Below are 121,896 nucleotides of genomic sequence, written 5' to 3'. Positions count from 1 at the left end.
ACAATGTTCACCTGACTCCTTTTTCCAATGCCAATGACTATTCCTCTGATTTTCCTTTGAACCAGCTTTACCATCCTGCTGGTACCTTCACTGATGGATTAAATAAATCTTTGCTAAGTTTTCATTCTATATTTGTATGCAAGTTATGCTTAAAAATTTTTGAGACTCACTTTGTGATAACCCAAATGCTCTTAGCACAACAATGGACAATAAGTAACAATGGAATGGACAATAAGTAAATACATCTTAAGTTACTGATCTCCATTTTCTTGATAGGGGATATGTCAGACTTTTAAAGGTTGGGAGGACAGAATTAAATTTTGAAAGGTCCTAAAGAAAAATAAAAAATAAACTTTGAGGGGTGCCTGGGTGGCTCATCTCGTGGTTGGGCGATCTCACGGTCATGGGATCGAGTCCTGTGTTGGGCTCCAATCTGGGCATGAAGTCTTCTTGAGATTCTCTCTGTCCCTCTCCCTCTCCCCCTCTCTCTATCAAAAAAGAAAAAACATAAATTTTGCATGAGATTTTGTGCTATAGTTAACTTTTATGAAGTTATTTATTAACTTCTTTTCTAGACCAAGGCCTGAATCAATGAATATTCTAAGAATAGAGCTTTACTGACATAACATTTTTTTAAGTTTATTTATTTTGAGAGAGAGACAGAGGGAGCAAGTGGGGGGGGCAGAGAGAGAGAGAGAGAGAGAGAGAGAGAGAATCCCAAGCAGGCTCTGCGCTGACAATGCGGGATCTCACAAATCTGTGAGATCATACCTGAGCAGAAACCAAGAATTGGATGCTTAACTGACGGAGCCACCCAGCCACCCCTGACATAACATTTTTATAAATCTATAAATCTTAAAATATTATCTATTTTTGTGTAAGTAGTATGCACAATCCATAATTTGGAAACAGAACCCAAAAGGTGTAAAAGAGAATGTCCTGAAGCACTAAGTCCCCATCCCATCATTTCCCTCAGCCAACAAGTTTTTTGCACACCTTTGTGTGCACGTGCACACACACACACACACACACACACACACAACTTTTTATTCCAAAATATATGGCATACCATGTATGCTATTTTGCAACTTGCTTTTTTTCACTTACTAATAGTTATTGAAAACTGTTCGACACCAGGATACATAATAGCTGCCTCATTCAAAACGTGTCTTGCAACTGCTCACTTTTCACTACTGACACTGATACCACACACCTCTTACCCATCGTTGTCTCTTACGGGAGCCACCCAGTCTCCACTTCTGTCCCCGGTACCTCCACAATCTCTTTTTTTTTTTTAATTATTTTTTTAGTGTTTATTTATTTTTGAGAGAGAGATGGAGAGAGGGAGAGAGGGAGGCAGAGCATGAGCTGGGGAGGGGCAGAGAGAGAGGGAGACACAGAATCTGAAACAGGCTCCAGGCTCTGAGCTGTCAGCACAGAGCCCGACGCGGGGCTCAAACCAGACCATGAGCTCATGACCTGAGCCAAAGTCAGATGCTTAACTGAATGAACCACCCAGGTGCCCCAACAATCTCTTTTCAACATGGTGGCAAGAATGATCCTCTGTATAGGAAAGTCCAATCATCTCCCAAAGACAAAGATCTCACGATGTTTTACAAGGTCTGTCCCATGCTATCTGCTCCCCTACCAACACCACGGCTGCCTCTCGGCCTCATCTCCAACCACTTTCCCCCTCCTTCTGCTCTTGTCACTGTAGCCCCCTTGGTGTTCCTCTAACACAGCAGTGATACTCCTGCCTCAGAATCTTGGCCCTTGCTTTTCCCTCTGACTGAGAGGTGACTCCCCTAGAGGTCTGCATGGCTTCCTCTTTGACCGCCTTTTGGTTTTTTGCTCAAATATTGCTTCTCATTGAGCTTTTCTTGACCACCACCTGCAGCTCGCCTTTCCTTGCACATACTCCCATCCCACGTGCCTACTTTATCTTTCTCCACTGCACTTATCATCAGTGGGCATACCATATATTTGACTCATTTACTGTCTTTACACAAACTCTGTGAGAACAAGGGCATTTGTCTGTGTTGTCCACTGCTGTACTCCTAGCACCTAGAACAGGGCCTGGCACAAAGTAGGCACTTAACAATATTAACTAAATGAATGGGGGCTTCCATGTGCTTTGGATCTCTTGTGACCTTGGTGAAGCTCTTTTAACTTCTCTTTGCCTCATTTACTCCTTTATAAAACATGGAGAGTAGTAGTATCTACAATTTATAGATCTATTGTGAGGATTAAAGATTTAAAAGAATGTGAAGTGGTTAGTAACATACCTGGCTTGTAAGCTCTTAATAATATGATTATGATTTCTTTAATTATTAACCATTCATCAGAAAAAAAAAAAACTTATGAGAACGTATGGTTGAGTATAATATAGAAAATCCCAGCTTGTTATTTTTAAACCTGATATTGTCAACTTTTAGTGATTATCTCCTTAGAATAGAAGACACTTTGTGTTTTTTGTTTTTTGTTTTTTGTTTTTGAGAAGTCATTTCACATCTTTAGAGAAAAACAGTTTGGCTCTTTGGAGGTAAAGACCTTTATCTTTGCATTTCCATTTTCTAGCTGGTCCCCAAATTCATATTTGCTCAATCAATTTTGTTGAATAAACAAATAGAAGAATTAATCTCAATGACTACAAGGAAAGTAACATTTATTGGAAGGCTACAATGTATCAGGGACTGTGGTAGGCACTGGAGATACAAAAAAGATTATTTTGGGGTTGAAATTTATTTCAAGACCTCCACATGGTAATCCGTGATTCTGGATGGTGCATTTTTATTTTAGAAGTAGTCTTCTAACTGGGGGAGGGGGAATTTGGATTTATCACCTGTGCAAAGTGAAAAAAAAAAAAAACTCTAAAAAGGCATCTTTGCCATAATTTCTCTGAAGAGATTTTCAAAGAAACAAAACATCAGTGGTTTATCAGGTAGACATCAAGAGTGAAGCAGCAAGCATACCAGTGCGGGAAACCCTATGGTGATTCAAGACCTCTATGAATTCCTGTGGTTCCCAGTAAGTCCCCACGCATATTGCTAACCGTGAATGATTCCATATTTGGTGCAGAATGAAGTCTAATGGTGAGCCATGCTGCTTGAGGCAGAGGAAAAAGTCCTGACCTGAGTCACAAGTACTGGGATGGAATCCAGCTCTGCATTCTGACACTGAGCAAGATAATCCTGAGCCTTCATCACTGTAAAACAATGGTTTTCAAATTTCACCTCCTTCATATGAGAAAATGGGTGAGAAAAGCCTTCGTACCCTGGAAACCACCGTGTAATTGGAACTCTGTTTCTAACAGGTAGCAGTAGCCCCTTCGACGATTTACTCAGCAACTACTTTCCAGTGTCTGTCAGCACTGTGCTATGCACTGGGGACATGCAGAATGGCAATCCCAACAAGATCCCTGCCCTTAGCAAGCACAGGGTCCACTTCCAGGATTTTATCCTTAGGACATAATTTAGCAGATGTATAACTATACTTGCAGGAAGATGATCATTATAAGGATATCTGTAACAACAATGAAGCTGGAAACCACCCAGATATTTACAAAAGCAGAATTGTTTCATAAATCACGTATCCCAATATCTTGATTAAAAAGAATATCTGGTCTACACACATCTACATCCTGGTAGGGTCAGCCTGTTCCCTGGTGAGGTGGTGGTTGGTTTGGGGTGGGGAGTGGGGGGTGGGGGGAGACTGGTGACCCTGCATCAAGGGGGTGACTGCTTAGAGGCTGGGACAAAGGGGTGTGTGATGAAGACAGGTCACAAAGGACTGGAGGATAAATGCGGTGGTGGGAAGAGATTTAGGCAGAGCCCTGTAGGGAGATGGGCAGTTGCCTTCACTCCCTCTCTCTCTCGAGGACTCGATTTGTGGCTGGTGGAGCTGTCTCAAATGAAGAGAACCGTGAGCAGCGAGTATTTGTTACCTTATTACACGGCCCACAGCTACCGTTCAATGGGCGTGTTCAATACCTCCATGGGGGAACTGCAACGACAACTGTACAAGGGAGGAGAGTATGACATTTTCAAATACGCACCTATGTTTGAAAGCGACTTTATTCAGATCAGCAAAAAAGGAGAGGTGATTGATGTACACAACCGTGTCCGAATGGTGACTGTGGGCATTGCATCCACCAGCCCCATCCTTCCTTTACCTGATGTCATGCTACTGGCTCGACCAACAAAAGTCTGTGAGGAGCATGCCAGACACGCCCGGACCACCAAGGGGAGAGGTCGCAAGCCCATGAAGACCCTAGAGCTCACCAGGCTACTTCCTTTAAAGTTTGTCAAGATCTCCATTCATGATCGCGAGAAACAGCAGCTGCGCCTAAAGCTGGCCACTGGCCGCACTTTCTATCTGCAGCTGTGCCCCTCTTCAGATGCACGAGAAGACCTATTTTGCTACTGGGAAAAACTTGTCTATCTCCTGAGACCACCAGTGGATAGCTGCAGCAGTACCCCGACACTGCGAACTGGGGATGAAGCCACCTTAGAGGATGACAAAAGCCTAGTGGTAAGCATCAACAGAGACTCAAGCAAGTGAGGCAGGGGGCTTTGGCAGAGTAGCTGAAAGCTAGTCCTACAAAACCTCTGGTGCTCTCTGAGGCTCACCTGGGAAACACATTCCACTTGAATAGGCACACAGTCAAATGAGCCACCACTACAGGACTTACCACACTGGGGGAGCTCCTGAGCGCATCTCAAAATTGTCCCATGGGGCTGACTTTCCGAGAGACCTTAGCTAGCAGCTGTTCTGGTCTCATACCCAAGGTTGTTAATTCCTTCCACAGCATCTTGATTGTCTAATCTCTTCTTCAACACTTCCCCAACCCAGTTAGTCTCATCAGCTGTGGAACACTGTTAACAATTAGGAAGTGCTTTCTTCTGTATCCCTGTGACTACCATGTACTGATTAAAATCAGGACAACCCATGTGTGTCTGCACATGCACAATTTTAGCAGCCACTACAATGTGAAATGTGTGGATTCCTTGGCCCAGGAAACCCTACTTCTAGGAACCTGTCCTGCAGAGATATAAACCCATGTATATAAAATAAAAATACATGAAGATGGGGAACTGTATGAGCGCTTCCCCTGGTGCTGGGAGTGTTGAGCAAAACCAAGTGACCATTTGACAGGGGTGCTGTAGATGGGCTCTTTCATCAAGTGGGAGCATAGACTTGATAATTTTGAAGGTCTTTCCAATTATAAGCCCTTGGGTTGTTCAGTTCCAGGTTGAGAAAGAAGTAGAAAGTTCTAGTCTCAGTTTGTCATCTCTCTCACCTGTTTCTCCTCCCCTGACACAGACCCCGGAGCTCCATGGAGAAGGGGATCGGGATGAGTTTAGGCTTCACAAGCCTCATGAGGTGTCTAGAGCCACCTCTTCTGGTTATGCTGGGGGAGAGGGAATCCATCATGCCCACCACAGAATGCCTGGTTCACCTGCGGTCCTGAAGACTTCAGGGGCTACTGAAGGAGCAGCATCCAGGTCAGCCACAGGCATGGCAGTAGCAGGGACAGCAACGAGTGCTACCACAGGCTTAGCAGTGGCAGGGGCAGGAACGAGGCCTTCCTCCGGTGCTCAGAGCATATCGGCAACCAAGGCTATAGGTCCAGGCCAGGTAAACACAGTGGCCCTGGCTGGAGCCGCCGCCAAATGTCCGGGAGAAAGTGGATCCAACAAGGCCATTGCAGGTGTTGTCACTATATCCTCAGAGGGTACGAACGTGGCCTTGGGCGCTGCAAGCACATCCTCGGTAGGTAATTCCACAGTAACGACAGGAAGTGCCAATCTCTCCTCAGCGAGCAGCATGAGTGTGGTGTTTGCAGGTGCAGTGATGACTGGCACACCTACTGGGAAAGACCCAGTAGCAGCACCCCTCGTCTCAACCTTGCAGAGTGAAGGCTACATGTGTGAACGGGATGGAAGCCAGAAGGTCTCCCAGCCCAGTGCTGAAACCCGGAAGGGAAAAAAAGAAAGAAGAGAAAAGAAAGATAGAACTTCCAGTAGGAAAAGTTCCCATCACCACAGGACAGGTGAAAGTCACCACAGGACGGGAGGGAACAAGTCGACCCAGAAATCATCCTCCCACCGGTCCTTATCCAGCCATGACAAAAGAGATGACAAAAAGGAGAAAGGGCAGAGCCATGTAAGAAAGAGAGGACACCACTCTCACAAGAGTGGCAGCTCTGTGGCAAAGGAGTCAAGGACAGCTCACAAATTGGGGAAGATAAAATCTGCAAACAGTTCAGGTACTGTAAGTAAGAAATCCAGTAAAATTGGCTCTTTCTTCAAGAGCTTGAAAGTCATTTCTGGTTCAAAAGCGGCAGCCACAACACACAATAGGGAGTTAGACTTCGTGGCTAAGACCGTAGAGAAGCACAACATAGAGGCCAAGATAGAGAAAGCCCAGGATGGCCAGGAGGATATCTGTAGTACCCTGACATCTGAGACAATGGAGACAATAATCTTTGAAGCCAAATCTATTTAAATAGGAGACCGGACAGGAAGCTGCAGTGGAGACCCAGCCTCGGGGAAACATCCCTAGAGAGTCAATTCCAGCTTTCTCTAATAAAGGAAACCATGCAACTCCAAAAGAAATGCTATCTTGTTTGAATGTCTATATCCCCTAGCCTGGTAGTGACTTCACATTGGCTTCTGTGATGTGAACTATGCTGCAGCCTGAGACCCCAGCATCCAGTCAAACAGAACCTGACCTCCCACCCATAACCAGCAGAGCCAAACTGAGAGCCATGCTTTGCCTCAACCTCTTTCTGCCTTTGGTTTCCCCAAGACTATGGCTACAAGCCACAGACTATGGGTTGGAAAGCATCACCACCACTATGTCCCTATGCCCTTCTTTCTCCTCCCCGCAGGTACCTGAACATGGACATTCAGTCCATTCCATAGACTAAAGACAGAACTCTTGTCTCCTTGGGATAATTGGGAGGTAAAGGAGGGTATAGCAGCATTTTTAGGTAATCAGAATGAGAAGTTTATCATCTAGATCAGGAATTGGCAGCCTGAGGGCCAAATCTTGCTAACCGCCTGGTTTTGTAAATAAAGTTTTATTGGAACATAGCCATAGCCATTCATCTGTATATTGCCTATGGCTACTCTCTCATTAAAATGGCAGATCTGAAAAGTTACAAGAGAGATCATATGGCCCAAATAATCTGAAATATTTAATATCTGGCTCCTTACAGAAAAGTTTTGCCCACCCCAGATCCAATCTTAACAATTCTTCCTCCTAGGTATATACTTTGGAGAAACTCTTAAATATGTTTTCCAGCAGAGAACTAGGAAAATGTTTACAGTAAAACAAGTTGTGATAGCAAAACCCTGGAAACAGTACAAATGTTTATCAAATAGGAGGATCTATAAATCGTGGTACTGACTACAGTGCATGTTATACAATACTGAAAATGAATAGCATCTATTCATGTTAGCATGTATGAATCTCACACAATGTTGAATAATAGAAGCAATAGAAAAATGCATATGATGTAGTTCCATTTATAGAACAGTTCAAAAACAAGATCAAACAATATGTTTGGGAATACATATTAAAAGTGTGAAGAAAAACAAGAAACCAGTTACACACCACATTCCAAACAGTAGGTGTCTATAGGGTGAAAAGCTGAGAGGGATGACCTGGGAGGCACAAAGAGCTTCAACAGAGTGGGGATTGTTCTATCAAGCAAAGGACAGTGTCCATGGTAATTTATTATTGAATCTTTTTTAATTTTAACATCTCTAAAATTAGGATGGTTTTTAAATTGTTGTCAGCTAGATAGCAGTCCCTGCCTTAGGAATACCTTAACAAATTTATTTCATTAACACTTTCCTTTTAATATAGACACAAGAGAGATAGACAACAAAATATCTAAATCTGAAAGATAATTTTCAGTCAGTATAAAATAAAAATTCTAAGCAACACAAATACTCAAAATTCAGGAACATTGATAAGGTTTAGATATATTGTTAAGAAATAATAGAATAATTTAAAATGCCATGTACAAATGAACTGTGTAAATTATGCATGCAAGTGGAAAATAAGTCCCAAAATAAAAAAATCATCTTACATTAGAAGTGAGAGTATATATTTAAAAAATGCCTATTGTAAAAAAGGAATTACATTGTCTTTTCAATTAAAAAAAAGCTGTAAATAGATTTCACAAGCCTATGAAAATAATTAAATTGTTAATGATAAAAGTTTGATTTGAGAAAAATGATTCTGAGAATCATATATATTGGTGTAAGCCTGGAGGTTATCCACCCGGCCTTTGCATTTTTCTGTCCAACAATAGTGTCTACTAGGTTGGAAGCTGGGATTTCAGTAAAACTTGGGGATATTGTCCCCAGTGTATGTAGAACAAATGTGTGTGGCAGAGGTGGGGGAGATGAGAGACAAGGTACTCCGGCAGGAGTGGTGGCTTGGGACTATCAGCGACTTTAGTCCTCTCCAGTCGCTCTGGTGGGTGGTTCTTGTGATTTCTGATATACTAAGACCAATAGATGCTGGGGATTAAGGTATCCTTGGCATTGACTCTTGAAGCAGTGTGTACAAGTAGAAGGAGAGAGAGAAGCATGTCCTCAAAGACCTGAAAGGGGCTTTGGAGAGGCTTCCTGGGAATATGAGAGGGTATGGGGTACAGGAGAGAGATAAAGGGGAACACATTCCAAAGCCTTGCACTCAGAGTCCCAAATTTATGCTATGCCAGAGGCTGAATTATCGTAGATACAAATGTCTTAATCTCATGATTCTGTGGACCATAGCTTTGTCTTTTGTCCTTCTTTTAGTCTTGTTCTACAAGACTGCATTCCGCATTCCTACTCCTACACCTCCAAAGCCTTTCTTAATACAAACCTTATCTGTATACCATGCAGGGTGTTAGCTGAGCCGACCCATGATTTACACAAATGCCACCGAAGTAAAGTAGAGGCTGGGACTTGCACACCACAACATGCTCTGCCCGGCACTTTCTCTGCATTTCCTTTTCTATCTTGACGGTTCATCAAAACACTCACGCGTAAATACGTATTTCAAAGCAACAGGTCTCTTCCTCCTGGGGGAGATATCAACTGGGACATCAAGTCAATACATCTTACCAGATAGAGCCAATATTTTTGATAGCAATATTCATCACCATGACAATTCTGCTGCTGTAAGGGCTATGAAGCAGCAGATGGTTGATTACTAACTAGCGTCCCAAACTAGAAGTCTGGTACCTACACACACATACAAAAGATGGAAAAGGAATCTTTGGCCAACAGCAGAATAAGGTCATTCATGGGGTTGTTGTGATCAAATGGAGTCCTCCAGACAGAAGATGTGCTACGGTGGGAAGAAGCAAGTGCCTCAAAATATTGAAGGCAGTGTCATGATTGGCAGGATGAAAGTGTTAAGAGAGATGCTGGAGAGCACAGTGGGAATAGGACACACGATGCTTTGTGGTCATGTGAAGGATTTTAACTTCTGACCTTAGAGTAATGGCAAGTCACTGAAATGTTTTAAATAAGGAGGTGGCTTCATCAAATTTGCACTTTGTAAAGGGCACTATCGTTGCTATGAAGAGAAATTTTGGGGGAGGAGGTTGTTGATATGTGACCTTAGGTCACTTCCTATCTTCTGCCACAGGATCCATAAAATGAAGAGACTGGAGGGGGTGTTTTGAAAGGTACACTTCCATTTGAAATATCCACGTGGGGTAGTCATTCCTCCAATGAAGGACTGGTAGCCCTGGCTGCTGGTAGTCCTGCCCATGGACAGCCTTTAGTGGGTCTGGAAATTGTCTCTCCTTCAGAGAACTCCCTCACCCAAGGTAACACTTCCCAGAGCACACAAGAAAAAACGATTGATATGGAGTGTGAATATCTGGCCATTTTATCCCAAGGCAGACCATGTCTCAAGTGCTATTCTAGCTCAAGAGCTTCCCATGGGGCCAGCATCGCAGCTTGGTTTCACCCTAGGTGCCTCCTGCTTCCATCCTTTCCTTCCACAGGTGCCGGTCCTAGGGTCACTCCTTAACAACCCTCTCATAAAATGCCATTTCCAAATCTGCCTCTTGGAGAACAGCCTGTGACACTGTGTTAGTGTGATGTGCTGTGATCTCCTTCCCGGACTCCACAAACCTTGTTGTTGGTGATAGCCAATAAGGGTATAATACACTATACATGGCTTTGAATTTAAATAATTTAAACATGGGGTGCCTGGGTGGCTCAGTCGGTTGAGCGTCCGATTTCGGCTCAGGTCATGATCTCGCAGTCTGTGAGTTCGAGCCCAGCATCGGGCTCTGTGCTGATGGCTCAGAGCCTGGAGCCTGCTTTGGATTCTGTGTGTCTCTCTCTCTCTGACCCTCCCCTGCTCATGCTCTGTCTCTCTCTCTCTGTCAAAAATAAATAAAACATTAAAAAAATTTTTTAAATGAAACACATTTCCTTATTGTAAAATTGTTTCCATTTTAGAGGTTTTAGAATATGTAGATATGAAAAAGGAAACATCCCATTGATTGTCTTAATAATTCATTGCTTACTAAAAAAATGGACCCGTTAGACTTATGCTTCCAGAAAGATGGAGGAGACACATTTTTCCCCATTCCTTTCATTGGAAGTGAAGACTCTGAAGACTCTGAAATGTGGAGAGAAGAAGACAGAACAGCCAAGGACTGCAGGAAATGAGGAACAACATGGTGGTGTGTTCCCTGAGTTTCTTTTTGCCTTATACATTCCAGGTTTGGAGCTGCAGAGGAAGCTGGTAATCCTGGAAAAAAGTCCCAACAAAAGCTTTTATCTCTCTAGCCAAAAGACCAGTAAAAGTGCAGCCAAGAAAGACAGCTTTTGGACAAGAACTACTCAGCTAAACATCACAGAAAAATCCATGCTCCTGACCCCCCACAACCCATGCAAGCAAGGATCAAGTGGAGAGTCTAGACTAACATCCTCATGAGGCTGTAACAAAGCATCCAATATTCCCACTGGGTGGTGTCAGAGAATGGCAAGTTAGGAGCTCTGACTTTTATCCAGCCAGCTGGTAAAGAAGTCCCTCCCCACTCATTCCCATATCACTGAAGACCATGTAGGGAGCTGGAAATCTCACCTTGCCAGAAAGTAATGAGAAGCACTTCCTATCTCTGGCATGTGAACTGAGGCCAAGTAGGACACCTGGACTTCTATATTCATAACAAGATGGTGCCCCTCTCCCACCCCACCATTCCCTTGCTGGAGTAGTGTTAGAGGAAGGCTGTTAAAAGAAGTTTAAATCAGACCCAGAGTCTCCTAACATAATACAAAAGCATCCGGGCTTCCACCAAAACATACCTTGTCATGCTGAGAACCAGAAGGATCTCACACTGTATTTATTTATATATTTATGTGTTTATTTAAAAAGTTTTTATTTACTTAATTTTGAGAGAGAGAGAGAGAGAGCGAGTGGGGAAGGGGCAGAGAGAGGGAGACAGAGAATTCCAAGCAGGCTCCACACTGACAACAGAGACCCCAACGTGGGGCTTGAACTCATGAACCATGAGATCATGATCTGAGCCAAAGTTGGACGCTTAACTGACTGAGCTACTCAGGTGCCCCAAACATACTCTTATCATATGACCCAGAACTGTGCTCCTTGGTTTTACCCAAAGGAGTTGAAAACATGTCCACACAAACCTGCACACGGATAGAAGCTTTATTTATAATTGCCTAAACTTGGAAGCAACCAAGGTGATTTTCGGTAGGTAAGTGGAGAGATAAACTCTGGTACATCCAAACAATGGAATATTATTCAGCAATATAAGGAAATGAGCTATCAAACTATGAAAAGACATGAAGGAAACTTAAATACGTATTAGTAATTGAAAGAAGCCAATCTAAAAGGCTACATAATATATGATTCCAACTATATGACACTTTGGAAAAGGTGAAACTAGGGAGACAGTAAAAAGATTAGTGGTTGCCAGAGGTATGGGGGAGGGAGAGATAAATAGGTTAAGTTCAGGGAATTTTTAGGGCAGCAAAACTTATTCTCTTTTTTAAGTGTATTTATTTATTTTGAGAGAGAGAGAGAGAGAGCACATGTGTGCATGCATGTGAGTGGGGGAGGGGGCAGAGGCAGAGAGGGAGAGAGAGAATCCCAAGCAGGCTCCACACTGTCAGTGCCAATGTGGGGCTTGATCCCATGAACTGTGAGATCACGGTCCAGGCCAAAATCAAGAGCCAGACACTTAACCAACTGATCTACCCAGGCACCCTAGGGCAGTAAGACTTCTATATGATACTCTAATGGTAGATATATGTCATTATATATTTATCGAAACCCATAGACCTATAACATCAAGAGTGAACCCCAATGTAAGCTATGGACTTTGTGTAATATGGCGTGTCAATATTGGTTCATCAGTTGTAGCAGAGGTACCAGTCTGGTGGGGAATGTAGATGGTAGGGGAAGCTATGAGTGGATGGGGAAAGGGGTTACATAGGAACTCTACACTTTCCACTCAATTTTGCTATGAGACTAAAACTCTAAACCTTTGAATATGAAAGCTCTAAAAAATACAGTCTATTTAAAAATTGGACTTACAGAGCTTTCTCCTGAACCCTGGAAAGAAAAGCATTTTTTCCCAGTGGACACGACTCTTCACATGCATTTTGAAATGTGTAAGATTGCTTTCTTTAAGTTGCATATACTCAACAATACATACACAGGGTGATACCAACAGAACTAATAAATGTCAAATCTTTAAAATAACTTCCACTCATATGTGGAAATTTCAGAAATTTAACAGATGAACATGGGGAAGGGAAGGAAAATAAGATAAAAACAGAGGGAGGAAAACCGTAGGAGACTCTTAAATACACAGAACAAAATGAGGGTGGATGGGGGGATGTTAAATGGGTGATGGACATTAAGGAGAGTACTTTTTGGGATGAGCACTGGGTGTCAGATGTAAGATATGAATCAGTGGGTTCTACTCCTGAAGCCAAGGCTGCACTGTATGTTAACTAACTTGAGAATAAACAACAAAAACAACAAACTTAGAGACCATATGATCCAGTGATTTCCAAACTTTTGGTACAATTTGTCCTTTAAAATCTTTTTTTATATGAAATCTTAAATGGAACATCATAAACAAAGAGATGAATGTTGAGGCGCTCTGGAGTGAACGAGCTCATTGCCTCATTGGGCACCTGGAAAGCATTTCCATGACTTAGAGGCTACGGATTCTGCTTGAGATTCTCATTGTGCTGAGAGGAGATATGGCTTGCCCCAGGTTATCCACCAGACTGGTTGAGCTCTGGTCTTTTGACTCTCAGGCCAGAGTTTACTCTACTTGACTCTGATTCAATTGCAGGGTTCCACAGCCCAGTTTAACATATGTCGGAAGACAAATTGGGACTCAGGTGTGAGAGCTGGGGGAAGATGATAAGGGGACAAAGGACAGTAGATTCAGAAGGAAGATAGCCAAATCCTACATAAGTCACAAAGACTGGAACCTGCATACAGTAAAATCTTGGTTTGCGAGCATAATTCATTCTGGTAACATGCTTGTAATCCAAAGCATTTGTATATTAAAGAGAATTTCCTCATCAGAAATAATGGAAACTCAGATGATTCGTTTCACAACCCAAAAATATTAATATAGAAGTGATTACAATACTGTAATATAATACAAAATAATAAAGAAAATACACAATATAAAGAAAAATAAATTAACCTGCCCTTACCTTTGAAAACCTTCATGTCTCGTGTGAGGGAGACGAGAGAGGAGGGTTATTATGTAGGATGATTTTCACTATCACTAACAGAATCACTGCTGTCTATTGGGTCAATGAAATCTTTTTCTTTTCATGCAACTTTAATAAGGAAAATGACACTTACTTTTGCTTCCTTTTGAGGATTTTGCAGAAACATGATATTGCATTGTCATTAAACAGATTCATCGCTCACACTGCTATAGCCTTATTCAGGTGGTGCTTTTCTGCAAAATTTTGCACTGTTTCCCACCTTTTACACATCTCCCCAATCTCATTTGAAGTGAAGGATTCCTCTGCCTTTTTCTCCTCCTCTTCTGCAGATGAGATGCAGACATAGACTTCCAAAATCTTGCAATTTTGGCCACTCGCGTACATTGTTCCTACTTCTCCATGATTTCCTTCTTAACTTCCACTGCAATCATCTCCTTCTTACCACCTTTCTTTTCAACCTTTTTCTGCATGGGGGCCATTGTATATGCTCAACAGATACTGACTACAATACAGTCTTAATAAACTCTTGTCATAAACTGTATTTAATGTAACTGGCAATAAGGCAGCAGAGAAAAGGGTCTCTACAGGCAGCCTGACCTAGAATGAAGCAAAGCATCCCTAAGCTTATTCCTGTGTGGAAAAGCAAAGGACTGTCCACAGGTGCTTTGAAATGTCAAAAAATACACTAGTGCCGGTTGTGGGCACCTTCCAACATTCTGAAAAATCACTGATTTCTGCCAAACACCACGGCCTGAGACTGAGCATCTGTGCATGGGAGATGATCACCCACAATCCCACAGTGAGAGAGAGAGAGAGAGAGAGAGAGAGAGAGAGAGAGAACCATTGGCTCAGTTGTGATCATGTGATGTTCAGCATCACGTACTACTTGTATTGCAAGAAAATTTATCATTTATCCAGTTAAAATTTATTAGAAATGTTTGCTCATCTTGCAGAACACTCGCAGAGCAAGTTATTCACAATCCAAGGTTTTACTGTATATAGGACACAGGATCCCCGTGGAGGTCTGAAGTAATAAAATATGTATCTGTCCTTTGGAGGCCCAAGGTTCTAAGACCTCATTCTGTACCTGAAATAGATAGAATCAAGTGGGTAAAGACCTTCTCAGGTAACTACAGAGAAGCAGCTTCTGGACTTGCAGTGGGTTGGACCACTATGCCTACAGCCTCTAGGAGAGTAGCTGGCACTTAGTCGATGTGCAATATTTAATGGCAAATGAACAAGTTTATTAGAATACAGATGTGACATTAAACTCTAAAAATATAAGAGGACATTAGGAAAATAATTCCAATCTTTGAATGACAGAGTCCCACAGAAAGGCCTCTCCTCTTTAAAATGGTAATATGTAGACTACTGATCTTGTCCTTATTTAAAATTATAATATTTTATCCATTATGGGTTTTTTTGCCTTAATTTTTATCTTTAAAGTATTGCGCTTAAATATTATTTATCTTGATTATTGAGTGTTGCTCACCTTCCTTAATGTTGCATCTGAGCAAGTGCCTCACACCTGACCCTAGTCCCAGTCCTGATAGGAAGTAATATCAAAAGCAGGCAGTTCATAGGGCACCTGGGTGGCTCAGTCAGTTGAGCGTCTGACTTGTGATTTTGGCTCAGGTCATGGTCTCACCAACAGTGAGATCAAGCCCCACATCAGTTCCATACTGGGCATGGAGCCTGCCTGTGGGTCTCCCCACCCCCCCCCCCCAAAAAAAAACACCAGCAGGCAGCTTGTAATTTTACACACTTGCGATGTGTGTGTAACAGCATGGAGTTTTTCTTCTTTCTTCTGCTTTTGTTCAATATTCATCTTTCAACAGAAATGTATTTAGCCCTGGCTATGTGGGAGACAATGCTGGGAATGTCAGAGCTGATGCCCGAAAACTCAGGAACTAAGCTCTCACCACATAAATAAAGCAGGTGGATAATTACAACTTAAGATAGAGAGGTGTGGTAAGTACAGAAACAAGGCTATAAAGAGGGTACAGAGGTAATTTTTATTTGGGCAAACTTGGAGAAACCTTTTGGAGAAGGTCACTTTTGAGATGGACCTTAAAAAGGACCCTAAATAGGTTGTTTATAGCCCAGATTCTTTGGGGAGTGTGCAGGAAATAAATTTAGCAACCAATGAAATGGGTAGACTTTGTGATGATTTAAAAATAGTTACAATAATGGCAGGGCTACTTTTTCCTTGGTGAAACCTCACATAATAATGTAAATGCAGACTTTAACCACAGTAACAGCTACAACAAATAATTCAAAAGGGCTTACCTGCCTTTTTGCAGGATTCTAAATCCTTTTTAAGTTCTTCAGCCTGCAAGAGCTAACTGAAATTGTCCCTCAGTGATACCTCATATGTGGCACTGAAATCTTGCTGTTGTAGAAGTCTAAACTGGGGATAGTTCCCAGATTTCAAGGTTACTGCTGCCCCCTGCTGCCATGGAAAGTTGTAGCAAGCAAAACAAGCTGCGGGCATCCTCCACTCCCCATTTGTCACAGGCAGGTCTAGGGTGTTGAGATCTTTGTTAGTGATAAGGTCTGTAGTACCCGTGAGACAACGACATGAAAACTGTGATTACAAATTGAAACTACAGAGCAGATTGTAGGGTAACAATGCTTTAGCAATGACTCTCACCCAAAGTGCATTGTTTAAACAATATATATGAGCTGATAAAAATCATATGTCAGGAAGCAAAAGGGACTGGAGATGAAAAATTTAATTTGCTAGCCTCCATTTCTTCTACTTGGGATGATTAACAAGCAAAGATACAATGTAATTGACTAATATCAGCTCAGAGATTATTATTTACGAACTTGTCTATTAATGATAGAGGTAGTAATACCAACAAAATGGAAATCAGGGTAAGTGGTGCTGGAACAGTTGGACTCCCATGTGCAAAAAGAAAAGAAAAGAAAAAGAAAAAAAAAGAGACAAAAGGAAAAGAAAAGAAGAAGAAGAAGAAGAAGAAGAAGAAGAAGAAGAAGAAAGAAAGAAAGAAAGAAAGAAAGAAAGAAAGAAAGAAAGAAAGAAAGAAAGAAAAAAGAAAACATGGGAAAAATCTTTGTGACTTTGGGTTAGGTAAAGATTTCTTTATAGAGTAGACAAAGTATGAACCATAAAAAGAAAACAGTTGATAAATAGTACTTCATCAAAACTAAAAACTTCTGTTCTTTGAAAGACACTATTAAGAAAAAAATATTAGGAAATATTTATAAAACCCATTTCTGATAAAGGATTTGTATCTTGGGTGTGTGTGTGTGTGCCCCTGAGATCTTATAATGCAATACTAAGAAAACAAAGAAGCCAATTAAAAAATGGGCAAAAAATTTGAACAGATAGTTCACCAAAGAAGATACATGTGGCAAATAAGTGCACAAAAGATATTCAACACTGGGGGAATACAAACTAAAACACTACATAGCTATTAAAAATAACAATTAAAAGGAAAATACCAAGTGCAGTTGAAAATGTAGGGTAACTGTGAACCTCATAGTTTGCTAGCAGACATGAAAAATGATACAGCTTCTTTAGAAAACTGTTTGACACTTACACAGATAAACAGGTAAGTATAATAAGGCCTAGCAATCCCATTCCTATGTAGTTATTCAAAATAAATGAAAGCATGTGTATATAAATGTTTATAGGAAAACAGCCCAAATGTCCATCAACTGGTAAACAAATGAATTATGGTGCATCCACACAATAGAATACTCTCCACCTGTAAAAAGGAACAAACTGTTGATACATTCAACAATGCTAATGAACCTCAAAGGTTTTTACGTGAAGCATCTACATATTATAGGATTGCATTTATATGACATTCTGGAAAAGGCAAAGCCATATGAACAGAAATAAGATCAATGGTTACTAGGCATTGGGGGTGAAGAGAGGGGATTGAATACAAAGCGTGGCATAAAAGAATTGCTTGCGGTGATACAAATATTTTATATTTTAATTCTGGTGGTGGTTGTTCTATGACAGTAGATATTCATCAAAACTCATCGAACTGAAATTGACCTGAAGTTAATTTTACTGTATGTAAATTATTTCTAAATAAACTAACCTTAAAAAAATCAACAGGGTAGAGAAAATATATTTGCTGCCATTTAGGCTCAAATGATAAATAATGATGTTTTTTATAATGTACCTAGCTACTAGAGGCAAGATGCCAGTACCATGGACCTCTGCCTGTTTCCTCCCCTCACCTACCATTCTTTCCATGCCCATTAGTTATACAGCACGCGGGCCCCCTTGTGCTGTCTCTGTAACTCTGGAAGATCACAGCAGCCTTGGGCTCTTTGTATTTGCTACCTTGCAAGTCTTTGCATGGTTGTGTCCTTGTCATCGCTTATGTCCTAGCTCCAAAGTCACCACTGGGAGAGGTTTCCCTGATCACTCTCAATAAAGTAACTACCCCCCAAACCACATAACTATCACATTGTTTTGAATTATTTTTTTCCTCCATAGCCCTATCACTATCTGAAATTCTTGTTTGTTGGCTTGTTGCTCTATGCGTCTCTCCATTAGAAGGCAAGGCTTTGTCTTTTTTACCTTCTTGAACAGTACCTGGGCCAGCAGACATACAGTAACGATTTGTTGAATGGACATATTCCTCATCAAGCTGCAGAAGACATCTTTAAGGAGTAAACTTTCCTTTCAGATTCTCAAAATATAGCCACATAAATAAATATTTATTACATGCTATATTGTCACTAGCCTGTTTCACAATTTGAATTTTATACTATTATTTATTTGTAGTTTATTGTAAAGAACACTAGACTTAGAGTCAAGAGTTCTAGATTCTAGCCTTGGTCCTGCTACTACCTGAAAGACACCGTACCTTTGGGCCAGCAATTCCATTTTCAGGAATTTATCTTAAGGAAAAAAATGAGCATGTGTACAAACAGATGCACACCAGGATGTTCATCCAATGTATTAATAACAGCAAAAATTTAAAGGAAGGTAATTTCACACAGTGGGGCTAAATAGACTGGTTAATCCATTAATGTTTATCCATTAATGGTTTATCCATTAATGTCACACTGTGAATTCATTTTAAAATGATGATTAAATTCATTTTGTTACTTACACAATAAATGTTCATTGAGTACTTGTCAATTTCAGTCATTATTATAGGTGCTGAGAATGTAGCAGTGAATGAAAAAAAGGCCTTACACTCCTGAAACTTGTATTTTGGTGGGGAAGAAAGACAATGAAAATAAATAAATATACTATGTAATATGTTATCAGATGATGATAAGTTCTATGAAGAAAGGATAATGCACACTAAAGGGATCTGAGTCATTCCCCAAGAGAATAATTAGGGAACCTGTTATTTTATAGATAGTGACCAGGAAAGACCTCTCTGAGGTCACATTTGACCACAGACCTGAATGAAGTGAGAAAGTGAGGCACGTAAATATCTGCAGAAGAGAGGTGCAGGCAAATGCAATGGTCCTGAGGCAGGAGTTATGGTGACAATTTGAGGGTAAGAAATAAGGTCTGTAACTGGAGAAGAGTGGGCATGGAAAAAAACGGTAGGAGATTATACTGGGGAAGCAGCCAAGGACTAGATTCTATACAGCTTTATATAGGCCAGTGTGAGGACATTATATTTTACCGTAAATGTGATAGAAAACCTTGCAGAATTTTGAATAGAGGAGTGGTCAGATCTGTCTTATATGTTAAGACTGTGATAAATAGGCTAAGAGAGGACAAAAGTAGGAGCAAGGAAAGCTTTAGGAGGCTATTTCGGAAGTCTGGTTTCCGGTCCTGTGGCATGAACTAGCAGTGGGAATGGTGCAAATTGGTTATATTTGGGACTTGTACTTATTCTAAATAAAACTAATACAAAAGTCAGGTATGGTAGTTTCAACGGTGTATGGGAGAAAGAGGAGTTAACAGATAAATCTTTAGATTTGAGTCTTTGCAATTGAGTAAAGATGTGTGACACTGTTGGATAAGGGGGTCTGAGTACAAAGAAAAGTGTGTTGCCAAGGCCTGGATATCACCTGGATATTATCACCTGGATGAGATCCCACTAAGAAGTGAGAATGGAGTCCTGGGAAATTCATAGGATCAAAGGTGCCAAATGTTGCTAAGGGCAGAGGAATATGAGGACTAAGAATGGCCACCATAGGCCCTGGTGTAGGCCACATTGGCCTTAGTCAGGGAGAAAGTCTGATTGGGGTGTGCCCACAAGTGAATGGATTTCTTCAACAAATACATAGATATGGGGGGACAATTGAGATAAGGAAGGCTATTACAAAGAAAACCACAGGCCCAATGTGGAGTCAGGTGTCACAGGACAGCAAACCAAGACTTAAATGCAGTTTCAACCTTTTCAAGAGTGGAATTTTGGTATGGTAATCCAATTAATCTGGAATTTTCTGGTCAGCACCAATGAGCTAATCTATCACATGGACCCTCTCCATTGTCCCCAGACTCCCAAAGAAAGATGAAGTAATCTTCACAATAAGGCTGCTGCTCTTCCCACTAAGGGAATGTGACCTTGTGTGAAACAATCCTCTCTTTTGCTAATGACCTCCTTGTACCAACCCTCTTTTGCATAAAAACTTTCCATTTTACACAAATATTTGGAGTTCTCCTTTACTTGCTAGATGGGATTCTGTCCAATTCATGAATATATTAATAAAGCCAATTAGATCTTTAAAATTTACTGGGTTGAATTTTTGTTACTTAACAGAACCTTTAGATTAAAAGGTAATTAAAAGAAACATCAGCCAGTCATGAAGGCTTATTGGATCCTGAAATAATTGGTATCCAAATAATGTCTTGATTCTGATGATTTTAAATAGTTACTAATATATTTTTAGATGAAATAATGGTTCTGTGGTTATGGAAGAAAATAAGAGTCCATCTATTTTGGAGACGCATGTTGAAATGAAATGTCTAGATCTAATGGGTGGATGACCAGCGCACTGCTCTCTCTACACTTGTATATACTTGGAACCCCCTAATTTTGTAAAAAATGAAATCAAATAATCTTAAAGAGGTAAAGTTGAGAACTTTTATCAGAATAACAACCTTTTGTGTGTGTGTCCAATTTGCTCTTGTGAGATTCCCACAAACTTATAAATTTGTGACTTCTTATGAAAATAACCTCCAAAAGAATCTTTAACTGATATCTTTTTTAACCTGTTAATCTGTTACCTGGAAATATAATTAGATAAATGAAAACATATGTGAATAGACAGTGAGGAAATGAAAATTGAGAACATGTTATTGATTCCCAATCGTGTTCACAAATATTTCCAGATTAAAAATTAATCATATAGAGTTCAACCACAATTTTTTAATGTTATTTTCGACGGTGCGGTTACAGTAGATACAATTTTAAAAAATACCTGCTTATCTGCATTTTCTAACTTTTATATAAGGCACATGGATGAGATGTTTAATTTCAGATGTTAAAAAAAAGGGAAAGAAAAGGAAAAAAAGGAATGGAGCTCCCAGCAGCTACTTTCACTGGCATAAAGTACCAACACATTCTCCCCCACTCCTAAACCCGCAGGCAACTATACCACCGAACGGGGGGATATATGCGCAGGCGCATTAGCAAGCCGCTGGTCTGAGGCGGGACTAGGGCCTCGGCTAAAAGACAGAGCTTCCAGCCAATCAAGGGACAGTGTCAGTGGCTTCTTCCTGGAGGAGGTGGCCGGAAGCCGGATTTCGGTTGCGGAGGCGAAGGCGGCTCCAGTGTAAACCCTGGGCTGAGGTGAGTGGGCGGTGGCGGCTTGGGGCTCGATTCCGCGGGCATTTCTTCTTCCGGACCTCGGGGCTTCCTCTGGGCGGCCTGGGAATGGGGGAGGCCTGGCGCGGTATGCTCTGTCCCCTTCCTCTCCCGGGTGCCTCGGAGAGTGCGGCCTCGCTGCTGCTGGTGGGGAGCCGGGAGGAAGAAACCCTGGGCCTGGCGGGCTCAGGGCTCCCTTCCTCCGTATGGGGAGGCGGAGGCGGACTGCAGGTTGGGAGACCAGAGTTCTAGGCCTTCGCCGCTGTTTTGCTAACCTGTATGGCCTTGGCGACTCCTCTGGTCTCCGGCCTGTGTCATTTGAGAATGACCATCCCTGTATTATTTGCAGCTATTCCTCCTCCGGGAGGCGGTCCAATCGGCTGAGTTAAGGGGGAGTGTGTGTGTGGGGGGGGGGGGGGGGAGTTGGAGAAGGGAGGCGATCCCAAGCCTAATGGTCACATTTATCTGGAGAGGTTTATATTTTTATTTCTCAGAGAGTCTGAGTGTGCGCCGGGGGAGGGGCAGAGACAGAGAGGGAGACACAGAATCCGAAGCAGGCTGCAGGTTCTGAGTTTGACGCGGGGCTGGAACACACCAACTGTGAGATCATGACCTGAGCCGGAGTCAGGCGCCCCTCATCTGGGGATGTTTTAAAAGCTACATTGCCGCGGTGCCATTCACAGTAGACGAAATGAATCATATGTCTGGGGGGTGGGACCCTGGAATACCTTCCTTTTTTTGGTCAAGCCCCCAGCGTGGAGCAAACACTAGAAGGTGGTTCTTAAATCTGATAACCGTGTGTAACGCTTGGCGCTGGTTTTACTAAAGACGTTGCCTTTGAAAAGTTCATTGTAGAGAATGATAGGGAAATAATAATAATGTCTGTAATATGTCAGGTTCCTTTTGTACATTTAAAAGATTCATCGTTTACTGAGTTAAGAGAGCTGCTACTTTGCAGCTAAAAGGACCGAGGATAAGAATTCCTGCTGTGCTTTTTGCTAGCCTTTTGATCTGGTGCAAACACTTCACCTCAGTGAGACTCGGGATCTTCCTCTCGAAAATGAAACTGACAGTAGTACTTAACTCTTAGAATTGTTAGGAAGACTAAGGATATAAAACGTACCTGTCATGTGGTTGGCCTTTGGAAAACGGATTAAGTGGGGTGAAACCTGGGCGGTCTAAAATTGATTTTGAAGCACCAGATCAATGCTAATTCTGTAATTTTGGTAATAATTTTGTTATAAGGGAACATTCTTGTTTGGGGGGTATGCGGTAGAGTATTGGGGGAAACCAATAAGGCAAATGAGGGAAAATGTTATTAACATTTGGAGAATCTGGGTGAAGAATATGGAAAGTTCTTTGTACTTTTCACACAACGTTCTGTAAGTCTGAATTTATATTTGTTTTTAAAAAGTTGATTATTACTGTTTGCAGCTATCATGTGTTGTAAGTGAAACAGTACACAGTGTCTTTTGTTTTATTGTATTTTTTTAAGTTTATTTTTGAGAGAGAGAGAGAGAGAGACAGCATGAGCAGGGGAGGGGCAGAGAGAGAGAGGGAGACATAGAATCCAAAACAGGCTCCAGGCTCTGAGCTGTCAGCACAGAGCCCCACGCGGGGCTCGAAGTCACAAACCGCAAGATCATGACCTGAGCCGAAATTGGATGTTTAACCGACTGAGCCACCCAGGCGCCCCCAGTACACAGTGTTTAGACACAGTGTTTATAACCTTCCAAGCCCGTGTAGTTTCACCCCTTTTTCCTTTAGGGCTGTCTTATATTACATAGGAATATCTTATCCACCGCTCATATTGATGAAGTCATGGATTATACTCTTCAAACAGTGCTGCATTAAACACCCTTAACACACAAGTTTATGTACTTGTGCCAATATTTGCGTAGAATAAATTTTTAGAAGTAGAATTGTTGCTTCAGAGAATATCAGCATTTAAAATTTTGATACTGCCAAATTAAGTTCCAAATGTGTATGTTTCCTGTTACTTGTGTATGAGAATTGCCCCATATTCTCTTGGGTGGTACTGGCCCACCAGCCACGAGTGTTATGTGGTGGTTGTGAAGATGGCTTCTATGAGAACTGAGGTGGGTCCCCTCCACCCCAACAGGTTTCGCTGGGGCCAGAATAGCTAAGAGCTGCTTCTAAAACTGGGATGGCACTGAAGAAAATGAGAGAAAGGAGAGTATGACCTCTGTGGAAGCCAGTGGCTGTAACATAGAAGGTGTTCTGATATTTGTTGAACGATGGGTTATTTGAAATCTTCATAGTCTGTTAGATGAAAATTCTTAAAATTTGCTTCTAAAAGTGTACTAGTCTGAATACTTTCCTGTCTTTATTCGGCATTTGCATTTTCCTTGTCCTCTTTTGTCTATTTTTCTGTTTTTTAAAAAACACAGGTTTTGAAAAATCTCATTCATTGGACTTTTATTGAGGGTCTTGTAGTGCTGGAGGGTAGAGCTGTGAACAAGACAGGCAGTTCCTAAAGTCCTAATGCTTTCCTTCTAGTGGGGGTGGAGTCAGAGAAAATATGTTTTTAAAAAGTCAAAATAAAATTGCTAGTATTTGCTCCTTTTTAGACTTGTGTTTTTCTCCCAGAAGAATGGGATTATTTTTTAATTTTGCTTATGATATATTTTCCAGTGTGGAATTTTTAGATTTATTTTTTGGTAGTGTGATCTGTTGGTCTTTTGTAGTAGCCTTAAAACTTGTAGTTAGTTATTGAGTTTTTTTTTTTTTTAAATCTATTTTCCTTGATAGATTGTAAGCAACACTATAATGGAGGTAGTGTTTTTTGTTTATCATTGAAAGATAGTATGGTGGGGCGCCTGGGTGGCGCAGTCGGTTAAGCGTCCGACTTCAGCCAGGTCACGATCTCGCGGTCCGTGAGTTCGAGCCCCGCGTCGGGCTCTGGGCTGATGGCTCAGAGCCTGGAGCCTGTTTCCGATTCTGTGTTTCCCTCTCTCTCTGCCCCTCCCCCGTTCATGCTCTGTCTCTCTCTGTCCCAAAAATAAATAAACGTTGGGAAAAAAAAAAAAAAAAAAAAAAAAAAGAAAGATAGTATGGTGTACTGTTTGAAGTCTTTAGGTTCTGGATCCTTCCTCTACTACTTGGTGACGTTATACAAGTGGTCCAACCTTTCTGAGCCACAATTGTCTCCTCTCCAAAACGGAAGCAGCTTTTCTCACAACCACGAGAAAAGTACTTATAACTATCTGGCACGTAGTATGTCTCATATATTATCTGTTGTCATAATCATCATCCCTGGATACTCATTGTCCTATATCAGACAAACCGTAAACAACCAAAAGAGTGAATACACATTAAAGATGTTTGTACCTACTTCCAAATTCCCATTGATTTGGAGTTGTCTTGAAATGGATGAAGCTGCTCAACAAATGCTTATGAAACTTCTGTGTACAAGGTTGTGGATATAGAACTATGATAGAGAGTCCTTCCTCTTATGGAGCTTGTAGTTTGCTCAGGGAGAGAAATCAAATACCGGTTCAGAGAATAAAAGAAGGTAGGATCTGCTTTTGATGAATAATTAAGTAAGCTTTTCTTTAGAGGTGACATTTTAAGCTACTGCCTGAAGCAGGAAGAAAAGCATGTGGAAAGACTGAAAGAAGAGGTTATAGTTAATAGTATAGTATAGTTAAAGAATAGTGTAAAAATAGTAGATTAAAGACAGTTCTGCTAGGATATAGTGAAGGAGAAGGCATGTGGGATGAAAACAATTAATACTGGCTATTATGTGGAAGAACAGTAGTGAAAGCGGAAGGATCCTTGGGGGAAGGCATTATATCCCTGGCAAGAAGGAATGGTGGTTTGGCCAGAACTGATGAATTTGAGATAGTGAAGGTGTGGAATCAGCAGGACTTGATAAATTTGTGATGGGAAGGAGAGGAGGTAATTCTTTTTTTGAATGCTTTATGAGACATTCAGAAGAAACTGAGGCAGTCTCCATTGGAGGTAGAAAGTACAGAGTCCTAAATCATAGACCAGGGTTTCTCCACTTTGGCACAATATATTGATATTTGGGGATGGATAGTTCTTTGTTGGGGGCTGTCATGTAAGGGTTTAGCAGCATCCCTGGCCTCTACCCATTAGATGCCAGTAGCACTCTATCCCCCAGTTGTGACAAGTAAAAATGTCTCCAGATTTTGCCATATGTCTCCTAGTGGGCAAAATTGACCTTGGTTGAGAACCAGTGATAGAATTGGTGTTTAAGGCTGTAGAATTGACTGAGATTACGCAAGGGAGACTGTAAAGCAGAGGTCTAAAACTGCAGACCACAAAGATTGTTGTAGATAAATTCTTTTTGACCCCACAGAACTTGACAATTTCTGGACTTAGTTACCACTATTTAAAAATCGAGACATTCTGCATAAAATCTGGATTTTTGCCCTCGTTTCAGAAATCAGGAAACTGAGGAACAATGATTTTTCATTCCCACATGAAATCTAATGGCTGGAGGCTTTAAGATCTGGCTGGCATACATGTACTTAATTCATCTGAATCCTTGCCCCAGAGTGCTTCACTGTTTTCGTTGCTTGCCTTTTCCCTTCGGCACTTGAGTTTGTGATGCCCTAGTTTAGAGTGAGAAGAGGGCCCCAGAGCAACCCTCTGAGGCATGCCAACATTAAAATTTGGGTGGAGTAGAGGCAGTGAAGGAGCTAGACGGGGAGTGGCCAGTGAGGTAGGAGAGAAACATAAATGTAGGCTCACAGAAGCCAAGGGAGAAGGGAAGTGTGGTGAAAAAGAACAAAATGCTGAAGAATCATTGAGTAAAATCACCTTTGAAAAATATCCATTGGATTTGCTTGTTTGGTGATTGCTGATGACCTTGATGAATGGTTTTTGTGGAGTTAGTAGGTTGAGGCCAAATTGGATAATGACAAAAATGAATATGCAGCGTGTGTAATTTGGCTGTAGAGAGGAGTAGAGAAATGGAATAACTGGTGAGGAATCCAGATTTTATTTAAAGATGAAAATATACTACACATTTTTTGTGCTGATGAAAACCTTAAGCAAAGAAAGAAAAATTATCGGATGATTGAAGATATAATGCTAATTAGAAAAAGATGGCAGTCTTACCCTGTTGTTCTAGAAACTAAGGAGATCATTTTGTCCTGGGCCCCAAACTGCCAAGGAAAAAAAAGGAAAATACTCTGTAGTATACAATGTGACAGGTTTGTTTTGTAGCTCTACTCTAAATTTTTGGTTTATTTCCATAGATTTTTGATCTTCCGCAATGGGTGAGCCACAACAAGTGAGTGCCCTTCCGCCACCTCCAATGCAGTACATCAAGGAATATACAGATGAAAATATTCAGGAAGGCCTAGCTCCCAAGCCTCCACCTCCAATAAAAGACAGTTATATGATGTTTGGCAATCAGTTCCAATGTGATGATCTTATCATTCGCCCTTTAGAAAGTCAGGGCATCGAACGACTTCATCCTATGCAGTTTGATCACAAGAAAGAACTGAGAAAACTCAATATGTCTATTCTTATTAATTTCTTAGACCTCTTAGATATCTTGATAAGAAGCCCTGGGAGTATAAAACGAGAAGAGAAGCTAGAAGATCTTAAGCTGCTTTTTGTGCATGTGCATCATCTCATAAATGAATACCGACCCCACCAAGCAAGAGAAACATTGAGAGTCATGATGGAGGTGCAGAAACGTCAACGCCTTGAAACAGCTGAACGGTTTCAAAAGCACTTGGAGCGAGTCATTGAGATGATTCAGAATTGCTTGGCTTCTTTGCCTGATGATTTGCCCCATTCAGAAGCAGGGATGAGAGTAAAAACTGAACCAATGGATGCTGATGATAGCAACAATTGTACTGGACAGAATGAACAGCAAAGAGAAAATTCAGGTCATAGGAGAGACCAGATTATAGAGAAAGATGCTGCCTTGTGTGTCCTCATTGATGAAATGAATGAAAGACCATGAAGGACGTTTCTTCTTTTTTTCTTTTCCCTTTTCAGTAAATGGCGTATATTGGTTAATTTGCTCTTGGAGAGTCTTAAAAGAGGTATATCTAGAAGTCATGTAAATGGCTTGACTCCAGCCTTATCAATCATGAGATGTCACAGGCCATTTCACTTTATGACAAACATAGGCAAATGAGTATGCATACATTAAGGGTAATCGCCTTAAAAAGCAGAGTGCTGCAGTTGTGTGAAACATTCCTGGTTTTGGAGTTGCATAGAATGTTGGAGATATCCTCAGTAATAGCAGGCCTTCATCTTTGAAAAGTAGATTTGTCATTTGCTTTAAGAATGATCGATAAATAAAGGATAACAAGCTGAATAAATGTGAAATTCTGAAATCTTTAGATTTATTTTACTTAATCTCTAAAAAAGTAGTATAACATGCTAAAAGAGAGGAATCCCATAGAGTTATAAAACAGTTTTGTGTTTCCTCTCTACTGCTTCTGTAAACACACTATCTGAGCTACTTGACCCTACCCTGGATAGGTCTCATAATTTTTTTCTACTCAGATAATAAATTCTTTGATCACTTTTAGTTACAAACATTCATTTTTGTAAATGTCTAATTAGCTATGCATTTTCCTTAAAGCTATGCTCAAGACTTGATAAGGCTGGAAGCCTGCATTGGGAAGGGGATTTGATAGCAGAGACTATTGGATTGTGTGCTGGAGATTCTTGTTCCCTTAAGATGTGGCTGCCTGCCAGGGTCTACATTTTTTCACTCCTCTTGGGTCTACACATGGGACTAAGTTCTTAGCAATGGATTATGGATACAAGAATTCAGGCCATTTCCATAAAAATTTCTTGGCGTGTTCCTCCATTCCCTTCTCATCTGCTGGTTGGATGGCTGCACCTAGGATGACTGTGGAAGCCACTTGAAGATGATAAAGGTTCAGTCAGTTGGGTCTTTGAGTGACTAAGACTAAGCCCTTCTTTTATTATCCACCCACCCACCCTAGTTGATTTGACCAGGAGCAAGAAGTCAGCTTGTTTTGAGCACTGAAATTTTATTTCTGCACTTTTCTGCCCTCCACCCTCTCTTCCACCAGGGGCTTGGTGGAGAATCTTCTTTGTTTCTGAAGTTCTCTGCTGGTCTTTCTTTTTATGTAGGCCAGTGGTTCTCAAAGTGTTGTCTAGCAGCATTACATCACTTGGGTACTTGTTAGAAATGCAGATTCTCAGGCCTCACCCTAAATCTACTAAATCAAACTCCATGGGTAGGGTCCAAAAAGCTGTGGTCTAAAAAGCTCTCAGGTTCTCATACACACTCAAGCTTAAGAATCACTGATAAAGGTAGTGCTTTTTCCCAGGTGTCCCCTTTGGGTCTTTCCTCAGTTCTTGGTTTCCAGTATATCACGCTTCAGGGATTTGCTCTATGAAGGTTTCTAGTTCTAGAACTGGCAAAGTCCAGTTTAATGTAGCCACAGGCCTATTCTGTATGTGAAACATTCATGCATCTTTTTCTTTAAAAATCTTGGGAATGTAGACTATTGCCAAATAGATACTTCTCTGTTAGGCAGCTAGTTGGCCAGTCTAATTTTTTTTTTTTTTTCCTGTTATGTGTTTGGTATAGATGTTTGGGCTCAGGGAACACAGTCCAGGCTCTTTAAAGCTTAAATTGAAGTGCATAACACTTGAGCAACTCTCCAAAGAAATCTTCCTTTGACCTCAACCTTTTGTTAACCTTGCAGATGTTGGGCCAAGAGGTACTAAACCAATTTTGGCTTGCTTTGCAATTGTTTGCATGGAAAAACTAAATGAGTCTCATAACATTACAAGAGTCACAACATCATTTGTATGAGGGTGTGTGTGTGTGTGTGTGTGTGTGTTTAGGGAGGATTAGGGATTAAAATTCCATGAGGAATCTTAAATTCTGACTTTGGAGGATCTGATCTTGCAGGTCTAGGTGGCACCTGACCAAAACTCTTAAATTAGAGTTCTAATGTGAACTGCAATTACAATGAGATGATGGAGCAGTCGTGATCTGATAACTGTTACAAGGTTAAAAGTTAATATAGTCTTTCAATCTTGTGAGGGTCAAAATATATCTCTGCATTCCTAGTTATAATGAATATTCCTGATAGACTGATTCCTCAAAGTGAGATATCTGCGATAGCCTGGCACTTCTTGAAATTACTGATGTCCAGACCACAGAGATTCTGATTTCATTGTTCTGGAGTGGGCCTTGGGCACTGGTTTTAAGAAATCTAGGGGCGCCTGGGTGGCGCAGTCGGTTAAGCGTCCGACTTCAGCCAGGTCACGATCTCGCGGTCCGTGAGTTCGAGCCCCGCGTCAGGCTCTGGGCTGATGGCTCAGAGCCTGGAGCCTGTTTCCGATTCTGTGTCTCCCTCTCTCTCCGCCCCTCCCCCGTTCATCCTCTGTCTCTCTCTGTCCCCAAAAAAATAAATAAACGTTGAAAAAAAAAATTAAAAAAAAAATTCTTAAAAAAAGAAATCTAGATGACTTGACCGTGTAGTGGGCTAAAGGAATATTGTATTTGTACTCTGCTCTAGCTAGTTGAAGCAAAAAGACAAACTTTTGAAATGATAACTGTGCTGTTGTATGATGAAAGGATAAATTGACCATCCAAACTATTAACAGGACTAGGAAGGGGTCCAGAGCATCTGACTCAAACTCCATTCAGATCCCTTCATTATTTCTCCTGTATGGTTTCTTTCTGTTAGTTTCATTTTCTTTACAAACCAGCCTTTTTATGAATGGATGGAAAACATGGCTGCTAACAGTTCCCAAGTGTTAAGTCTTTCTGCCCCACTGCCTGAAAAAAGGAGGACTAATTAACCAGTCCAGAGAGGGAATTAGGAGTGGCATTCCTGATCCCAGCTGGGGCCTGAATCCTGTAAGAATTTGGCAGTCCCCAAGATGTCCACGTATGGAAGATAGTCTACCTCTTGAGAAAGGAGGTGCTGAGTTGATCATACTGTAGATACCCACTACAAATTGAGCACATGTAAGTTTTTGATAAAAATAAACAGGTTGTATCTTAACTAAATAGAATTTAAGTAAAAATTTGAAAATAAAGGGAAAAAAATAAATAGGTTGTGTTAATTTATATTCCCAATCCCTCTCCTCCCCATCATTTGTTAATTGTCTTCATTTAGTGAAAAATGTGACCCTCTCCCTGACATTGGTCTAGTTACTAGGGAAATGGAGAGTGGGGAGGAAAATGAAAGATGAGCAAGAAAACAAATGTGTTTTAACTTTCTGGCCATTACAACACTCAGAAGAATCTTCTAATTTTATTCCTATTGCTTGCTAAAAATTCGTTGTCCATGTTATCTTTTCAAATTATGTTTACATGTGCACATTTGTTAAGGGCTTTGGAAGGAAGCTTCAACTGTGTTGTGCTGTGTTTCTGAGAAAAGGTCTGTGCTAGATTCTGAGGTCACTGGGAACACCAAATAGAAGTGTCTCATGAGGAAATACAAAGCATGATTTGGGTGAAAAAGGCTATTAATGCCTGCAGCATAGGGAAGAGTTTGGAGCTGGAGAAGCACATGGAGGGCAGATTATAGGCTTTAGGTAAAGGGAAGGAGTTTGTTTTTCCCTAAATAAGAATGGAAATCAATAACAACTGTTGAGAGATCTTTGCTAACACTGCTCTAATCACTTTACGTACATATATTCATTTTATTCTCGCAACATCCCAATGAAATCAGTATGATTTTTTTTTTCAGTATATGAAATTTATTGTCAAATTGGTTTCCATACAATACCCAGTGCTCATCCCAAAAGGTGCCCTCCTCAATACCCATCACCCACCCTCCCCTCCCTCCCACCCCCATCAACCCTCAGTTCTCAGTTTTTAAGAGTCTCTCATGCTTTGGCTTTCTCCCACTCTAACCTCTTTTTTTTTTTTTTTTTCTTCCCCTCCCCCATGGGTTTCTGTTAAGTTTCTCAGGATCCACATAAGAGTGAAAACATCAGTATGATTTTTATATCCATTACAGATGAGGAAGCAGAGGTTCAGAGAGCTTATGTAATTTACCCAAGGTCACCAAGCTAGCGGGTAGCAGAACCAGGATTGAAACCTAGTTTCAAAACCTAAACACTCAACCTCCATACTTTAGCACCTTCCTACTGCATCATATAATTAATAAGTCATCGTGGATCCTAGAATGGAATCCCATATTTTGATCCTAAAGTCCATACTCTCAGAGACTACACGATCCTGGGCTGAGGGAGGAACAGATCTGTAGATGGAAATTAGTGTTAAGGCATTTATGTCTTAGACCTCCGTAGGTATCTTAAGGAGATACTGTGCTTATAGGGCTAATGTTCCATAAAAACCACTCTTGGCAGGTATTCTGCCACTTTATGAAACTGAGGATCAGTTTTGTGGCTTGCCCAGGTGGTGTATCTAAATTAGAATCTGGGTCAGGGTTGACAAACTTTTTCTGTAAACACCGGTTAGTAAGTACTTCAGCCATTGAAGACTGTAAGGTCTGTCACAACTACTGAATTATTGTGGTACAAAAGCAGCCATAGACCATACCTGAGTAAATGAGTGTGGCTATGTTCCAATACAACTTTATAGGCACTGAAACTTGGAATTTAATAATTTTCACGTTATGAAACATTCTTTTGATTTTTAAAAACCATTTAAACATATAAAATAATCCTTAGCTTGTGGCCTGTACAAAAACAGGCCACTGACTGAATTTGGCCTATGGGCTATGATCTGGGTGGTTGGATTCAAAACCCTGGAGTGTGTGCACAAAACCACAAAAAATCACAGAAATAAAAATTATAGAATTATTCTAAGGCCTAAATAAGATTATGGCTACAAACCACTTGGCACAATTTCTGGTATTTAGGAATCTATCCAAGGTCAGTTAATATCTTCCCTGATAAGACTTTTGTCTTCACGTGGCATTTAGATTCAGATTGAAGAACTGTTCTCAATTGCAATGCAATGAGTCTAACAGTAAGTGGCACTCTTCCCTTGAGTTCAGAAGCTGCAACCATGGAGAAAGCTAGAGATGCTCAGTGCTGCTAATGATACTGAGTTTGTTTTTAATTCAACAAGTGAAACTCGTTGCCTGTGCCTCTGGCCTACAAAATCTTTTCTCATGGAGAGAACAGGGTGTGAATTTTTCAAAATAATCAGTATTATGTTGTGAATACAAGTCTTGTATTCAGAGCCTTGCTCTCCTGGACAAGACCTGGGGAAGGCCTCAGGCACTGTTGGTTAGCACTGAGTGAATGATGACAAGATGTTTCTTACATTTGCTTAACACACAAGACCAAGGTCTGTGAAGCTGCTGGTTCCCTGTCTACCACTAGGTTTGGAATAAGGGAAGACATTCAAAGGATGGGACTCAGGTGGGGAGGTGTATGGCTGGGCTGATCAGGAATGCATTGTATCAGAACTACAAGGAAAGATGTCTTTTGCCTCTTATATTGACTTTCCCATTCATTCATTCATTCATTCATTCGACCAACATGAGGATCTGCTATGAATACCATGCAACTATTAGGAACTGTTAAGAATGAGAATACTGACATGGAAAGATATTCTGGATATGATAAAATCAGGTTAAGATGTGTAGTCTGAGTTCATATTTGTGTCTAACAGTGGATAGCCAAATTGGAAAAATAAAAATGATCTTACGGGTGAATAAATTGAGACTGAAGAATGTAACTTACTATACACTAAGGACATTTCAACTAGCAATGAGAAAATTAAAATTCAGGTTTAAAAGAGAAGAGAATGAGCAAGGCATGGTAGAATTTGGGGCTCTACTATTTACTAGCTCTGTAGCCTTGGTTGACACTCAATTTTCTTAACTATGATAATTCTAGCACCCATCTCCTAGGGTAGGTAGTGTTAATGTAGAAAGTGAAAGAGAAGACCCATTCCAATTCTTTCTGAAACTCGTTTGTCCCCAAGCAACATAGTCCATTAGGTCTCAGGCTTGCTAATCAATCTGTGCAGAAGTATCTGATCTGGGAGGGCTGAGGTGGTGCCTGCTTGAGTGGTGCATGAGCCTGGGCTCTAAGCCACTGCTCCTTTAGGAGAAAGTGATAAAAATAAAAAAGAGGAAGGCACAAATAATAGCAGAAATGAAAAAGAATTCCTGTAGATTTTATAAACAGTATGAAATAATGCGAAAATACTAGATGTGAAAATCTAGACAAAATGGACAAATTCTTATAAAATTACCAATTTTGTTTATGAATAGAAAACTTGAATAGAAAAAAATCTTAATGATTTTTTAAAAAAGAAACCAGTAGTCAAAATCTCATAAAATTTAAGTTCAAATAGCTTTGTTGGCAAGTTCTATCAACCATTGCCAGAAAAACAAAACAAATCAAAACAAACTTATTTTATACAGACTCTTTCAGAGAATAGATAAGGGGAACATTTTATAAGAATAGCATAAAATATCAGTACATTCAACCTAGAAATATGCAAAAATAAAAAAGTAATGTTTATTTTAGGAATGTAGAATAGAAAATTAATGTAGTTTGACACAATAGTAGATTAAAGGAGAAAAATCACTGAATCTTCTCAACTGATGCACAAAAGGCATTTATAAAATTTAATATCCATTCACGAAAAAAGAAAAAAAGTCTCTTGGATATTTAGGAATGGAGGAGAACTTCGCCAACGTAATAAACAGTCGCTCCATAAAACTACACCATAATACATACCCAAGGTGGAAGCTGAAACCTTTTCTTTAAGAGCTAGAATGAAACAGGATGCCTGCTATCAAAATTTCTGTTAAATTTGAACTAGATTCCCTATCCAGCATGGCAAGGAAAATAATGTAGGATTGAAAATGAAGACACTAAACTGTCATTATTTGCAAGAAATATGACTATACAGAAAATGCAATATAATCTATAGATAATTTATTAATAAGAGAATTTACTGGTTGGAGGAAAAAAAAACATTCTAAAATAGAGTGCATTTCAGAATACCAGAAACAAACAACATAAAAACTTAAAAATAAGATACTATGTAAAAAAGCATCAATAATATAAAGTACCTAGAAGAAAATCAAGGTACCAGTTGAAGACCTCTATGGAGAAAAGTTAAAAATTTTATTAAGGGGAAAATTAAAGAAAATCTAGATAGATAAGACATGTTTATGGACTGGAACACTCAATATTGTAAAGAGGCCAAATTTATTCCACAAGGTGGGAATATTTATTTATAACAGATATTTATTTATAACAGATTAAATCAGGAGGACTGGTATCCAAAATATGTAAATTATTCATATAAATTGATAGGCAAAAAATTGAGAAACCCAACAGAAAAATGGGCAAAATAAATATTTGTCCTCTTAGCACTCTCCAAATCCAAATGGTTCACAAACAAAAGAAAAGGTACTTTATTAACCTCTCTAGTAAAGAAGAAAATGCAAATTAAAGCCACAGTGAGAAGCTATCATATCCTTTAGCAGTTTGGGGGAAAAAAAAATCTGGCAATGCTAAGTGTTGGTGAGGATGCATAATAAGATAAATTCTTATATACTGCTTGGAGATGTCTTGGGAAACAGGCATCTAATAAGGTCCAAAATGTATATCCCCTCTTACCCAGTAATTCCACTCAGAAATATACTCCAGAGAAGGTTCTGTATGTGTGCATCAGGATTTGAGTACGAGAATGTCCAGGGTGGCATTGTTAGTGATAACTGAAACAGAAGATGAAGTGCTCATCTAAAATAAAATGAACAAATAATTTTTTTATGTTTTTATTTATTTTTTGAGAGGGAGAGAAACAGAGAGAGAGAGAGAGAGAGAATGCAAGTAAGAGAAGGGCAGAGAGAGAGGGAAACACAGAATCGGAAGCAGGCTTCAGGCTCTGAGCTGTCAGCACAGAGCCCAACGTGGGCCTTGAGCTCATGAACCGTGAGATCATGACCTGAGACAAAGTCAGATGCTTAACCAACTAAGCCATCCAGGTGCTCCCAAAAAATGAACATATAATTTGGGACATATCCATTCCCAGAAAAATATCCAGTAATAAACAACCCATAGGAATACACAACAGCATGAACGAACCTCACAAATACATTGTTGAGTGAAAGAAGCAAAACACAAAAACTTGCAGATGATGTGATATCATTCATATGATGTTAAAAAACAAGCAAAACCATACATATAATTTTGGAATGAAAACACAGGTGGCAAAACTGCAAAATAAACCAAATGATTATTGCAAGGTTTAGAATAGTAATTATCTGTAGGAGAGGAGGAAGATTTTGTGATCAGGAAAAGACATACGAGCTCGGAGCGGGTGTCAGCAGGACTTGAGGAGATTGAGAGTGTTTTCCCTTTTGTTTTGAGTCCTGGTTGAGTGTTTGCTTTATAAACATCTGTACCCTATAAATTTATATGTGCAATGTTTTATATATCTGTCATATTTTCCACCAGACAGCAGTTTAACCTCAAAGCCATGTTGTGACATCATCATGCACCCATTGTCTTGGAAAAAATTAAAAATTCTGACGGAACTGTTACTGGCAAAGATATGGATCATCGTAAGAGTTCTCCCTGGCAGTGAGAATGTAAAGTGGAGTAAGCGCTTTGGAAAACTTCTCACCCACAGTCCTGTAAAGTGGATGCCTATGAAAACAGAAAAATGACAAAGTAGGTCAGGGACCAAGAGGGAAAGTAGGAGAAGGGGAGGGGAGGGGAGAGGGGAAGAAGGGGAGGGGAGGGGAAAGGGAGGGGAGGGGAGGGGAGGGGAGGGGAGGGGAGGGAGGAAAAAAAAAAGAAGAAAGAGACCTCATGGGATTGATAAGGAGTATGTGGCTTGAACTGAAGAGTTCAATTAGCTTGACAATCTGCACCTGAAGTAAAAGACTAATAATTAAAGACTAGAAAGAAGTGGCACCACACTGGAGACGTTCTCAGGATGAGTGACCATTCATACAGCTCCCCACACCAGAGTGGTCTCTGGAGGAAGTAGTGGGATCTGCATTTTCATGAGGAGACCGCAGGTAGGAACTCCCACAGTGACTCACACAGAGTTCAATGGAATTTTCTTGACGGTAGACCCCCCTTTCATTTCTCAGTTTCGTCACCGGGAGTCTCGCTGAGTTATTAAGGGTACATTATTTTGCACCGCTCCCCACTTCCTCTGTTCTGAAGAGTTTGGTTATGTGGGCAGGGGCAGCGTTAACTTCCCTCTGGAGTTACTTGCTGAGTAAGTGTTGCGATATCTCAGAATGCTGACTTGTCCTTGCTGGGCCATGGTTTTCTATGCTGTGCGCACTGGAGAGGGCTCTAAACTGCTTCTTGCCTTGGTTTGAGAGTGACCTTCAGCTTAATGTCACTGGCATCCATCTATAGTCGCTAAATATAAAAACTGTCTATAAACATGAAAGCTCTTTATCATCTTCCCAGCATTGTGAAGAGCATGTCCTTGTAAGTTCAAAAGCACTTGATTAGTAAAATGCCGGGGTTTTTTTTTTTTGCAAGAAAAAGAACCATGCTCATTTGGAAGGTAGGTTTCCTTTTCCCAGCTCTCCACACCGCCTCTTTCTGGGCGAGTGTCTGTACTGGACATTTTCTTTGGCTGCTCAGCATCCATTTTCCCTTTTGGAATGCACCACACTTTTTCTTTAGGGGAACCACCTTCTTTCACTTTGAGAACACAAGGTTTGGGGATGTGACCCAGGCTCAACCCAATTAGTCCTTTGTGACCCTGTGGACACAGAGAGTTCAGGAATGAGTTGGTGACCCAATGTGAGCCTTTGAGGGAATGTGAATCACTGGACCTGTGTGAGAACAGCCAAGAGACATTCTTGGTATGTGGCCATGTGCTCTGCAGGTGCAGTGGAGGGACACCATCTAGAATCTGAGGAAGGAGCCAAAAATGGAGGCAGCTAGAAGTAGGTCCCCAGTGACCTCACTGAGGCCATTGAGTCAAGTCTGCCTGAAGCTAAACTTTTCAATAATGTCAGTCAATAAACTGACTTCATAGTTTAAGCTAGTTAGTTGGGTTTTCTGTCAGCTGGTGAGAGAAGAAGGGTTTATTGGCATCAGAACAGCATTAAGATCAGCATGAGAGGTGTTCTGTAGCAACGGAGAAAATCATTTGTCTTGTAAAAGGATCATTATCCCAAAGACCCCGAAGGATCTGGGGTTCCCTCCAGGGATGCCCAGGATCTTTGGTCTGAAGTAACCCTCTCAGTGCTGGGGTGGGGAGGGCAATGCTGAAAGCAACCTGATGCAAATGAGTGTACTGAGACCACAAACATAAAAGTAAAATAAAAATAAGAGGACTTTCGTCTGAGGTAAAGTCTACAAACTGGTAGGCAGTCTATATATATTTAGGTATAAAGACATGTTTTGTGGGGCGCCCAGGTGGCTCAATCAGTTGAGCGTCCGACTTCAGCTCAGGTTATGATTTCAGAGTTCATGAGTTCAAGCCCTGCATCGGGCTCTGTGCTGACAGCTCAGAGCCTGGAGCCTGCTTCGGATTCTGTGTCTCTCTTGCTTTCTGCCCCTCCCCTGCTCATGCTCTGTCTATCTCTCTCTCTCTCTCTCAAAAATGAATAAATATTAAAAAATATATTTTTTAAAAAAGGAAATGTTTTGTACCTTCTCCTAGATCCCTTTGTGTTCATGATGTTCCTAATTGTTTATGAGTGAGACTTTCTTTCTGGTGATACACTCACAAGATGTACTCACATGAACATGCTTGTATACAGTTTATTTATTTTGAGAGAGAGAGAGAACACACAAAAGCAGGGCAGGGGCAGAGAGAGAGGGAGAGAGAGAGAATCCCAAGCAGGCTCTATACTGTCAGTGCAGATCCCAATGCTTGAACCCATGAACTGTGAGGTCATGACCTGAGCTGAAATCGAGTCGGGCACTTAATTGACTGAGCCACCCAGGTGCCCCGATCATGTTTGTATATTAGAGACACAGAAAAATATCTGAAAGGAGATCCATTATGTTGTCAGGGGGTATTTTGTGAAACTGAGATTATGCCATTTTTTATCTATCTATCCATCTTTCCATCTATCTATCTATCTGTCTTCTTATTTTATTTTTTTCAGAATTTTCTACAGTAACCATAACTTATATAATAAAAAAGTTTTCAAGTACTATACAGACACACGGGTTTACAAGTACTTTTATTTAATTATTTAAGTTTTATTTAAATTCCAGTCCATTAACGTACAGTGTAGTGTTAGTTTCAAGTGTACAATATAGTGACTCAGCAATTCCATATATTACCTGGTGCTCATCACAAGTACTGTCCTTAATCCCCATCACCTATTTCAGCCATCCCCCACTGACCTCCCCTCTGGTAACCATCAGTTTGTTCTCTATAGTTAGGAGTCTGTTTCTCTCTCTCTCTTCTCCTTTGCTCGTTTGTTTTGTTTCTTAAATTCCACACATGAGTGAAATCATATGGTATGGTTTGTCATGTGACTGACTTATTTCCAACAAGCACTTTTAAAGAGAAGTCACATGAGTTGCAATTTGGAAGTCAGAAGATCTAGCTCAAGATTTCTTCACTTCTTACCCTTAAAATCTGACGTTACTGCCTCCCTTTGCAAAATTTTGGGACTAATACTCTATGGGAACTGAGATGTTGTGGTTTAAATAAGAGAAGACTTTTTATTCAAATCAAGTACATATAGGATTCCATATGTAGTCATCTCTCCAATACCCATTCTTCTGCAGCTCCCCAATTGTACAAGGTAGATTCTAATTGGACTGAATTTTTCCAGATAATCCCATCTATATCACCCTTGTTCTCCTGTCTCCTGAACTGGGTAAAATTCTCTACTTCCATTTTACGAATTTTGTCAAGTGGCCCTTTCATTATCTGTCATTGTGAATTCTTTTTTTTTTTTAATTTTTTAAAATGTTTTATTTATTTTTGAGACAGAGAGAGACAGAGCGTGAACAGGGGAGGGGCAGAGACAGAGAGTGAGACACAGAATCCAAAGCAGGCTCCAGGCTCTGAGCTGTCAGCACAGAGCCCGATGTGGGGCTCAAACTCACAGACTGCGAGATCATGACCTGAGCCGAAGTCAGACGCTTAACCGACTGAGCCACCCAGGCGCCCCTGTCATTGTGAATTCTAACAACACATAATTCTGATGTTTTCATTGGGTGCTTAGAGGCTATCTTTAGGGAGTCAGAAGTTTTTTTTTTTTTTTTGCCACTTTTCCTGCTGACACGGAAAAAGCAAAAACACAAACAATCTGTGCAGTGGTATTGTATACAGTAGTTTTTATGTAGTACCCTCTACCTAATTATAGACAGCCCTCTCCAAACGCTCCCTTAAGAGAATTCACAATACAACTTTCTGAACACAATTTAGAAATGAATTAATTACAATACAAAAGGCTTCTTTACCAGAAACACATTTAAGTGTTCCTTTTATAAAGCAAACTTCCATTACACATAATTAAAGAATCATAGGCCTCTATGGATCTTTTATGATCAACTTTACAAATAAACAGACATGAAGCATCCATTTCACGGGGATAATAACATTATTGTTTTTGCCTAATGTTTCCATCTAGTGGCATCCACATGGCTGTAATAAAGAATGGGGAAGTTCTATAGCAGCTGGAATGAAGAGATCTTTGGAATAGAAAGTTAATTAATTAATTGGTTAAATAATTAATTTTCTTTTAAACTTTTTATTTAAATTCAAGTTACTTAACATACAGTGCAGTATTGCTTTCAGGAGTACAAATCAGTGATTCATCACTTACATAAGACACCCAGCTCTCATCCCAACAAGTGCCCTTCTTAATGCCCATCATCCATCTAACCCATCCCCCACCCACCTTCCATCCATTAACCTTCAGTTTGTTCTCTATTGTTAAGAGTCTTGAGGAGTCAACATGGCAGAGAAGTTTGAGGGTCGAAGTTCCCTTGTCCCTCAAACACAGCAGTATTGAGGCCAGAAGACTGGCAATTCAGGCTACAGAGTTACAGAAACATCTCCAGGGGCCCACAGGACAACAACTTGGTGGTCCATAGGTGCGTGATTACTAATGGGGAAAGATAAAACAGGCAGTGTAGGTAAGGAGGGGAGGGATTCCCTTCTGTGGAGAGACAAAAGGAAGAAGAAAGAGAGGCTGTGGAAGTGTAGGATTGTATTTGGACAAGAAGAAAACCACTCACCAGGGAATGGAAAAAAACAGAGAAAGAACCAATTTCTAACTGGGGGGCTTCCTTCACCCTGTTTGCACACCCTGGGCTTGGTAACCAGCTCAGAGTTGCAGTCGAAAAAAGCAGTCTTCTCCCTTGGGTGCTGTGGGAAGAAGGTATACAGTCTCCAAGCACAAAAGAACCTGCAGCCACCCACTAGCCAGAGGCCCTTTGTCAGTTGGCTGGCGGAGTGGCTCTACCCTGGAAGGGGGACATGTGGAGCAGGATCCTTTAAGACATCAACAAACTGGCCCACTTGTGCCCACACAGCACTGTGAGGATGGCCTGAACAGAGTGGTTTGGTGGGGGGAAGAGGGAGACTGGGACATTGCCGTTTTTCTCCTCATCACCAACAAGGTGGAGCTTCGGGGAATGGAGAGTGGGCCCACATTGGAGGCGGGACCCACCTACACCAAACCACATCCCTCTGTGCCTGGAAACTGTGTATCTACTGGAGCAAGATTGACACTGACTGAACCAGAGAGCCCCTCCTCCAGATCAGCACAGCCACTGGCTCTAAGGCATCACTGGCTCTAAGGCACTCAGATATCAGATATTGGTCCAGCAGTTTTGTATTTGCTGATTTGATTCTTGGCCAATTCTTAGTTTATATCATAGGCCTCTATGGATCTTTTATGATAAACTTTACAAATAAACTGAGACATGAACTGGGACATGAATATATATATAATGTATATATTTCCTTACATATTATAAGGAAATATATAATATATATATTATATATATAAGGGAATATATATATATAAGGAAATATATAATATATATTATAATAAATATATATTATATATATATAATTTTTTTCCTTATACCTTTTCTTCCTCTTATTCCTTTCCTTCTCTATTCTGGTTATTCTGGTTGTTGGTTTGTTTAAGCAGACATTTTTAATCTATTCTTTTTACTCATCTTCTGTATCTCCTTCTTCTTTATTTTCCCCTCTCTCTCGGGGTTATACCATATAGTTTCTCTAATTCTCTTCCTGGTCAATTATTTTTCCTTTTCTTTTTCCCCACTCCTGTCATTTCTCTCTTTGTATGGGATAAAGTTTCTCCCACCACCACCCCCTTTTTAAAACTTTTTCCAGGGTTACTTCAATGAACAAATCAAAACACACCTGGTGGAAGGCCTAAACCACCACTACGAGTAGGGAGATAAAGCAACCAGGGTCTTAACAACAGAGAGTATGCAACACACTCCAAAAACACCTCCTGAAGAGCCAGGCCCTGGACAGTGTATGAGCCCTTTTAAATATAATAGTGCTCAAAGGTGCAGGATACATAATAAGCTATTAAAACACATAAGGGACAGAAAACTAGCCAAAATGATGACCAGAATAATTCTCAAAAGAAATTCCAGGAAGAAATGACAGCTAGAGAATTGCCCAAAACAGATATAAACAATATATCTGAGCAATAATTTAGAATAATAGTCATAAGATTAAGCTGGGCTCAGGAAAAGCATAGAAGACAGTAGAGAATCTATTGCTGCAGAGATCAAGGAACTAAGGAATAATCACAACAAATTAAGAAATGTAAATGACGTGCAAAATAAACTAGATGCACTGGACAGCAAGGATAGAGGAAGCAGAGGGGAGAATAAGTGAAATAGAAGATAAAATTATGGAAAATGATGAAGCTGAGAAAAAGATAAGAAAATATTAGACCACAAGGGAAGAATTACAGAACTAAGTGATTCAATGAAACATAATAAAATTCATATCATAGGAGTTCCAGAAGAAGAAGAAAAGAGAGAAAAGGGCAGAAAGTTTACTTGAACAAATTATAGCTGAGAACTTCCCTAATTTGGGGAAGGAGGCAGACATTCAAATCCAGGAGGCACAGAGAACTCCCTTCAGATTTAACAAGAATAGGTCTTCTCCATGGCACATCATAGGAAAAATGGCAAAGTACAAAGATAAAGAGAGGATTATGAAAGCAGTTGGGGGCAAACGTGTCTTAACCTACAAGGATAGACACATAAGGATAGTAGTAGACCTGTCCACTGAAACTTGGCAGGCCAGAAGGGAGTGGCAGAAAATATTCAATGTGCTTTATAGGAAAAATATATAGCCAAGAATCTTTTGTCCAGCAAAGTTGTCATTCAGAATAGGAGAGATAAAGCCTTTCCCAGACAAAAACTGAAGGAGTTCATGACCACTAAACCATCACTGCAAGAAATCCTAAGGGGGACTCTGTGAATGGAACACTGCAAAGACTACAAAGGACCAGAGACATCACCACAAGCACGAAACCTACAGATAACACAATGATATTAAATCTGTATCTTTCAATAATACTCCGAATGTATATGGACTATATGCTCCAGTCAAAAGACATAGGGTTTCAGAATGGATTAAAAAAAAAAAGATCCATCTATATACTGTCTACGAGAGACTCATTTTAGACCTGAGGACACCTTCAGGTTGAAAGTGAGGGGATGGAGAACCATCTATCATTCTACTGGAAGTCAAAAGCAAGCTGGAGTAGCCATACTTCTATCAGACACACTAGATTTTAAACTAAAGGCTGTAACAAGAGATGAAGAAGGGCATTATATCACAATTATGGGGTCTATCCATCAAGAAGAGATAACAATTAGGGGCGCCTGGGTGGTTCAGTTGGTTAAGCGTCCGACTTTGGCTCAGGTCATGATCTTGTGGTCTGTGAGTTTGAGCCCCATGTTGGGCTTTGTGCTGACAGCTCAGAGCCTGGAGCCTGCTTCGGATACTGTGTCTCCCTCTCTTTCTTCCCCTCCCCCCGCTCATGCTCTGTCTCTCTCTCTCTGTCAAAAATAAATAAACATTACATTTTTTTAAAAAAAGAAGAGATAACAATTATAAATGTTTCTGCCCCAAACTTGAGAGAACCCAAATATATAAATCAATCACAAATGTAAGCAATCTTATTAGTAAGAATATGGTCATTGCAGGGGACTTTAATACTCCACTTACAACAATGGACAGATCATCTAGTCAGAAAATCAATGAAGAAACAATGACCTTGAATGATACACTGGACCAGATGGACTTGACAGATATATTCAGAACTTTTCACCCCAAAGCAACAGAATACACATTCTTCTCAGGCGCACATTGAACATTCTCCAAGATAGATCACATACTGGGTCACAAAACAGCCCTCAATAAATATAAAAGAAGTGAGATCACACCATGCATATTTTCAGATCACAACGCTATTAAGCTTGAAATCAACCACAAGAAAAAATTTGGAAAGCCTTCAAATGCATGGAGGTTAAAGACTATCCTACTAAAGAATGAATGGGTCAACCAGACAATTAAAGAAGAAATTAAAAAGTATATGGAAGCAAATGAAAATGAAAACACGAAAGTCCAAACCCTTTGGGATGCAGCAAAAGCAGTCCTAAGGGGAAAATACATTGAAATCCAGGCCTATCTCAAGAAACAAGAAAAATCCCAAATACAAAACCTAACCACACACCTACAGGAACTAGAAGCAGAACAACAAAGAAACCCCAAAGCTAGCAGAAGAAGAGAAATAATAAAGATTAGAGAAGAAATAAACAATATAGAATCCAAAAAACCAGTAGCACAGATCAATGAATCTAAGAGCCGGTTTTTTGAAAAAAATGAACAAAATTGATAAACCACTAGCCGGACTTCTCAAAAAGAGAAATGAGAGAAACCAAATAGATAAAATCACAAATGGTAGAGGAGAGATCACAACCAACACCAGAGAAATACAAACAATTATTAGAGAATACCATGAAAAATTATTTGTCAACAAACTGTACAACCTGGATGAAATGGACAAATTCCTAGATACCCACACACTACCAAAACTCAAATGGGAAGAAATAGAAAATTTGAACAGACCCATAACCAGCAAAGAAATTTAATCAGTTATCAAAAATCTCCCAACAAATAAAAGTCCTGGGCCAGATGGCTTCCCAGGGGACTTCTACCAGACATTTAAAGCATACTTAAAACCTATCCTTATCAAGCTGTTCAAAAAAATAGAAATGGAAGGAAAGCTTCTGGACTCATTCTATGAAGTCAGCATTACCTTGATTCCCAAATCAGACAGAGACCCCACTAAAACGGAGAATTACAGGCCAGTATCACTGATGAACGTGGATGCAAAAATTCTTAACAAGATACAAGCAAATTGAACTCAACAGTATATTAAAAGTATTATTCACCATGATCAAGTGGAATTCATTCCTGGGCTGCAGGGATGGTTCAATACTCACGAGTCAATCAATGTGATACATCACATTAATAGAAGAAAGGATAAGAACCACATAATCCTGTAAATAGATGCAGAAAAAGTATTTGACAAAATACAGCATCCTTTCTTAATAAAAACCCTCAAGAAAGTTGGGATAGAAGGAACATACCTTAAAATCGTAAAAGCCATATGTGAAAAGCCCACAGCTAATATCATCCTCAATGTGGAAAAACTGAGAGCTTTCCCCCTGAGATCGGGAACACGACAGGGATGTTCACTCTCACCACTGTTGTTTAACAAGTTGTTGGAAGTCCTAGCCTCAGCAATCAGACAACAAAATGAAATAAAAGGCATCCAAATTGGCAAAGAAGAGTCAAATTTTCACTTTTTGCAGATGTCATGATACTCTACTTGGAAAACCTGAAAGACTCAACCAAAAAGCTGCTAGACCTGATACTTGAATTCAACAAAGTCTCAGGATACAAAATCAGTGTACAGAAATTGGTTGCATTTCTATACACCAATAATGAAGCAAGAGAAAGAGAAATCAAGAAATCGATCCCATTTACAATTGAACCAAGAACCAGAAAATACCTAGGAATAAACCTAACCAAAGATGTAAAAGATCTGTATGCTGAAAACTATAGAAAACTTACAAAAGAAATTGAAGAAGACACAAAGATATGGAAGAAAAGCTCATGGATTGGAAGAACAAATATTGTTAAGATGTCAATACTACCCAAAGCAATGTACACATTCAATGCAATCCCAATCAAAATTGCACCAGAATTCTTCTCAAAGCTAGGACAAACAATCCTAAAATTTATATGGAACCACAAAAGACCCTGAATAGCCAAAGTAATATTGAATAAGAAAACCAAAGCAGGAGACATCAGCGTGGTGGGAGAACTGGACAGCAACAGGCAGAAGAATGAAACTGGACTACTTTCTTACACCATACACAAAAATAAACTCAAAATGGATAAAAGACCTAAATGTGAGACAGGAAACCATCAAAACCCTAGAGAGAAAATAGGCAACAACCTATTTGATCTCGGCCACAGCAACTTTTTACTCGACATGTCTGAAGGCAAGGGAAATAAAAGCAAAAATGAACTATTGGGACCTCATCAAGATAAAAAGCTTCTGCACTGTAAAGGAAATAATAAAACTAAAAGGCAACCGACAGAATGGGAGAAGATATTTGCAAGGACATATCGGATAAAGGGTTAGTATGCAAAATCTATAAAGAACTTACCAAATGCAACAACATGAAAAACAAATAATCCAGTGAAGAAATGGGCAAAAGAAATGAATAGACACTTTCCCAAAGAAGACATCCAGATGGCCAACAGACACATGAAAAGATACTCAACATCACTCATAATCAGGGAAATACAAATCAAAACCACATTGAGATACCACCTCACACCATCAGCGTAGCTAAAATGAACAACTCAGGAAAAAATAGATGTTGGCAAGGCTGTGGAGAAACAGGAACCCTCTTGCACTGTTGGTGGGAATGGAAACTGGTGCAGCCATTCTGGAAAACAGTGTGGAGGTTCCTCAAAAAATGAAAAATAAAATTACGACCCAGAAACAACACTACTAGGAATTTATCCAAAGGATACGTAAGTGCTGATTCACAGGGACACTTGTACCCCAATGTTTATAGCAGCACTTTAAACAATAGCCAAATCATGGAAAAAGTCCAAATGTCTATCAACTGATGAATGGATAAAGAAGATGTGGTTTATATATACAATGGAATACTACTTGGCAATGTGAAAGAATGAAATCCTGCCATTTGCAACAATGTGGACGGAACTGGAGGGTATTATGCTAAGTGAAATAAGTCAGTCGGAGAAAGATAGATATATGTTTTCACTCAAATGTGGAACTTGAGAAACTTAACAGAAGACCATGGGGGAAGGGAAGGAGAAAAAAAAAGTTTCAAACAGAGAGGGAGGCAAACCCATAAGAGACTCTTAAATACAAAGAACAAACTGAGGGTTGATAAGGGCATGGGAGAGAGGGGAAAATGGGTGATGGGCATTGAGGAGGGCACTTGTTAGGATGAGTACTGGGTGTTGTATGGAAGTGATGAATCATGGGAATCTACCTCTGAAACCAAGAGCACAGTGTATACACTATACGTTAGCTAACTTGACAATAAATTATATTAAAAAATTAACACAAACAACAACAATAAAAGAATCTCTTATGGTTTGTTTCCCTCTTTTCTTTTTTCATTTCCCTCCTCCTGTATATTCATCTGTTTTTTTTCTTAAATTCCACAATGAATGAAATCATATGGTATTTGTCTAGAAAGTTAAGTTTAAAAAGATAGATGCAAGCTGATAAATGTTAGCACCTCTACAGGTAGAGCAAGCAGACAGTTGTCGGATCTGAAGCACAGAGCACCAGCAGCGAAGCACTCTTCAAAGAGTCAAACCTCTAGAGCTAAGTTTCGTTTACAGGAAATACACAGAAAAGAGGAATAATTTCAATGACACCACAAGGAAGCAGGCAAACCCAGAATGTGGCATATTCTGCGGAACAACTGATTTTACAACCAGTGAGTGGCAGGGGGATGGAGGGAAACTGTCCCAGATTAAGATACTTAATTCATATGACAACCAAATGCGACATAGGGACCTTGTTTGGGTCTTGATGTAAATAAATGTATTGTAAAAGGGTATTTTTGAGATAACCAGGGGAATTTGATTATGAACTGGAGACTTAGGTGCTAAGACATCATTATTAATTTGGTGTCATGTGTGATAATGGTATTATAGTAATGCAGCAAAAAGTCCACTTTATATACACATTAAAATCTGTAAGGGTGAAGTGATATGAGATCTGGGATTTGTTTTAAAATAGAAGTTGGTAATTTTAAATCTGTGTATTGGGAACTCATAGTTTCCTGTCTGCTTTTGTGTATGTAAAAAAAATGTATATAAAACAGTAAATAGAAAATGCAAGTTGTAACAGGGATATACAATTTGTCTAAGAAAGGAAGGAATAACAATACATATTTTATTTTCTTGTGTCTGCATTGGGGGTATATACACAAGAGACTTAGGAGAATGGAAACCTACAGGGCGGTGGGGGAAATTGGTAGACTTGGAGGATGGGAACAAGGCTTCTTCATAAAGCTTTGATACTGCTTCAAATTTTAGCCATTTGGATGAATTATCTAAATAGTTTGATTTTAAGAAACAAGAAAGAAAAGTTAAATAAACATGAAAATGCTCAGAAACATTTCCCTGTACACAGGAAAAAAAAAAAGAAGAAGGGGATTGGAGTAGATTTCTAGGTTCGCATTGCAGAATGTGATTGTGGTTAAGCACATCAGCAATAGGTAGGTAGAATGGGTTCCAATATCAGCTCTTCCCGCTAGCTTTGTGAGCTCAAGGTAAAATTGCTCAAACTTTGTGAGGCTCAATTTCCTTACCTCTATGTCGAGGGTAATCTACTGCGTAAGATTGTTCTAAAGATTGAGTGTGGCAATGGTTGTAAAGTGCTCAGTGTAGTACCTGACCCACAGAAGGCACCCAAATACTGGTTATTATTGTAAGTAGTAACTTCAGCTCTCTAGTGGTTTAATCTTTGGTAGTTGTTTAGTGATTGGTAGATAATATCTCTTATGCAATCAGTGAGGAAATTAAATATGGCGGGAACAGATGGTAGCCCTCATTGTGGCCTAAGCAAGTCATACCAGATATTTATTGTATGCCCACATTCCCATCCTGTGCTACCAATGCTGTTTATAACATCACCCTCAAGCGCACATTCACTGTCTAGACTTCGGTGAATTAATAAGTTATTAATATTTTATGAAACTGGTTCCAGTAGTAACTCTAGATAAGGACATAAAACAGAGTAATAACAATAAAAAACAAAACATGGAAAAAAAGGAAAAACAGAATACAAAATCTGAGGGCTGACACTTTTAAGAGTGTTGATTGGGGCCATGCAGTAAACATATCATCTGACCCCATGTTTAATCCATTCTACCTTACCCTTCAATATGGACATTTGCTGGTTTTTATTAGTTATGTAGGTAGACATATTAAGGACAGATATGAAGTTCATAAAATGGTTTATAGTGGAAAAAATCTGGAGCTTGGGGGACTCAGTTCTCATTTGAAATTACTAATCACATGCCTTTGGGCAAATCAACCTTTTTAGGTCTCAGTTTCCCTATCCATAAAATGAAGAAATTTACTGTGATCTCTTGAGTAACTGCTACCTCTGATCCTATGGAAAGTACACGCATTGAACAAGCTGGATATTTGTCCTGAATGCATTTAGTGGCATAAAGATGAGTGACAAGGAAGTTCAGCAAGAAAAGACAGGAAGTCCACAGGGTTTTCAGAAACTATTCAGTCTGTGACCTTACTCTGATAAAGAATCATTGGCTTTGGCTCAGTCGGTTGAGTGTCTGACTTCGGCTCAGGTCATGATCTCACAGCTTGTGCATTCAGGCCCTGTGTTGGACTCTGTGCTGACGGCTCGAAGCCTGGAGGCTGCTTCGGATTCTGTGTCTCCCTCTCTCTCTGCTCTTCCCCTGCTCACACTCTGTCTTTCTCAAGAATAAATAAACATTAAAATTTTTTTTTTAAAGAATCATTGGCTTTTAAGGTTCCTAGAGAAATGTCACTATCCCAGGGCTGAGACTGAGGGCTGTCACTATCCCAGGGGTCTGAGATGTTACCTCAGTGATGGACAGTGTGGCTGAAACTCAACCCTTTCTGAGAATTTACGTCTAGAGCCCCAGGGCTGGGAGGGAGGAGACATCCCATCTGATTCTATTACATAAGATGTAATAGAATATTGAGGTCCCCTTGATTCCCTCTGCAGTGGGGGAGAAACACTGCAGAAAGGAAATATCTTTCCTAAGTGGAAGGGTTTGAAAGTTCAGGTCAAAGTCAGAATATTACAGCAGGGAGCCATGCATATGTCACCTAGCACAATTTCCTCATTTTATACATTTTATAAATGAGGAAACTGAGATCCAACAAGGTTATATAGCACAGCCCAGTTTGTGTTTGGACAAGGCTAAGAATTAAGTTCCAGGGGTGGAAAGGGCCCATAAATTTGAGAATAAGAGACATGCCATTCATTGTGGTATTCTCCAGCTCCTAGTCCATTAATATTGATCACATGACCAACCAACTGACTGATCTGACTGAATGAATGCATGGATGATATGTTCCTGCCTTGTGTTCCCTGGTAACCAGCTAGACCCACACGCCATCCATTCCAAACAGAGGATTATTTCATTGGAGATATGAGAGGGCTCTCTCCACTTGCTAAGACAGTTTTCTTGACTGGCTGAGAGACATTTTTCTTCCTTGAGTATTGCTTCCTCTTCGTTGATACTAACAGGATAAATATCAGAGCCCTTACAGGATGTGTGTGGTGTAGCACGACAGACAACTGGGGTTTCCTTTGATGTAACTGTGGACTTGACAGCATTAACAGAGGAAAGATTGGTAGTCAGATGCCCTGGTGTGTTGGTCCAGCAGTCGGGGAGAGCAGCCGTTGCTCCTGTGATTGTGGAGGAGATACAATTGCAAGAGGTACCCAGTTCCACTAGAGAATCAAAACTAAATAGAGCTATTACTGGACGTTTCTTCTTCAGAATCCATGGTTTCACAACTTTCCTTTGACTGTGTCCTGCTGCTGCTGCCACTACTCACAAGTAAGTCTGGGCACGGGCTGTCACACCTGGATAGCGTGAGATAAAGATACAAAGACGGTCATTGTAATGTTTGTAGTAGCAAGTTTGGGAGCAGCCTAAATAAATGCCCACTAGTGGGGGAGTAGGTAAATCAGTTTGTGATATCTCCATGATGCAAACAGTGAAGCTGACCAAACATAGTGATATGAAATGTCTCTAAGTTGAAAAGTTAATTGAATAAAGCAAAGAACAGAATAACATGTATATTAGACTTCCATTTGTGGATGTGTGTTGTAGGGAATAACATGTATATTAGACTTCCATGTGGGAATACATGAATGGTCCTTAATGTATAGACTCTGGGAAGGAGAACCAGAAAATGGGAAGGAGCAGGGAGAGGGAGTATACTTTTCATATATCTTTTAAAAAATTTTTTAATGTTTATTTATTTGAGAGAGAGAGCGAGAGAGAGCAAGAGCATGAGTGGGGAAGGGGCAGAGAGAGAGGAGGACACAGAATCTGAAGCAGTCTCAAGGCTCTGAGCTGTCAGCACAGAGCCTGATTGCAGGGCTTGAATTCACGGACTGTGTGATCAAGACCTGAGCCAAAGTCTGACACTTAACTGACGGAGCCACCCAGGAGCCCTCATATACCTTTTTATACTGTTTAAATGTTTCACTATATATATTTATTAATATATACATATTTAAAGACAATTCATTTCAAACCTCAAAATAGCCTGTGGGTGGTTTCAAATATGCAAGCTTCTTATTTAGCCAATAGTTTTTATTCATTATGTGCTGAGTGCTTAAAAAAAGAGAGAGCTTTATGTTAACTGCCTTTCATCGATGAGCAGATGGGTGAGCTGTTTTACTAGCTAACAATGACTCATTTTCTGACTATCTATCTGCCCAGCCCTCCGATGTTCACAGGGCTAGACCACAATTGTCTCTTAGGGCATTGGTTCTCAAAGTGAATTTCCAACCAGCTCTGTCAACAACTGGAAACCTGCTAGAAATTCAAATTTTTATACCCCACCCCAGACCTATCGAAGTAGGAACTCTAGCGGTTGAGCCCAGCCATCTGTGTTTTAACAAGGCTTTCTGGTGATTCTGATGCTCAAGTCCGACAATCATTGTCATAATGGATCATCTTCCAAACAGGACAGCAGGACTGGTTTCCTTTTTATTCTGTATGGCATTACTTGCAGTTTTCTTGAAATGGACCAGCCTCACTCATTGCCTGGATCTTGCTCTCTTTACTTCTTTCTTCAGGGTCTTTGGAAGGGGAATACGTAGCTGAAGTGGGTCAGAATGCTGTTCTGCCCTGCACCTACTCTCCAGCCACTCCTGAGAATCTTGTGCCTGTCTGCTGGGGCAAGGGATCCTGTCCTATGTTTGAATGTCATAGTATGGTGCTCAGCACAGATGGAAGGAACTTGAAATATCAGACATCCAACAGATACCAGCTAAAGAGGAATTTCCACAAAGGAGATGTGTCCTTGACTATAGAGAATGTGACTCTAGCTGACAGTGGGACCTATTGCTGCCGGATTCAATTCCCAGGCCTAATGAATGATAAAAAATCAAACCTGGAGTTGGTCATCAAACCAGGTGAGTGGACCTTTGCATGTCTTCTTTATGAATAAAACTCACCTGCAGGTAATTAAATATACTGATTGGTCTCACTTCTGATCTCCCCAATTATAGCCCTGGGAGTGAGTCCCTAAGACCTAAAGTTTAACAGGCTCCACCGACAATGCCCAGCCACATTTAATTCCCTTCCTCTATTTTCAAACTCAGGGACAGGATCTGTAGAATGGGAGGAAAGGCCTAGATCAGTGGTTAAGAACCTGATTGCTCATTAGATCACCTGGAAAGCTTTTTAACACTTACATCTTCTTGGTCCCCACCCACAAACCAGAGAAATCGGCATTTCTGGAGGTAGAGCCCGAGTTCTGGGATTTTACGAAGTCTACCTTAGATGATTCTCCTCCCTGTGCAGCCAGGATTGAGAACCACTGGACTGTGTATGTGTGGGGTGGGTAGTGGCGGGGTACATGTGTTTGTACATTTTAAGATTTATACAGCATATAGTCTGTGGCTGATGAAGCTCAGTTTAAATCCAACTTTGCCTCTTACTAGCTGTGTAATCTTGGGCAAGTTATTTAAGCTCTGTGGCCTCCTGTTCTATAAAACATGGCAATTCCTACTACACAGGCCATTGGAAGGATTTTATGAAGTGTTTTATAAAAAACATTTAGCATGGCCATTTGTGTAGCTATTAGTTCTATTATTAACAATTAGACTGCGATGACGATGGCTGTAACAGACCTCTGCCCAACATGTGAAGAGTCTCATACACTCTCAGTGAACACGTCCTGGTAGGTTTGGCAGTTGGGCATGTACCTTTCTTCATTTGTTGTGTTTCATATTTTTTTCTGCTGCCCCTTTGATTCCCCGAAACAAGCTCTCTGCTCTCAGAGAAGTCTCATCCTTATATTGGTTTCTGACATTAGCCAAGGTCACCCCTGCTCGGCCTACATGCAGAGACTTTGGTACAGCCTTTCCAAGGATGCTCACCACCAAGGGATATGGCTCAGGTAATTATACAAGTGGTGTAGGAGGAAGCCTTCTGGCATTTTCTGAGTTCGGAGGATTTTGAATATGGGAAAGAGATGAGAAATGGGTTTGAGTGGAGGTGTGAATGTTCCTGTGCACCTGAGATATTGTGTGTGGTGAGAGGGGTGGCAGGGACAAACCTGTGTTGGGAAAAAGGAGCGCTGAGCTAGGATTTGGAATTAGTCACAAGTAGCCCTGTGACCTGGGCTGAAGCCTTTCACTTCCCTGGACCTCGCCTTCCTGTTCTGTTCAAGGAGAGGGTTCAGAATCTTTGGATTTTGTAACCTAGTAAAATTCCCACTCCCTCCCCCCAAAAAAAGAATTTTGGTAATATATGTATTTTGCCAAATAAGGAAAAAATTGCGTTATTATCCATTATTGCAATAATAAAAGACATGTTTTTAAATTAAATACATTTATTCTAATGAAAAACTCATTACATTGCCATTATTTTCCAATTGACTCCCAGAATGGGGATGTTTTGTTATGAATTCATCCCAGTCCATGTTTGGGGTTGGATTAGGTGATTTCAAGGATCTCTTCTTACTGGAATGAAGCCCATCATCTTCCCTCAATTCCAACCTCAGAAGGAGCAGCTATATTCTTTAAGTAATTCAACAAGGACTTTTCCATGCTGCTCTGGAAGAGAAGATAGGATCAAAAGAGCAGACCTCAGGTCACATTGAGCAGGGAGATTAATCTTAAATGTCTCCTGTCAAAGTCCTGGTCTCTCTTATGCTCTCTGGAGCTTAGTCTTCCATTCAGTAAGATGAGGGTAATAACAGGTAAGTCCCATATCTTAATCTCATAAATCTCCTAAATCCCACCTTATGAAATTTAACTAAGAAAGGGTGTCTCAAGTGCTTAGTCCAGTATTTGATCATACTATGTACTCAGTACACGTTGGTTATTGTCCTTAATGTTACCAATAAGATCTGGAGGCAGAATGCGATTGTGGTTAAGCACATCAGCAATAGGTAGGTAGAATGGGTTCCAATATCAGCTCTTCCCGCTAGCTTTGTGAGCTCAAGGTAAAATTGCTCAAACTTTGTGAGGCTCAATTTCCTTACCTCTATGTCGAGGGTAATCTACTGCGTAAGATTGTTCTAAAGATTGAGTGTGGCAATGGTTGTAAAGTGCTCAGTGTAGTACCTGACCCACAGAAGGCACCCAAATACTGGTTATTATTGTAAGTAGTAACTTCAGCTCTCTAGTGGTTTAATCTTTGGTAGTTGTTTAGTGATTTATTGTATGCCCACATTCCCATCCTGTGCTACCAATGCTGTTTATAACATCACCACCAAGCGCACATTCACTGTATACCCACATACCTTCCTCACAAGGCAGTATATTTCCTCAGAGTTGTCTATATCCTAAACAAGTCTTTTTCTCTTTAGTTTTTACTTGTTAGTTCCTTCCCTTTAGGGAAACAAAGATGGGGGCATTTCTTGCATTGGGAATATAGGCACAGTACCTACAATCTCTTTAGTGTGGAATGTGGGTACATTTAATATGTTTGCTATAAAAGTGGAATGGAACCTTAACAAGTAAGAATTCAAGAATCATGGAACCTATCTTGAACACAAAACAATGTAATGTCTCTTCCACCTGAAGGATGCAGGACAGGGTCACGGTGAATCCTCAGCTCTGGAGATAGACTTGGCCTACATCTCAGGTTTGTCCATGAATAGTTGTGTGATCTTAGGCAAAGTACCCCTCTGAGAATCAGGTTTTTCATCTGAAGAATGGAAAAATAATAGTACCTACTTATTGTGGTGAAGATTAAAAGCTGTTGGGCAAATAAAGTACTAAGCACCATGTCTGGCATATAATATGTACTAGATGGTAACTACAAATTCATAAACTTTTAAGACTCTCACGTGCCACCCTGTTGCTACCTCCACTCCAGCCAAGTCTTGGGTTCTCTGGGAAAATCAAAGCAACTTTTTCCAACTGTCCCACTCACTTGGTTGATGGTTATCTATGTGAAAATAATCTGTGATAATCTATAAAATGGAGTGCTGTTGGGTCATTTTCACTGTAAATCGAAATTAAAAAAAAGAGAAGTCAGTCTTATCATTTAGGCCAAGAAAAATAATTACAGGGAAGCAGAAACTGGATTTACATTAGAAAATCTTGTGTGTGGTTAAGATTCATGTTTACTTAGTAGTTCCACCAATGTGGTTTTTATGCTTTAAATTCCTTTTTGGGTAATAAGAGCAAAGGTAAGTGGAAGACAATCTCTTTTACTTCCTCTTTTTTAAAAATAATTTTAGGCTGAGAATAGTAAAATGTTAATATTAAAATCATGGTGTGTTGGGATGCCTGGGTGGCTCAGTTGGTTAACCGTCTGACTTCGGCTCAGGCTCGAGTCTTGCATCAGGCTCTGTGCTGACAGCTCAGAGCTTGGAGCCTGCTTTGGATTCTGTGTCTCCCTGTCTCTCTCTGCCCCTCCCCTGTTCATGTCCTGTCTCTCTTTGTCTCTCAAAAAATAAAACAAAATGTTAAAAAAAGAAATAAAAAAAAAATCATTGTTAAAGCAGGAGGCCTGCCTTAAAGGATTTAGATTTTTAGGCTTCCAGAAAGTGGCCATGACATTTAAGAAGTTTCAGTGCCTCTGACTCAGCCAGATAAATGAGTAGGCATCCTTAATTTTCCCAAAGCTAACCATCTATTGATTTTTAGAAAGCAGCATCTGTGAGGTCAGGGCTTGTGCCCATGCTGTTCGCGGCTCTATACCCTGGGCCTGGCACAGAGAAGGGGTGTAGTACATGTTCATCAAATGGATAAGCAGGTAAAGAAATGAATGAGTAAAAAGGAAAGAAGGTGAGATGGCACCTGGGCAATGTGACCACTTGGTAGTGACAATGCAAAAGTAAAGGTTGTTGAAAGGGACATCGTTCAGAGTGTCTTGTTTAAAGCCATGCAGACCTAAATCGAAAGGCCATTTCTGTTATTCACTAATCTCTGTGACCCTGGGTAAGTCCCCTAACTTCCTAATTCTCAGCTTCTTCATCTGCGAAATGGGGCTAATAGTCTCTACTTTAGGATAGTTGTTTTGAATGCTAAATGAGATACTTCGTTCAAAGAATTTAGCACCATGTCAGCTCATGGTAAATTATAGCTATAGTTATTATTACTCTCATTTTTAGGCAATGAAATACCCCGTCTCCCTCTTAATGAGTAAATGTTAAACTTTTTTAAGAAAATTAACTTTCGTTATCTTTCAAAGTCTCATTACAATATAATGCCTGGTTGAGTGTTATCAATGTTGTTGGCAATTTGCTGCCCTCTTTGGGGTGCTGTGGACACAACAAACCACATATTCAACAGAGGTTTTCCTGGCAGAGGTCTCCAGTTCATAGAACATAAGTAGTCAGGTTCATTATCTGGATAAAAAAATATGGTCATCCGTGTCAAATCGTTGATTTGTAAGTGTTTAGAAAATTTTGTTGGTCTCACAATTACTTATTGTGAAGAGTATAGAGTAGGATTAATTTCAAATATGATTCTAGGCATCTTTAAGAGTTTTTAAAACTCAGATAAAAGAAAACGTTCTTGACTATTCTATCAGCTGTTTTTTTCTCTTTATGGCAGAGACACGGACACTGGAGGGCCTCCATGATAAAAATCAAACTGTAAGTGACATGGACATGTGTGTGCGTGCATGCATGTGTGCGTGGGTGCACGCGTGCTAACCTCATATTCAACTCAGAGGAAAGAAAGTTTGGCTTTAGTCTTCATTCTTGTTTGCTCCTCTCCTTTGGAGAAAACATGCCTCACTCTCCATTAGCCTCAGAGCCCTCCGCTGTAACATGTTGATGAGGGCAGTTCTAGCCATCTAAGGACGGAATGAGGGGGTAAGTGTAAAGTGCCTAGCACATAGTAAGTGCTGGAAAACAAAAACACAAAACCACTAGCTTCTTGTTTCTCTTCTCATATTTCACAACTGCGAACCGCTGTGGAGGGTTCAAAGACCCTCCATATCCCTGGAATATATTTCTTCTCGCTTGCATGGTAACCCTGATGAGAAAGATTGTGTAAATTTATTTATGTCTGACAAGACACTAGTCAGGAGTATTTGAAGTCAACAATGTATATATCGAAGTATAAACAAATCAATATTTTAATTAACCACAATTTTAGTGTCCCCCACTTTCTCAGAGCAAAAGGGAATCCCCTAGATATCAAGCTTATAGTAGTGACTTAAAAATTCTTTGAGGATGTATACAGGAGTCTGCATTCATTTGACGAAGTCCCCTACTTGTGTGTTCACAACCAAGGCTCAGCACTTTGTGTTTGTCCCTGCCCCTCTTTGTGACCAAAGACTGACTCTAAGTACCTCTGTATATCCATAGTATTTAATGCACAGTACCTTGCATATAGCACTCCTGTAGTAAAAGTTGATTGAATAAGTGGAAAATTTAATTTCTTTGACTTCTTTGTTTTAAAATTATTTATCATTGTTGCTTTTAAAGGGAGAATATGGACTAAAATTTTGAAAGCAGAAGAATGTTATGGCTTTCAGTTAAAAAATAAAATTAATAAAACTAATTAGAGAAATAGCCACAATACCTATCACCACGTAAGCATTGATTGCATTTACTGCATACAAGGCCCTGTGCTAGGCATTTTGTATTTCTTGTTACTTTATTTTCCTAAGAACTCTCCAAGATGATGGCAGAGCTGGGATTTGAACCCAGGACTGTCTGGCTGCAAAGGCCTGGCCCTTGAATCAGTTTTTCTGTGCAGGTGGGGGCTTCTCTGCAAGACACCAAGTTTAAACCACTCTGAAACTCCCTGGAACACCAGGGGACCTTGGATGAACAGGGTTCCACCCTAAAACCTATTTATGTTTGTGGGGGAGGGGAGTCCATTTATTAAGAGTTCCTTGTCTCTCCCCGCCCGCCCCCCCCCCCCCCCCCGCCCACATTGTAGAAGCAGCACATTTTATTCCCTTGCTAAGTTTAAGGATTATGCTGATCCCGTTCTTTGGGTGGTTTGAGGCTTGTCTAGAAGGAGATAGATCATGCACGGTCTCAAGGTCCCTGCACTCTTCTGGTGCCGTACGTCACGAGACTAGCTGAGCACACAACTGATTTCTGCCCATCTGCTGCAATTCTGTTTGTGTTTCCATAGCAAATACCCACATTGGCTAACGCACTACAAGACTCTGCTGTGACCACCAGAATAGGCATCTACATTGGAGTGGGGATCTCTGCTGGGCTGACTCTCATTCTTATCATTGCTGCTTTAATTCTCACATGTAAGTTGGTTGATGTTGCAACTCTCTCCCTCTGATAAGGAACTGTTAAAATAGGAACCAACACAAACCTAGATACAAATGTAAGTTTGTATTTATACCTGAAGGCGATTAAACTGAGTACCCTGTAGTCCTTCCAAACCTAACAATAATAATAGCTAATTTTTATGCAATGCTTTACCATGTAATATGCAGGCCTGGTGCTAAACGTTTTACGTACATTTTATCGTCATCATCTCATGTGGTAGGTAGTACTTATCACCGTTTTATAGTGCAAGAAACTATAGCTACTAGAAAGTGAGCCTCTTTCCCAAGGTTTCAGAATCCATAAGAGGCAAAGCTGGAATTGAAATTCAAGCAGACTGATTCTAGCACCTGTTCTCTTACCTTTCGTTAAGAAAATAAACTTCTTTAATTCATGAAGTAAGTTTATTAGGAAGTGCGACAACAGAAAGTAATTTCTTTCTGTGTGTTTTTCTATCTTATTTGTTTCTCAGGCACAGGTCTTTAGAGAGAGGGGTGGCAAGTCCTTTTACCAATGGGTCATGGCCAGGATTGCAGCATTTGTATTTTGCTCTATCATGGCACTCAGCACACACATTGTTTTCTAAGTTATTTTTATTAAAAAAAATCTTTTTGAAGTATGATTCATATATAATAGCTGCATATTTGAAGTACATTCAACTTGATGAGTTTCAGTAGATGATTATGCATGGGAAACCATCATTATAATCAAGACCCAAACATCGTCATCACCCCAAAAGCTTTGCACACTTTTATACTTGTGATATTTTCTCTTATCTTTGAGGACAGAGGCCAAGACCTTATACCCCAGGGCTTAGTACATTCTAGCAACCCTTCCTACTAATACTTAAAACATGGACTGCATATAGGGTGACCAACCACCCCAGATTTTCCCAGGACTGAAGGGGCCTTAGGATGTGATCCTGCCAATGCTAAAACTGGGACAGTCCAGGGAAAACCAGGATGAATTGGTCACCCTAATTGTGTGACTTAAAGCTGCTGAGTGCTTTATGGGCATTAAATCTTCATGATTACCTTAATGAGAAAGATACTAATATTATTCTAATTTACCAAATAGAGAATGAACATGCTGGCCAGAGCCACACAGTTATTAGATACAGAATTTGAAAGCAGGACTCTCTTATTCCTTACCATTATGCTATTCTGCTATCCTCGGTAAATGGATTGTTCACGGAAAGAAACTACCCCAGCCACACTTACCTGGGTTTGCACAGAGGCAGTAGTGGAGTTTGTGAATTGATCACATGAATGCAAAGTCTACAGGTTGAAAAAGAGCAATGCTAGTACTCACTAGCCTTTCAAGTTCTGCCATGCCATTTCAGCTGGTGCAAAGAGGCTTGAAGTGAAGGTAATGAATGGGAGAAGTTTGACACTTTATACACACATATGTATTACTCCAAAAACATGGCTACTTCGAAGGACAGATAGGAAAGTCCTGTTTGATTTGTGGTCTACAGGTTGCTAGACAAAATCTTATGACCAAGGTGACAGGTTTTTAAGTCATGACATCAAAGCCATAAATTGGTAGCAATACAACCAGCAATCCCGTATCTTTCTAGGGCACTCTCTGAGATGAGCAAGCATACCTCAGTACCACTCAAACCCCTCTCATTTCTCACTCAACTGATGAAGTGTAAAAGACCTGTTCCATCTCCTTAGACTTAGCTAAGACTTAATTCTCTTTTTACCCCTTTCTCTAGAATTATCTACCTCTCCCTTTCTATTCATTCTATTCTCATCAGCATAAAAATATGTTCTAACTCACAAATTCCTCTTTAGCTACTCCCATTTCTGTTTTCCTTCACAGCCATATTTCTCAGATGAATTTTTCCTACTTTGTACCCCCTGAACTCTTCAGCCCATCATCTAGCTTCCATCCCTTAAGCACCATGGAGATAGTTTTAGTCAAGCTCACTGACAACCTCCATTTTGCTAAATCCAATAGGCACTTCTGTCTTCATTGTAGTCAATCTTTCAGCAATATTTAATCAAATTGACTCATTCTAGATAGTATTCCTTCTCTTGGCTTCTAAAACACCACTCTCCTACTTCATTGGCCATCCATTTTCAGTCATTTTTGTTATTTCCTCTTCTGCTTGACCTTTAGATATTCCTATTCCTCAGGACTGGCCCTTTCCCTTTCTCTATACCCTCTAGGTGATGGTGTCTATTTCCATAGGTTTAAATGTCATCTTTAATCCCCCCCCCCCCCCAACTCTGAGTGTTTGTCCTGTTGATACCTCCACTTAGATGCCTTCCACATTTAACATGTCCCAAATGGAGGTCTAGAGTCTATATTCCACCTTCCCAGAACACGGCCTCTGCCTCTCTGGTCTTTCCCATTATAACGTTTCACTACCATCCATTTGGTTGTTTAAGCCAGAATGCCATAGGCCATCCTAGAATCCTGTTTCCTCCTAACATAAAATCCAATTTTAATTCCTTCAGACTTTATCCAAAATATATGTAGAATACATTCATTATTCTGAATCTCTTTTGATCACCACCTTACTGTGATGTGAGGCATCATGATCTCTACTAACTTCTTCATTTTTTAAATACCTGCTTTTAATCTATTCCCCACATAGGAGTTAGAGTGATCTTCTTAAAACCCAGTCAGCTCATATTTCTGTCCTCCAATGATTTCTTATAGGAATAAGAGTAAGATTCTTATTTTATAGAATAATATCCAAAATCTAGATTATGACTTAAAAGGTCTTAGAGGAGCTATCCCCAGCCTACCTCTCAGAACTTATCTTGAGCTATTTTCTTATTTCATCCATATTTTCAGTTTCAGGAAGCCATACTCATCATTACCAGGGATTCTCTTTGCCTGAATTCTTCCCCTGCCTGTTCACTTGGCTGACTCATTTTCTTTATTTTCAGAACTGAGCTTAAAGGTTACTCCTGAGAGTTTTTTCCTGACCACCTTCTCAGTCATCTGTTACAGTGCATTGTTGGTTCCACAATTAGAAATTATTATTTTCAATGCCCCCCCCCTCACTAGAACACAAGCTTTCAGAAGTCAGGGCTCACAATTCACCTTTGCATTCCCAGTGCCTACCAGATGCTCCATGTATTTCCTGAATGTGAATAATGCATCTTTATTGCTTTCTAGAAGAGTCCATGTAACAATCCAAGACACACATTGATAGTTTGATTTAATTCAGTCCAAGGGGAGACCAGATTTTCTTAAACAATCCTTGCCTTCAGTGAGTTCATTTTATTTCCTAACTCATTTGTTTTATGAGAGCAGTTTTAATGGACTTTTCTTCCACATTTTACCTAGGGTATTCTTATAGCAAAGAGAAGTTACAGAATTCAAGGTAAGAGTAATGGGTAGGGTAGGGGAAGGTGGGAATCTTGGAGGCCCCTATTCTAATAAGCCTGGCCCTGGGATTTAAACTTGTGCTTCCTTCTTACCTTAGATTTATGTAATGCCAATTAAACACACTGCTCTTTTACTTACTGATTTCTCTAGCTTCATTGACTAAAGTTAAGGTATAGAATTCATCTCCCTATTGATAGGAAATGCTTATTTGTATATTAATGGTTCTTGTTTGTTTTTTTTTTTTCTTTCAATGAACTGACCCTTCTAGTGATTGAACTACAACTACATCCAGGCTCTGGGTTGAGCTTTGGGTTACAAAAGTGAGCAAGAAACCCAGACTCTACTTTCAGGGCTTTTATAGCTCAGCCCAGGCGTTCTTGGGTTGCCTACTAGAATCACCTAGGGCACTTGAACATACTGTTGCCAACCCCAGAGCAAATACATTAGCATCTTTGAGGATGAGACCTAAGTATAGGTGTTTTTCTGAAAGTTTTCCAGGTGATTCTAATATGCAAACAGGGTTGAGATCTACTGGTCTATTATACTGCAGTCTCGGTATCTGTTTTTGACTGTATACATATGCGTACATATACACACATGCACACCTCCCCATTCCAAATATATGAAGCTTATATAGTGTGTACTAGAATATAGTGATATTTGGCACATGGGTAGAATGCAGTACCTTTCAAGAAAAAAAAATGACTCATCCCTTGAATTATATCTAAACCATGAGTGATTTTAGGTAAATATAGATAGTGTATCAATTAAGACAAAATACTCTGCAGTAAAAAGAGCCAAATAAAGCCAAATAAAACAATTTAATTATCAATGGCTATTGATCATCTGTGCCAGGATCTGTTATTAGAACTGAAACTTGAAATGTGATATTACCCATGGGTGATATTTACATGCATTAATTCATTATTTGGTGAAATTAGTTGGTTAATGTTCATCCCTACTTATAAAGGTAAGCTCTGTAGAACGTTAGGAAGTTGTTGCCACATTAACAACTATATCCCCTGATACAGTATGTGATGCTTAGTAGACACCTACACATCTGATGATTGAATGAATAAATGCTCCTTACAGCAGCCCTGTAAAATAGAATGTTTATTATTCCCATTTTACAGATGAGGACCCTGAGACACAAAGTTTGCTAATACGCAGCCTTCATGGGATTTTTGTGTATTGTTTACTGCTGCATTTCTTGCTTCGTAGCACAGTGTGTAACACACTAAAAATTTCTTGACTGAGTAAATGAAAACAAACAAACAAACAAAAACCCAACCACTCAATTTATCCAAGGTCATATGGCTGGTAAGTGACAGACAGAATTCAAACTCAAGTCTGATTGGATCCATAAAATATTTCCTTTTTTTTTTTTCTTTTTGAAACTGTTCAAGTCCACAGAAGAATTGAAGTTATAGTACAACAACAACAGAATGCTTCAACCAAACTCATGGTTTGAGATTTGGACCTGCTTGCTTTGTTTGTTTCTCTATTTACAGAGAACGTTTCTTCTGAACTATTTGTAAGGACATTTCAGACATCTTCCCCCTTCACCTAAACACTTCAGTCTGTACCTCCTTCCAACACGATGCCATTTTTATACTTAGGAAAATTAAGATTAATTCAAAGGAATTCAAATTTCCTCAACTGTTCCACAAATTGTTTTACTGCTATTTTATGGCTTTTTTTTTTTTCCTAGTTAGGACCTGATGAAGGATCATGTACTATATTTGGTTGTTGTCTCTTCAGCAAAGCCTCTTATCTTAACTCTATTCTGTGCTGCCCAGGAAATGCTTAACTCAGTTGTAACATTTATTTCCACAGCCTGGTCACTTTGGCCAACGTCACTTCCTCAGGGTTAGCAAATACAGTAGCAGAAGGAATGCACTCGGAGGAAAACATCTATATCATTGAGGAGAACATATATGAAATGGAAGATCCATATGAATACTACTGCTATGTCAGCAGCGAGCAACTATCCTGACAACCCAGAGGTCTAACCCTTTAACCCTGCCAGATCCCACTACTTCATTTTTGAGCATGGTATCATTGTGAAAACTATGAAATGTGTCAGCTGATTGGTTTTAGAGGCCCTGTCCATGGCCACCAAGCAGAGTTTTTACATTTTGGGAGATAATTAGCTCACATAGGGATGGAACTGTGTCCTACACTGTATTTAGGTACAACATCACCTCTGTATTTCAGCCAGTGGGGCTACCCAATTCAGAGCATGCTAATTGGGGCATTAGAGTTCAAATGGGCTTTTATATAGAGTAGGAATTTTTTTTTTTAATGTTTATTCACTTTTGAGAGAGAGACAGAGACAGAGACAGAGGATGAATGGGGGAGGGGCAGAGAGATTGCGAGACACAGGATCTGAAATAGGCTCCAGACTGTGAGCTGTCAGCACAGAGCCCGATGAGGTGTTCAAGCCCACAGACTGTGAGATCATGACCTGAGCCAAATTTGGATGCTTAACTGAGCTACCCATGCACCCCTGGGCTAGGAATTCTTAATATGTGGTCCCAAGAATTCCAGGAAATTCAGTCACATGATGTATCCACAGAGCTACTGAAAATATAGGGAAAATTATGTGTTAAGATATGTGCATGTCTTTTTGGTACAGAAAGTCTAAAGGGGCCACTGAGTTTCAAAGAGTTCTGTGACCCATAAAAAGTTTAGAAGCTATTAGAGGAGGAGTAGATGGTCTCGAAGGTTCTCTCTGAGTCTCAAGACTTATGCTTCTTTGAATATTGATTGTTTCCCAGTAAGTGCCGCTGCACAGCTCTCCTTTGCCAGTTAAGTAGACTGCCTAGCAAGTCCTGTGGTGTGAAGGAGCTCCTAGAGAAAAAGGAAGTGTGCTCTGTGTGTTGCCAAGTTTTGCTTGGGGTGCACTCAAAAGGAAATATCTCTGACCAACTTCTCCATTCATGGAGAGAACTGGAGCTGTTTTTCGTAGAAGAAGAAGCAGTGACTTGTACACAAACTCTGTTTCCTGGTGGAAAGAAAGCACAGGGCTCCAGCAATCTATATTTATCGGCATCAAATCCTGTGATGGAAAGTCTGTGGTCCCTAAACTTCATTTCCAAGGTGGTGGTGACTAAGTTTGTCTTCTCTTACTCATTGCCTGCCCAGTGCCTGGCCCGGCTCTCCCACATAATAGAAATGTAATAAATGCCTTTGGAACGAAAAACATAAGCAGAAAGGCAGCCTTCTGGAAAGACTTTTCCATTGCAGAACTTAGAGCTCTTCTTGGAGAACTCACAGACACTCCTAAGCTCTCAAATCTGTTCTTATCTAGTTCAAAGTGGTGTTTGCTTCTTAGCTCAGGCCTTTGAAAGTCTGTTACTCTCTTGTCTGTGTCCCCCTTTCTGCTGAGCCTCCTCAGTATATAAAGAATCAATGAGAAGGACCTGTTGCTGCCTGAAAACTACCCCTCCCCAGGTAATAACTAAATCGCTGTGATGCTGTATGCAGAAAATGTTGGTCACCAAGGATGTAGGCAGCCTGTTTATTTCCAGGAGTCTCTGGCAGTTTTGTTGTGTGAATTATAATGTTTGGGCTGCATTTAGACAGTTTTGTGAATCACTGGATTTCTACTGGGAGATATATAAGGGAGATCATTTCATAAAATTATAGGGAACAACTCTCATACAAGATGAAAAATTAACTGTAACTGTTTTAAAGTTATGAAATTCTAGAGGGAAAGGACTTCAGACACATTTGAACCATATCAATGGTTCCCACCACCACACCCCTCCTGGAAAGAGATTCTTATCCTATTATTTAAAAATCTTTAAATGATGGTATGTATACAGGATGATTATTGCAACGGTGTTTGTAGGGGACTTTTTATGTCAATTGGGGAATAGTTGATTATTGTAATCTCAACACACTGGTGCATTTAAGTGGTTTCACTTAAGAATTAAGTGGTTTCATCATTGAGCTGTTTTGCTAATTCAATGAATATTTAAGTGCTTACTATGTGTCAGGTACTCTCGTGCTGAGACCATAGAGAGAGACCAAACAGACATATCCCTGACCCTGTAGAACTTGCAGTTCATCTGACAGTAAGGAGGATTCATTCCATTCATTCAGTTGGTGAACATTTATTGGCACCTACTATGTGCCAGATACTGTTCTAGTCCCTAAAAACAGCAGTGAGTTAAACAGACGAAATCCTGATTCTCATGTAGCGTATGTTACTTACTTGTCAGAGAAGAATGCCATATTGCTAAGTAAAAAAAAAAAAAAAAAAAAAAAAAAAGTTCTAGAATAGTATATATTGTTGATGCTAATGTTTTCTTTTGCCTTAAAAAATCTAGAAGAATATTCCAAAATCAATATGGCTTTCCCACAGGGGCAAATGGTCATGGGGCAGACTTCCACTTTTTCCTTTTATGTGCTTGTAAAATTGTTTGAATTATTTTCTTTTATAATAAAAAAAATTAGATTTAAGCATTATAGCAATGTTTTTCTGTCTGCCCTCCTCATCATAGAAAGAAATTGAGACTAGGATAAGCTAAATTCAAGGTCAAGGCTGGCAGTAAGCCAGGACTGGAATCCTGGTTGTCAGAGTGGGATCTATTCTACACCAGTTATTTGGAAGGGGGAAGGTGGCAGAATGGGGAACAGAAATCTTCAAGGCTGCTCCAAAGGGCCCAGGAGGTCAATGGGTAACTTAATTAAAAACAATGTAATAAGACTGAACATGTGGCTTGCTCTTAGAAGCATCTTAGGATTTTTTCTCCATAGCTCTTCCATAAGAGACCCTAGGACAAAAGGGGGCTCCCTGATCATTTTAGACTGAAAAAGTAAGGTCTTCCCATGTTTTATCTGAATCACTTCTAGATTTGGAATTCCCAAGGCAGAAATTCCAAACAGTTCAATCCCTCATTAGTTGATTTTCGGGTACCCCCCTCATGCCTATTAGTATTTTTCATTTCTCATTTAAGTATAAATTCAAAAACTTAAGCTGAACACAATTTTGTCTCCATTTTTTATTCAGAAAGTTTAGATCCTTCTGGAGAAAAGTATAGAGAGATGCCCCAGAGCTGCAGTGTTTAAGATTTTTCCACCACGTTTTTGTGGGACTCAGTTGCTAAGTGGGGAAAAAGAGAGGGGCCTCTGGACCATTTGGCTGAAAAGTTCTCAAGCCTGAGGAGGGCTCAGATTTTAGCCCATTTTCAGTGGAAAATTTGTGCAAAGGAGCAGTATGAGTCAGAACTGTTTCAGGCTTGTAGATCCTCTGTGTCTTTTTCTCAGTAATGTTGACTACAATGATAAAGGTCATTCCAAGTCACTCATTTACTCATGGTAGTGATTATCTTTTGTGAATTCTTGTTTGAATTCCTTCTGCTTATGTGAGTCTCCTTTTCCAGAGAAAGCAGTGAGGCTTTTTTTTTTTTTTTTTTTTTTTTTTATGATTGTTTAAGCTATTTATGTATGGTGGTGGTGGTAATGGGACGTCTGTCTAAATGTGCACATTATTTTAATGTAATTGTTTTGTGGGTGGGTCACTTTTGGAAAATATTTCATTATAGTTTTATATTCTGTACTTGCAACCTGTTTTATGGTAAGTTGATATGTCGTCCTTTGTAATTTCTACATTTTGTATTCATACTTTTTCATTCATTTAAACCTAGTTCATGTAAAATAGAAATACTTCTTACTCCAATGCAGTGTTTACCTTATTTTTGTCAGCTCTGAAATATCCATATTCTATATATCTATATCTGATCTGTTTTAAATTTTACTTGTGGTTGTGGTTTCATTTGCCATTACTGGCCCATTGCATGCTGAGTTTAGTTCTTGTTCAGAAAACACTTCAGTAAAAAGTAACAAATGTATAAATGTAGGTGAAGATTATTTCCAACAGTTTGGTTATATTGCAACAAATAGATTGTATATTATAATATATGTAACTATAATACAGATTTTTGATTCATTTCTCTATCCCAAAGTTCACCACTATGTCTTAGCAAAAATCTCTTGAACTTAGTATTAGCTGAATCTAAGCGTTGAAGTAGGAATTCAAGGGGGAAGGAGCTTTAAAATCTGCTCACTGTCTAGGTTTCCAGAAGGTTCTTGGGGGAGCAGTGCTTTTCATCATTCTCTCCAGCAACCTCCAACTTCAACAGAAATTCCTATTATGTAAACGGCAGCCAACTAGCTTGTAATCACCATGGGAAAAAAGCATTACCTGAACTAAATGGAATCTTAGGTAAAAACTAAGACATATGACAGCTATCCTAGCTGCCTTACTTGAAGCAAATGAGTTTACGAGGGGCACTCTGGCTGGGACATACAATTTGGAGCTAATTACCTTACAATGTATTGAGACTAAGAATCTCTATGAAGCAGAAGACACACATCTTGTTAGGTTGCTTTTTTCCATTATTATTGTTATTATTATTAATGTTTATTATTTATTTCAGAGAGAGAGAGAGAGACAGAGTGTGAGCAGGGGAGGGGCAGAGAGAGAGGGAGACACAGAATCCGAAGCAGGCTCCAGGCTCTGAGCTGTCAGCACAGAGCCTGACTCAGGGCTCAAACTCACAAACTGCGAGATTATGACCTGAGCCAAAGTCGGACACTCAACTGACTGAGCCACCCAGGCACCTGATGTTTATTCATTTTTAAGAGAGAAAGAGACAGAGTGTGAGTGGGGAAGGGGCAAAGGGAGAGGAGACACAGAATGTGAAACAGGCTCCAGGTTCTGAGCTGTCATCACAGAGTCCCACACGGGTCTTGAACTCATGAACTGTGAGATCATGACCTGAGCTGAAGTCAGATGCTTAACCAATTGAGCCACCCAGGCGCCCCTATTATTTTTTTTAAATGTTTATTTTTGAGAGAAAGAGACAGACAGAGCATGAGTGGGGGAAGGGCAGAGAGAGAGACACACATAGAATCTGAAGCAGGCTCCAGGCTCTGAGCTGTCAGCACAGAGCCAGAACGTGGGGCTTCAACTCACAAAGGGTGAGATCATGACCTGAGCCAAAGTTGGACGCTCAACTGACTGAGCCACCCAGGCGCCCCTCCCTTATTATTGTTTTTTATCTTTTTATTTTGAAATACTTTACGATTTACAGAAAAACTGCAACGATAATACAGGGTTCCTGTAGTCACCAGTTTCTGCTAATGTTAACAACTTACATAACCATGGTACATTTGTCCAGACCAAGACATTAACATGGTAAAATACTGTTAACTACAGACTTTGCTTGTTATTCAGTTATTGATTTTTACTATTTGAAGTTAAATTCTTTTTGAAAAATATAATAGAGTTTAGGTTAAAGGTGAATGTCCCTATTCCCTGTCCTCCTTATCCAAATTTCTCCCCAATCTCATTCCCCAGGAATAATCAGTGTTTTTGCTTCATTCTTTTCCACCAGCACCATCTAGTAGAAATGCAATGAAAGATATACAGGTAATTTAAAATTTTCTACTAGCCACATTTACAAAATAAGAAGAAACAGGTGAAATTAATTTTTAATAGATTTTTTTTAAGCCCAGTCATTTAAAGTATTGTCATTTTAATGTAGAATAAATATAAACATGATTAATGAGTTCCTTTCCCCCCCCCCCCCCATTTTATGCTTCAAAATCCAGTGAGTATTTTATATTTAGAGCACATCTCAATTCTGACTAGTCACATTTTAAGTGCTCTTTAGCCACATGTGGCCAGTGTCTACAGTACTGGTACAGGTCTGGACCATTTCCTATTCTCTCTCATACACACACCAAGACGTACATTGTAATTTAGTTTTCCCGCTATTCGTAGAAGGCCATCTGTCCATGTCAGATTACATGGGACAACAACGTTCACTTAGATAACTGAGTAGTATTAAGTAGAACACATGTGCATAATCTATTAAATCACTTCCCTATGCATCTATATTTAGGGCCTTTTTTTTTTTTTTGCATTTCAAACAAGGCTGCAAGGAACATTCTTCATACAAAAACCTATGTGTATTTGTGCAGTTTCAAGGCATAGAATTCTAGATATGGAATTGTAGGATCAAAAGATGTGATTGTGTTTCAAGTATTATGATTATAAAACAGTGTATTTTTAAATAGATATGCCAGTCATCATATTGCTAAATGTATATTATCTTTCTCAAGGCTAAATAGTTCTCTAAAAACTATTTACTCCAACAACGTTCCTTTATCTCAAAGTAATTTTTGGTTTTTTGGAATTTGACTTAAGAACCAGTTTAAGCTAAAAATACATAGGTCATGTGACTCTCATAGGCCTTGCTCCTTTGTAATCACAGTTATTATTTATTTACTCATTAATTTCCTTCCTTCCTTCCTCCCTCCCTCCCTTCCTCCCTCCCTTCCTTCCTTCCTTCCTTCCTTCCATCCATGCACCCACTCGTCCATCTAAGGAATACCCTCCTATTGGTACCCCCCATTTCACTTTTGCTCTCCTCAGAATCCATTCACCTTACACAGCAGCCAAAGCAGTTTCTTTTTCTTTTTTTAAAGTCATCAACCAGGTTCAATTGCTTTGTTATTTAAAACCTTTCAACAACTTCCCACGGGACTGGATTTTGTCTGACTTCCCCAACGTTTTCTTATTCACTCTATTTCAGCCATGCTGCTCTCCTTTCTGATTCCAGAACAAATTAAGTTCTTCCTGGTTCTGGTACCTTTTCGATGGAGCTGATCTGTCTGTTTGGGGTACTTCTCGCAGACCATTTGCAGAGCTGTCTTTTTAATTTTTTGTGGGTTAAGTGTCATGAGTGTCCCTGACCACCCACTCTGAAGTACCAACCTGCCTAGCTTTAGTCTAGTATATTTCCTGCATAGTTTATTTGAGTTGGAAATTCTATTTATTTGCTTTTATTTCCATGTGATTTTCCTTCCCCAATACCCAACTATAAAGTACTCTACCCTTCATTTCATATCCCAGATGCCTAGTACAATACTTGGCTCAGAGTGGATACTAAATAAGAATTTGTCGACTGACAGACTGAATATATGCCTGTTATATGCAAACTCAAGCCATGATACAGGTACCATAGAAACACAGATTTGTAAGTATTTGTCCATCAGGAAAGCCTCATAGCCAAGTAACTGACTACAATAAAAGATAGTAAGCATATAGTAGACCTGCATACTAGATTCCAAATAGTACAGCAAAGCATTTTTTGGTGCTGTCTTTGTTTGTTTCCTCTTTGCTGGGAATACTATTCCTTGTCCTTACCGCTTCCTTAATTTAACTCTATAAAATTCTAAATGACTCTCCTAGAATAAAGATGGCCTGGCACATGGCAGGTGCTCAATAAATATTAATTGGGTGAATGCATGAAGTGGTACAGGTGTCATAGAGTCTAACAGCAGACCCCCAACTAAACACATAGTGACTTGATGTATTTTCTATTTTGCAGAAAAAAACATGTGCCTTATAGTATAAGCACTTGCATATTAATTAAAACATTATTTCATAATCGGCCATCTTTCTAGGTGCTTGGTGATGTCTGAATGTGGCTTGAGGCAAGTTCAGCTGCTTTTTTTTTTTTTTTTTCCCATCTGGGATAAGGAAAAAGGTGGTTGTAATTAGGTTGTGAAAAATATAGCAGAATGTACAAGACTTCTGCTTTTGTAAGAACATGCGGTTTGAGGACTTGCCTGATTTTCTTATTTTTTTCTTTAGTTAAAACATTTTACATACATTATATAAACAGTACACGGTACATTCTTGTTTTAAGATACTGAAATGATACAAACATATTCTTAAACTGAAAGGCCCCCTTGCCTCTGCTTGTCCCCCTACCGGAGAGGACATTCTGAAGGTGTTGGATGGGTGTTCCCAGCCCCTTTGCCATGACTTTGCCATGTAGATACACATGCATGTAAGTTTGTTGTTGTAATTTTATCATGGGGGTTTTACAAAATGGGTTTCTATAAAATAGATTGTTGTGTAATTTTTTTTTTTCATTTAGCATTTCTTGGAAACAGTTCACAACAAAATTTTGACACTCTCTCAAAGTATATCATTAATAAGCAGAGGGTTTTATCGACACTGTTTAAAGTCTCAATCCCCACCACCAACACAGTGCCTGCCAAGGGTTTTGATCGAACTCAGTGTATATTTTATCTCATTGCTACCAGCACACACAGGCAGTTTAACCAGGTGTGCAAGTCATGCAATAGTCTTGGTTTGGGAGAATAGAATCCTTTAGAAAACTACCCTAACCCTATCTGATAAAAGCCCAATGCCGTCAAGTGTCTTTGACTCCCCTTCTTTCCTAAAATGGATGTGGATGAAATGTATCACAATCATGTGATAATGCAGAAAGTTACAGGTTAAAACTGAAAAGTTTTAATCCAAAAACACACCTGTGATGTCATTGTTTTTAAGTAGGCAACCTTGTTTTAGTTTCAGGGGGAAAAGAAAAGGACCCATAGTCTCTTAATTTCTTGGGGAAACATTCTGCTTTATACAAATAGTGCCCTCTAGCTGTGTGAGTCGGGGCTTGGCTTGCACCCAGCTTTTTGACATCCTTGTCATACACAACTTTAAAACTCTGGGTCTCAATCGACATGTAATTATAAATTCTACTGGAGCATAGTATAGCTCTACCGCTTTCTTATTAAAGGTGACAGCTTGTCTTCCTAAACTTCCAAGGGCAGAGATTGCAGATTTGCTTTATGTGATTAGAATGTTCCATGTTTACCATGGGGTACTCAATAAAGACTTGGTGAGATAGCATTTGTTGAGTGATAAGAATAGTAGAGTAGGTGAAGCTGGCTTTCACTTCTGCATCTGTCCTGAGTGACGTGTACAGGTCCTGCACTCTTCCTCTTTTTCTTCTTTGCTTTATTTCTCTATAAATTGAGAGGTTTGGCCCCTATTTAAGGTCCCATCATGTGTAAGCAGTATCAAAGTCTATATGACTTTTCAGGCTTGGAGCCTTACCTAAAATCAAGATCTGTGCTGAATCTTTTATTTTTATTTTTTAATGTTTATGTATTTCTGAGAGAGAGACAGACAGACAGAGAGACAGAGAGAGAGAGAGAGAGAGAGAGAAAGCAGGGAAAGAGCAGAGAGAGAGGGAGACACAGAATCTGAAGCAGGCTCCAGGCTGTGAGCTGTCAGCACAGAGCCCAATGTGGGGCTCAAATTCATGAACCATGAGATCATGACCTGAGCTGAAGTCAGATGCTTAAATGACTGAGCCACCTAGGTGCCCCTGTGATGAATCTTTTAAAAACATCCCAGCAGAGAACAAAAACAGAGCTGAGTTCCAGCTCACTAACATCTCCTTATAATCGATTTCAGTTAGTAAATAGACCAAATCCAGCAAAAAAGATTGTCAGACTGGAGAAGTTTGACTTTCAAAGATACCTGCCACTATTCTTATGTAAGGGTGTGGCAAAGAGATGAATGGATGCTGGGAGAAAGTTGTCTGTACCCATAAAAACCTTTGAGGGAGGATTAGTAACAACATCAGGGGAGCTGGAAAACTACCTCTTAACTTGTCCGAATGTAAGTCCTCTAGAAACCAGAAGTATCACATGGAGTATTAGGACAGTGATGACTGAGCCAACAGGAATTAGGGGAAACTTGCATAAAACTGGACAAATATTTGGAGCTTTGGGGAGGTAGATTCTTAGTTAAATAGGATCATGGACTTGTATGTCTGAGTTGTTTACACTTTTCCTGCACAACGTCAGCCAGAAAAAGAGTGTACCTTTGGAGGAAGCCATATTTATTTAAGCTTGTTTGAAAACTGTGTGACCTTAGAGTCAACACATATTTTTGCCGAGCCTCTCCTTGTCTGTGAAATGGATATGATATGATATTATGAAAATGGGAGTATGTGTGTCTAGAGCATTGTTACGTTAGCCCTTTGGCTTCTTGACTTCTGTGATTTGTAAAATAAAAATACTTGTAAATTGTAAAAGATAACTAGTTGTGTAAGTGTAATGTTCATAAAGGAGGAGCTTAGTATTGGCTTCGGACTTTTGCAGGTTTCGTGATGGTCTCTCCTGGGCTTACGGGGCACCTGGCTGGCTCTGTCGGTAGAGTATGCAACTCTTAATCTTGGGGGTGCAAGTTTGACCCCAATGTTGGGTGTGATATTACTTAAAAATAAAAAAGAAGCTATTGGGGTTACAAAGGTTAGCAGGTAAAAATGGTTTAATTTGGTTGGCATTTTGTGAGGCTTGGGGTGGAAGGGTGTGCTCACTTGGGGAAGGTGGGGAAGTGGGGAAGGTGGGCAGCTTTCAGAGTCTGGACTTTGGCATTGGGAAGCCATTGAATGCTTTTATGGTAGAGCAGATACTTGATTAGATTATTTTTTGAAATATTTATTTTTTATTTTGAAAGAGAGAGAGCATGCACAAACAAGGGAGGGGCAGAAATAGGGAGAAAGAGAGGATTCCAAGCAGACTCCACCCTGTCAAGCATAGGGGTGGACATTGTGCTCTATCCCATGAACCATGAGATCAGGACCTGAGCCGAAATCAAGAGCTGGACGCTCAACCAACTGAGCGACCCAGCCCCTGATTAGGTTATTTAGAGAGAGATGTGGGAGGAGATTAAAAAAAAAAAAAAAAAAAAAGCCATACTCCACTGTGGAGTCTCCTATTCCTCCCCTGTAGCCTGTGCCTGCAGGTAGCTGGAGAATAGCACCAGCCCCTTGGGCTGCTCTCACTTTCATGACCCCTACCTTCAGTGGCACTTTAATGCTGCCTGATGGTCCTACATTAGTCCTATTTTCTCTTGCTGATGTGCTCCCCTGGTCATGTCTAAAACAAAATCCCCTAATTAGGCACTGGATTTTATTCCTCCATTACTCCACAAATCTTTCCTCTCTTAAATCAATTTTTATTTCTCCTCTGGATCATCTCCGGATCATACAAACATACTGCTATTTTGATCATCTTAAAAAATCTTTCTCTTGACCCTACTCTCCAACTCCATTTCCCATTTGTTTTTCCCTATAAAACTCCTTTAAAGAGTGCCTGTCTCCAATTTCTCTCTTGATTTTCCCTTTCTTTGTAAACATTTCTTTCTGAAGTGTAATGTACATAGGGAAAGTAAATAATCACTTAAGTACTCTTCACCACAACTGCTTTTGTCAAGGTCATTAGGTTGAACAGTCCTTTAGACAAATCTCATTCCTTGCCTTTGCAACATTTGATTCATGATGATCGCCTCTTCAGTGGACAAATTTGTTTTACGTGACTTCCAGAATCCCATTTACTTTTTTCTTTTCCTCTTACCTCCTTGGTCTGCTTCTGTTTGTGTGCTGGCATCTCTTCTATTTCAACCATCTGTGGGATGCCCCCGAGCCTAGTCCTTAGCCACAAGCATTCCTTTTGATTGAATATCTCTAGGTTCATGATTTGAAAATACCATTTCTATACCAGTGACTCCCAAATATTTATCTTTGTTTTAAAATTTTTTTTAAATATTTATTCATTTGTGAGAGACAGACAGACAGACAGACAGAGCATAAGCAGGGGAAGAGCAGAGAGAGAGGAAGACACAGAATCTGAAACAGGCTCTAGGCTCTGAGCTGTTAGCACAGATCCCAATGCGGGGTTCGAACCCACCATCCATGAGATCATGACGGGAGCTGAAGTCAGACGCTTAACTGACTGAGCCACCCTGGCACCCCCCAAATACTTATCTTTATTCTAGATCTCTCTCCTGAACTTCAACAGCCTCCACCTGAAACCCAACACTTTCAAAATCCAGACTATTTCCTCCCAAATCTGTGTCACATGCAGCTTCCCTATCTCAGGTGGTGGCACTTCCAGTTCTTCCAGTTGTTTCAGGCCAAAATCCCCTGGAGTCATGTTTAAGCTCCTGCACCTCATATCCTGTAGAAAATCCTGGTTGCTCTACTGTGTAAACATCCAGAGCCTGAACTGCCCACTACCATCCCTTCCCATCTTCTGACATACCGCACTCCTGACAGGTCTTCATGCTTCTCAACCCAGCAGCTACAGAGTCCTTATCAAAGGTAAGCCTGGTCTTGTCACTTCTATGCACCTGCAGTGGTGCTCCTTCTCGGGTAGAGTAAACGGCTGGGAATTCATGTCTGGTCCCTGAACATTGTTGCCCATTGAACCTTAACCCTCAACTTGAGATGTATCTTTCAAGGGGTCACAAATTTGGCACTAAAGAGTAGTGATTCATGGAGGTTATGCAGGTCAAATTAAACAAACAAACAAACAAACCACTATGCTGTTTGGGAGCCTTTACGACACAATAGAGGCTGTCATAGGAGATGGACTTGCTAGAAAATTCAGTCCTACAAAATTATACTTAATCAACATCTCAGAGCCTTGGTTTTATGTCCCTGTTCTGGCTCTTGCTCATTATTTATTCCACTTAAAACACCCTCTGCTCCTTCCCCCATTTTCCAATGATGAATCTCACATGTCACTTTTTAAGGGATTTTTCTGCCACTCCCTGCATCACCTCCCCACCCTCCCCTGTCAATTAATGATCTCCCTCCATACCTTCATGCTTCCATTACTTTATTTAATCAATGCTAATTGGCTCCCTTACAATGTTTCAGGAGTATAACAGAGAAAAAAATGGAGGAGCTCTATCTTAGAGGAGTTTATGGTCTAGAATTGAGTACTTTTCAAGACCATAGCCATGTGTGGCTATTTAAATTTAAGTTAATTAAATAAAATTAAGTTAATTATTTTTAACTTCTAAGTTGTACTAGTTGCATTTCAAGTGCTCAGTAGTCAGATGTGGCTAACATCTGGCTACTATATTGCACAACATCCATATGCTATAATAACTCCGTCATCATGGAAAGTTCTAATGAACAGTACAAGGGAAAGGAAGGATGGACAACGCACACACAATCAAGGGCAACAAGGTAAGAAATGCTGCACAGAGAACTGAAATAGTGTAATAGAGTGATGGGTTGGCTACTTTAGACAGAGGGACCAGAAGAATGTCTGAGAAGGTGACAGTTAAACAAGGGCCCAAAAGACAAAGAGAAATCTGAAACTGGTGGCGTAAAGGAATGGAGATCTAGGCAGAGGGTACCACTAGGGAAAAAGTCCTAATATGGGGATACATTTGAAAGAACCCCAAATGTCTGGAGCCCTGTGGCAGGGGAGAGAGACATAGAAGAAATTTGAGAGGTAGGCAGGATCCAGATAACTGGGGGGGATTTTGTAAATCTGGGTAAGACGTTAGGGTGTTTTCTTGCTTTTTGTTGTTTTCTGAGAGAGCCGTGGGAACATCGTGAGGGGAAGAGTGACACAATCTGATTATATATTTACCAATTACATCATTCTGCCTGATTTTATTAGTTGCTTACTTACCTGTCTCTCCACCTGATTGCACAACCCTGGGTTTTTTCATTCTTAGTATATTAAGTCATGCGGCATTAGCCTCAATATATTGATAGCAAATGTGGTATGATTGAATTAAATTAGAAAAATCCTTATCATTGACCTTCTGGGCTTTGACTAAGTCTCGGAGTATGACAAAACTAGTCATAAAATATTTTGCCTCCCAAATAAATATAAGGCACGACCTACTTCTTTGTGAGGCATTTCAGAATGTGTTCCCCCACTTTTGCTGGTGGTCAACGTGGGGTCAATAGTGTTCCCTTTAAGTGGAGAATAAGAGGAGGATGGGAATCCAGAAAGGAGATTTTCCCTTGTGAGAACTCATCTTGTTACCCAATTGAATTCAAGTGTGTGGCATCGTAAAGCTAGGAGGACTAATAAAGTTCATATAATCCAATTGTTGGATGGAAGAGGTGAGTTTCAGCAAATAGGCCAGGGGGACAGCCAGTGTGAAGGCCCAGTGACAGGAAAGAGCTTGTATTCATGAAGGTGGAGTAGAGTCTAAGACAGGGGCCCCCTCCAGACACAGAAGCACCCCACACCCCCAACAAGGCTGGCGCAGGAGCAGGCTGGAGAGGGCACACTCTAAGGGGACTGGGTGCTACAGGCCATTGCTGGCCATCTAATTGTATTTCATAACAAAGCAGAAAAACTGAGTTCTCATGTGGGCTCTCTAGATTTCTAAATGGTGGCCATTAATTAAAAATGAATTTTTTTAAGGATTAGTTTTTAACGTAATCTCTATGCCTACGTGGGGTTTGAAACTCACCACCCCAAGATCAAGAGTTGCATGCTCTACCAACTGAGCCAGCCAGGTGCCCCCAAGAAAAGAATTTTTGAACACTGTGGTACAAAGCACTTCTGTGGGCCAAATATAGTCTTTAGGCCACCAGTTTGTAGTATTAGGCTTTAGGTCTTTTTTCCAAGCACAGAGACTGCTGGAGTCAGGAGTTCACATTCCCGAGAAGCACAGGACCCATTGCCACTGTTTTCATGTCTCCGTGAAGCCTGTGATGGGCTGCAAGTAGCCTAGAAATGGAGCATCAGTACCCTCCTGAGGGAAGTTACTGAATCTTTAGATCAGAGGACAGTTAATGAAGTACTAGGCAGGCTGACACATACTTGTATGGCTTAATGATTAAGTGCAAAAGTCGGAAGAGCTTGTCTGGAACCTTGGCTCACTTAACATCTACAAACCTCAGTTTCCTCTTCTATGAAATGAGGTTAATAGCAGGACCTGCCGAAGGAGGTCTTTGAGGACTAAGTGGATGTGTGTGTTTGGCATAGAGCCCACCTCACAGTAAGTTTTCCGAAAACCTTGGTTAGCATTAATGCATATTTACATTTCATTTTCAAAGGTCTCCCATATCGCTTTTGCTAACAATTCTTTGAGGGAGACACAGCAAGTATTTTTAGTGCTATGTTACAAATGAGGAAGTCAAGGCTTGGAAGAGCTCAGTAACTCATGGAGATACCCAGCTTTGCAAGTGACAGAGCTGGGATCTAAACCCAAGTCTGGTCCAGAATCTACTTCCTGAAATACTTCCTGACATCACTCAGTGAGATGTGGTCTGAGTCATTGCTTCCTGTAACATGGTCAGGCACGGTGATTTACATTTTTGATTAATTCTTGCCACTGGTAAACTTGACAGTATAACTAAGGCTGGGGACTGATCATTGTAGCCACAGAGCAGGGAGTTCTCTGCACTCATTAAAGGGCCAGTTGACTCATCTCCGAGGCCAAGGGTAAGTGAAGACCAGTCTTGGTTGTGATGGTCCCCTCACTGAGCCTGACTCTGGTTTCCTTTCTGTTTGCCCCTGTATCCCCTGTGTCAGCATCAGGAGTCAGTTTGGACTCTGTGGGGAAGGAGCTGGGAAACAAGGGGCTGACCTGAGGACAGCTTTGCCTGTCTATTGGAAGGTGCAGGATGGTCACACTAGAGATAACTGATATGTGAAGCTGTTGTGCATGGTCTGTCCTCACTGACGGGGCAGGCTCATGTGATCCACCCAGTCAGGGTGAAAGGAGAAGTTGCAGTCTGAGAATTAAGACTTGTTCCGAGACCATCTGGTGAGGGGCACACCTACCAGTCTGCTTTCTCTTTCCTTCAGGCCAATACCATCATGCAGCCTTGGGTAGCCATCTTCAGCCCCATACTACTTCTGACAGGTAAGCGAACAGGTGGGCCGGGGTCTGGAAGCCCTGAAGATTGGGACACGTAGGAGACGTGTGAGTGTGGTGTAGGAAGATGGATGTGCTTGGGCTTTGGTGAAAGGTAATGGGTCAGTTAGTGGCCAAAGAACCAGGCTAAATCTTACGCAAAAGAAATTGCTTAAATGCTATGACTTACAAAATCCATGGGTGAGTGAGCCAGACCCAATGCAGAACTGTGTATCATATCTTGTCATTTGTGTTTAAACAATAAAAGGGATGAGTGGACAGCAGTGTCAGCATGGACTACTCAAGTGTATGTAGGATATAGTAACAGTGTTGCCATGAGCAGGAGGGGATGGGGAGAAGAAGCTGGGATTAGATGGAAAGGGAACCAGTCCTCTATTGAACCATCCTGTGTCATTTGATTTTTTAAAAATGCTGTGCAACTATTTCTTTTAAAAGACTCTTAAATACAGAGAACAAACTGAGGGTTGATGGGGGGAGTGGAGGACAGGAGAAAATGGGTGATGGGCACTGAGGAGGGCACGTGTTGGGATGAGCACTGGGTGTTGTATGTAAGCGAGGAATCACGGGAATCTACCCCCCCAAATCAAGAGGACACTATATACACTGTATATTAACCAACCTAAAAATAAATTATATTAAAAAAAAAACACAACAGAATAAAAGCATCCTTCAAAAGTTAAAAATAAATAAATAAAATAAACAAATAAATAAATAAAATGCTTTATAGGGTTTGAGGACATGATTATACTTAGTCATGAAATAGAGTATTCCTTTTAAATCAGAATTGGAATAAGCATGTTTATAAGTGATAAGAGAGTTTAGTGATATAACTGAATGTCAACTCAATGTATAGGGGCGCTCTGGTGGCTCAGTGGGTTGAGTGGCCGACTCTTGATTTCTGCACAGGTCATTATCTCAGGGTTCGTGGGATTGAGCACCATATCAGATTCCCAGAGTCTGCTTGGGATTCTCTTTCTCCATCTCTCTGCATGCACGCATGTGCACTCTCTCTCAAAATGAAATAAATAAACATTTTAAAAAAATAAAAAATATAAAAAATATTTTATTTCAAAACACTCCATGAGATAGCAAAGTTAGGAATAGACATAATGCATACATTTTAAAAACAATAATCTCCAGAAGTCAGATTATGAAGGAAAGTTCGTTTATTATAACTTATATAACTTGATTTTTATAATTAGCATGTATTATATTTATAATCTAAAAATGATACTAGGCAAAACTAAATATTCTAAGAATTCAGTGTCTTTTCTTATTTTATATAACCATGAACATTTTATTCCCAGAGCATTTCCCAAAGTCATAGCCAAAATTGTAAATGTGATTGGTTGGTGAATTTCAGATTTCTTTTCATGGCCACCTTGTCTGAATTTGGCACGATAGGGCTTTTATGCCACTGCCCCAGGAGAGACTTCTTGGTTTTGTTTTTTAAGTGTCATAATTTAGTACTTGGTTGAGTGTTTTCCAACTGTCTGTTTTCACAGGGGAAGTGGGCCTCGCTCAGTTGTGGGGCTGCTAACAACATGTGAGAAGGGGTCCCTATTGGATTTTTTTAGACTGATCTTAAAGCCCATGATAAACCTCAGCTCCTCCTAGAAGTATTAGAAACCCATTTCCTAAATTTTTAAAAAATTTTTATTTATTTATTTTCAGAGAGAGAGAGAGAGAGAGAGAGAGAGAGAGATCATGGAGGAGGGGTGGAGAAAGAGGGATAGAGAGAAAATCCCAAGCCGACTCCATGCTGTGTGGAACCCCATGTGGGGCTCAAACTCACAAACTTTGAGATCATGACCCGAGCAGAAATCAAGAGTCAGACGCGTAACTGACTGAGCCACCCAGGCACCCCAGTCAATAATACTTTAAACAAAACATTAGTTCTGCTTTTATTTTATTTTTTTTAGCGTTTATTTATTTTGAGATAGAGAGAGTGGGGGGAGGGGGCAGGGGCAGAGAGAGAGGGAGAGAGAGAATCCCAAGCAGGCTCCACGCTATCAGAGCAGAGCCTGACACGGGGCTGAAACTCACAAACTGTGAGATAATGACCTGACCCGAAATCAAGAGTCAGACACTTAACCCACTGAGGTAGGTAGGTGCCCCAAGCTCTGCTTTTCTTATAAGAGAGGTGCTGTGAGGGGACATCACTTGCAATAGAAGTTTAAAAAGCTGCAATAAAAATTAAAACTTTAAATGCAATAGAATTTTTCAAACATATTTCAATTGAGACAGCAAATGAATCTGGGGAAGTGGAAAAGCCACATGTATGTCAAACACAGGATGAAATACATACTCATGTATTACTGGAGTGTCATTTGGTTTGAACCTTTTGGAAAGAAATTTGGTCATGTTCATCAAGAGAGTGAAAGTATTCCTGGTAATTTCTCTCTTTGACATCTGTCCTGTTAGAAAATAATCCTTAATACAGAAAAAAAGCCTTAATTATATCTTATCTACAAATATCATATAAATAATGCTTTTAAGAAAATGTTAACATAAAAAAAAATTTTTTTAATGTTTATTTTTGAGACAGAGAGAGACAGAGCATGAACAGGGGAGGGTCAGAGACAGAGGGAGACACAGAATCCAAAGCAGGCTCCAGGCTCTGAGCTGTCAGCACAGAGCCGGATGCAGGGGGCTTGAACTCACAAACCCACAAACTGTGAGATCCTGACCTGATCCGGAAGTCAGACACTTAACCGACTGAGCCACCCAGGCGCCCCAAGAATATGTTAACATAAAAAAGGAGTATGTTAACATAAAAATGCTTACAATGAATTTTTTTTAATTGAAGATACAAATCCATATGATTGCAAATGAAATAAACTACATTGAAAAGAAAACAGTGAAAATAAATATAAAACTGAAATATTGAGGCCTTATACTCTTCTTTCTCTTTCCTTACAGATGCTGTAGTGTCTCACAAACAAGTGAATGGAGTGGTAGGCCTTCCTGCCACGCTGTCCTGCGCTTACTCGACAGCTAAGGGAGTCACCACCATGTGCTGGGGCAGAGGGGCATGTCCTGTGTCCCAGTGCTCAGATGTAATCATCTGGACTAATGGATCCCACGTCACTTTTCGGAAGCACCCACGTTATAAGCTAAAGGGAAACCTTTTAGAAGGGAATGTGTCTTTGACCATAGAGAACGTGGCTCAGACTGACAGTGGCATATACTGTTGTCGTGTTGAACACAGCGGGTGGTTCAATGACATGAAACTCACCCTGTCATTAGAGATAAAGCCAGGTGAGCTTGTTTTCCTTCTTCCTTTGATCGCTTCATGTGAGTTGGCTGAGATGTTGACTCTTTGGTAGTGTTTTTCTCCTTTAAGAGGGCAAGAGGAGGTTCCTACAGTCTTGTTTTTCAGCAACTGTTGGAAAATAGAATGACCTTTATTTGTATAAAACGAAGTCTTAGACCAATCTTGATTCACGACGGTAAGCTAGAGGATCTTCCCAGTCAGCAAACTGTTCCCTAAAGCAGTGCTTCAAAAATGCTAGTTGGTTCATGAAAAAGCATTCACTGTTCCACTGTGAAATATAGTAAACATTTTTATCAAGCTGAATTTATTCAACTTAAAGAACTGCCCTTGTTCTCTGAGATTATGTTTTAGAGGAATTTTTAAATGTTCTTAGCATTTTTAAAACTATTTCGGAGCATTTCAAACATATAAAGTAGGTAATATGGTATAAGGTCTTATCATAATAGTAGCACCCAGCTATAACAATTGTCAACTCAATCTTGTTGCATATCTTGTTATTAAGGAATATATAGTTCCTTCCTTCAGCCCTGCCTGGGAATTTTTGTAGCATATTTCACATCATATTGCAAAACTGCTTCTTTAAAAACAAAAATGACCTTATTGCAATATGAAAGCACTTATATTCCAATAACAATACACCAGTTGCTTTTAAGAATTTCATGAAATCCAGGGGCCCCTGGGTGACTCATTCAGTTAAGTGTCCGGCTTCAGCTCAGGTCGTGATCTCATAGTTTGTGAGTTCGAGCCCCGCGTTGGGCTCTGTGCTGACAGCTTGGACCCTAGAGCCTGCTTCAGTTTCTGTGTCTCCCTCTCTCTCTGCCCCTCCCCTGCTCATGCTCATGCTCTGTCTGTTAAACATAAAGGTTAAAAAAATAAGAAAAAAAAAAAGAATTTCATGAAATCCAAAAATCTGTCTTGATGTGAACATCCTCATTTTCTTTACCACTGGATGAACAGAGTGGATTCCTCAGGATTCCCTGGTTTCTGGTGTTCTTTCCTAATGAAGTTCCTTCCACTAAACTCTTATATTGACAATAGAACCCAATACCTGTGGCCTTAATAAACTCTCTCTCTCTCTATCTGTCTTAAATTAAGAGGAACTTGGTCTTGCAATCTACCAACTTTTGGACTTGGCCTGTTCCTTTTGTGAAGGCAAGTGGGATAAGGTCAATTCTGATGGAGAAAATAGCTGACTCTGGGGAAACTACATCTGGGAAGCAATTTAAGGAAGCCCAAGAATGCTGGTGACTGTAGTGTGCTCTAGACAGAAGTGAGGAGGCAGCATGTCCAGAAGAGATGATGATTGTAACTTTTTTGTATTTGTGAAATTGTTTATGGTTTGGTTGAATTTTTTATGGTTTGGTTGTATGGTTTGAAGCTGATAAAGTGCTTCAAAATTCTTTAATAGGTGGGCATTTACAAGGGCAGTGCTCTGTCAAGTGGGAAGAAGGTTCATAACTGAGCCAAAGTGACTCTGCCTCCAATAACTAACTCTTTGCTAAAGTTGTCTTACATTTTTCATAGGCTGAGCTTACTCTTCAAGCTTCTGTTAGGGATTTTTTTCCCACACCAGCATCTATAGTTATAGTTTCCTAGATTCTGCCCGGGAAAAATATTTACCACTGAAGAAGTCAAGTTCATTAGACAATTCCATCAGGTTACCTCCTCTTTATTGTTTCCCTTATTCTCCTTTGCTTAGATTTTTTGCATACTCAGCATACTTGGTTTTAGCTGGAAGGAGGGGACTGGACTGTATTCTTTTCGGAAGCCTCTGACTACACCTTAGATCAGGGTCAGTAAACTATAGTTCCAGAACTAGATCAGATAACAAAACAGGGTCATTGTTTTATAAATTTTTATTAGAACAGCCATACACATTTGATATATATATTGTCTATGGCTGCCTTTCACTGACAGAGTTGAGCAACTGTGCCTGGGACTATAGGGTGTCCAAAGACTGAGGCATTTACTATCTGACCCTTCCCAGAAAGTTTGCTGACCTCTACTTTAGACTAATGATTCGCATTTAATAGACACTCACAAATATTTGTTGAAAAAAGTTTTTCCTCTTCAGATTCTAAATTAAGTTAGATCTTTCAGAAGAGTTTTCAAACCAATTGTCCCCTATATAAGTGAAATGGGTTTTCCTTTGCAGTTAGTCAAGTTGAAATTGAAGGAAACTTCTCATGGAGAAAAACGGTGCCTAGTGAGATCAAAAGTTTACATTCTTCATTCAGTCCTTGTTGGGGCTTAATTCCGGTTTCAGTTCTCTCTGGGTACTTCTGTGACCTTCATTAAGTGGTTTGGAATCCTACCCCACTTCTGACTCCAGAAAGAGTCTATGTTATTAGCTATTGTTATTATCTCTTAGGTAGAAAGGAACCGTAAAACATCTAGTTTACCTTCTAACCAAATATATAAATAATCTGTGTGATTTATCTAGCTAATACACTAATGAATGTGAGTTAGCCCTCATTTAGGTTGCATGTCCCTCTATTGGCACGGTACCCTCAGGACTGATGGAACTGAATGCTATTTATTTGGTAAGCATTCTGGGCCTGGGAAATCCTGTTGAAGTCTTAGTCATTCACCACTGAGATGATGAAGACAGCTCCAGGCTCTAGACATTTTCCTTAACTCACAGGTGTTTATGAAGATACATAAATCTGATATGCATGACTGGTCTCAAAGTGCTTCAGTGCAAATCCCAGGTGTCATTTTTCACCTCGGAACCTCCCCAAATATATATCTTTTAATGCAGCTGTTTCCTTTTCACCAGTATGTCTTCAAGCCCTCCTGTGTCACAGATTCTAGTTGACCAATGACAAGAACTCTGAGTTCAGGGAAAATTGGTGCCTAATTCTGCCTGGGGACAGTTTCTCATTGGTTGCATTGGTACATGGGCCCAACCCAAGGCTCTTGTTTCCTGCTGCTTGACTAATCCTTGCTTTCATATTGATTTCTAACTCCAGCTGTGGTCACCAGTGTTCCAACGTCACCTAGGGCCTTTACCTCTACTTCTTCAATGCCAGCACCCACGCAGAACCTCAAGCCAGGTAAACAAATGTGTTCCTTGAGCCCTGAGGTCTTCTAATGAGAGGATGTAGACCATCCAGGGCATTATGTTAAAGCAGAAGTACAATCTAGGCTGAGTGTTCTTACCTGGGTTCCAAACATGGGCTTCACAGGGTCTGTGAATACCTGTCCGAAATTGTATGCACCTTTTAACATGTAATCATTTTTAGAGAAAGGAGACTCATAGCTTTTGGTCAGATTATCCAATGCATTCATTATTAGCACCCACCCGGCCACCACCCCCCCGCCTCCCCCCCCACCCCCCCACCACCCAAAGCCAGACCTTTGATCTTAGACAACTATTGAGGGTGGAGTGGATTTGGCCCAGTTGAGCACAGGTTTGTAAGGAAAAAATAGGGAATGCCAGGGAACAGGGGCCAGGTTAATGAGATTCTGTCCTTACAAGGAGCTCTGAATAGAGATCATTTAGTACATTCTGAAGCTGGACCTCCACTTGAGGAAAGATTTCAGTAAAGTTAACATTTACTGTGTTTTCTAAGTGATAGGAACCATGCTAACTGCTTTACAAGTATTATACTGTTTAATATAATACTTATGACAATCTCTCTGCACTGTAGGTGTGATTCAATCCCATTTAATAGTTGTGAGAACTTAGGCAGAGTCTCAGTTCATTGCAGAAAGTTAAATGGATAGAAAGTACTTGAATCAGGATTCATTCTCCATTAATTTGAATTTTGGGTTTGTGCTTTTAACTACTGGATTGTTCCTTCTACCATGAGTGTTGAGTTTATGTTTGGATGAATTTGTCCTGATCTGACATCCCTCACTGAAAAATCCTTTATACGATTACCCTGTCTTCTCTAGGCATTCAATCTACTCACACAGTTTTGCTTCCAGCATCTTTTAATTTATTTATGTAGCATGGAAATGGCAAAAGATACTATTTTTTTTTTCAACGTTTTTATTTTATTTTTGGGACAGAGAGAGACAGAGCATGAATGGGGGAGGGGCAGAGAGAGAGGGAGACACAGAATCGGAAACAGGCTCCAGGCTCTGAGCCATCAGCCCAGAGCCCGACGCGGGGCTCGAACTCACGGACCGCGAGATCGTGACCTGGCTGAAGTCGGACGCTTAACTGACTGCGCCACCCAGGCGCCCCCAAAAGATACTATTTATACCGATGAAAAAGTAAACATCGGATTTAAAGACTTCAGGAATTTAGAATTTACACTTTTTTTTCCTCATTCAGGCCACAAGGTTAACACTTCAAACTTCTGATAAATAAGAGTTTAGATTTAATACAAATGAAGAATAATTTGATTTAAAGGTAGAGAAATAGCTTGCCATTCTGAGTACAAGTTTAGGTTCAAACCTTCTATCTCTAGGATTAAAAAGATAACTTTCAGTGGAGATTCTTAGAGCCTCCAAAACTCTTTGACCCCTTGGGGTAGCACTGGAATCTGAGGAGTAACAGAGATGTCACAACCTCTTAGCCAGAAAAACCTGATGGAACATATTGATTTCCCTTGACTCCTATCGAACCATATGTATATTTAATCAGGAGGGATCTGAAGGATTGGGCTGTGAGCTGAGTTTGGAAGAGAGGGCTTTAGGTTAAAACTGGGATTTTAGAGCCATAAAAGTTTGTAAGAAAAACAGCTCTGTTTGAGGCAGCTGAACATACTAGAGAATCTGTTGACTTTCTCAATATTGATTTAGCTTCATAATATTTAGTTTGTGCCTGCAAATGTGGATGGATTAGTGGACTTGGTTTGGTGAACATGCATGTTTAAAGCAAAGATTGAGAAGAAAAGTGTTGGTTCATATGTCCATGTGACCTCCTCAGGGATAGTATTAATCAAGCCTTATCCTTGTCTTGATGCTTTTCTTAAGAGTTTGAGTTGAGTTGAACAGGAAGGAGGTGCACATTGGAGCAGATCCAACATGGGGATATTTATCTTTACATCCACTCTCTTCCTGTGCTCAATGCTTCTTGTATATACAACTTGCCTAAAAAATTCATGGAATGGTTGGCTGTAAGGTTGTAGAAATGGAGGTGGGGGGGGGGTGGAGAAAGATGCCTGCTAAGACAGAAACTTGGAAAAAAAGTTAAGCCCAAGAGGTCTTTTGCACAGATCCAAGTTGAATAAAGATTCTGATCACCCAACTTTCTTATATTGTCCTGTTCTTAGTTCTTCAACAGAGCTACATGCTATTTTAGATTTGAACATTAGAGATAGGCAGGAAGATAGTTCAGAACATGAGAAAGGGTAAAGTTGAAATGTGGAGATCACTGTGGGGAAGGGAAAACAGAAAGACCAACAAAAGGCAAGAAAAGCCCAGGTTTGGGAATTCTTGTCCAGCCAGCACTAATAACTTGCTCCAAAATTTGTGGTGCTCTAAGAGGAAGGTATATAAAAATAAAATATTTAAAATATTTAATAAAATGCACAAAGAGGGAAGTGATCAATGCTGCATATAAGGTGAAATATCTGATAGAAAAGAAAGGATTGATTTTAGAAAGGAAAGGGAAACCTATCCCTGTACTGGAAAACTCTTAGTGAAGCTTTTGGTGTGAAACATAAGATGAGTCAGATAACAGGAAATCAGTCTTAAGAAAGGAGTGACCACAACGCAACAGCGGAAGGAACCAGGTCAAGGTCTACCAAGAATGTTGCTTTTAGAGTTGTTAATCATCATCAAGGTTCAGACATTGGACAATATTGTCACCTTGAAGAGACCTCAAAGAATTAAATATTTTGAGTATGTATTCTGTGCTGATATGTGGATGGATACTGGGAACTTGAATAAGGTCAGGAAATCTAGATGGCACTGTTGTGAAGGGGAAAGGGCAAATAAGCACAAACCCCCAGGCCCTGTTCCCATGAAAGTGAAATGTCATTTGTATGAATAAAAGCTTAATTGGATGTCCTACATAAGGTGCTGTTGTAGACTTTGGACATTTAGGGGGATCCTAGGAGTAGAACAAGTGTGGAATAACCCTATGTATTGATGAACTATCCGGATGATTATCTAGATCAGGTTTGTTCATGATAATGGTATGCCTAGATAGTGGTGCCATCTGTGATTAAATTTCTAAGAGGGTGTTGAAAGGACTGGAAGTGAGTGGGTGAGAGGCATGCCTTCAGGGACTGGCTGCTTCAGGGAATGGCTGCGTGAAGGTGCTGTGGGAAGTTGATCGTGATTCCTGATTTTAGTTGTGTTTTTCATTTTTGTTGGGGGTGGGAATTTTCCTCTACAGATGGAGCACAGTTCTATTCTTTTCATTCCAATAGCTACTTCATCTTCTCCAGTGCAGACAGCAGAAACCCAGCCTACAGTACCACAGGAGATGAGGACACCACAGCCCACCAGTTCACCATTGTACTCTTGCCCAAAAGGTAGCTTCATTTTTTTCCTGAACACCTGAGAGTATTCAAATTTTGATAATCACCGGCACATCGTTAAAAGCATATATTTCGGAGTAAGACAGACCTGACCTGAATGCTGATGCTGGCCACTCTAATCAGCTATGTGGTTTGAACAAATGTCTTACCTACTTAGAATCTGTTTTTATCATTTGTGAACTGGATGGAATACCAATTATCTTGTAGAATGCTGGTGAGGAACCTCAGACATAGTTAAAAAGTGGTAAGTAATAGATACAATAGCAACTCTGACTCTTACTTAGAATGTCCAGAATCCCTATTCCTGACTGGCAGAGGTGGCTTGTGTGAGTTGGGAAGCATTGACGTGCATATCACTCTTTGTCTTAATCAAATCAATCAGTCTTGACTCCAGACTTATTAGTGGGCTTGCGCCCTTGGGCCAGAGCCTTAAAACAATTAAATCCAGCTCCCTGGTATCCAGACCAAACTGGTCAACCACGTTTCTGCTTTACCTAAGACCCAGACCCTAAGTGTATCTAGGAAGCTCCCCTGTCACCCTGTGGAGCTTGTAAATGGACACTTTGAGATTAGCTGAGGACATCAGCACCAGCACCAAGAGGCATATCCTGCTGAGACTGTCTGTTTACTTCCCCAATTTTTCCCTACTGTCCCTATTCTGGGCAGGTCTCATACAATCTCTGCTTTTTTGAAATGTAAGATTCTCCTGTCTTCCCTGTGGTAGAGAAAGGTGATTTGAATCCTTTCATTTTCCCCAGTTAATTCTGTTACCCATGGTGGTAATTCTGGAGAGTGCCACATGCTGAACCCCTTTGTAATGCAGAGCTGGCTTATGTGTGCTTGTGCATGTGCTGAATCCAAACAAGGTCAAGCCTTGCAAGACTCCTCCCTTATGTGTATGACTCATTGTGCTTAGGAGTTAACAATCCGTAGCTGCCTCCCTGCCCCCCCCCCCCGTCCCCCCCGCTTTTGGCTTACCTTTTGCCAATAATTCCTGGAAGCTGGTTAATTTAAAATGGAGCTGCAGTGAGATTTACAGAGGGACCTATTCAACTGGGATTAGATAATGGTGACATTTGGTTTTGAAAGTGGAATCCTTAGTGTGAACTGTTTCCGGGCACAAAAACAAAGTGAAAATATATAGAAACACAAGGTGGCAGCAGTACGAGTGGCGGCACCCCACGCTTTTAGTGGTTGAGTAGGAAGAACATAGGAGTAGGAAATCATTTTCTAAAAATCATGTCACTACAACCTGGTCCAGGTAGAGCTTTCCAGAGTGAAACAGACATCAGAGCTGCTGTGTCCCCTATGAGTCATGTGATTGTTGCCACGTTGGCAGTGTACCTGAGGTTCTTGAGCCAAATCCTCATTGTGGGCCTGCAATGGGCTGAAGTCTCACAGAAGCAAAGAATGTTAGGTTTGGAAGGATTTTGGTGCTCATATGGCCCACCACCCACCTTAGATGGATATATGTGCCAGGAAACTGTTGTATATTATCTCACTTAATTCTTTTAAGGCAGGCCTTATTTATTGCCATTGCTAGATTAGGGAGGCCCTATAATTCTCCTTTAGAGACAGCTTCCGATTCAACGGCCAGTTATTAGCTTCAGACCTATGGGCAAGATGTTGCATTCCTCAGTGGATGTTAGTGATGATCGAAAGACATGATGTTTGGAAAGCATACTGCACAGTGACTCTCTCCCCACCGCTCCTTCTATTGTAACATATTTAATTCGTCACAGCTAATATTTATCTAATATGGTGTTAAGTCCTTTACATGCATCATCTAATTTAGCAACTTTATGAGATGGGTGCTGCTATAGCTTGTAGTTCTATCTGTATTACAAAATAGATATTTCAAAACTCTATTAAGATTTGAATGCTCAGAACTTTAGGGAATAATATAAATAAAATCCTTTTATATAGGATTTCAGGTAGTATAAGATACATTAGTTTTATAGCTGATATAACAGATTTTTTATAAAATACTTCTGGATCAAAGTATGGGCACATTGGCATATAATGTAGGAGTTATATGCCCCTTGTTTTAGGTATCTTAGTATGTTTTACTCACATTCTGAATAAAACCAATGTAATGTCCATTCAGAATAGAGTGGTTCTGATCTTTGGATGTGCATATGGCCTTTGGGTACTCATGGCCTTTATGCCAGTTCTTAGCTGGCATAAAAAATATCGATTTCCTACCATTAAGTGGCATTCTTAACTTGCTTCCAAGAATGGGCCTCTGTGATTCCCCTAAAACTGTAAGTGAACCTTTGTGTATACATGCATTTTTTTTTCCATAAAGAAGACAAAAAGTGTCCATTTTTGAAGGGTCCATGACAAAATGGTTAAGGCACACAGCCTTCCACGATAAATTAATACATGTTAGTAACTTGGTATGACTTTTGCAATGTCTGCAGCATTTGGCCATATTATTATTCAACTTTTCATTCACCACCAGAAGGCAACGTGAATATATTTAGTGTCTGCAGTGAAAATTCAATATTTTTTGTAATTATAATTAATTTTCTTTCTTGTTGAGCAGATGGGAATGGCACTGTGACACAGTCTTCAGATGGCCTTTGGCATAGCAATCAAACTGTAAGCATATTTCTTCCTACTTCATTAGCCAGTTTCACTTGTGTGCCCCCCTGGAAGCAAGTTACATTTAGAGATTATTTCTGTAAAATTGGCCCACAGACTGATTCTTTCTGGTTGAAATTTTTAAAAAAAGGAAGAAAAGAATTTGACTCTTAAATAGGGATACTTTAATTAATTTGGAAAGTTCATACGGGTGGTGGACCAGTTTGTTAGAATTTGCCTGCTAAATGATATTACATTCTGTGTATGCATACATATACATACAAACGCCCACCACAGACTTTCTCCTGGCCAAACGTTAAGAAGAAAGAATGGTCTAATTTAAGGAGAGTGACTTAACATAATAGACCAAGGAAGACTTTAATTATCACTAGGGAAATAACATGCTTTGAATCAATGGAGTGGAGGCCACCCCAGACAAAAATATATCCGTGAAAGTGTGCTTGCTTAAGCGTATCCTCCTTCGTATTCTTTTCAAACCCAATTGCCATTCTTTATAGAAATATTGAGGCCACTATTGAGTTTTTCCATATATAAACCTCCCCATATGATGACTTTTTAAGGTATTAACATCTTACACACATTTGTGATTTTCTTACACTTTTCCACAGTGAGCTTGGGAAAACTCTAAGGGGCCCTAAAGACTCCTGATGCTTGTCAAAGTCTCATCTTTGTAAACAAGTTAGACAAATTTATCAATAGGACCTTTTCTTTTGGTTCCTCTGAGAGAAATAAGTTTTCTTTTAGTATGTGCAAATAACTCTCAGAAACAGCAAACAAAAAGAGTTTGAGGTATGAGAATAGTCCTTCTGGTACCAAGTACTGAGAAATGACAACACAGGCCATGGTAAGAAAAACTCAGGCTCAGGCACAGTGGGATTATTTAGTGTGGGGTCAAATGGCTTTATGTTGTATACGTCAGTGACAATGAGACCATTACATAGGAGTGATATTAACATTTTTAACCACTTATGTAGCATGGGCACTGATTGACCTGATGGATGTGGGTTGAATTTGTATATACCTGCTAAATGTCAGAACTGCAACTATGTGAATGATTCTTCTATTGGTATATAGCCAGGCCTATGCTGGATTAGAAAAAAAAGTAAATAAAACATTCTGAATGGTGATATTGTTCTCGACCTCAGTTATCTGTAGGACAGGTATGTTTAGCAGCAAATGGAAGCGATTTAGAAGCAAGTCACAACAGGCAGTAGTGAAACCATGGGCTTTTTGTGTCTTGACTCTGAGGATGTTAAGAGGTATCTCAGGTATCTTGAAAACATGCAGCATGTATTTTGACCCAGTGGGTCAGCTTCCTGGACTCTATTGTAGGAGAAATTGAACAAATACATGAAGACGTATGAGAAAAGATGTTCATTGCTGCTATTTATAGTCATGAAAATAATATAAACAACTTAAATGTTCAATAGTAAGGGATTAATTACTTAGTCAGTTAAGCATGACCACATATTGCCATTAAGAATGTAGTCACTGCAGTGCATTTGCTGACATGGGAAGACAGTGACTGTTTATTGTTAAGTGAAAAAAACAACTGTTAAAACAGCATGCACACATGTGGAAATGTAGTAGCATATATTGAATATAGTAATTGTTTCTGTCAAGAAAAACACTAGGAGGATAAAATTCTAGAAGAGCAGATAATGAAAAATGGTAATAATGGTTGTTCTTGGATGTTAGGATTATGGTTGGTTTCAGTTTTCTTTTTTCATGCTTCGCCGCACATTCTAAAATGAACATGCAGTTTTTATGTAATATTTTTGAAAATGAAAGCAAAGCCTGCCTCCTGCAGCCCCATGTTACATCTAACTACTTTACTCCCCGTTGGAAAGCTAATAACACAGCTCTTCCCTCCCAGACACTGGCCATTTCGCCTTTAAGTAAGGATGGCTCAAACACTAAGTATCTTTTCCTATCTCCCTCACAGTATTTATCAGAAAGTACCTAAAAGTACCTTTCCCAAGAACCCTACTTAATCTGTAGTTGACAGACACAGACACAGACACAGAGGCTCAGAGAGGCTAAATAACTTATCCAGGGCCACACAGCAATGAAGTCGAAGAGCTGGGATCCTGACTCCAGACATTAAACTTTTACACAAGAAGACACTTGATCCTTCTCTCTTATCTTCTTTTCTGTTAAAATACTTACCCTCTGGGATCTCTTTAGGATTTGAGCTAAGCTATAAAAAGTTGCTGAGCACAATGCCTGGCATATTTCGGGCTTATTCCAGGAGGTGGTGATCCTTTACAAACACGCACTAGGGTGTTTAAACAAATTTCTGCTTCTCTACCCAATTGCACAGCACTTCATGTTGGTTGTTAATGAGGGCCATGTCTGTGAGCACCTACTTTCAAGTCCATTTATGTAGACTTTCACAGACTCTTGAGTTATAGCTAAAAAAATAAAAATAAAGACTGTAATCAAGGGCCAAATTCAGTCACCGAGCATATGCAGATAACATCACCAAGCCAACTTATACACGAACAAAAATTGCTTTTTCTTTTCTAATATCATGGAGGATATATTTATGGACATAGTTTATTGGTTTTTAAAAATATGCATAATGTACATATAATAAAGTACACCCCTTTGAAACATACAGTTTGAGTTTTGACAAATGTATACCCCTATGTAAATACCACCCCATGCAAGGTATAAAACATTTCTGCCATCCCTAAATACATTTTGAATTTTAAATGGTCTTTGAATTTCACCATATGGTTACAACCTCAGATCACTTGGTCTTATCCCTCATGAGCCAGAAATAGCCAAGGGCCAATAAAGAAAATGGGTCAAAAAAAAATTAAAAGTAGATCTAGCCTATGACCCAGCAATAGCACTGCTAGGAATTTACCCAAGGGACACAGGAGTACTGATGCATAGGGGCACTTGTACCCCAATGTTTATAGCAGCACTCTCAACAATAGCCAAATTATGGAAAAAGCCTAAATGTCCATCAACTGATGGATGGATAAAGAAATTGTGGTTTATATACACAATGGAGTACTACGTGGCAATGAGAAAGAATGAAATGTGGCCCTTTGTAGCAACGTGGATGGAACTGGAGAGTGTGATGCTAAGTGAAATAAGCCATACAGAGAAAAACAGATACCATATGTTTTCAGTCTTATGTGGATCCTGAGAAACTTAACAGAAACCCATGGAGGAGGGGAAGGAAAAAAAAAAAAGAGGTTAGAGTGGGAGAGAGCCAAAGCATAAGAGACTCTTAAAAACTGAGAACAAACTGAGGGTTGATGGGGGGTGGGAGGGAGGGGAGGGTGGGTGATGGGTATTGAGGAGGGCATCTGTTGGGATGAGCACTGGGTGTTGTATGGAAACCGATTTGACAATAAATTTCATATTAAAAAAAGAAAAAAAAAAAGAAAAAGAAAAAGAAAAATGGGTCCAAGTACATTATTTTAGGGAATGTCTTCTACCCGTAACTCTAACAAGATGCTTTTCTGATCCACTGATATCTCCTTAGCATGTGTCGCTGGCACAAAATTCATGGATGACCACCAGTAAGGGACTCTACATTGGAATCTGCATTACTACTGTGGTATTGCTCACTGTGTTGGTTGTCGTGATTACCAAAAGTAAGTCATTTCAGAATTATGCCTAAGGGAACGTAGTGCAAGGGTTCTAGAGCCAAACTGCCTGAGTTCGAGTAGCTCCACACACTACGTGATTGTGATTTCACATTTTGACATAAATTTCTGTTTCGTTTTGTTTCTCTTCTTTTCTTCTCTTTTCTTTTCTTTCTTTCTTTCTTTCTTTCTTTCTTTCTTTCTTTCTTTCTTTCTTTCTTAGAGAGGGAGAGAGAGAGAGGATGTGAGTGGGGGAAGAGGGACAGAGGGAGACAGAGAGAATCTTAAGCAGGCTCAATGCTCAGTGCGGAGCCCCATGTGCAGGCTTCACAGGGCTCAATCCCATGAGCTTGGGATCATGACCTGAGCTGAAATCAAGAGTCAGACACTCAACCCACTGAGCCACCCAGATGCCCCTAAATGTCTGTTTTCTTAACTGTTCTTTAAAAAATAATATTGGCCTATAAAGATGCAAATTAAATTCTACAAAGTTGAAATTAAATCTTAAGAAATGAGAATTTTGGGGGCAGGCTTGGAGTTTGGAAAGCAACAAACCATTGTAATATATACAACTTGTTCACTCCTTTTCCATTCCCCCCAGGAATCAGTTTTTGTCCTCATGAGTGATGATATTGTTGAATTTTACAACACCCATTTAACAGGAAAGGCAAATGAAACATTGGGAGGGAAACTGATTTCAGGGCTAGAAGAAAGAATTTCAAAAGGCAGTCATTCAGCTGTTGTGTACAGGGTGTGTGTGTGTGTGTGTGTGTGTGTGTGTGTAGCCTTCCTTCTATGAAAGAGCCACAGTCATTTATTTTTAATGAAATTTATTTATTAATAATTGCATTAAAGTAAGCCAGGGCATGTGGGTGAATACACTAAGCCATTATGAAAATGAAATACTTTTATGAGAAGTTAGTTTGGGTCTTATCGATTCAAAAGGAGTTACTTGAGTATCTAGGAAAGCACCAAGTCTGTTTTTTTTTTTTCTTTTTTTTAAACATTCTTTCTTCTAAATTTATTTTTTCAGGCTCTAGCTCTGTCCAGGTTTTGTTTATAGTAAAGCAATAACAGAAATAATATACTTGTTTGAAAAAAAGATCTTGTAAACTATTTGACCAATGTGTGTAATTTTCTCTTTGGCTCTTCCCCAATTTAGAATATTTATGCGTAAGAAACAAGCTGGAACAACTAAAGTAAGTTTGAAAGTGTGTCAATAGCTTTTGGTGTTTCTACTCTGCTAAAAGTAAAGAAAAATTTGTCTCTGTCCTTCTCCTCTTTTTCCCCTAAACTCTTCATTTTATACCCTACATCCTGAAAAATCTAGTTTAATGAATACCACTGTTGTTATCCACAACTTCTAGTGATATTTTTCACTTTCTACATTTCTCTGGAATTGTGCCAGAACTGCTACAGAAGGAGCACCCCAAGACCTCTTACCTCTTAGAGAAAGAGAACTAAATCACAAATGTTTGATAGAATGTTTGAGTAAGTTATTTGATTTGTTCTTTGATTTCATTCAGTGCTTTGTTTATTGGATGTTTATTGAATGTCTACTATATTTCAAAGAGATGAACAAAGCGGACAGAAACACATCAGCAAATAAACAGGGACCTTGCAGTGCTTCTAGACAAATATCATTGGGGATACGGAAAAAGGTAATGGGTTGAGTGAGCCCTGAAGGAACAGATGACAGCTCTGCAGAGATGTGGAAAAAGACAGCTCCAGGCTGAAGAAGTGCAAAGGCACTGTGGTGAGGCAGGTACCTCCAGCTCTACACAGGTCCTGCCTTCTCCTGCTGTTCCATTCCCAGCCAGGTGTGCTCATTTACATGGGTTATCTGGCCTCATAAACATTGGCATTTACAGTTTTTGAAAATCTATCCTACTGCCCAATTAAAACTTAAATCCCCTTTACCTGCATCCAAAACTTGGGGTCACCTACTGGAATAGCTGTAATAGTAGGAAGCCAAATCCAAGTAGCTTGCTTCGTTTGATAGAGCTTGAGCTTCATTAAGCAAGGTGTTTATTTAAAATCCATTTCTCTTAGATCACCATACATTATTCCTAGTTCTCCTTCACTGGATGTTTGCACACAGCCTTTCTTAGGTCTGAGTTAATTGCATGAGCTAATCCAAAGAATGCACCTTGAACAATGCCCAACACATTGTAAGTGCTCCATAAACATTGGCTTTTGTAATTGCTGTTATGCCTGTCATGGTAAATCTACCCATGAGATAGGCACTATTATTCTCAGCTTACAAACTAGAATACAGGTTTAGAAGTGTGAAGTGACATCCAAAGTCACACCACACAGCAGGTAAAAGGCTCAATCTTAGGTCTTTTAGAGTCCCAAACCCATACTTATAGAAGTTTTTGACTGTGCGCTTCTAAGAATGGAAGAGGAAATTACTCCTAATAGGCAGAAAAGCATGGAACACAACATCCTATTAGTTGATCTTTGTTCTTTCACTATTAACTTTTTCTAAGGGCTGACTTTTTATCACCTAATCATAATAGAAAATATTTGTTGTAGAAAATCTTATAAAATATAAGAAAATTAAAACAACAAAACCCCAAGCATTTCTTCATGACTTTTTTTTCTTTTCTTTTCTTCTTCTTTTTCTTTTTCTTGGTTTTCACAGTTCTCATCACACTGACTCATTTTAAGTCATTGACACTTGTTCTCACAATGTATGGGTGGTCACTTAAAGATCAGAGCTGAATGAATCCTCAGTATGTTCCCTATCATTTCTCAGCAGGCTTAGGTAACAAAAATAGGCACTCTCTACAAATTATGAAACAGCAGCTGTATCAAAACTGCAAACATGAACTTTCTGTACACTTACTGTAGAAGTGTATGTGTTATGAAAGTTGTCTAACCCATGGCTTTCAAATTCGGATCATTAAAACACAGTAAGATTTCTGCACCATGATCTAGCACACGTTTATATGAAGCAATACTCTTTTACTATGTCCAATATATTCTGATATATTTTGTATTCTGTGTTTATCCTAAATGCAGGATTTAGACCACTAAATAGATTTAATAGTGCTCTCTGGAAAAGTACAACCCACAGTCAGAAAAACAGCAGCCAAACCATTTCTTAGCTACTACCCTTGAGAATATGCTTGATTTAGGACTTCAATTTGATGTACGATACCAGTCTTAGATTTTCAATTTTTGCATTCTATTACATGAGTCTCCTGAAGGAGAATACTTAGGTTTTCTACATACTTCTTAAACAGACTCTCCTTCAACTTAATATTCACAACCCTGGATCTCCTTTTCATTTCATAGACTGTGAATGGGGCTCTGGGACTGGCAAATACCCAGTCTTGCCTGCGTGTAAACAAATGTGCTCACCATACTTTAGAAGTGGTCTGCTTTTCCTTTACTCGTGTTATTCTTTCTGTAGCTTGGTTTCGTTGAGTGACCCCCAGACTGGAGCTTTGCAAAGTGCATCTGAAGTGGGTGTGCGAGCGGAAGACAATATCTACATTATCGAGGACAATCTTTACGTCATGGATTAAGACCCAGCGGCACTCTAAGGATTTATACCCTTGACTGCAGAAGACAGTGACAAGATATCACCATGTCAGAGTTCTTTTAAGCTCTAGAATGATTTTTCTGCCAATTTCAAATGATATTCCAATATGTCAGTTATGATGAGTAGGCTGACTTTGGTTCATCTGTGTACGGTCAACCTCATTGGTCATGTAGTCCTAATTTTTTATACTACAACTGGTTCAGTATTTCTGGTCATTGCAGAGATTTCTCTCAAACACGAAGTGAACACTTTAGAATTGTGTATTCTCTTTGGACCCTATGAACCCTATATCCATCAAGAATTCTCGCTGGTGAGACAGGAGAGGAACTACTACCTTGGTCACCAAAGCTGTCAAGAAGAGTGGAGTAGGAGTTAAAGTCAGCAAATCCAATTTGGGACTTAAAGTCTTCACTTGGAATCATTTCACAATTATCTCTTGTGTTTTACCTTGTAATAACTCCAAATGTTACATTTCTTAGGTTCCCCAAGGCTTTCAAATCACAGGGGTACACAGGCTTTTATTTCCCCCATAGGGAAATAGAAGTGAATGTGATATTGCCATTGTGGGTAAATCCAATTTCTCATGGCTCTGGAAATACATGGTATTAAGCCTTTCCTTAGAACCAGGGTGGGTATTTTAGCAGTTAGAAGAAACTAGGGTAATGAGTGAACCAAGAAGATTCTCCAGGAAAGAAAATCAGTTGATTTATTACATGCTATTTCTGCTACATCTGTTCCATAGTCCCAAGCATTTGTGTAGATAATTGTCATGCTCTCTGAACTAATTTTTAGAATGAGGCAGGGCATAAATAAATAGAAGAAAAAAAAAAAAGGAGAAGGCTAAAAGGCTTTCTGCTTTAGAAAAGTTACTTTGCAAATATAATAATGTTGTTTGAGAGTGTTACTAAGTTTCAGTCAAAATTGTCACTAAACCACTGCAATTTTTAAAATTGTTTTGGAAGGATGAAGGTTTTTTTTTTTTTTTTTTTAATATCAAAGCAATTCCAATGCTATTCTTTTTTTTTTTTTTCCTCACAATTCAGTGAAATTTTTGGCTTTTCCAAGAGAGTTAAACAAAGGCTAAAGGTAAGGATTTTTTAGTCAACACAGGCATTTCTACATGAACAGTTAACAAGGTTGGGTATTAATTTCAATCTGAGTAAACCCTGAAACAACTCCTGCTTGGGGTTCAGAGATACACTATAGCAGTTGAGGAAGGCAGGATGTTCATTTCTGAGGGCAACATGCTTGACATTCTTCTGCAGGGTTCTAGGAAGTTAACAGGACCTCTGAATAAAAGTTATATGGGCAAATAATATTGTTAAACATGCTATCTTGGGTTTTCCAAGTGTGGCCAAGATCTGATCTGGCCTAAGAAATTTTTTTGTTTTTGTTTTTAAACTACAGTGTTTTTCTTTCAAATTCAAGACAACATGCATAAACATGGTGAATTCAGATGAAAGCCTGAATTTGTAGCTTTTCTGGAAAGACCTTGCAACACTGGACTGCATTCCTAGGTAGTCAGGGCCCCATTAAATGGTGCTACATCCTCTCAGCCCCTAGTGCTCAACTTTCCTGCACAGACACACATTTGTCACCTGCTTTGTGACTGGGAATTTGAATTTATAACAGCTCTGCTCTCTCTACCCTTCCTGCAGATTTATGATGGCACATTCAAAGTTCTGGGAATCTGGTTAACTTTGTTAATCCAGCACTTCCAAAACTTGCTTGAACACAAGGACTACTGCCATATCCAGTTGCATTCTGTGAAACAGAATGTGAGGATGTGTGGGAAAGAAGGTGGTACACAGAATCAGGACTAGGACCTGAGTTCTACTCTTAACTCTTAACAGAAACACTGGATGCCATTAGGGCTAATCTTTCTTGATGCCTACATTTTTTAATCTATCAGGCATAATTATTCCTATAATTATGTCAGTGTATAGTGGTAATTCCAATGCTATGTTACTTGTGACAGGTCTTTGAAAAGCGGAAAACACTACAGAAATGCAAAAAGTGTTTTTTTTTAATTTGTTTTTATTTTTTGGTTGATTTTATAGTAATAGCAGATGTAGATTTAGTGCTCAGTAAATAATTTCAATGGTGTTGCATTCATATGTATTTTGCTATATGGTACTTTATTGGAGGGAATAATTTACTTTTTGGAAAGCTGATATAGGGTAATTGGGCTAATTTTATACTGGAGTAAAAACTGTCAATAACTGAAAGGACAAACAGGTGAGTGGGGAGGAAAGGGAGGCGTTCAGTTAATATTAAACTCTTTTTTGTGAATATATCCATCTTATAGAATGTATTGATTTGTTTTCAATCCTTTGAGATGATTGAGGTTCCATTTTCTACAAACTGTCTTGTGATGTTAGGACACTGGTGTAAGTAAGGTATTTAAACTTGGGAAATTTTGCACATCTTTAAGAAGTAGCAGAACCAATTTTTCACTAATGGCTGTGAAGATAATTCTGGGAGTACATGAAAGTATGAGGGACTCTTTGGGACTAGTTTAATTTGTATGTACACTCATTAATAAAACAGATTTTTGTTTTCATTTTGAAAATGACTTGTTGCTTTCTCAAGCTCATCTGTTGAACATGAGCCAGGCATGTTCAACTTGCTGTGGGCTCCCAGGATAAGGGAAAGTAGGGCAAGGTTTGAGAGTCAAGTGTGCCCAGTGCTCCTCTAAATACTGGGGGTAGAGCAGAGAACAACCCTGAAATCCAGTTCCTGAGAAGCTCCAATTTAGTAGGGAAGAACGCCCCAAACCATCGAATTCTAATGCGGAGGAAAAAGAGCATAATGGTAGCTAGGCTCCTCAGTTGTGACATTCGGGGCCAGATAACCCTTCATTGTGGAGGCCGTCCTGTGCATTGTAGGATATTTAGCAGCATCTCTGTCCTCTACGCACTGGAGGAGACAGCTGGGCCCCACGAGTTGTGACAATTACAATACCACCTCTGGTTGAAAGCCAACGTTAGATACCTGAAGGATGTGGCTGGTGTGGGGAATGGTGTTGCTCGGTTGGTTACGAGCTACCTCTGGGTAAGAGGTGACATTTAAGTCGAAACCAAATGAATGTGTGGGCAGCAGCCTCTTCAGGGAGTCTACCAAATGCAAAGGCCTGAATCAGGAAGAAGCCTGTGTATTAAGAGAAAGTAGGGTATGTTCTGAGGACTAGAAAAAAAAACCAAAAAAAAAAAAAAAAACACAACAAAACCCCAAAACAACATTATGGCTGCAGCAGTGAACCAGGGGGACTAGAAAGAACTGATGCTGGAGAAATGGCCTGGTAACTGGCAAAATGCTAGGTGAAAAGGGCTCTAGGAACACATCTGTTGGAGAAGAGTCCCTTTCTTAGAAAACAAAGCACTTGTGCACATTAAGGATTAGACCTGCTATCCATCACTGAATTATATATATATTTTTCAAATGTTTATTTATTTATTTTGAAAGAGAGAGAGCAGGGGAAAGGCAGAGAGAGAGGGAGACAGGATCCCAAGCAGGCTCCACGCTGTGAGCTCGGAGCCTGACACAGGGTTAGAACCCACGAACCATGAGATCATGACCTGAGCCAAAACCAAGAGTTGGCCGCTTAACTGACTGAGCCACCCAGGTGCCCCTCCAAATTATATTTTAACGTGCATTAATGTGCTCCAGTGACATTGTTCTTAGATCAGATCTAAAAGGTTTGGGGGCACCCGGGTGGCTCGGTCGGTTAAGCATCTGACTCTTGGTTTTGGCTCGGGACATGTGATCTCACAGTTTGTGGGTTCAAGCCCTGAGCCTGCTTGGGATTCTCTGTCTCCCTCTCTCTCTCTCTGCCCCTCCACTCCCCTTCTCTCTCTCTCTTTCTCTCTCGAAATAAATAAATAAACACTAAAAAAATAAAAAAGCCAGTTTGGTTGGGGTAACAAAACAAGGGGAAGGAGAAGGGAAGGGGGGTACATCCTGGCAGTGAGGGGCTTTCCACAGGGCTGTGTGAGGGCACCCAGGCCCAGCAAGAGAAGTCCTGGAAGAACAGGGCTAGGGTGTCATTGCAGCGTTCAGTAGAAGGTGGTGCAGGGATGCCTTCGGTTGGCCCACAGTGGATTTTTAAACTAGTTTTGATGTGCACTTTTAGGCAACAGTGCATTAGAACCATGACTTAATGGATATTGTTTAGGATGACTAAAATTTTAAAGTTAATTAATCTAAAACAACTTGAGTGAACAAGAGCCAGACACCAGTGTGAGTTTAGCAAAGGTCATGCAGACGCATGAAGTCAGGGAAGCAACAGGTTAGATCAGCTGGGAGGTAGTTCAAATACAGACTCCTGGGCCCCCCTCCTAGAGATTATGATTTGTAAGATGGGTGGGACCTAAGAGTTTATTTTTTGTTTGTTTAAATTACAGAAGACAAGCTACTACAGATTATTTTACATTTCAACCAAAATATTCAGATTTCCTGAAAGATATGTAGAAATAAGAGCAGGTAATCTTCCTTCATTTCTACTTCTTTCTTTCCTTTTTTAAAGTTTATTTAATTTGAGAGAGAGAGAGATAGAGAGAGAGAGGGAGCACAAACAGGGGAGGGTCAGAGAGAAGGAGAGACAGAATCCCAAGCAGGCCCCACACCATCAGTGCAGAACCCGATGTGGGGCTTGAACTCACAAACTGCGAGATCTTGACCTGAGCTGAGATCAAGAGATGGATGCTTAACTGACTGCACCACCCAGGCACCCCATTTCTACTTATTTCTAAAGTGAATCTCGGGAAATGAAGATGGAAACCTTATATTTATTTTTTTTTTAATTTTTTTTTTTCAACGTTTATTTATTTTTGGGACAGAGAGAGACAGAGCATGAACGGGGAGGGGCAGAGAGAGAGGGAGACACAGAATCAGAAACAGGCTCCAGGCTCTGAGCCATCAGCCCAGAGCCCGACGCGGGGCTCGAACTCACGGACCGCGAGATCGTGACCTGGCTGAAGTCGGACGCTCAACCGACTGCGCCACCCAGGCGCCCCGGAAACCTTATATTTAGAGTGGGTGGGTATTTTCATGCCAGTTTTGAAGACAAACAAAATTTCTCAGAGTCCCCCGATGTAGGGAAGATGCATTTATCCCCTGCATTTCATAGCCTGGTTTGTGCAGAATTGTTTCTTCTGGGTTCAAAAGTGCTCTCTAGAAGGAAAGAAATAGCAATTGATCATTTGTTCTTCCTCTGATCAAGTTTCTTTATCAGTTGGTTGTGGACCACTTTGGGTACACGTCCTCCCAAGACTTGGTTTCTTCTTTGACTCTTGATGACATCAGATTATCTGAGGAAATATAACAGAGGGGCATTCCTCACCCCGCTGCAAAGGCGATGACAGGTAGCACAAATAAGTAGCTTTGATGTGGAACATGAGCATGGTGTCTGTAGGCCTGTGGGAGAGTCTAATAATTAGGACCCCCAGGAATCTAATTGCAAGGTTCCCTTGGGGATTGTCAAGGGCCCTTCCAACTCTGACTTGTAATCATCGGTTACCAATTGTGTCTTCCCACTCCTTCCGTCCCTTCCCCCACACGGCCATCGGGATAATCTAAAGAACCAAGATCTGATTGTGTAAAGTGTGAACTGAAAAGCTCCCACTGCTCTCTGGTGGGTAAAAGTTTGTAATAAGCCCGTCAGAGCATCTTCCTTGTCTGCTTCATGCAGCCCCTCTCTGCCATACTCCAGTGGATGGAAATGCCTCAGATACCCACTCTCTGCTCTGCAGGTCAACTCACCTTCCAGGAATGCTTGTCTCCTACCTCTCCCCTGGGTATGTCATTCCTCAAGGTTCAGCTCAAAATGTTACTTCTTCAGCCTTTCTAGACCTCATCTACCTAGACAGAATTAATCCTGTCTTACGAATACTTCAGTGCAACCCTTTCTAGTCACTGGGTGAATGTAATGGAGTGCCACCCCTCGGCATACAAGCGTGGTGCTAATGCCTAGCTCAGCTCATTCTACATGAGGCCAGGGCATGTGTGGCATCTTTGGGTGAATTACAAGCAGGCCCCCTCTTCCTTCTGGCTGACACAGCCCTGAGCCAGGGCCGAGACTTGTCCAACTGAATCTGTACAAAGTACTACAACCATAAATAGTGACCTAATAACTTAGTTCTTTGTATTAAAGGAATTTCAGTTGATGACGCTTTTTATACTGAGATCTTTGAGGGAAGTATCTAGTGTCTTAGCACCTAGCATTCATATGAGTTACTTAATACATAGCTGTGAAAATGAGAGTAAATTGTCTGAAAGAACATTTCCTAGAAACTTTGTGTATGTGCTACAGCGGGGTGGGGAAGCGAAGAATGTCTTTAAAACTCTTTTAGGAGATAGAAACAACTCTGTTCGTATGACTGGCTGGAGTGTAGGAGTCTGTGTGACTCCCAAGGACTCTGAGGCCAGTGATTTGTAACCTTGGCTGTAAATTATAATCACCTGGGAAGCTTGGCCAACCTACCTCCACTCAGACCAATTGAATCAGAATCTCAGTAAGTGGGGCCCAGATAGTGCAGCTTTTCAGTCTCCGCAGGTGATTTCAATGTATAGCTGAGACTGCAAACCACTGACCTAGAGAGAGGGGGAGGGAAAATTACAGCATGTTTTCTTGTTCTGTGTGACAAGTGCTCTGGAAAACATAAAACAGTACAAACTAAAACAAGAAAATATCAACAATGGGCTGGGACAGGTGAACAACCAAGTAGGAAAGGGCATGCTTCTGGGTAACAGCAGATCTGTCCTACATCTGGCTTCTATGGCAACAGCATTATATTGGCAGCCCTGGGGACAAGAAGTCTGGACGTTGCTTCACTTTTGTAAAGCTTCTCAGGAAGTTGGCCCATGGCTGTCTAGCTGACTGTCCCTGGGCCTCCTAAGAACTAAATGTTTTCTTCTACAAGTTGTAAGAATAAGCAAAGAAGAAAATCCCCTTTGGCCTGTGAGGAAATGCTCTAAGGTAAACTTCTCTGTTTTTGTACTGTGGATTGCTGAGATGGGGTTTGCTCTATCTGGCAGTTCCTGCACCTGCTTGAACCTAAAAAATACTTGGATGAGGACTGATTCACACATTTCTCAATAGACTTTATTTTTTTTTTTTAGAGCAGTTTTAGGCTTACAGAAAAGCTGAGCGGAAAGTATGGAGAGTTCCCATATAATCACCCTCCTCTCTCCTAAACAATGCATTCTCCTCCACCATTAACAGCTCTCCCAAATGTGGTACATTTGGTGTCACTGGTGAACCACCATTGACATATCACTATCAACTGAAGTCCATAGTTTACATTAGGGTTCATACTTTGCATCGTGAATCCTAAGGATTTGGGAAAATGTATAAGGATGTGTATCCACCATTATAGTATCATACAGAATAGTTTTACTGCCCTAAAAATCCCTTATGCTCCACCTTATTCTTCCCTCACTCCCCCCAGACCTGGGATAACCATTATCCTTTTTATTGTCTCCATAGACTCACCTTTTCCAGTATGTTATCTGATCAGAATTATATAGTATGTGGCCTTTTCAGATTGACTTCTTCCACTAAGCAGTATGAGTTTAGGGTCCCTCTATTTCTTTTTGTGGAATGATAGTTCACTGTTTTGATGTACTACAGTTTGTTTACTCATTGACCAATTGAAGGACATCTTGGTTGCTTCCAAGTTTGGGCAATTATGAATAAAGCTGCTATAAATACCCAAGGGCAGGTTAAGGACAATGTTTGCCTGGTAAAGAGTAGGTTTAATTTTGTAAGAAACTGTTAAACTGTCTCCCAAAGTGGCTATAGCATTTTGTGTTCCCATCAGCGATGAATGAGAGTTCCTGTTGTTCCACACCCTTTCCAGCGGTGGGTGTTGAACTTCAGCCATTCCAGTAGGTGTGTATGCCGTTGTTGTTTTCATCAGCATTCTCTAATAACATATGCTGTTGAACATGTTTTTTATGTTTATTTGCTATCTAGATAGCTTCTTTGGTGAAGTATCTATTCAGATATTTTGACCATTTTTAAATCAGGTTGTTCATTTTCTTACGGTTGAGTTTTAAGAGTTATTTGCATATTTTGCATTTTGGTCTTTCATCAGATATGTCTTTTGCAAATGTTTTTTTCACAATCTATGGCTTGTCTTCTCATTCTCTTGACAGTATCTTTTGCAGAGCAGAAACAATTTTAATGAAGTCCAGCTCATCATGGTTTTTCTTTCATGGATCATGTCTTTGGTCTTGTTTCTAAAAAGTTCATTGCCATACCTAAGGTCGGCCAGATTTTTTCCTATGTTATCTTTTAGGAGTTTTATAGTTTGGCACTTTATGTTTTGGGGTATGATCAATTTTGAGTTAATTTTTGTGAAGGGCATAAGGTCTGAATCTAGGTTTGGATTTTTGCATGTGGATATCTAGTTGTTCTAGCACCATATGGTGAAAAAACAATTTTTCCTCCATTGAATTGCCTTTGCTCCTTTGTCAAAGAGCTGGTGACTATATCAGTGTTGTTCCCTTTCTTGGCTCTCTATTTTGCCCATTTATTTATTTTTCTATCCTCTGGTTAATAGAACACTGTCTTGATTACTGTAGCTTTATAATAAAACTTGAGATTGGGTAGTGTCAATCCTCTGACTTTGTTCTTCAGTATTATGTTGACTATTCTGGATCTTTTGCCTCTCTCTAGACACTTTAGAATCAGTTTGTCAATCTCCACACAATAACTTTCTGGGATTTTGATTGGGATTGCATTGAGCCTATGGATCAGGTTGGGAGGAACTGACATTTTAACAATACTGAGTCTTCAGATCCATGAACATGAAATATCTGTTCATTTATTTAATTCTTTGATTTTTTTCATTAATTTTGTAGCTTTCCTCATATATATCTTACACAAATTTTGTTATATTTATACCTAAGTATTTCAGTTTTGAGTACTAATATAGATGGTTTTACATAGAAAAGCAATAGACTTTGGATATTAACCTTGTATCTTGCAACCTTGCTGTAATGGATTATTCTAGGATTTTTTTTAGTCAATTCTTTTGGATTTCCAATGTAGACAATCTTGTCACATGTGAACAAAAGAGTTTTATTTCTTCCTTCCCCATTGATATATCTTTTATTTCTTTTTCTTGTCTTTTGCATTGGCTAGGACTTCCAGTATCATGTTGAAAGGGCATACCTTTTTTGTTCCTGATCTTAGTGGAAAAGCATCTTGTTTGGGCTTTGAACAAGGACCAGGATCATGAGACCTTTTAAAGATGTCTTGGTATATGTTCATTCCAAACTCATCTATATCTTCAATCTTCTGCTTTCTACTGGAATCTTCCCCTCTGCCTGCGAGTATGACAAACAAAAGCCAGTAACAACTTTCCCTTGACCCTTTAAACTCTGGCTGCTCTCCTTTCTCTTTCCTTAACTTCTGAGCCAAACTTCTCTGTTCCAAATATCCATTTCCCTGACTCTTATTTACTCCTTAAACTAATGCAATCTGGGGCGCCTGGGTGGCGCAGTCGGTTAAGCGTCCAACTTCAGCCAGGTCACGATCTCGCGGTCCGTGAGTTCGAGCCCCGTGTCAGGCTCTGGGCTGATGGCTGGGAGCCTGGAGCCTGTTTCCGATTCTGTGTCTCCCTCTCTCTCTGCCCCTCCCCCGTTCATGCTCTGTCTCTCTCTGTCCCAAAAAAAATAAATAAACGTTGAAAAAAAAATTAAAACAAAACAAAACAAAAAAAAAATAATGCAATCTGGTTTCCAGCTCCACTCCTCCAATAAAGCCATTAAGCAATAATAGTTCGATGCAAATGCAGTGACTATTTCTTAATCTTTATCATACTTGACCTTTTTGTAGCATTTGACCCCACTAAGTAAACCATACTTTTTACAAACTTTCTCTTCCTTTTGCTCTCAGGGAGTGGTGCAGTTTATCCTGATTTTCTCCCTATTCTGCATTTGTTCTTAGAATCTGTGGCTGGATCCTCTTCCTCTCTCTCCTTGGGTGTTAATGTGTCCCAGGACTCCATCTACCACTTGCTTCTTTTTTGACATCTTCTCCGCTTTTACTGGAGATCCCCAAGTTTCTATTATAGTCAGATCTCTCTCTTTAGCTTCAGACAGAGTTGTGATAGTTACATTATCAATGTTTATTGAAGTGTAGTGTTGAGCAGATTACACACAATTTAGTAGTAGAAAATCCCATTCCATAGATGGAGAAATTGAGTTCAGAGACTGACAATTGGAAAGTTCTAGAAACAGATGTGATTCCATCCATTTTGATTCTAGAGTTGTGCTGTTAAGTTAGCTACTAACCATATATGGTTGTTTTAAATTTACATTAATTAAAATTAAATTGAAAATTCAGCTTCTTGGGGCACCTGGCTGGCTCAGTTGGTAGAATATGTGACTCTTGATCTTGGGGTCATGAGTTCAAGCCCCACAATGGGTGTAGAGCCTACTTAAAAAAATTCAGTTTCTTAGTCACACTAGCCACATTTCAATTGCTCAATTGCCACACATGGCTACTGGCTTCCCTACTGGAAAGCACAGTATAAAACATTTTCATCATCACTGAATGTTCTATTGAATATTGCTGCTCTAGAGACTTCCTCTAATCACATCTGGAAAAGTATTTTCCTCAGTCTCCTTTCTCATTCTGCAATGACGGGGTAATCATTATTCACAGTTACCTGTGTAACCGTCCACAACTTTCTCTAAACAAATTCATATAAAAACACCCATATAATACACATTTTGTTTTATGTTATTTTTTTTTTTTAATTTTTTTTTCAACGTTTTTTATTTATTTTTGGGACAGAGAGAGACAGAGCATGAACGGGGGAGGGGCAGAGAGAGAGGGAGACACAGAATCGGAAACAGGCTCCAGGCTCCGAGCCATCAGCCCAGGGTCCGACGCGGGGCTCGAACTCACGGACCGCGAGATCGTGACCTGGCTGAAGTCGGACGCTCAACCGACTGCGCCACCCAGGCGCCCCTATGTTATTTTTTTAAAATGAGATCAAATTATACTTATTGTTCTGTAACTTGCTTTGTTACCTAGCAATAGATCTTGAACCTACTTCCACATCAGACTTTTAAGAAACTGCCAAACTATTTTCCAGAGCAGATATGCCATTTAAATTCTCATAGGTTATGGTGGTATCTCATTATGGTTTTAAATTTGCATTTCACTATTGACTAATGACGTTGAACATCTTTTCATGGCTTATTTGCCACCTGTATATCCTCTTTTTAAAAGAATGTTTATTTTTTTTGAGAGAGAGAGAAAGAGCATGAATGAGGGAGGGAAAGAGAGAGAGGAACAAAGGATCTGAAGTGGGATCTGGACTGACAGCAGCCAGCTGGATCCAGGGCTTGAACTCACTAACTGTGAGATCATGACCTGGGCCAAAGTCAAAGTTCAAAAGACTGAGCCACCCAGATGCCCCAACCTGTATATTCTCTTAAGTGAAATTTTCATTCATGTCTTTTGCTCATTTTGTGATTGGAATTTTTTATTTTGTTTACTGTTGAGGTTTGAGAATTTTTCACATATTCTACGTACTAGTCCTTGTGGTTTGCAATATATGTGGTTTGCAAATATATTCTTCCAGTCTGTAATTAACTTTTTTTCCTCTTAACAGGTTCTTTCATGGAGAAAATGTTTAAAAATTTGATGTGGTCCAATTTATCAGTTCTCCTTATGTGAAGCACGTTTTAGTGTCTAGTCTGAAAATGCTTTGCTGACCCTAGATCCAGAAGAGTTTCTCCTATAATTTTTCCTAAACACTTAATAGTTATATGTTTTACATTTAAATTCATAATCCATTTTAAGGGTTAATTTTTATATAAAGTTTGAGGTTAGGTCGAGGTTTATTTATTTATTTATTTATTTATTTATTTATTTTGCCCATGGATGTTCAATTGTTCCAACACCATTGTTGAAAAAGGCATCTTTTGGGGCGCCTGGATGGCTCAGTTGGTTAAGCGGCCGACTTCGGCTCAGGTCGTGATCTCGCGGTCCGTGAATTTGAGCCACGCGTTGGGCTCTGTGCTGACAGCTCAGAGCCTGGAGCCTGTTTCAGATTCTGTGCTTCCCTCTCTCTGACCCTCCCCCGTTCATGCTCTGTCTCTGTCTCAAAAATAAATAAATGTTAAAAAAAAAAAATTAAAAAAAAAAAAAAGAAAAGGGCATCTTTTCTCCATTGAATTACATTTGTACCTCTGTCAAAAAAATTATTGGTCATATTTATGTGTTTATTTCTGGGTTTTCTCTTTTTTTTAACTGAGGTATAATTGACATATATTAATGACATTATATTAGTTTCAAATATACACCGTAATGGGTTGATGTATGCATATATTGCAAAATGATCATCACAATAAATCTAGTTAACATCTGTCATCATACATAGTTACAAAACCTTCAAGGTTCTTTAGCAGCTTTCAAATATGCAATATAGTATTATTGAGCCACACCAACAATTGATGTGGTCATATGAGTTTTCAGTGGATTACATTGGTCAATTTTTTTAATGTTGAATCAGTCCTGTGCCCTTGAAATAAACCCCATTTGGTCATAGTGTATAATTCTATTTATATGTTGCTGATTTCTATTTTCTAATATTTTGTTAAAGATTTGTGTGTCGTATTCTTTTTTTTTAAATTTTTTTAAACGTTTATTCATTTTTGAGACAGAGAGAGACAGAGCATGAACAGGGGAGGGTCAGAGAGAGAGGGAGACACAGAATCTGAAACAGGCTCCAGGCTCTGAGCTGTCAGCACAGAGTCCGACGCTGTGGCTCGAACTCACGGACCGCGAGATCATGACCTGAGCCGAAGTCGGATGCTCAACCGACTGAGCCACCCAGGCGCCCCATTGTGTGTTGTATTCTTGAGGGATATTGGTGTGTATTTTTCTTTTTTGTATGTCTTTGTCTGGTTTTGGTATCAGGTTAATACTAGCTTCATGAAATGAATTGGAAATGTTTCTTCCTCTTCCATTTTTTTTTGTTGTTGAGAATATTGTGTAGAATTGATATTAATTCTTCTTTAAATATTTGGTAAAATTTTCCAATGAAACTATTGGGCCTGGAGATTTCTTTTGGGGAAACTTCTTTAAGTTATGAATTAAATTTGCTTTAATATTTATAGGGCTATTCAAATGATCTATTTCATATTGGGTGACTTGTAAAATTTGTGTTTCCTGAGGAATTGGTTCATTTTATCTAAGTTATCAGATATATCTGGGTAGACTTGTTCTTAGTAGTTCCTTATACTAAGGTAGGGCCATCAGTTGTATCCCCAGTTTCATTTGTGATACTGGTAATTTGTGTCTTCTTTCTGTTTTTTCCTTCCTTCCTTCCTTCCTTCCTTCCTCCCTTCCTTCCTTCCTTCCTTCCTTCCTTCCTTCCTTCCTTCCATCTGTATTGCTCAAAGTTTGTCAATGTCATTGTTCTTTCAAAGAACCAGCTCTTTGTTTCACTAATTTCCATTAATGTTTTTCTGTTTTAGATTTAGTCAAGTTTTGCTTCTATGTTTGTTATTTTCTTCCTTCTTTTGGCTTGAGTTTCTTTTACTCATCTTTGTGCATGTTCTGGGGTAGGAGCTTAGATTACTGATTTGAAATTTTCCCCCTTTCCTAATGTATGCTTTAGTACTATAAAATTTACTCTCCCCATTGATTTAGCTGTGTCCCACAAGTTCCAACATGATTTTTATTCGGCTCAATGTATGTATGTACGTATGTATGTATGTATGTATGTATGTATGTATGTATTTTTACTTCTTTGAGAGATCCTCTTTGATACATGGTTTGTTTGTTTTTTTAAATATAATTTATTGTCAAATTGGCTAACATACAGTGTGTAAAGTGTGCTCTTGGTTTTTGGGGTAGATTCATCCCAACAGGTGCCCTCATCCCTGCTCATCCCAATAGGTGCCCTCCTCAATACCCATCACCCACCCTCCCCTCCCTCCCATCCCCCATCAACCCTCAGAATGTTCTCAGTTTTTAAGAGTCTCTTATGGTTTGGCTCCCTCCCTCTCTAACTTTTTTTTTTCCTTTCCCCTCCCCCATGGTCTTCTGTTAAGTTTTTCAGGATCCACGTAAGAGTAGAAACATATGGTATCTGTCTTTCTCTATATGACTTATTTCACTTAGCATAACACTCTCCAGTTCCATCCACGTTGCTACAAAAGGCCATATTTCATTCTTTCTCATTGCCACGTAGTATTCCATTGTGTATATAAACCACAGTTTATTTATCCATTCATCAATTGATGGACATTTAGGCTCTTTCCATAATTTGGCTATTGTTGAAAGTGCTGCTATAAACATTGGGGTACAAGTGCCCCTATGCATCAGCACTCCTGTATCCCTTGGGTAAAATCCTAGCAGTGCTGTTGCTGGGTCATAGGCTAGATCTATTTTTAATTTTTTGAGGAACGTCCACACTGTTTTCCAGAGCGGCTGCACCAGTTTGCATTCCCACCAACAGTACAAGAGGGTTCCCATTTCTCCACATCCTCGCCAGCATCTATAGATGGCGGCGTAGGAAGATGCTGGGCTTACCATGTCCTGCTGATCGCTTAGATTCCACCCACATCTGCCTATATGATTTCAACTTTTAAAAATTTGTTGAAGTTTGTTTAATGACCCAGGATGTTGCCTATCTTGGTATATGTTCTGTGATAACTTGAAGAGAATGTATATTCCACTATTGATGGGTATTTGTAAATGTTGATTGGATCTTGTTGGCTATTGTATAATGGAGTTCAATATCCTTGCTGATTTTATGCCCAGTTACTCTTTCAGTTATTGAGAGAGGGGTCTTAAAGTATCCAGCTATAATTGTGAATTTTTCTATTTCTTTTAGTTCTGTCAGTTTTTGCTTCACATATTTTACAGCTGTTTGGTGCATATACATTTAGGATTGCTATGTCTTGCTGGATGGTCATTGTCCTTTCCTGCCTCTGGTAATATGTTTTGATTTGAAGTATACTTTACATGATGGTAATATAACTGTTCATGCTTTCTTGGATTAATGTTCAGATTAGTGTTTGCTTCGTAATATCTATATTAGTTTGCCAGAACTGCCATGACAAAATACTACAGATTGTGTGGCTTAAATATATATATGTGTGTGTGTGTGTGTGTGTGTGTGTGTGTGTGTGTGTGTATTCTCTCACAATTCTAGAGGGAGGAATCTGAGATCAAGGTGCCAGCAGGCTTGGTTTTCTCTGATGTATCTTTGGCTTGCAGATGGCTGCTAAGTCTCATTATGTCTTCACTTTGTAATCCTTTTAAGTATTTTTGTGTCCTGTTCCCTCTTCTTATAGGGACACTAGTCATATTGGATTAGGGTCAACCCCTACTTTAAACGTAATTACCCTTTTTAAAGGACGAAATACTGTTACAGTCTGCAGTGCTGGAAGTTAGGGCTTCAACATGAATTTGGGGGCAATACAATTCAGCCCATAGCAGTATATTTTTCTATCCTTTTATTTTCAACTTTCTGATCCATGTATATTTGAAGAATAAATATCACATAAACTGACAATGCCTTTTAATCCACTCTTCTAATCTCTCCTTTTTAACTGAGGTATTTAGACCATTTTCATTTAATATAACTCTTGATACATTAAGACCTAGGTTTCCCATTTATATATATTTTTAACTTTTTTTCCTTTTTCTTTTTCTTGCCTTCTTGTGGGTTACTTGGCTGTTTTTTAGGATTCCACTTTGATTTATCTGTCATGTTTTTGAGCGTGTCTCTTTGTATAGATTTTTAGTGGTTTCTCTACTTATTGCATAATACATGCATAACTTGCCACAGTCTACTAGTGTCAATATTTTATCAGTTTGGATGAAGTATAGAAACTTAATCTCCCTTTACCTCCTCCCACTTATAATTGTGTTAAATATTTCCTCTACGTTAATTAAGAACTTCCTTCATCTGAGAACATCTTGAACGTCTTTTTGCCAGATATAGAATTCATGTTTGACAGTTCGTGTCTTTATCACTTGAAAATGTGTCACTTCCTTTGACCTCCATGGTGTCAGATGAGAAATCCGCTGTTACTCAAATGAGTGTTTCCCCCCAAAACAATGAGTCATTCCCTCTTGCTGCTTTTAAGATTTTTTTCTTTGTCTTTAACTTCAGAAATTTGACTTATGTGTGTGTGCGCGTGTGTGTGTGTGTGTGTGTGTGTGTGTGTAATTATTTTCTGATTTCTCTTGTTTGAGGTCTTCTCAGCTCCTTGCATCTATAAGTGTCTTTCTTCCCCAACTGAAAATTTTCTAGCCATTATTTACTACCATTGTTTCAATTCCACTCTTTCCATCCTCTCCTTCTGGAACTCCAAGTGATATGAATGTTAACTCTTTTGTTTTAGTTGTTCAGGTTGTTAAGACTCTGGATTTGTTTGTTTGTTTGTTGTTGTTGAGAGGGAGAGAGAGAATTCCAAGCCAGTTCTACGCTGTCAGTGCAGAGGCTGGTGTGGGGCTCGATCCCACCACCCTGGGATCATGACCTGCGCCAAAATCAAGAGTCAGATGCTTAACTGACTGAGCCACCCAGGCCCCCCAAACCAGTGATAATTCTTTATTACTAGTCTAAATTTGAATTTCACTGATTTCCCCCAAATGTCTGTTTATAATTGATTCATCCAAATTAGTATCCATACAAGACCTATAGACTGCATTTTGTTGCTTTGTCTTTTAACTTTCTTCTCATCTAGAATAGTGACTCCTCACTTTTTTCCATGCCATTGACTTGTTGAAATACTAGATAGTAATTCTTTAAAATGTCCCACCTTGTGGGCTTTTCAGATTGTTTCATTCCCTATAAACTGGAAGTTTAAGATAAATGCTTGATTAGGTCCGATTTCAATATTTTTGTGAAAAATACTTCAAAAGAGGTGTTATTAAAGTGCTATTTCTAGTAGTAAAAAATTGAGGTATAGAACCTAACTATCTAGTAAAGGGGACTTACTTAAATAAATTATGACAGGGGCACCTGGGTGACTTAGTTGGTCAAGCATCCCACTCTTGATTTAGGCAGAGGTCACGATCTCAGGGTCATTGGAGTGAGCCCCATGTTGGGCTCTGAGCTGAGTGTGGAGCCTGCTTAAGATTCTCTCTTTCCCTCTGCCCTTCTTCCCTGCTTGTGCTCTCCATCTCTAAAATTAAAAAAACCAATAATTAATAAATAATGACATATCCATAATGTGCAACCAATACTGAAGACATGAAGAAATATTCAGTAAGAAGAGTGCTTGAATACAAATTTGAGAATGTGACCCATGTTCATATTGTGGTAAATGAGAAAAGCTGGTCGCCAAAGCTAAGATACGCCCTTCGTGAATATGGGTGGTAGGATCTACATCACAACCCTGTTGATTAGTTCTGGGGTCAGTAAGCTATTTGTCCTGTTTTTCCTTTGTAGGAAATAAAGAAAAGAAAGATCTGTAATGGTCTTTCATTACTTTGTAATAACACTAACATAAAAGCAATGGAAGTCATCTTCCAACAGATAATCAAAAGAATAATAAAAATAATAAAATTTAAAAAATTTAAAAATGTAAATAAATCGCTTAAATGTACACCCCAGAAATAAGACGGTGTAAAGAGGATGTGAACCTCTGCGGTTTCCTGTAGGTTCCTCAATGCCTTTAAACCACCTTCTTTAAAGAGGGAATGCAGAGTGAAGCAAAGCAGCACATGACCGGCTTTAGGAGTCACTTACACTTGAAGCCCAGAACGTGGGAAAGGAGGCAGACAAGACACATGAGAAACGAAATGTAAGGCGCATGGGTGGCTCAGTCTGTTAAGCATCCGACTTGGTTTTGGCTCAGGTCATGGTCTCTTTGGGGGTTAAAGCCCCACATCAGGTTCTGCGCTACTAACACGGAGCCTGCTTGGGGTTCTCTCTCCCCCTCTCTTTCTCTCTCTCTCTCTCTCTCTCTCTCTCTCTCTCAAAATAAATAAAGAAACTTTAACAAAAGAAACAAAATGGAAACATCCCCCAGTTTAATAAGTAGGGCTGGTAGCTGCTCCTTCTCAACCCGGAGCTTCAGTGAGCCCTCAGCATGTGAATGCCCCACCCTATGACTGACACACACTGGGCAGTCACTCTAGGCACAGTCCAGGCCATGTCATGTGGACAGCCCTCCCTCATGCCCGTGGTAAGGGGCACTAGAGGCCAGCCAGGCCACAGCTGTGAAAGGAAGGCCTGACTTCTGAGGCCTCACCGTTTCCTCTCTGGGGTCCTTCTTGTATGCCGCCCCCACATTTCTCACTTCCTAGTGCCAAAGAGTCCTCCTCAGGGACCCCATCACCACACCCACATTGGTTCTTACTGTGTATTTATTTTGCAGGAAGCATCTCTGTGAGGCAAGGTGGGGTGGTGCCCTTGTGTTCAGGCTCTAATCCCCTGGAAGAGTCTGGCTCTACCTCTTGCTAACCTGAATCCTCAAGCAAGTAATTTACAAGTCAGTTTCTTTACAGTGTCCTTAGAAACACAGCATGTGAGCTTGAAGGGTTTCCAAATATTTAACATCCGATGGTTGTTTTGTTAGGTTCCCAATGGCATGTTTTGGGGTTGAAGCTCAGGAACTTTTTTCTCTACTTTCTCCTCTCTTCTTTCCAACTAAGTATTTGGCGGAGAAAAGAATTAAAATAACTTAAAGGATATGTATTTTTTCCCTGAATTGTTATGTAAAATTTAACACAGCTAAAAAAAAAAAAAAAAAAAAAGAGCAGATAACAATTACTCTTTTTTCTCTTTGCTTACACCCACTCCCCCATTTATCAAAGGGAAATCTTTGTTAGCTGAATCTGTTCCAAGGTTGTTTCTTTGTCCTCGGTTTAGTTTTACAAGTGCTTAAGAAAAATTCCTTACATTTCTATAGAGCTTTACATTTTACAATGTGTTTGTACATACTTTGTGTAATTTTCTCCCCTAGCACTTTTAAAAGCAGCTATATTGAGGTACATTTTACCTATAATAAAATTCACTCATTTTAAGTGTACATCGTATCGGCAAATGAGTACAATTATCTAAGCACCACCACATTCAAGATGCAGACATTTCTTTTTTTTTTAATTTTTTTTTAACATTTATTTATTTTTGAGACAGGGAGAGACAGAGCATGAACAGGGGAGGGGCAGAGAGAGAGAGGGAGACACAGAATCTGAAACAGGCTCCAGGCTCCGAGTTGTCAGCACAGAGCCCAATGCAGGGCTCAAACCCACGAACCGTGAGATCATGACCTGAGCCGAAGTCAGACGCTTAACCGACCAAGCCACCCAGGCGCCCCAAGATGCAGACATTTCTATCACTCCAGCAAGTTCCCATGTGTCTCTTCTCAAGCAATGCCCTTCCTTCCCGCCCCAGCCTCCAGCAACTACTGATCTGTTTCCTTATCTCTACAGTTTTGCCTTGTTTTAGAATTTCCTTTGGATGACAAGGTAGAGTATGCAATCTTTTGTGTCTAGATTTTTCACCTGGCCTAATGTTTTTGAGATGCATCAGTGTTGTTGCACGTATCGATAGTTTGTTCCTTTTTATTGACGACTAGCATTTTGGTGCGTGAACATTCCAGTTTTTGACTACTGGGAATAATGTTACAGACATTGATGTACTTGTATTGACATAGTTTTATTTCTCTTGGGTAAATATCTAAGAGTGAAATTGCTGCGTCTATGGCAAGTATCCATTTAACTTACTCCTAATTGTTTATGGGAGGATGTTTTGACTCATCACAAAAACTCTAGACCAGCGGAAGGCAGCTCTTCCTACTTTACAGATAAGGAAACTAAGGCACTAGGAAAGTTTTGTGCTTTACTCAAACTTCTGCTGTGAAACTTTGGACATGCTAAGATTAGGACATAGACACCTACTATTCACTTGCCTTTTCATTTTTTGTTTTCTTTCTCTTTAGATCTTTTGTTTTAATGTGAGAATGTAAGTTAATTGTACACAAAATTTAAAAATGTAGATATGTAAAGAAAAAGGAGCCAACAATTGCCTGTTTCCTCCACTCAGAGGGGACCATTGTTAATGCTTTTTGTGTCATTGCAGGTTCGTGTCTGTGTGTGTGTGTGTGTATGTGTGTGTGTGTGTGTGTGTGTTTCTTCCTGCAAAGACAGTTAAGATTGTGTGTAATCTTTGTGTCCTGATTGCCATATTCAGTCATGAAGATCATTCTCCCCACTTCTATCCTGAAGATCTTTTCACATTAATAAATACACACCTACAACATCCTTTTAAGAGGTTGGTGAATCTTTGTATTGATGATTCAGTATGAATTTTTATATTGATGGCGCATGACAGTTGGTTATTTTAGATTTTGGGCTATTATTAGCAATAATCTGATACTCAGTTTTAAGAACTTATTTGTATCTCCACCTATTTGTAAAGCATACCTATGCATTTTGAGATGAATCATTTGATTTTAGATTTGCTGTTCTTTAAAAGTGTAACTTTGATTTCTTTCCAAGTATACCCTAGAGATGTGGGTGAGGGGATTGGTCTCGCTGTGGAAATGAGAAATGGAACTCATCTGAGTGAAGAAATAGGTCTGTTATGTAAGACGCTTAGGTGGTGAGTTTTGTACTTTGTCTCAAATATTTTTTTGATATGAAAAAAATCCCTCCTACCTCCCAAAAGAGGAACATGGAGTAAAAATTTGGCAGCAAAGAGTCTGCAAGGAACAAGCTGCCTTTAGCAATGCAACTCCAGAAGTTTCACTTCTGTCTCTTCCTCTTCTCTGCCCAAGAGGGAAAACTCTTAAAATGCATGGAGCCAGTTGAAAAGAGCTTCAATATTAGAGTGGGGACAGAGCTGATGTCAGACAAAGAGCCAATTCAGTAACCGGCCAAAATGACAGTGGTAAAAATAATCCAGTTCCTCTCTAAAAGTGTCCATTCCCAAATGGTCTCTGTGCAGTTATATGAACTAAACTTATTCCCCTTGAGTTCCCATAAAGAATTACTCTTCTCAAATCCTCTTTGCCAGAGAAAACAGTAGAATAAAAAACTCAACAGAGAGATTAATTCACACTTAAAATTATTTTCCACTTATGTTGCTTCATTTTCTAAAAAAAGTATTTTCAGAGACCTGAGGTAGAAGGAAGTTTGGTATCATTGAGTTCGGTCTTCTCATTTTATAGATGAGGAAGTAGGTGGAGAATATAATGTTTAGATTTCACTTTGATCTTTGTTTTCTTTTCCTCTAAAGATCGAGTTCTTCAGTTCTGGGCTTCTGTAATGCTTTTTGAAAAGAGTTGTTTCCCTACTCACTCCTTGATTTCCTTGACTGGACTGGTTTTTCTAGGAGAAAAGTATTTTCTGTCTATGGAGTACAGTATAAACCTCTCAGGACTAGTTCCATTCAAGAAATGACCTGTTCAACTTCCTTCCCTCAATCCGCTGCCCTTTTCTCTCTCTTTAACCTTTCTTGTTTCTTTCTTTCCTGTTTTAGAGAAAGAAATAGTCTTGTTCCTACAAAGAAAAAAGCTTTCACATGTAGTCTGTTACCCCCTTTTGTTTCATAAAGTTTTTTTTTGAAAGGTAATCCATGTTAACTGAATACAAAATAGAAAGTAGTCTCTATTTCAGCAAAAATTGTCTGCAAAATATAAAAGTAAGGTATAAATCACATTAGCAAGAAAGTATGTAGTAGTTAATAAAAAATGCATGAAACCTTTATGAAAAAAAAATTGAAACTCTATTAAGGAACACAGGACAACCTGATGTGCCGAGCTAATGAATGGAATGATTTAACGTTTGTAAATATATCCATTCTTTTTTAATAAATCAGGTCATTTAGGCCAGTTGCAATAAAAATCCAACACGATATTTTTTCCTGATTTTATTGAGATATAATTGCAATGTCAGATTGTATTAATTTTAGGTGTACAACATACCTTAGTATGTGTGTATATTTCAAAATTATTACCATAATAAGTTTTGTCAACATCCATCACCTCACAGTTATAAATCTCTTTCTTGTGATAAGAAGTTTTAGGATTTACCCTTTTAGCAATTTTCAAACATACAATATAGCATTATTAGCTTCAGTGGCCATGTTGTAATTACATCCCAGAACTTATTTATCTTATAACTGTAAGTTTGCACCTTCTGACTACCTTCACCTATTTCACCGCTCCCCCCATCCTCCTTATGGACTCTATTTAAGCACTCAACAATTGATTCTAGAGTTTTCATGGAAGTATAAAATATAAAATAGCAAATTTAATAAATAAAATAAAAGCCAAAGGTAGCGGGATGTTCAGAACCATTCTTCTTAATAGTAGAGCCTGCTGCCCAGCCATCATATTAAATAATGTAATAAGAGCACAAGGACAAGAACACCAACAAAAAGCCCAGTGAAACAGAATAAATAACACAGAACACACACACATCCACATACATTTATCTACCTGCCTAATATTCTATATAACATACAATAGAGATGGCATCACCGACCAATGAAGAAAGGATGGATTTTTAGGGGAAAGTAATGAGAAAACTAGCTTATTATATAGAAAAAATAAAGTTAGGTTTCTATCTCATACCATAAATAATAGTGACCTCCAGAGGGATTAGGGACCAATTGCAAAACCAAACTATAAAGCTAGTGAAAAAAACTATAGACAAATATCATAGTGATCTTGGAGTGGCAAAAAGGAAAACCTCTTAAACAAGACCCTCCCAAGTAGACGTCACAGTGATAAAGCTTGATACGTTTTAATAAATCATTATTAAGACTTTCAGTTCAGTGAAGTATTCGATGGACAAAGTTGGTAGAGGGTTGATGGAGCAGAAGACATTACCTGTAATGTTTAGAGATGATACTGAACATACACATAAACACACACAGACACAAAATAGAAAAATGGGCAAAGATAAGAGAAGTCCATTCACTGAAGGAGAAGAAACGTTAACAGTTAACCAGATGTGAAGAAGAGACTAAGCTCATAGTAGTAAAAGAAATC

General features: G+C 39.7%; 4 protein-coding genes across 12 annotated transcripts; all 4 read left to right on the top strand.

Annotated features, from left to right (window-relative positions):
* The first annotated feature begins 3,806 nt into the window (after positions 1 to 3,806).
* Positions 3,807 to 6,881, top strand: GARIN3 (golgi associated RAB2 interactor family member 3). Its single transcript, XM_025924867.2, has 2 exons — positions 3,807 to 4,530; positions 5,323 to 6,881. Exons 1-2 carry the CDS (start codon positions 3,910 to 3,912, stop codon positions 6,505 to 6,507), a joined length of 1,806 nt encoding a protein of 601 aa, XP_025780652.1. The 5' UTR covers positions 3,807 to 3,909; the 3' UTR covers positions 6,508 to 6,881.
* Positions 6,882 to 21,394: 14,513 nt separating this feature from the next.
* On the top strand, positions 21,395 to 28,080 carry MED7 (mediator complex subunit 7). Of its 2 annotated transcripts, none has more exons than XM_025924125.2 (2): positions 21,395 to 21,511; positions 26,776 to 28,080. In XM_025924125.2, exon 2 carries the CDS (start codon positions 26,793 to 26,795, stop codon positions 27,492 to 27,494), a length of 702 nt encoding a protein of 233 aa, XP_025779910.1. In that variant the 5' UTR covers positions 21,395 to 21,511; positions 26,776 to 26,792; the 3' UTR covers positions 27,495 to 28,080. The 2 variants fall into 2 exon arrangements, with proteins under 2 accessions (XP_025779910.1, XP_086558986.1); XM_086702860.1 differs by lacking the exon at positions 21,395 to 21,511 and adding an exon at positions 22,082 to 22,300.
* A 1,909-nt stretch (positions 28,081 to 29,989) lies between these two features.
* Positions 29,990 to 73,809, top strand: HAVCR2 (hepatitis A virus cellular receptor 2). 3 transcript variants are annotated; one of them, XM_086702798.1, is made up of 8 exons: positions 29,990 to 36,157; positions 50,576 to 50,635; positions 51,889 to 52,227; positions 53,133 to 53,216; positions 56,833 to 56,873; positions 58,375 to 58,501; positions 61,833 to 61,869; positions 63,711 to 73,809. In XM_086702798.1, the coding sequence occupies exons 2-8, from the start codon at positions 50,581 to 50,583 to the stop codon at positions 63,868 to 63,870; spliced, it is 843 nt and encodes a 280-aa protein (XP_086558924.1). In that variant the 5' UTR covers positions 29,990 to 36,157; positions 50,576 to 50,580; the 3' UTR covers positions 63,871 to 73,809. The 3 variants fall into 3 exon arrangements, with proteins under 3 accessions (XP_086558924.1, XP_025780647.2, XP_086558945.1); XM_025924862.2 differs by lacking the exon at positions 29,990 to 36,157 and having other exon boundaries at positions 50,332 to 50,635; XM_086702819.1 differs by lacking the exons at positions 29,990 to 36,157; positions 53,133 to 53,216 and having other exon boundaries at positions 50,332 to 50,635.
* Positions 73,810 to 75,752: 1,943 nt separating this feature from the next.
* HAVCR1 (hepatitis A virus cellular receptor 1) lies at positions 75,753 to 101,476 on the top strand. Of its 6 annotated transcripts, none has more exons than XM_086702347.1 (9): positions 75,756 to 75,874; positions 79,347 to 79,404; positions 82,339 to 82,677; positions 85,666 to 85,749; positions 89,044 to 89,130; positions 91,685 to 91,740; positions 95,249 to 95,360; positions 96,514 to 96,550; positions 98,773 to 101,476. In XM_086702347.1, the coding sequence occupies exons 1-9, from the start codon at positions 75,836 to 75,838 to the stop codon at positions 98,885 to 98,887; spliced, it is 927 nt and encodes a 308-aa protein (XP_086558473.1). In that variant the 5' UTR covers positions 75,756 to 75,835; the 3' UTR covers positions 98,888 to 101,476. The 6 variants fall into 6 exon arrangements, with proteins under 6 accessions (XP_086558681.1, XP_086558753.1, XP_086558473.1 ...); XM_086702288.1 differs by having other exon boundaries at positions 75,759 to 75,874; positions 89,026 to 89,130; XM_025924144.2 differs by lacking the exon at positions 75,756 to 75,874 and adding an exon at positions 78,826 to 78,980 and having other exon boundaries at positions 89,026 to 89,130.
* The last annotated feature ends 20,420 nt before the right edge of the window (positions 101,477 to 121,896 follow it).

This window comes from Puma concolor, chromosome A1, assembly GCF_028749965.1.
Source record: "Puma concolor isolate L17-30 chromosome A1, mPumCon1.1.hap2, whole genome shotgun sequence".
NCBI lineage: Eukaryota > Metazoa > Chordata > Mammalia > Carnivora > Felidae > Puma > Puma concolor.
This window is presented reverse-complemented; position numbering and strand designations above follow the sequence as displayed.

Excerpts from the sequence above, each read along its gene's own strand:
- HAVCR1 (XM_086702288.1), top strand. The coding sequence starts at position 75,836 with ATGCTTCTCAACCCAGCAGCTACAGAGTCCTTATCAAAG. Across the intron at positions 85,750-89,025 it reads CACGCAGAACCTCAAGCCAG|CTACTTCATCTTCTCCAGTG; the intron begins GTAAACAAATGT and ends TCATTCCAATAG. Across the intron at positions 89,131-91,684 it reads ATTGTACTCTTGCCCAAAAG|ATGGGAATGGCACTGTGACA; the intron begins GTAGCTTCATTT and ends CTTGTTGAGCAG.
- MED7 (XM_025924125.2), top strand. The coding sequence starts at position 26,793 with ATGGGTGAGCCACAACAAGTGAGTGCCCTTCCGCCACCTCCAATGCAG.
- HAVCR2 (XM_086702798.1), top strand. The coding sequence starts at position 50,581 with ATGGTTTCACAACTTTCCTTTGACTGTGTCCTGCTGCTGCTGCCACTA. Across the intron at positions 50,636-51,888 it reads GCTGCTGCCACTACTCACAA|GGTCTTTGGAAGGGGAATAC; the intron begins GTAAGTCTGGGC and ends TTCTTTCTTCAG. Across the intron at positions 52,228-53,132 it reads GGAGTTGGTCATCAAACCAG|CCAAGGTCACCCCTGCTCGG; the intron begins GTGAGTGGACCT and ends TTCTGACATTAG.
- GARIN3 (XM_025924867.2), top strand. The coding sequence starts at position 3,910 with ATGAAGAGAACCGTGAGCAGCGAGTATTTGTTACCTTATTACACGGCC. Across the intron at positions 4,531-5,322 it reads AGGATGACAAAAGCCTAGTG|ACCCCGGAGCTCCATGGAGA; the intron begins GTAAGCATCAAC and ends CCCCTGACACAG.